Source organism: Pongo abelii, chromosome 17, assembly GCF_028885655.2.
Source record: "Pongo abelii isolate AG06213 chromosome 17, NHGRI_mPonAbe1-v2.0_pri, whole genome shotgun sequence".
Taxonomy (NCBI): Eukaryota; Metazoa; Chordata; class Mammalia; order Primates; family Hominidae; genus Pongo; species Pongo abelii.
In genome coordinates, this window is record NC_072002.2 from 33,213,893 (window position 1) to 33,358,071 (window position 144,179).

General features: G+C 36.7%; 1 long non-coding RNA gene and 2 pseudogenes across 1 annotated transcript; all 3 read left to right on the top strand.

Annotated features, from left to right (window-relative positions):
• The first annotated feature begins 3,681 nt into the window (after window positions 1-3,681).
• On the top strand, window positions 3,682-88,764 carry LOC134760327 (uncharacterized). Its single transcript, XR_010137676.1, has 3 exons — window positions 3,682-3,864; window positions 85,606-85,647; window positions 87,970-88,764. It is a non-coding gene; the product is annotated as an uncharacterized LOC134760327 (long non-coding RNA).
• Window positions 38,271-41,094, top strand: LOC100456214 (axin interactor, dorsalization-associated protein-like; annotated as a pseudogene).
• Window positions 88,765-110,570: 21,806 nt separating the features above from the next.
• Window positions 110,571-114,069, top strand: LOC129051707 (uncharacterized; annotated as a pseudogene).
• Window positions 114,070-144,179: the final 30,110 nt, after the last annotated feature.

Genomic DNA, 144,179 nt, shown 5'->3' on the forward strand with positions numbered 1-144,179 from the left:
ACCCGGGAGGCGGAGGCTGCAGTGAGTTGAGATTGCGCCACTCCACTCCACCCTGGCAACAGAGTGAGACTCTGTCTCAAAAAAAAAAAAAAAAAAAAAAAAAAAGAAAGAGAGCCCCTTCTTCCCTGGAGGACGATTTTATTTACACTATAATCATATGTTTTCTTGAGCCAAACAATGTTTTTGGCAAAAATAAAACCTCAGCAGGTAAATATAAAAGGAAAAACATAAAAGAAAAAAAAAGTGAAGTGACTACAGTCATGATGCTAAAAGTTCAAATACAAAGAAGTCAAATTGTGTATCTGGAGGAATTAAACATTAAAAGACAGTGAAATGAATCTGTGTTATCTGTGTCTTGGGACACAGGCACCATATAATTTTTTATTCCTGGGTTGTGAAGCACTGCAGGAAAAATCTGCAATAAGTCTCTGTCCGCAGCCACTCACGTTCATGGCACCTCACTTCACCTTGCTCTTCTCCATTTCATTTTATTCATCTCACATCACTTTCGTTTCCTCACAAGTTGTTCCTCATATTTACCATTCACGTCAAGCCAGCAATTATACCTCTGTGTCTTACTAATCTTAACAGAAGATGTAAAATCCAGTTTCATTAGGAAGAGTAAAGCTGCCTGACGATGACTGCTTGAACTTCTTTTCTCTCAGCTGCAAAATTTTTATTCTTACTCATCTTCCCCACAAAGAACATTTTGATCATTTTCTTTATTTTTAAACCCCTTTTCTTTTTCAAGTCTAGTTATTCTATCTTTGCTAGATTATATCCATCTTTTCAATCTCATCTGAATTTAGTTTCCTAAATTAATTTCCTCTCTTGTTTGAGGAAGTTTCCTTTCAACTAGATTTTTTTTTTCTCTTTTTAAATGGACAGCTTTGACCACCTTATCCTAAACAAACATAAAAAAATTTTTTTTTAAAGTTGCCTAAAAAGATTTCCTTGGCCATTGCCCATTGCAATTCATTTTTTTTTTTTCAAATATGAGATCTTGCTTTGTCACTCAGGCTGGAGGGTAGTGGTGTGGTCCTAGCTCACTGCAGCCTTGAACTCGAGGGCTCAAGTGATCCTCTTACATCAGGCTCCTGAGTAGCTGGGACTACTGGGACCATAGTACCATGCCTGGCTAGCAAATCCCTCCTTTACTCCCAAACTTCACAAAACTCTAATCTCTACGTACTACTTATGCTCTCTCACTGTCTACTCTACCTCAACCCTAACATTCAGCATCCAGACTTTTCCACTGTCTACTTTATTCAAATGTGTCAGTTGCAGGCCAATTTAAGACCAACCTCATATTCCAAAATCAAAGCACCAAATCACATGTAAAAGAAATACTGCAGCTGGATTCAGAATTTTGCAAAATTAGCCTCTTCTTCATCAACACATCCCTTGATCTCTGTTAGATGTTCACCCCTAGTCTCTGTGGCTCATTTTGTTACCTGCACTTAGGATGTGAAATGATACTAAGTGTAGATAACAACATTTTATGATCTGAAATCCCACTTTTCTTTGGTGTATTCTTCTTTCTTCTCACAAGACCTTGTCTTTAATCACTTCAGCAGTCTTGGAACCCACATGGGCTGGAGAAGCGTTGCCTGGGCTCTACCCTCTTTACTTAACAATTAGCAGTAGTCTTCAGCTCATGACATCCAATGGCTTTATCTTTATTTGTTCTTCCTGTTTTCTCTACATCCTGAGCTACTTTTGGCTAATTGCTTCTTGATTTTTGCCTTTGCTTGGACTCCATGACTATGATGTTTCTATTTTTTCTGGATTCTTCATCATTGCCTTGACCTCAGCCTTCCCACTCTTCCCCAATGTCTTCCCTCCATTACCTTCTACCATATTTCCACATGTTTTCTCTAGGGATTGTTATTTACCTGATGAACTTCAAATATCACTCCAAAGAATGTAGGCCTTCAATTTCTTCTCACATTTTCTCATTTTGAGCATTATCCATTTAGCAAATCCTCTTCAATCATTACTTTTACCTCAATTTCCCCCATCTATTCTTACAACTCAATTTTAGCTCAGGCTCTTCTTAACTCCTCTTTCTAGTGTTGCCATAGCTTCCTAAGGAGTCACACTACTTGCAGTGGCTCTCCCCTTCAATTCATCATGATTAGCTGCCAAATGAACTTCCCTAGATCATCGTTTTGATTCCAAACTCCTTTTATCACTCATGATCCTATAAATCCTTTAGCCAGTAGGCTTCCCCCTCCTATTTCTTCACACTGCACCATCTCCTACAGTGTTGCCTAAACTAGACACTTTCCTCTCATTCTTGCTGTTGAAGTCTTATCTATTGTCCAAGGCCCAGGAACAATGCCACCTCTTTTGTAATGCCTTTCTTAAGATATTTAGACTAAAAGGAGTTCTCTCTTTGAACTCCCATAGTTCTTTGAATTATTAAAATGTCAGTTATCATAATGAACCTTGAATTACAACTTTTATGCACATATAAAGTTTCTCTTATTCCTCCAAATCTTCTGCAATGTCTATCAAACTAACTTGGAAATTGTACAGAATAATATATTCTACAATTACTATTAAATGAATAGTAATTACTTATTTTGGAGTGTTCAGAGGCCATTCCTTCATCACAGCTCAGTTGCAGAAGGAAGAAACATAAAAGCTTTATCATCATTTAAAAAAATCTTCATTCCTATGAGTTAGCATTAATGTATACTGGTTACTACATTTGTTTTGTGTTTGGTTGCAATCTAGGATGACAATTAATCCTTGAAATGTTTGCATGTCTCTGATCCTGCTTTCTCATGATAATTTCATTTAAATACTTGTTTCAACTTGGGTCCTTCCTTATTTTCTTCCTTTCTTCCATCCATCCAGAAATTTAAAGTTGATGAGAAGATTTCTTCCTTGCAGTATGCTTAAATCTAACTCACTTACACTCTGAAAAAATACCCTGGCTATTCTTTGGCTTCACTTTGGTTATGAACCCTGAACTTTGCTGTCTGTTCACACACTGTGACCTTTGGTTCTGGTAATGAATGGTGTTCAGTGTCCCGAAAAGAGCACACAAAACATTTGCTAATTAAGTCAAGGCTTGTCTGAGGAGTTTTTATTGCTGTCACATTCTCTCAATATAAGCTAAAGAAGCAAAATAAGCCTAAGCTTTCTTGCTCTAAAGTTCAAGTATTACAAATTCAAAACTTGTGGCTACGTTGCGCATATGCTGAACTGTGTAAGAGTTTCCGTTTATTTCCTTTTTGGACTTTAGTTGACTAATCGGGGCTGTTTTACAATTTGCTGTTTTGCATAGAATTCAGAATCATTTTGGGGGAATTAGCATTCACAGAGATAAAAATTATTTTTGGGTAAACCCTTCTACAATCCTTATATAGTCTCCCACACAGGCCAAGACTCCAGTGTGACTTAGTCACTAAAAGTCCTTTGCTGTTTTGTAATGCTGTAATTATACTTAGATATGTATACAATAGTATGTTGTTTGAAAGTTACTCCATCCCCATGGCAACAAGCAGTTATCTGGGAAGTAATAAGACAATGCATTTGGCCATGTGTCAAATGATATCTTAGTGTCTTTATTGGCTCCTCCTCCTCTTCCTCCTCCTCCTCCTCTTCCTCCTCCTCCTCCTCTTCCTCCTCCTCCTCCTGCTCCTCCTCCTCCTGCTCCTCCTCCTTCTGCTTCTGCTTCTGTTTCTGCCTCTTCTGCTTCTTCTTCCATCCTATTTCTAACTTTGCTTTAAAAGATTGTTTCTTTTGCACTGAGGAGAATTTTCAAGACTAAACCATTCTGCCTATTGGATAGGCAGGATGCTAATGAAGCATGTGAAATAATGAAGCATATAAGAATCCTACCATGTTTTGGTAAATTATATGTTTAATTTTATTATTCTTTACTATGATTAAAAAATCCTGCTCATTAGAGAGAATTTTCAGAGAATATAGGTAATAGATAAATAAAATAGTGAAATTACTCATTATGCACAATCTCAATGCCTGTAAATCTCCATAGCCATAATCACTGTTAGTATTTTGGTTATATTAAATACATCTATTCCCAAACTTCCCCAAGTCCTCCCAAGCCAAAAGAATAATTATTAGTTATGCCCAGTTTCTGTGGCATTTCTCTTACTAGCACCGCTATAGGGAACAAACATTTTCCCAGCTGTTTTTCCCAGTCTGGTATTCTGAGGGTTCCCAGAGCAGGTTCCCTGTGCTCACACAGTGAGACGGTCACTGCCTTCACTACTCTGCGTTGCTAGTGGGGGTCTTTAGAGCCAGGCCCCATTTCATCATGCCCAACAGCTTTAACTGTTGACTTTCGCACCATTCTGGAGGAGTCTCACAGCAGAGTTCTTTAGGTTACAATGTTACACAGATGAGTCACTTTATTTGGGGAAAGGGCAGATTTGATAAATGACCGTATTTGTTCCCTAGAACAGTGAGGCCAGCGTATTGCTCCATTGGGAACAGAATCCATTAACATCCATCACTCAAAACTCAAAATCTCTTCAGTCTGGTCTTCAGCCTTCTTGTCTAAATCTGATTTTTATTGGTTTCATCTGAAAACTATTTGATATACTATCTTAGTGGTCATAACCTTTCTTTCCCAACATTCAGTTGCTTGGATGTGCCTCTGCTTCCACAGGCTAGATGCTAGGTGCTTGGATTAGCCAGTACAAATTCCTACATAATGGAGCTCCTATTGTGAAGGAAGTATAAAGTATGAAGAAAGTTTGTGAACTTTCTTCACAAACCTTCATGAAAAAAATATATATGGGTTTGATGATAGTATATAGTAGGGTTCAGCATTGATTACCTGACTAGAATGCTGTTGGTGTGACCACTCCCAAAATATAGAGAGAAACATATGTTGTGTTGAAGGATCCCATCACCACCTGGGTCTTGATTTTGTTTTCGTTGAAAATAAAGACACCAGAGAACACTGGTAAAATTTGCATCTGATGTGAAGCTTTGATGAGAGGTTTATCCATACCTAAAAGGATGCTGGCAAGAATAAATGTCAAGATCTAATAGGATAACAATGAGTAGGAATAGAATTTTCAGCACATGTTCCAAAGGGCAATTTCATAGGCATGAGTCAAAACAGACACAGTTTGCCAGTAAGCTGACTTGTAGAGAAGGTCTGGAGTATTACTGATTGGTTCAAATGCCTGTAGGGAGTTAAGTGTCACAACACTGGTCATGAAAATCTCAGGTGTTGCCAATGAAAGCACTTTCAAATCAAAAGAGATTACAGTCAAGTTTGTGCTGGACAGATCATACCTAGAATATTGTGTTCTGAACGGGGCTAGCTCAAAACCAATAAATATTAGAAAAAAATGTGGAAGGTTCTGAGCTTGACATAGAAAAGAAATAATGAAGATATTATAGCTGTCTTCCAGCATCAATACATGCTGTCTTTACTCTGCATCACTCCTGAGAAAAAGAGGAGACAAAGAAATAACACGTACTTAGTACCCACCATGTGCTCAGCCTGAGTTAGGCTTGTTTCATGTATGTATATATATACACACACACACATATATACAATCCCTAATGTAGCATACATATATACTACATATATATGTGTATATATGTATACATAAATACATACAACCCGTATATGTAGCACACATATATACTACATATATAGCATACATATATATGTGTGTGTATATATATATACACACACATATATACTACATATACTACTTATATATGTATATATACACATATATACAACATATATATGTGTATATATACACATATATACAACATATATATGTTGTATATATACACATATATACAACATATATATGTTGTATATATACACATATATACAACATATATATGTGTATATATACACATATATATATACACATATATATGTGTATATATACACATATATACAACATATATATGTGTATATATACACATATATACACATATATGTGTATATATACACATATATACACATATATATGTTATATATACACATATATAACATATATACAACATATATATGTGTATATATAACATATATATGTTATATATACACGTATATACACATATATATGTTATATATACACGTATATACACCATATATATGTGTATATATACACATATATACACATATATACGTGTATATATACACATATATACACATATATACGTGTATATATACACATATATACATATATACAACCCCTACTTCATAAAGTTGCTGTGAGATTTTGATAAAATTTTACATATATTATACATAATATATAAAATTATATATATTATAAAATTATATATGTATAAAATATCAAAATCTCACAGCAACTTTATGAAGTAGAGGTTGCTATGTTACTTTCTAATTGAGAATCCTGAAACACAGAGAACTTTAGAAACTTCTTCAAGGTAACACGCCAAGTTAGGAAATATAGAGTTAGAGCTATAGAATTTAGATTATATGGCAAATACCTGTGATTCTCTTAGGACACAACCCCTCTCCCTCCTCATTCCGTGTGGTTTGGGAGGCTCTGGACTCCCTTCCTGAATGGAAGGATGGGTAGGTCATAGTTCAGTCCTGCTCAATCACGATATGGGTTCTGTATCTCAATGACTCAATCCATATACATGGGATTCATTCTAAGACCTTTGATAGTGACATCAGGGAAGAGGCATGTTTATCTTTCAATGGGATTCTGAAAGGCTAAGATATAAGCCTTGAGCTGCTGGGAGACATTTTGCCACCATGAGGCAAAATATGGCACCTGACAATGATGCCAACCCAAAGGAATATGCTGTTAAATTTAATCTGTTCTATGTTTTTAAGGATAATTGTATTATCATTCTAATCTCACAAGGGATAAAACAGGGTTGTTGGCATATCAAGTTCACAGTGTTATTCTGGGCAGAGCCAAAATTCATATCTACTTTGCCACATATCTCTGTTTTTACTTGGATCTTAAAAACTGAAATAAAACTGAGTACATGATTATTCACAAGCTATTTGTCTCACCTCATCAAATCTGACCCTAATTATATAATTTTATGTTTTGGGGGTAGGTTAACATAGTACCAAATTTAGGTAGGGATGCAAAGCTAAGTAACTTTTCAGACAAGGTTTCTCTTAGAGTATAACGTGGCCATTTAGATCGACATTTTGTTTTGGTAATTTCGCCATTCGTCCTTGTTTCTACTGCGGAGAAAGCCAAAGAAAATTATATATTATCTGTTTGCACTGCCTCTTGCAGTGGGATGCATAGCGGTTGCCTTTTTGATTATGATTCACTAGTAATCATATGAACAGCTAGGAACTCAAAACAGGTGTTGAACTGTTGCAGATTGCTTGGAAGTGGAGAGAAAGGGTGCTCATAGATTAAAATGATTTCTGAGCTTCTTTCCTGAATCATAGATCTTCAGCTAACAGATTCACACTGGAAAGAAAAATTAGAAATCCAGCAACACAGAGCACAGGTCCCTATGCTTTGCCCAAAAATCATGTCTCTAGATCAAGCTGCGACTCTTGCTTAATGGTTATGAACCTTTAACTGATGGCAAAAGGTAGAAATAATGGAGGTCTTTATACAATAAATGAGAAATATTATCGACTCCTTTTTCCCATATGACACTGAAATCTAAACATCATTATTTTAGTAGGTTGTAATTTGTCACATTTTACCAAGTCTCTATTTAAAAAATCAACATATTTTAATACTCTGTGGTAGTGAGTGTCCTCACTGATAGTCCCATTCATTTATAAGCCACTAACTTTTCTGGCTTATTCAATAGAGCATTTGAAGCTGAATTTATTTAAAAACACCAACATTGACGGGATGTGAACCTTAAAGATAGGTGATATTTAAATATGTTACTTTATTATTCATACAGCTCTAGGAAAAATAGAAATATATTATCACAGATTGATTTAGAACTGAAGTATGCTATAGCTAACCTAGCTTTTATAATCATTACATTTAAGTTTCCTTCTCTCTTACCTCTGCCAAATTCGCTGCATCAGGAAGTATTCTCAATTCTCCACTTGCATTTGAAATACACCTGCTTTTTGTTTTCTTTTTTAAAATTATGATTGTTATCATTTTTCCTTCAAACTTAGATTCAGGGGCTCCGTGGGCAGGTTTGTTATATGGCTAAATTGCGTGTTGCTGGGGTTTGGTGTATAAGGGAGGGTGGGAGGAGGGAGAGGACCCAGAAACTACCCATAGGTTACTATGCTCACTACCTGGGTGATGAAATAATTTGTACCTGTTTTTTCTAAACCCTTGTTGCTACACCTCATAGCTCTTGGCTAGGCTGCTACCGCAGTCTTTAACCTAGTCTCTTACCTTCTCCAGTGGTCCTTCTATATTTCATTCTTCAAACACCAGCCATAGTGATGTTTTTAAAAAATAAATCAAGTTACATCATACTCTGCTTAAAATCCTTCTGGGCTCCCTATGGCACTTGTGATAAAAATCCTAAGCCTCTTTATCTTGCCTCCAAGGTCATTTGTGGTCTTGGCTCTGCCTCTTCCTTCCCACTTGTCAGCATGTTGCAGCCGTAACAGCCTTGTTTCCGCTCCTCAGACAGACCAAGTTCATTAATGCCTTGGGGCTTTCCATCTGCCTCATCTGCCTGGGATGCTCTTTTCTGAAACCTTCTCATGGCGGCTCCCTGTCCTTCAGATCACAACGTGTATAGCATCTCATGAGGAACAGCCTTTCTGATTGCCTGACCAAAGCAGCCAGTTTCAGTCCCAGTTTAGTTTTATCACAGCAATCATCACTTCCTATATTTTTGCTTATTTATTTGTTTATTGCCTAGCTTCCATAACTAGAATTTAGTTTCCACAACAACTTGGAAGAGTGGGTGATCCATGAGTTCTCAGCACATGCTTAGTAAGTGAGAGTTTAACTATATTTCACCGATTTGTCAATATTATACTAGAAGTTCTAGCTAGCGCCAAAAAAAAAAAAAGACAGGAAAAAGAAATGAAAAAGGTATGAATTGTGTTCTCGCTCTCTCTCTCTCTCTGTGTGTGTTTGTAATTTGTGTCTCACCAACATAAAAAATGCGTTAGAAGATTTTCAATAAATTTTCATTTAATAGATATACTTGGTGAAGTATTGTAAGTTAACCAAGTTTATAAAAAGAGCAGTTCTTTTATCAGATTTTGAAGTACAAAATACTTGTACTGGTGAACACTTGAATAGTCTATTTGCTCATTTCCAATACTTGCTATTAAATAGTGTTTGAGCCTTTACTTTGTACCAGGCAGTGTACTAAGCAGTTTACATGCATGATTCTTGCTACAGTACTATTAATTTTATTATATAAATGAGAGGATTAAAGAGGATAAGGTCCTACCATGAATAAGTGTAGAGCTGTTATAGAAACCCAGGTAATCTAACATATATAAATATCACCCAACAGACAGCACAGGAGTCCAGGGAAAGAGAGAAAGAATAAAGGGAGGGGAGGGATCAACAACCTCCACTCAAAGTCATAAGAAAATCAACTTAAAGAAGTCTGACAACTATGTAAGAAACAGTGTTAGGAAAGAGATTAAGAGTATCACTGTACCTTTATTGCTATCTCTATATAGACAAAGAAAAATTTAAAGGTTTTTGAGAATTCGGGATGACTGGATCATGTTTGTTGTCTGTTTATAACATCCCCTTCACCCAAGAAAACTCCTAGAAAATATTCAAAACTTAAAAAAAATTGAAGTTATTTCTAGATTAAAAAGGAAGGGCAAATGTTGCATTCTAAGTCAGTTTTGACATTGAATGTATTTAGTGAAGTAGGTGTATGTAAGTAGAACAAATAAAGATGAGTAGACAAAATCCATAGAATTTCAGGAAGAACGAACAAAAAAGAATAATCAAGGACTTCATCTTCCATCTGAAGAAACTGAGAAGAGTAAATGAAACCAAAAGCAAGCAAAAGGAGAAGAAAATCAGAGCAGAAACAAATGAAATATAAAACAGGAAAAAGAAACAGAAAACCAATGGAATCAAAGGCTGATTTTCTGAGTTCAATAAAATGGATAAAACTCTAGCAAGACTGATCAGGCAAAAGAGACACAGATAGATATAGATACATAGAGATAGATATAGAGATAAGGATATAAGGAGAAAGAGAGAGAGAGATGTGGAGAGAGAAAAAGAGAGGGAGAAGACAAATTACTAATATTAGGAATGAGAGCGGAGACATAGCACAGATTCTACAGAAGTTAAAAGGATAATAAAAGAGTATTATGAACAACTACTTGCCAATAAATTAAATTAAACAATTTTGAAGAAATGTGCAAACTGTTGAAATTAAAGAAAAAAACCTGATTTGCTCTGTATCTATTAATAAAATTAAATTTGTTGTTAAGATTCTTTCTACAAAACCAACCTCTAAGTTTTATAGTTTCATTGGTAAACCAAACATTTAATAATAGCGGTACTACCCAAAGTCCTCCACACGATTCCAGAGGATAAAACACTTCCCAACTTATTCCATGAGGCCAGAATTATCCTGATACCCAAACCATGAAGAGATACATAAGAAAAAAATTGTGGAGAAAATTTTCTCATAAACATACATGCAAAGTTTCCTAATAGAAGTTTAGCAAATAAAATCCAACATTATATAAATAATATATCATGACCAAGTGGGTTTTATCCAGGATTGCAATAATAGTTTAACATTTGAAAATAAATATAACTCAAAGTGGTTGAAAGACATAAACATAAAACTAAAACTATAAAGCTCTTAGAAGAAAATAGAAGAAAACCTTCATGATATTGGATTTGGCAATGATTTCTTAGATATAACACCAAAAGCACAGGCAACAAAAGAAAAGATAGATAGTTTCATCAAAATTTAAAACTTCTGTGCATCTAAGGACACTATCATCAGAAGGAAGGCAACCCACAGAACGGGAGAAGATTTGCAAATTATATATCTGATAAGGGGCTAATGTGCGGAATAAATAAAGTACTCCTACAAGTCAATAACAAAAAAATCAAAAAAATCTGGTTCAAAGATGGACAAAGGACTTGAACTGACATTTCACCAAAGGAGATAGACAGATGGCTGATAAGTACATGAAAAGTTGCTCAACATCACTAATCATCAGAGAAATACAAATAAAAACTGTGAGATACTACCCATTTGGATGATTAATATTAAAAAGATGAAAATAAGAAGTATTGGTGAGGATGTGGAGAAATTGGAACCTGTGTGCATTGCCAATGAGAATGTAAAATTGTGCAGTCATTGTGGAAAACAATCCGGCAGTTTCTCAAAAAAATTAAACATAGAATTACCTTATGAACAGCAGTTTCACTTTGAGGTATATACCCCCAAATAATTGAAAACAGTAACTTCAACAGATTTTGTGCACTAATGTTTACTACAGCAGCATAACTTGCAATAGCCAAAAGGTGGATACAACCTAAGTGTTCATCGATGAATGAATGCATCAGCAAAACATAGTGTAGAAATTCCTATACGCACCACATGAATAAACCTTAAAAACATATGCAAAGTGAAATAAACCAGACAGAAAAAACACATGTTGTACATTTTGATTTATATGATACTATGGTCTGAATGCTTGTGTCCCTCACCTTCCAAATTTATATGTTGAAATAGTAACCCCCAAGGTGACAGTATTAGGAGAAGGGGCCTTTTGGAACATGGGTCATGAAAATAAAGCCTTCATAAATGGGTTTAGTGTGCTTATAGAAAAGGCTCAGGGAAGCTTATTTGCTCCTTCCACCATATAAGGACAGAGCTAGAAGGCACCATCTCCTGAACCAGGGAATAGGCCTTCACCAGACACCAAATCTGTCAGTGCCTTAATCTTGGACTTCCTAGGCTCCAGAACTGTGACAAATAAATTTATGTTGTTTATAATCTACTCAGTTTATGACTTTTTTTTATACTAGCCCAAACAGACTAAGACATATGCAGTACCTAGAATTGTAAAATTTATAGAGACAGGAAGTATGACAGTGGTTAACAGGGACTTGCGGGTGGGAGTAATGAAGAATTATTGCTTAATAGGTGTAAAGTTTTAGTTTGGGATGATCAAAATGTTCTGGAGCCTGGGAGCGGTGGCTTATACCACCAATCACTATATTTCGGGAGGCCAAGGTGGGAGGATCACTTGGGGCCAGGAATTCGAAGTTACAGTGAGCTATGATTGCACCACCACATTCCAGCCTGGGAGACAGAGAGAGAGAGATCCTGTTTCTCAAAAAGAAAAAAAAAGTTCTGGAGGTGCATAATGGTGATAGTTGCATAACAATGTTAATGTACCTAACACCACTGAATTATATACTTAAAAATAATAAAAGTGGTAAATTTCATATTATGTATATTTTACCACAATGAAAACATTGACCATAGACCTACATTTAAAACCTCAAACTATAAAATTTCCTTAAGAAAGCATAGGGGAAAAATATGAATGACTTTAAATTAGGCAAAGATTTCTCAGATATGACACTAAAAGCACAATTTAGGAAGGAAAATGATGAAAACTAGGCTTCATCAAAGTTAAAAGCATTTGTTCTTCAAAAGAGAGACTAAAAGAAAATATTTGGCCAGGTGCGGTGGCTCACACCTGTAATTCCAGCACTTTGGGAGGCTGAGGCAGGTGGATCACGAGGTCAAGAGATCAAGACCATCCTGACCAACATGGTGAAACCCCGTCTCTACTAAAAATACAAAAATTAGCTGGGCATGGTGGCGCATGCCTGTAGTCCCAGCTACTTAGGAGGCTGAGGCAGGAGAATTGCTTGAACCTCGGAGGCAGAGGTTGCAGTGAGCCGAGATCATGCCACTGCTCTCCAGCCTGGCGACAGGGTGAGATTCTGTCCCCCCCAAAAAAAAATTAAAAAACACATATCTGTTAAAGGGCTTGTAGTCTGTGTTATATATTACTCTCAAAACACAATAATAAGAAAATGAATAAACAACATTGAGCAAAAAGCTTGAACAGTCACTCCCCAAATATGAGATATAGATGACATACATGAAAAAAGCACATCATTCGTTGTTATGGAAGTGCAAACTAAAATCCTAGTGAAATATTACTATATTATAGTACTAATTAAATTTAAATTTAATTATTAAAATGGCTAAAATTTAAAAGGTTGAGCATGCCAAGTGTTGGTAAGAATGTGGAGCAATTGGAACTCACACACTGCTTACAGGAATGTAAAATGGTACAGCCACTTTAAAAGGAGTTTAACAGTTTCTTAAAATTTTAGACAGACACCTGGCATATGATTTAGTCATTATAATCCTGAGTATTTGCCCCCAAATATTATATCATGTACGAGTGATGTCAGCAGTGGGCCATCCAGAGTGACTGCTCCCATTGCACCAGCTGCAGTGGGAGGTGTTGGGGGGCAGTGGCCATGGCGGCAGAAGCGGCAGCAGGAGCGGCTGAGGGAGCCGTGGGACCCCTGTGCCCTCACATCCCCTGTGCCCTGGTGTCCCTGAGACATCTGCCCCTACCTTCGTGCGGCTGGGCAGGACCTGGTCCCAGGCCTGGAACCTCCACCACTCTCGAACCTGGCCTCGCATTGTCACCCTCGCCTGCCGCTGCTGCAGGGATGGTGTGGGGAGGAGGCAGACAGTTCTAGAAGCCCACTCCTGGGAGCTCCCTGGAGCCTGCCACTCTGGGGGCCGCGGCAATGGGGCTGGGTCGAGTCACATGCCGGTGAGGGAGCAGTGCAGTTGGGCACGAAGGGGCAGGCAGAGAGGGGATCCAACGCGGACATGGGCCTGGAGCGGTGCCACGCTCCATAGAGCTGGCAGGAGCCGGGAGCAGGCAGCAACTAAAGTCGTGGCTGTGGACCTGGGCCTCCCTGTGGTCTTGGGCGCTGGGAGCAGGCAGGAGTCCTGCCCACCCTGGGTGCAGATACAGCTGCCCAGCTGTGGCTGCAGACCCAGGCATCTCTGCACTCTTGGGGCCCAGGAAAGCCCCACTCACCCCTGCATTCTTGGAGATGTCTGCTCCCACGGCCTGGCCTCTCCCTGCTTCCAGCGCCCGCTCTTGGAGCAAGGATGGGGCCAAGCAAGGGTAAACGTTTATGCAGCCCAGCTGGGTGTGTGTGAGCTTGGGACAGTGCTGAAACACCAGCCCCTTGCCTTCTCGCCGCTCCCCGCCTCTGGAGTTTGGGCACCAACAAGCAGGGGAGGGAGGCCAAAGGGAGGCCTGAGGACAGCCTGGCGCTGGCCTGCAGGTGCCCCTTGGCATGAACAGTCTAGGCACCATGAATGGTGGCAGGAGGCAGACAGACTCCTGGGCAGAAGTCCCTGGTGAAGACCCACCTTCAAAGCAGGGAAGGCCTGAAGCCTGGGGGCTGGGCCACCAGTCCCACCGACCAGAGGGGGAACTTGTGCTTTTCCCTGGGCCCACCCACGACTGCCCATGGACCAATCAGCACCCACTTCCTTTCCTCTGATATCCATAAAAACCCCTTGGACTCAGCCAGACTCTAGCAGAGGATGAAGAAAGGACAGGGAGACCATGGGATGACCAGTCGCAGAGAGGTGCTACCCTCTCTGCTGAGAGCTCAACACTCCTGGGGACAACCTGCCTAGCAGAGAGGAGCTACCCTCTCTGCTGAACGGTGAACACTGGTTGGAACGCCCTAACTACAGAGAGGAGCTACCCGCTGCATGTCTCCTCTGAGCTGTTTTATTGCTCAGTAAAGCTCCTCTTATTCTTCCTGGATGCAGGACAAGAACCCGGGACCCTCCGAATGGTGAGGCTAAAAGTGCTGTTATACAAACAGTGCTGAAACACATCCCTTGTTTGCCACATTGTGGGCCACAAGGAGGAGAGAAGAGAGGAAAAAAGAGCTGTGGTCCTTCGGGAAGCCCAGACCTGGGGGCTCCCTGAGTCATGGCTGTGACTCCTCTTTTGGGGCCCTGTGGTTCCTGGAGTCTCCAAGCTTCTGGGCAGCACTGCATTCTCTGGTGCCAGCCATGGAAGCTGCTTGCAGTATGCCTGGTCCAGAGCAGACTCACAGTGTGTTGGCATCTGGAGCTGCCCACCCCACTGCAGCAGCTGGCATGCCTGGCTGTGCAGTGCCCAGACCCCATGCTCTCTTGCTCATGTACCTGTCACTGCTCCACTCCAGTCTCTTTGGAGGTGTGGAATCCAGGCTGGTAGCATGAGCCAAACGCAGACTGCAAGGGGGCTCAGTGGGCCTGAGCAAAGCTCCGGCAAAGGTACCACCCGCCACAGAGGTTTCCAGCTAGAAAAACAACACCCCCTAAGGATCCCATAAGACAAGGATGTTCATAACAGCTTTATTTGTAATAGCCAAAGACTAGAAAAAACCCACATGCCCACCAACAGGTGATTGGCTAAACAAATTGTATATCCACACACACACACAGTAGAATATTGCTCAGTAATAAGGACTGAATTATTGATATTTGCAACAACATGGATGAATCTCAAAATAATTTTTCTAACTGAAAAAGTCAGATAAAAAATACACAGTATCTGATGCCATTTATATAAAACTATTGAAATTACAAGCTAATATAGGGACAGAAAGCAGATCAGTGGTTGCCTACTTCTGAGAAGAGAGTAAGAGAGGGAAGGAGGCATCACAAAAGGCCAATAAGAAACTTTTTATGGTGTTAAAATACAGATCATAAGACTGACAGAACAGAGTCTTTGAGGCAATAAGATACCAATTATAAATAAGACCTAAGGCTATGCCAGGCAAGGGTTAAGTCATGCACCTCTACACTTAAAGAATAAACTATGTTCTAAAGGCCACAGGGTTTTTCCTTTTTCTGTAGCAGCTAAGCACTGCACTAGCCTTGAGATAAGCAATATTGAAACAATTGCGGCTCACCTATCACCAGACACTGACTGATGCCCCTGTTCCACAAGCCATAACGACAGCTTTGATTGGACAAGAGACTGAGTTCAGTAATCTTCCCCTGATAAGGCACCATTGACCATAAACTGGTCCTGGTTGGTACACAGAGGCTGTACACTGAGTACCTTTGTGTCCCTCTTTCTCCTTTGAGGTATAGAATCTAATTATAGTACATTTACATGTTAAGTCTCCACCCCAGAGTGAACATGGGAAGCATGTAACATGCTTGCTTGCTTATTATGCATGTGCACATGCCTGTCTTTGTGAATATTCATAGCTCCCCTTGTAGCCTGCTGAATATGTATACTTGGCCAACCCGTTCAGCATAAATTCCTGTCCAGCATAAATTCAGCATAAATTCTGCTTTCCAGCTGTCAGGATGGCCAGCCTACATGCTGCAACCCTTTATGAGAAATAAAGCTCTCTCCTCCAAATTTATGAATCTTGAGATTATTTGATTGACAATGGCAATGAATGTGTTCATTATCTTGATTGTGGTGATGAGTTTACTTGTGTATGCATGTTACAACTGTTAAACTGTGCCCTTCAAATAAGTACAGTGTATTGTATGTCAATTAGACCATAATAAAACTGTTTAAAAACATAATGAAAGGGAAAGAAAGAAAGAAAAAGAAAGAAAGAAGGAAGGAAGAAGGAAGGAAGGAAAGAAACAAAGAAAGAAAAAAGAAAGACAGATAAAAGAAAAGAAAGAGAGAGAGGGAGGGAGGGAGAGAGAAACAAGTACATGTTAATGTAACTATTACCCTTTAGTAGTTTGGTTATTACTTAATCATGTTCTATTGAGTGCTAGTATTTAAATGTTTAGAAAATATCTTAGCCTTCTTACTTAAAACTCCTACATAAAAGTAATCTTTCTAAAAACAGAAACGCAATCTTGTGTGAAGGAATTTTATTCATGGTTTTGTGACTATTTTGGAAGGGCTTCTATTGATAATGTTTAGGATGAATGAGAAAGAAATTTAATCAAGAATTAATTTTTTAGCTTGCTTTGGAAAATGTTTCCCAAGACAAATACAGCTTCTAGGTTTTCCTTCCCAATTGCACTGACAGACGTCCAATTTTGTCTTTTCTCCTTATAATAATATGATAAAATTATTCTTTTAAATAATGTAATAATTCATTATAAAGCATTCTACATCATTTTATTTTAAAATAATCACAACCATTCATAAAGCTAGTGTTAAATGCTTGTCTTTATGATTTTATAATTTTCTATCCTAAAACTTAATACATTTTTATAGAAACAGCCTTACATTTCACAGTATTAATACATCATTGCTAACATGTGGGGTGGAGGACTCTCTCCTGCTCACTGTGTTCTCATACTGTGTCATGTTTAGTATTTTCTGATAAGACCATTAGATGTAAAGTAAAGAGTGAGATGTTGATTAAATTATTCATTCCTTAGTTTTTCCTACTCTTCCTGGAGTGCATTATAATGCTAGCAAAACAGACCATCTCTTTTTTCTGTTTCTTTCTGTTCTTCCTATTCTACATTGATTGAATGATGTACAGAGACATGCACAATTTTACACCATATTTTGTATTTAAAAAATGACTTTTATATGACAAAAAGGTGGATGGCTAAACTTTACCACCCAGTATGTAGGTTTGAAGCTAATTAAAATCTGGTGGCTTGAGTTACTTGTGGGACCCTACAGTGATGGAAATTGCTTCTTTCAGTGTTATTGACTGATAGAACAGGTGATAACTTGTTCGCATCCTTTGAACAAGTTCATTAGTTTCCTATGATGGCTGTTTCAGGTAAATAGTCCAACATTTAATTAGCAGACCCTCTTTGGTGAACCCATAAACAATTACAGAACCTTTTCTCTCCTGTTTGTATTCAGGACTCAGATGTTTTTTATGGCCTGTCTGACTCATCTTCAGTCAATAGTTGTATGCCTGACAGACGCCATTAATAACTATTAAAGCACTTGCCTATTATATTTTTTCATGATCTAAAAATAAGATTCCATCAATCTTGAAGATTAACAGCCTGAATAGCAAAAGTTTTAAGCTTCTTCAATCCAGGTCTTCCAGTTGACACCACTTAATCTAAATAATCTACATCACTACTTCATACATTGAAGTGACTTGTCAATGTTGAAAATTTCTATGCTGAGCTCGTACAAGTGTTACATTGACAATAACCTGTGCAAGTGAACATTCAGTGTCAACATATATTGAGTACAAGCCATGAGCTTGTTCCTAAGGATACAAGGAGTTCTCAAGACCTAGTTTCTGTCTTAAAATAATTCCTAATATAGTAGAAAAAATAGATAAGCATTCAACCATATTACATTTTTAAAGTTTAGTGTTAATATGATGAGATTCAGAGAAGTGAGATGCAGGAATATTTGCACATTGGACAGTAGGACTTTGAGGTAGTTTCTGTTACCACTTGTAAAGGGGGGAAGTAAAAAAGAGAACATCATAACATTGAAAACAGGTCTTGAAGACAGAAGATACCAGTTTTTAAAAAACACTGCTTTGTCACATATGTTTATTGTGGCACTGTTCACTATAGCAAAGACATGGAACCAACCCAAAAGCCCATCAATGATAGACTGGATTAAGAAAATATGGCACACATACAACAGGGAATACTATGCAGCCATAAAAAGGGTGAGTTCATGTCCTTTGCGGGGACATGGATGAAGCTGTAAACCATAATTCACCGCAAACTAACACAAGAACAGAAAACCAAACACCGCATGTTCTCACTCATAAGTGGGAGTTGAACAATGAGAACACATGAACATAGGGAGGGGAACATCACACACTGGGGCTCGTTGGGGGATGGGGGGATAGGGGAGGGATAGCATTAGGAGAAATACCTAATGTAGATGATCGGTTGATGGGTGCAGCAAACCACCATGGCACGTGTATACCTATGTAACAAACCTGCATGTTCTGCACCTGTACCCCACAACTTAAAATATAGTTAAAAAAAATAGTGCTTTGTGTGAATCTCTGGTAAGATGGAGATATCTCTAAAGAGGATGTTAGGAAATATTTTGTTAAAATGCTTTCCCTTAAAAAGTGGAAACCTATGATAAATATCTAAATTATTACTCAAGGCTTTTTTTTGGGGGGGGGGTTGGACTTATTTTTCTCTGGAATGGTCACTATACCCAGATTAACCACTTGGTTTAGCTTTATAAGGTGTACATTTTAGAAAGCATCATGTTCTATTTTAGACATAAGGTGAAGATTCAGTGACCTTTTGAAACAATCATTACTCTAGAACTGAACTGAAAGCCCACCTTTGCAATGACCACTCAAATGTTGAAATTAAAGTGCAAGGAATTAGATATTCATAGGACAAAAAGTGCAGCTAGTTTTCCTAAATCTGGAAGAGGACTCTCTGGGATTAGAATTACAAAGTTTGGAAGAATTTGCTCTTCAAAACTGGATTTTAGCTAGGCATGGTGGCTCATGCCTGTAATCTCAGCACTTTGGGAGGCCCAGGTGGAAGGATCACTTAAGCCCAGAAGTTCAAGACCAGCCCAGGCAACATAGTGGGACCCTGTCTCAAAAAAAAAAAAAAAAAAAGAAGAAGAAGAAGCCATATATACATACATGGTGACATGTGCCTGTAGTCCCAGCTACTCTGGGTGACAGAGCAAGACTCTGTCTCAAAAAAAAAAAAAAAAAAAAAAAGACTGGGTTTTATTAAAAGCATAACTAAATTTATTCAAAATTATGTCAACTCACTAAATTATGGAAGGTTAAGCAGCTCCTTTATGAAGTTGTAAACTGAAAAGTGTTTTTTATGCAATAATCTTAGACTCAAAATTCCCTAACAAATTAAGTCTTTCTTGGAGAGAGAGAAAAGGACAATGGTTCAGTTGAAGAGTTTTATTTTCTAAGTCATTAGCACCTGAATCTTCAGAGACTTGGCAACTCCTGGGAGATTCTAAGACAATTAGGATTTGGGATTTGAGGTATGAGTTATTTGCTACTGGAGTAAAACAAGACTGCTAGAGGACTTTAAAGCAGGTGTCTCAAATTCAATTCCAACATTGGTCAGCATAAATTAATGCAGCAGGCAGGTGTTTCAAGACATAAAACTGAAAAGCACAGGTCCTATCTCTCTAAGGAGTTCAGCCACCATTTGGGTCTTGTGGACTATTACTGCCATGCAGGAGCTAGTGCCTAATTTTTGCCATATCTTCTAAATTTCAGAGAGCAACTGAAATACAGCATTTAAAAAATATCAAATTCCTCAATTTCAAAATATTATATGCCAAAAATGTCACCGATTTTTAGCATACTGTGGATAATCACCATTAAAACCAACAAAGGACATCTGTAGGCCAAGTCTTGCAGAAAATTAGTATATACAGTCAATAAACTTTGTTGGAAGATTCCATATTTGCAAATTCATCTACTTGCTAAAATTTTGAAACCTCAAAGTCAATACTGTGACACTTTCACTGTTATTTGTGGATATGCACAGAGTAGCAAAAAATTTTAGTTGCCTGAGGCATGTCTTTCCAGATGAGGCTGAACAAATCAACACTCTACTTTCTTGTTTCAATTCTTGTGTTGTAAAGTGCAAGAAGACTGCGATGTGACTTATGGAGAAAACACCAGTGCTAGAGAAACTTTATTTGGGCACACCATGAGATATAATGCCTTTGTGAGTTCAATGTTAATAAATCAACAATATATATTGATATGGTTTGGCTGTGTCCCCACCCAAAATCTCATCTTGAATTGCAATCCCTATAATCCCTATGTGTTAAGGGAGAGAACAGGTGGAGGTAATTGAATCATGGGGGCAGTTCCCACATGCTGTTCTCATGATAGTGGGTGAATTCTCATGAGATCTGATAGTTGTGTAAGAGCCTCTTCCCCCTTGACTCATTCACTCTTTCTCCCTCCCACCACCTTGTGAAGAAGGTGCCTTGCTTCCTCTTTGCATTCTGCTATGATTGTAAGTTTCCTGAGGCCTCCCCAGTCATGCAGAACTGTGAGTGAATTAAACCTCTTTCCTTTCTAAATTACCCAGTTTTGGGCAGTTCTTTATAGCAATGTGAGGATGGACTAATATGTATATTAAATATACATATTATGTCTTTAAACAGAAACACATAAGTTTATATATTGACTGGTTTACAAATATGTTGTGACCAGAAGCTTGCAGGACCCTAGCACTGTATTTCCTCAAGGAGCAATGGTACAGTATTTGCTAATTCAGTACTTGTGTGACTTTTAAGAACATAACTACTGCAAATAATAAGAATCAACTGTAATCTTTTGTTATAGTCATGAGTTACTAAACAAAGCCAAGCTTTATCAAATACTCAGAGTCTCAGTTGGTAAAGAAAGTTGGGACTGAGGAATAATGGATCAACAAATAAAGCTCTGAATGAGATGCCTGGCAGAGTGGGAAGCTCTGAGTGATCCAAATGCCCCTCACACTCCCAAAGATGTTTCTCCTTACACACATGGTACTGCTGAGAGTGGGGGAGAAAATATTTGCTCAGTCACCTGTGAGGAAATCCCCAGAGCTAGCCCAGCACTCAAGTCAGAGATTACCCCTTCTAATTCACTTCCAGAGCAACTGAATTGGTAAGAGGTAGGATCACTACGACTATCTGGGTATTAGGTCTCTGGCATTCCCAGTTCCCATAAGTACATTGAGAATTGAGACATCTTCACATCATTGCACTCGTGAGGTAATGAAGCTGTTTGTGGACTAACCACTCTGACAAAGAAGAAGACAGGGTGAATCTTCCACCTTGTTTCCAAACTGATGATATAGACATGGAGGAGCTGGATTGAAATTGAATTCTAACAACAATGAGTTTGCTCCTGTGGACACTGCAAATACCTCAATTGCAAGGTTTATTAGAAGAGGCTTTATGATTGTAGCCAGGCAGACAGACGCACCCCATCAACAGGGAGAGGATTAAACCAACAGAGAGAGGATTAAACCAGCATGCAAAGAAGAAAGGGGAGTTTGGTAGTCAGTCAGAAAAGGCTGAGATGCCTCAAATCAATATTGAGGTTCCTATTTTTACCTGTTCATCTGACTTAGAGTTATGCAATAGCTTTGTTAGGCTGTCAAACAGATTTTTCAGAGGGAAGAGATAATAGAATGGATAAAATGAATGATTTTACTCTGCAAGCTTCCAGACTCCTCCTCTTAAGAAGCAGTCAGATCAGAAATAAATTATATTTCTTGGGGGACTTCCCATGGAAGAGAGGATTGCATGTTAGAAAATCAGGGCTTTAGAAATGGGTGATGAATGAGTGGATGTGAGGAGGAAGGGAGGGAAGGAGCATGAAAACTGGGGAGCAGCGTAGCAAGAATTAGAATACGGACAGCATAGGAGAGATTTCTAGTAGCTGCCATAGAAAAAACTGTAATTGGAGGTTAAAAACCATAAATTATTTACTCCTAATTCAGCAATTCAGTCTTACTTATATCAATAATTAAATCAGTATCATTCAGCTCCACTTGAATAACCATGAAGACACCTGCTTGATTTACGTTCTATTCTGCAGACATCTCTATCACTGTTTTTTGTTTGTTTGTTTGCTTGTTTGTTTTTGAGATAGGGTTTCACTCTGTTGTCCAGGTTGGAGTGCAGTGGTGCAATCACAGCTCACTATAGCCTTGACTTCCTGGGCTCAAGCCATCCTTCTACCTCAGCCTCCTGAGTAGCTGGGATTACAGGTGCACACCACCATGCCTGGCTAAGTTTTATATTTTTCATAGAGATGGGGTTTTGCCATGTTGCCTAGGCTTATCACTGTTACTTTAAAACTTCTCTTTAAATCCCACAATGCAATATTTGTTTCCAGCCTCTTGTCTTGCCTTAATTCTATCCTTCGGTTTATCAAGGATTTGTCTCTGGTTCTACCAGGCAATGACTCACACTTATAAGCCAAGGCATGCATAATTGATGTAAAATTCTGTGGACAGTACGCCTTGCCTCATGATGTGAGCAGGGTCCTCTTCAGAGCCTGTTTTTCCTTGGCATTTCAGAGTCACCGATTGAGAAATGACGGTTTGAGAACATCTAAACAATTCACTCCAACATTTTATTTGGCTTCTTGAAGCAGAAGAGACTTCAGAACAGTTGCTCACATTGCTGACCTTGTTATATTTCAGATTTGCTGGAGTGGGATACACATGAGACACATGAGATAGCTTCCCATGGGAAGCTACACGCGTGAGATTTGATTCTGGCTACAAACTGGGTCAATTAACTCTCCTATGCTTCTCCTCCTGTCAAGCTATGCTAGTAGTAATAATAATGTAAGGTCTGGAATGAATTCACTTATAGTTTTTTTTTTTTTTTTCTTTTTTTGAGGCAGTGTCTCACTGTGTCACCCAGGCTGGAGTGTAATGGTGTGATTAAGGCTCACCTCCTGGGCTTGACCTCCAGGTCAAGCAACCCACCCTATAATTATTTTTATATTACGTGCATCTTCTATTCTTATCTTCTTCCCACTTTTGCTTTTCTTCCAAACTTACATTACTATAGCCTCTAAAACAAACAATTCATTATAAATGTATACACTTAATTTCTTAGTCCTCCTCTGAGCTTTTCAACCCTTTGGCAGAAAGGAAACCCTGTGGTTCCTCAAGGCACAACCTCCTGGGTGGCCTGCACTCTCAATTTTGGGCTTCTATTAACTCCATATTCCATATACTACTGAAATAAGTAGCAGCCATTTTCACAGTATTCCATTGTGGCCTTTAGGTGGTATTAATCCTCCTGCATGCAAAACCTTAGCCTTTTTTGAGGCTATGCCCTGAAACCGTACTACCATCGTACACTCTTTATTTTTGTCATCTACTGAGTTGATTACTATTTTCAGAAATTATTGAAGCTCTTGGCCTTTGGCTCCTACTCTTCCTCCATACAGTAGCCACTGCTTTCCTCCTCTCTACTCCATGCCCTCTACTCATCCTGTGATATTTCAAACTCAAAGTGGCTAATATGGCCAAACTATAGCTTCAAAGTTTTGTGACTTCCTCAGTATATGCTATTGTATCTTGTTTAAGAAATCTTTCCCAAAGTTATAGAAATTTTTCTTCTATTGTCTTGTAAAATTTTATAATTTTGCCTTTCACACTTAGACCTTAATTCCACTGGAATTGAATTTCATGTATTATAAGAAGTAGGGACCTAACTGTATATTGTTCTATGGTAGATTTCTAATTTCTGCCACATTTATTGAAAAGTAGATATTTCTTCAAAGATCTGGATTTCTAGCTATGGGATAAAGCAAATTTCATTCTCTATGGGTAGATTTCTTTCTGAGATTTTGGTTTTATTCTGTCGTCCAATTTGTTTATCCTTGTGCTTATACTATACTAGCTTAATTATAGCTTCATAGATATTATTGATATACGTTAAGGCAATTCTCATTATGTTCTTTTGCAAATTTTTTGTGGGGGCAATTTTAGGCCCATTAATCTACCATATCAATTTTAAAGTCAGCTTGCCAGGCTTCATAAACACTCTGTTGGGATTTTATTGGGATGGCATTGAAACAATAGATCAATCTTCGGAGAACCGATGTCTTTATTATACTGAGACTTGCAATCTATAAACATGGCATATTCCTCCTTTTATTTAGGCTTTCTTAAATGTCTGTCAATGAAGTTTTATGATTTTCTCTGTAGAATTATAGAAATCTTCTGTTTGACAAATTCCTGTGTAGTTTAGTCTCTGATGTTACCTATGATAAACGGTAATTTTAAATTTCATTTTCTAAATCTTTATTCTTGGCATATAGATACACAATTAATGTTTGTGTATTAATTTTAATCCAGATAATTTGATATACTGAAACATGACTGAGGATATACTGGGTCTGATATACTGACTCATGTAGATTCCTTTGCAGAAAATGACATTATTATTTTTTCCTTTCCTAATTTTGTCATGTTTATTTCTTTTTTGGTCTTCATGTGCTACCGGGATCCCCAGTATAATATTTATTAGAACTTGTGATAGTTCATCTACTTGCCTTTTTCCTTAAATTAAAAAAAATTCTTTTGAATTTTGCACCCTTAAATAAAATTTATATTTTAGGTTTTGTATAGTTATTTTTTATCAGCATAAGCCTCTTACGTTCCATTGCTGCTTTCCTAAGAATTTGTACTATATTGTACAGCAAAAGAAACAATCAAAAAGCCAATCTACTGATTGGGAAAAAATATTTGCAAGCCATATATCTGATAAGGGATTAATATCTAACATTTATAAAGAACTCTTACAACTGAAAAAAAAATGAACAAACAAACGATTAAAAAATGAAGAAACAAAGGACCTGAATAGACAGTTCTCTGAAGAAGACATAAAAATGGCCCACAAATATATTTAAAAATGTACCACCTCACAAATCATCAGGAAAATGCAAATTAAAACCACAATGAGATATTGCCTCTCACCCATTAGGTTGACTATAATCAAAAAGACAATAGATAAGTACTGGTTGAGGGTATAAAGTAAAAAAAGCCATTGTACACTGTTAGTGGGAGTGTAGATTGGTGCAGTGATTATGGAAAACAGTATGGAAGTATGTTAGTCCATTTTGTGTTGCTGTAAAGAATACCTGAGGCTGGGTAATTTATAAAGAAGAGAGGTTTATTTGGTGGTAGGTTCTGCAAGCTGTCCAAGAAGCATGGCATCAGCATCTGCTTGGCTCCTGGTAAGGCCTCAGGAAGCTTTTACTTATGCAGAAGGGAAGGGGGATTAACTGTGTCAAATAGTGAGAGAGGGAGCAAGATGAGGGCAGAGATGGCAGGATCTTTTTAACAATGAGATCTCATGGTGACTAATGGAGTGAGAACTCACTTATTACTGTGAGGACAGCAACAAACCATTCATGAGGGATCCACCACCATGACCCAAATGCTTCTTGCTATGCCCAACTCCAACATTTGAGATTGAATTTTAACATGAGATTTGGAGGGGGCACAAATTCAAATCATATCAGTTTACCCCTGACCCCCCAATCTCATGTGCTTTTCACATTCAAAATACAATCATCCCTTCCCAATAGTCCTCCAATGTCTTAACTCCTTCCAGCATCAACTCAAAAGTCCAAAGTCCAAAGTCTCATTTAAGACTTGAGGACTAAGCTCTGATTTTTTATCTTACACAAATTTCTACCATTAGGAATAGGTCTAGGGAGTCATGCCCTACAAGCCATACGTTCTCATCAGATGGGTTTTATTTGACCCTACATATTGTGACTTACTTTTCAACCTGACTCTGGCATAACATTATGAGACAAGGAAAAAAAAATTTAACCCCAAAATATATTTCCTTGCCATATCTTGAAATTGCCTTGCAAAGTCTCTTGTGGGAAAAAATCCACATTCTATAGAGAACCTACTTGTCCCTTTTTCTTCCTTCCTTCCCAGATACGGGAGATAATCAACTAAGAGCCAGGCATCCATTTAAGTGCAATAAAAAACAATTTACAATCTGCTCTCTTTAAAGTCTGCTATCTAAGAGCTTCCTCTGCACAATAAAACTTTGTCTCCACAATCCTTGATCTTAAACCTGAATATTCTTTTCTATTGACCCCAGGTCTTTAGAGAAACTCAACCAATTGTGAACCAGAAAATGTTTATATTTACCTATAGGCTGGAAGCCCCTGCTTTGAGTTGTCCCATCTTTCTAAACCAAACGAACATATTTCTTAAATGTATTTGATTGATGTCTCATGCCTTCCTAAAATATATAGAACCAAGCTGCACCCCAACCACCTTGAGCACATATTCTCAAGAACTCCTGAGGGCTGTGTCACAGACCATGGTCACTCATATTTGGCTCAGAATAAATCTCTTCAAATATTTTACAGTTTGACTCTTTTCGTTGACAGACTCAAGGCAAGTTCCTTCCACCTATAAGCCTGTAAAATTACAAATAAGTTATTTACTTCTAAGGTACAATGGTGGTACAGGTATTGGGTAAACGTTCCCATTCCAAAAGAAAGATATCAGCCAAAAGAAAGGGGCAATAGTTCCCATGCAAGTTTGAAACCCAACAGGGCAGAAATTAAACCTTAAAGCTACAAAACAATCTTTCTTGACTCCATGTTCTGCATCCTGATGTGAGGGGCAGGCTCCTGAGACCTCAGATAGCCCTGCCCCCATGGCTTTTCTGGGTTCAGCCCACATGGCTGCATTTATGAGTTGGGGTCTGGTGCCTGCAGCTTTTCCAGGCTGAGGGGGCAAGTTGCCAGTGACTCTACCATTCTGGGATCTGGGAGGACAGCAGTACCATTCCCACAGCTTCAATAGGCAGTTTCCCTGTGGGTATTCTGTGTGGGGACCCTAATTCCACACTTTCCTTTGGCACTGCCATAGTAGAAGCTCTCTGTTGGGGCTCTGCCATTGTGGAAGGTTTCTGTGGAGCCGCTGAGGCTTTCCCATACGTCCTCTGAAATCTAGGTAGAAGCTGTGAAGCCTCCTTCACTTGTACAGTCTGTGTATCTGTAGGCTTAACACCATATGGAAACAGCCAAGGCTTAGTGGTACCCCCAAGCAGTACTGGTGGCCATTTGAGCTGTGGCTGTAGCTGTAGCAGCCAAGATGCAGGGAACATCCTGAAGAGGCACAGGACAGTGGGGCCTTGGGCCTGGTCTCCAGATCCATTCCATTCTCCTAGGCCCCTTGGCCTGCTATGGGAAGGGCTATCTTGAAGACTTCTGAAATGCTTTTGAGGCCTCTTTCTCATTGTCTTGGCTGTTAGTACCTGGCTGCCTTTTAGTCGTGCTAATCTCTGTAGCAAGTGGTTGCTCCACAGCACAGCCTACTTGTATTCCTCTTCTGAAAATGCTCTTTCCTTTTCTATCACACAGCCAGATTGGTAATTTTCCAAATTTTTAGGCTCTGCTTCCCATTTAATTTTAAGTTCCAACTTTAAGTCCCTCCTTTGCTACCATATCTGATTACAGGCTGTTAGAAGCAGCTGTGCTATTTCTTTTTTTTTGTTTTGAGATGGAGTCTTGCTCTGTCACCCAGGCTGGAGTGCAGTGGTGCGATCTCGGCTCACTGGCCATGCCATTTCTTGAATGCTTTGCCACTTAGAAATTTTTTCCACCACATACCCTAGGTCATTATTCTTAAGTTCAACCTGCCACAGAGCCCTAGGACATGAACACAATGCAGCCAAGTTCTTTGCTAGGGTATAACAAGGGTAACCTTTGCTCCAGTTCCCAACAAGTTCTTTATTTCCATCTGACACCTCTTCAGCCTGACCTTCACTATCTATGTTTCTGTCAGTATTTTGGTCACAACCACTTAACTAGTTTCTAAGGAGTTCCAAAATTTCCCTCATCTTCCTTTCTTCTTTTGAACGCTCCTAACTCTTTCAATCTCTGCCTATTATGCAGTTCCAAAGCCTTTCCACATTTTCAGGTATCTTTATATCAATGCCCCACTCCCAGTACCAATTTTCTGTATTAGTCCATTTTTTTATTGCTGTAAAGAAATATCTGAGGCTGGGCAATTTATAAAGAAAGGAGGTTTATTGGGCTCACGGTTCATGCTATACAAGAAGCATGGCACCAGCATCTGCTTGGCTTCCGGTGAGGCTTCAAGAAGCTTTTACTCATGGCAGAAGGCAAAGGGGGAGCAGGTATGTCACATGGTAAGAGAGAGAGCAAGAGAGCTGGGGGAGGTGCCAGGCTCTTTTTAACAATTAAATCTGGTGGTAACTAATAGAATGAGAACTCACTCATTCCTGTGAGGACAGCACCAAACCATTCATGAGGAATCTACTCCAATGACCCAAACACCTCTCACCAGGCCCATCTTCAACATTGGGGATCAAATTTCAACATGGGATTTGGAGAGCACATGCATCCAAATAGTATCAAGAGGCTTCTAAAGAAATTAAAAATAGAACAACCATATGACCCAGCAATCGTTCTGCTGGATATACACCCAAAGGAAAGGAAATCACAACCTTCTAAAGATATCTGCACTTCTATGTTCATTGCAACAGTAGTCACAATAGCCAAGATATGGAAACAACCTGAGTGTCTATCAATGGTCAAATAAATAAAAAAAAACTGTGATACACACATACACACACACACACACAACACACACACAACACACACAATGGAGAGTTATTAAGCCTTAAAATTGAAATCCTGCCATTTGCCATGAATGAACCTGGAGGACATTGTGTTAACCAAAATCAGCCAGACACAGAAGAAAATATATTACAGTTTCACTTATGTGTGGAATCTTAACAAAAAAAAAAAGAGTCAAATGTCCAGAGATAGAAAATAAAGCAGTGGTTATTTTCTATCTCTGGACATAGAGATAGGGGTGTGTCGGGGCAGGAAAATAATGCAAAATAGCAGATATGTAGGGAGGGACAAGTCTAGAGACCTAATGTACAAGAACTATGGTTAGTAACATTGTGTTGCATTTGGGATTTTTGCTAAATGAATAGATTTTAGCTGCTTTTTCTACAGAAAAAAGGTTACCATGTGAAATGATGGATATGTTAATTTGCTTCACTCTAGTAACCATTTTTTATTATCTATATGTATCTCATAACATCACATTGTATACCTTAAATTTATACAATAAAATTTATAAAAAGGAATTTTTAACTACAAATGATATAATATTCCTTTCTTTTTAAAATATGTAAATGGAATGAAGTACATTAATAGAATTTCTGGTGTTGACCTGTTCTTATATCCTTGAGTCAAGAGGTATTATTGGCTTACATATTGTTGGATTTGTTTGCTAATTTATACAGTTGTTAGGATTTTTCATCTATGCTTGTGAGTGAGGTTGAAAAGCAACTTTCCTTTTTCTTAGTGCCTGTACATTAAGAGAAAGATTTTGGTATTAAGATTATTCTATACTGAAAAAAAACATGTAGAGTCTTTTCCACACACTGGGATAATATTTGTGTAAGTTGGAATTATTCAGGTTTTCTCTTTCATAATATCCATGATTTTTGAAGTTACGTATTTTCAAAACTAGAATATATAGATGTTTATTTCATCTAAGTTTTCAATTTTATTGTTATAAAATGTTTACAAATTCTACTTCAATGTTATTAGTGTGTTTATGTATGAGTTATATTCCTTTTATTGCTTAATAATGTTCATTTTTTTCTCTCTGCTTCTTCTCTTTCTCTCTTTCTTGCTCTCTCAAGACACACCAGAGACTTGTAAATTTTATTAGTTTTTATTATGGAACTGACTATTGTCTTTGGAAATTTTATTTATTCTATGCTTATTTTCTGTTAATCTAATGACCATAAAATACAAATGTATACACAGGATATTTACATCCTGACTTGCATTTCTATTTTCTTTTTGGTGTACTTTGAGGAATAGCTTCTAACAAATTAGATTCAGTTAATTTTATCAATCATTTTGGAGATTTTTGTCCTTGTTACCTAGGTAAGAAATCTTTGCTTACTGTAAGATTGAAAGATTTTTTTCCTAGGTGTTCTTTTAAAAGTTATGGATTTTAGCTTATTATGTGTATGATTTATTTTGAGTTAATTTTTGTGTATGTAGTTAGATAAGGGTCAATGTTTATTTTTCTCTATATGGATCACTATTTGTTGAAAAGACTATTATTTCCCAACTCCAAAAAGGCATTGATAACTTTATAGTAAATCAATTGACCGTATATGTCTGACTATTTGTGGTCTCATTATAGTATTCTATTGATTTATACACTTATCCTTTTAGAAACACTGTGCAGTCTTGATTACAGCAACTTTAAATGTATCATTAAAAGTGGAGTCCAATACATGCAGCCAACAAACATATTTTAAAAAGCTCAACATCACTGATCATTAGAGAAATGCAAATAAAAACCACAATGAGATCCCGTCTCACATCAGTCAGAATGGCGATTGTTAAAAAGGTAAGAAACAACACATCCTGGCGAGGCTGTGGAGAAATAGGAATGCCTTTACACTGTTGGTGGGAGTGTAAATTAGTTCAACTATTGTGTAAGACAGTGTGACAATTCCTCAAAGACCTAGAGACAGAAATACCATTCTACCCAGCAATGCCATTACTGGATATATATTCAAAGGAATATAAACATTCTATTATAAAGACACATACATGCATATGTTCACTGCAGCACTATTCATGACAGCAAAGACATGGAATTAATCTAAATGCTCACGAACTAGACTGGATAAAGAAAATGTGGCACATATACAACATAAAATACTATGCAGCCATAAAAAGGAATGAGATCATATCCTTTGCAGGGACATGGATGGAGCCGGAGACCATTATCCTTAGCATACTAGTACAGGAACAGAAAACCAAATACCATATGCTCTCACTTATAAGTGGGAACTAAATGATGGGAACACATGGATACATGGTGTAGGGGAACAACACACACTGGAGCCTGTCAGAGGTTGCGGGCTGGGAGGAGTCAGAGGATCAGGAAAAATAGCTAGTGGATGCTGGGATTAATACCTGGGTGATGGGATGATCTGTGTGGCAAACCACTATGGCACACGTTTACCTGGGTAACAAACCTGCACATCCTGCTCATGTACCCCTGGACTTAAAATAAAAGTTGGAAATAAAAAAAAATTAAAGTGGGGTGAAATTTTATTTCTCTTTTCTAAAATTTACTTTGCTATTTTATATCCTTTGCATTTCAGTTTACATTTTAGAATTAATTTGTTGATCTCTATGGAAAACGTGCCATTTTGATTAGAATTGCACTGAATCTATAGCTCAGCTTGAAAAAAAATGGAATCTTTCAAAGTATATACATGCCTGTCTACATTTGGTAGAACTACTTTATTTTTCTGAGCAATGTTTTGTCGATCTTAAATGCTTATCTTGCATTTCTCTCAAACTATTTTATATATATTTATACTATTGCAAGCTGTTTGTCCATATTTCATTTTCTAATTAATTATTACTAGTAATACTGAAATAATTTTTGTATATTAATCTTTTATCATGTGCCCTTATTAAGTTTGCTTTATTAATTTTAATAGTGGTTTTGTAGGTGCTTTAAGATTTTCTACACACATAATTATGTAATCTGCAAAATAAGACAGTTTTACTTTTTTTTAAATCTAGATACTTTCATTTCATCTGGCCTTATTATACTGATTGTAATTGATTTGAAAACGTTCTTCTTTTCTAAAATGAGTAATTAAAGCTATACATTTTTCTTTAATTATCATCTGCAACTCCAAATTCTTATAATGTCTTGGTCTGATTTGGTGAATGTCTCTTATGAATTTGAAGAAAAAAGAATTCTGCCACTGCTGGATATACTTTATTAATTTCGGTTAGGTTGAATTGATTGACAGCTTTAAGTTCTTCTCTATCCATGCTGATTTCTCTTTACTTGTTCAATCAATTATTAAAAAAAGAAATATTGAAATCCCTTACGTTAACTGTGGGCTTGTCTAATTCATCTTCCACATCTATTGGTTTTTGTTCTATGTAGTTTGAGCTTTTTATTAGGTACATTCATAGTTAGAAGTGTTGTTATGTGTTTGATGGGTTTACCCCTTTATCATTATGACATATACATTTTTCCTAATCTCTGATATTCCCTGTCCTAAATTTTTCTATGTCTGATATTAATACAGCATTTTTCTAATAATTAAAGTTTTCATGATATTTTTCCTATACTTTTAACTTATTTTTGTTGTGATATTTCTGTTTGTAGTAGTAGAATCTATATTCCCCTATTTGTAATGTATTCTTTTTTCTCTGGCAGTTTTTCGGATTTTTTTTTTTCCTTTATCACAGTCATTTGTTAGTTTTTTTTTTGCATTTTAATTATCATGTACATTGATTTGTGTTTCTTTTTTGTTTTTGCTTAGAGTTTGTTGAGATTTGTGGTATTTAGGTTTAAGTTTTCATCAAATTTGAAGTTTTTTGGCAATTATTTTTAAAAATATACTTTCTATCTACTCTTTCCTTTTCTAGATCTCTAATTAAACAAGTTTTGGATTGCTTGATATTGTCTCACACATTTTCATTTTCTTAAGGCCTTCCTTTTTTTAAAGAAAACAACTGTATTTCTCTGAATGCTTTAGTTTGGATCATTTCTATTGTAATGTCTTTAAGTTAACCAGTCATTCATTTATTCAGCCAGATCTAAACTTCAGCTAAGTCCATTTTGCGGATTTTTCACTTCAGATAATTTTTTTTTTCTTTTAGCTCTGGGAATTATTTTTTTTTAAGTATGTGCTTCCTTCATTTCCTTGTTATGTTTATTCCTTTAAAACATTATACATATTTAATATGAGTTTCAAGTTCTTCGGTTTTACTGTTGGGCCTTGTTCTATGTTTCCTTCCAGGCTTCCTACAAGCTACTCAGGTCTTGCTAGAGAGTGAGTGTTTATGTGATACCAGTTGATCATGAAGCCTAAGTTTCCTGTAATGAAGTGGATATCATTTTATCTAGCAAGCCATACATATGGGTATAAGCATTAGTGATTAATCACTAAGCGGAAAGGGCATAAAAGGCAGTTGACTTAGGGAGGTATGGAAGATACAAATAAGTTGTGAGTGGGTGACTCAGACTCCTTTAGCACCAACTTCTGCTGCATTGCCTCCTCTCAATCCAACCAGGAAGTATCTATTTATTTATTTATTTATGAGATTGAGTTTTGCCCTTGTCGCCCAGGCTGGAGCACAACAGCACGATGTAAGCTCACTGCAACCTCTACCTCCCAGGTTCAAGCGATTCTCCAGCCTCAGCCTCCTAAGTAGCTGGGATTATAGGTGCCCACTACCACCCCTGGATAAGTTTTTTTGTATTTTTAGTAGAGATGGGGTTTCACTACATTGGCCAGTCTGGTCTCGAACTCCTGACCTCAGGTGATCCACCCACCTTGGCCTCCCAAACTGCTGGGATTACAGGCATGAGCCACCACACCCGGCCACCATCCGGGAAGTATCTTATGATCAGTTGACTAAAGAAGAAAAAATTCAAAGCTTAGTTACAGATAGGTAGGTGTGCAAGAAATGCTGATGCCAACTGAAAGAGGATGACTGCAGCATTTTAGCCCCACTCAGAGGTGATCGTAAAGGAAAGCAGTGAAGGAAAACTTTCCCTGTGGGCAAAATTTGGATGCTTAGTTTGACGTGAGTTGCCAGAAGTATACTGTTGACCCTTTAGCAACAAAGGTTTAAGTGTGCAAGTCCACTTGTTCAAGGATTTTCTTCTCTGCCACTGCTGAGACAGCAAAACCAATCCTTTTCCTCCTCCTCAGCTTATTCAATGTGAAGATAATGAGAATAAAGATCCTCGTGATGGTCAAAATATAAATGGTAAATATATTTTATCTTCCTTATGATTTTCTTAATAACATTTTCTTTTCTCTAGCTTACTTTATTGTCAGGACACAGTATATAATACATGTAACACACAAAATATGTGTTAATTGTTTATGTTAATGGTAAGCCTTTCCATCAACAGTAGGCTATTAATAGCTAAGTTTTGGGAAACCCAAATGTTATACATGTATTTTCAACTTCATTAATGTCTCTGCCCCTAACTCCTGTGTTGTTAAAGGGTCAACTGTGCGTCTGCAACAGTTTGAGGGCAGTTGCTAGTTCTGGTTGAATGGTCAGCGGCTTGGAAGAAACAGGATTGTGAAGTGGGTGAAAAGGAAGTTTGGGGGAGAGGCATGTAGCTGGATTGCTTGGAGTTGGCACAGACTATGAAGATAGGTATGTCTCACGTGAATACCACAAAAGGGCATCTTACTAAGGAGGGGGCTGCTAATTAGAGGGACAAAATGAAGGACTCAGAGGATGTCAGTTAGCCTCTTTCATCAGCCACCCCAGTGCTTGCTCAATGGGCCTGTGGACATAGTGGCCATAGTGGCAGCAATGAAGGCTATGTATGAAGTCTACAACATGGCATCCCTTTGTTGTCTGATTTGGCTGTTGTTACTGCTGAGTGTCTAATGTGCCAAAACAGATACTAACATTGAGCCCCTAAGATGGCACCATTGCTTGTGGGACCAGCCAGCCACCTGTAGGTAGCTGAATACATTGACCTTTCACCTTATGAAGCAGGAAGACTTGTCCTCACTGGGACGAACAGGTATTCTGCATATGAATTTGCCTTCCCGGCCTGCACCACCACCCGTGAACTCACAGAATGCCCTACCCACAATCTTGGTGGTGCTCCATATCATGTTGCTACTCATCAAGGAATTTGTATCACAGAAAGAAAGTGACTTGGTCATAGTTTAGTTTAATGGTGACACCTTTTTCTTTGTACTCACCAAGGAATTTGTATCACAGAAAGAAAGTGACTTGTTCATAGTTTAGTTTAATGGTGACCTCTTTTTCTTTCTAAATGGTTTATAAAATAATAGTCTGAAAATAGTCACATATATTCTATGAACATGATAAATTCTCTTTACACATTTAAATGACATGTTACATTAATTAAAAATTGCTTTCCTATAATCTCTGTTAAATTGACTTTCTTCTGAGACCTGCCTATATGATTCAGAATAAATGTGGAAACTAAGGCTCAAAGAGGTTAAGTAATCAGCCCTAATGTCACCCAGCTGGATAGTGGCGGAGACAGGCCTAGAACCGATTTCCTTGTCATACGATAGTGAAATGTATTACCACCTCAAATTGCCTGGGCAAACAAACGTAAGGAAAGACATCAGATTTCAGAGTTAGAAAGAACATCTTTTTGTCACTTACTTGCTTTATCTCCTTAAAGAATTCATTTAACCACTCTGGAGTTAGTCTCAATTTCCTTATATTCATTATTAAGCGAATAGTGCCTACATTCACTATAAATGAAATGTGCCTGGCATATAGATGGGTATACAGTAGGTAGTTACTAGCGAGTAAAGAATGAAAATTTTTTAAACCTTCCATTTTTGATACTATTATTGACTATAACTGAGAGTATTTCCTAAGGAATCAATGAATTCCTGACATTAGATGCCGTCCAACTTGCTGTCCGGCACTAGAAAATGCTTCATGTGAATCATGAGCTTTATATTTTTTAAGTGTATTGTTCTGTTCAGGAAAGAGAGGAAACAACATTAGTTTCATATTTTTACATCTCTGAGCATTTTTTATGTGGGAAAGAATTTTTTCTATAATTGATGCTGGACTGTGCTTTGCTACTAAAAGAATAATTTAACCTCTACTTGGGAAACTAAATTCAGATCTTCTCTGTTAGTACTTTCTTTGGACATAGACATACATATTTCAAATAGATGATGATATTAAAAGTAAAGTATCATTTTGCTAGATATTCACTTCATTAAAACTATACACTGATGGCCTGGATGGTCTAGGCTGGTAGTCATTTTATATTGATCAAGAAGCTTTTGTCTCCTGCCATTTCCCTTGGTACTACATATTCTGTGGCTTTTAACAGCTATAGATTGAAACAAAAACACCAACCTCTCAAGACACAAGCTCTGGTCATAAAAACCATAGAAACAAAAGAACTATTATTTAGTAGTAGTATTCAATATATCAAGTGGGAAAAAAAGCTCTGTAATATGATATGAGCCCACTTTTGAAGCTGTAATCTTTAAAGCAGGTAACATATCCTTAACTTCTGTGCTGCAGGTGAAATATTTTTATAATTATTGATACAAATGTAAGCACATTTGAGTTTCACTACTTTTCTACTCCTTATCTAAATGTGTGATGTAACCTTCAAATGTGTCTTTTTTTTTAACCATTTCTTGGGAGGTATAAAACAAATTAATTAAGTACAAATATATATAATTAAGGTAAAACCCATATAGAATAAATTACTTAAAAATTATTTTAATTTATTTTAGTGAATTAGTAAATACAAAAATGATAAAATAAAATTATATTAAATCAAAATTATTTACTAATATTAATTTTGTTCATGTTTATTTAATGCCATATTTTATATAAAAATGAGAAAATCATTCTCAGGAGTTAGCTTTGCTGCTAACCAAAAACCATTTAATGTTTGGTTCCGTATAATAAATAGTGTGCCCCTAAGATTTTATCAACAGAAAAAGCTTTAGACTTGAAGGTGGATATTTATTTCCAGTTCTGGGGTAATAAGGACACTTGGGCAAATTATAATCTGCTTCAACCTAGTTTTCCTTTTTTTAAAAGATGAAAGAATGAGTTTTGAGGACCCATTTAACTCTAAAAACTAAGATAGTTGATAAAAATGGATTTGATAGCTACTTAGATCAATGTAGGAAAACTTATTCTTAGGAGCCTATCTGTATCCCTCATTACCTTGTAAATTTTATGAGTGCAAGATTGCGACCTATTTATCTTGGTACACCAGTGACAAATATGATGTCTAGTATGTATCCAGTGCTCCATAATTGCAGAATAAATAATTAATGTCATTGCATCAAAGTTAAAACCAGAAAATAGTGTTCTGTTGTGACTTGCTAAAATAAAAATCTAGAAAAAATGCACATGCAGACACACACACACACACACACACACACACTTGAACCTTGTTAGAAGACTTACAGGATAACGTGAGAAGTTTCAGATGGCAATTGTTAAGTTAAATCTTAAACACTGTGACATTATAAGTGGTGCAAACATTCAATTAAAGCTATAAAACCCAAACTTATAAGATCGTGTGTAATTTATTTGAAGAAGCAGTGTCTTCTAGCTTGATGCAGATTCTTCTTAAATTACTAATGAGCTAGACCTTTAAAACCACTTGGCAAGATAGTTTTATTGCTTGCTAATCAGGCTGCACATTTTTACAACACACTTGTATGTAAAATTGAAAAACTCAACAACTTTTCAGATATCTGAAAAACAAAGCTCAGCATTTGCCCTTTTCATTGATTCTCTTCTTATCCTTTCTATTTCAAGATAGTTTGTTTGCATTTAGGGTATGTGGATAACACTGGAAATAACACTAGTCTAATTTTTTCTTATAGAAAAGCTTTCATTTGGGCCTTTTATTATGAGTTTAGTCACTTTTCTTATTGTTTCACTGCTAGTGAATATACGTAATGTCTCCCTGTTCTGTGGAAAGTCAAAACACCAAACTATTTGAAAAGACCAATTCAGAATTTAGTACTGCTGTCTTTTCAGGCCCCAATTCCTGTTATTAGATAGGCTGTGGTTTTGCTGGGTACAGGGACATCAAGTGGTCCTGTCCCGGGGCCTGTGTTTGCAGTGGCAGATTGAGGGAGCCTGCCCTTGGACCCCAGGGCAGCACACTCTGGCCCCGGCATTAGCTGGTTCAGGTGGGCTGGTTCTTGGGCCTCCTAGTGTCCTGCTCCTGGGCCAGCAGTGGCAGCAGTGGGCAGGTTCTCAAGGCCTTGGGCAGTGGGTGTGGTGTGGGTGATGGCAGTAGCAGAGGCTGAACAAACCTCTGGCTCCAACGCTGTCCACACTGGTGCTGGTGTTGGCTGTGATGGGCTGAGAGCCAGTTCCCAGATCATAGGCGGTGGGTGCCAGCTGTGGTGGCAGTGGCAGGTTGGGTGGGCCTGACCTCAGGCCCCTGACAGGACTGCACAGGTGATACCAGTGGTGGACTCAACTGAGCACTGAGTGGCCCCTAGGTCCCCAGATGGGACAGCATGTTCTGGCACTGGAGGGGCTGAGCTGGCCAGGCAGACCTGACCTTAGGGCCCTCAGTGGTGCATGCAGGGGCTCTGATAGGCAGAGGCAGGGTGATCCCTAGGACCAAGGTGAAATGCAGGGGTGGGGGCAGCAGCAGCTGTGCTGCAGCCCTGCTACCCGTGGAGTGGGGTTGTTTTCAGTGGCAGCAGCCCTAAGCAGGCAGCTGGGGAGCTCACACTTTGGCCCTGGCTATTGTAGCGGCTCCTGTGGGTAGGGGAATTGGTCTTCAGGACATGTGAAAATGCATAGCATCTTCACTGCTGGGGGCAGCGGGGTCAGTGGGGTCTTTGGAATGGCTCATGCTTCAGCCCTGGCTGCAACAGCACCAGCCAGTCACAGCAGGGGCTGCAGGCAGGGAATGTTGATGTGTGGAGGATGTGTGGGGGCAGGACTGTTGAGCCCCCAGGCATGATGCCCTTTGGTGGGAACTGGACTCTCTGTATGCACTGTGCTATTAGGGATGGGGTTGTATCCAGCATGAGAGCCCGCTCTGGGGCAATGCCGTCTTGCGGACTCCAGGCAGTGCCCTGTTAGTCTCTGGGTGGAGGGGCTTCCCTGTGGCTAGGACTGCAGGAGCCTGTGGTGAGAACGTGGACTGCTGGGATTGCACACTTACTCTATCCTACATTGAGGAGCCCCTCCAGGCTCCCAGCTGATCCAGCCCAGCAGGCTGCCTCAATTCCTTCTTTCTTGCTTTAAGTGTTTCTTGTCACTTCTCTGCTGAATTCCAGTGTTCTCTCAGATGATCTATTCAAAGTGTGATATCTACTCACTATGTTGGTTCTTCTGTGTGGAGGTGGCAGTACCAGATGCCTCTAGTCAGCCATCTTGAAGCCCTTCCTCCTTTTGTACAGTTTTGGCTTTTAAAGTATTTATCCTACATATTAGAAATGTAAGATTAATCAGTAAGCATGGGAAGGAGGAACAATCAAAAACTGAAAGCAGTGTGAAACAAATGAACCTACTATACTGCAAATAAATACCACAATCACACTAAAAAGAAAGAAACAGAGAGAGGAAAAAAAGAAAAGAGTGGTTGCAAATAAGCTTGTGTGGCTCCTTGGAAGGTGGCAGAGTTTGCTATAGTGGTTCCTCCTGGCCCTGTCGATACTGGTGTCAGGCCCAGCCAGGATGGTGCCTGAAAGCCCGCTGGAGTAGGAACAAGAGGGGACAGGGTAAAGAGTGGTCACCTTCGTGACCCAGAGTCTACTACAGCACTGGGGAGCCAGTTTTAGGAGAGGCACCAGCTTTGACTTTTGGAGCTAGCTGGTGGAAGTGATAGATGAGTATCTGATATTAGCAAGACTTCTACAAAAAGAGGCCCAAGCTCAACACGAGAATTCACAGAAGAACAAAAGAAACCCACAGGCAATGTTGCAACATGCTTGGAACTGTGAAGTGCAGCTTTACATTCCACACAGTTTCAAGAAGAACTGAAATTGGAGGACCTGAAGCAACTAGAACTAATCCTAAAGAATATTTTTACATATAATAAAGAATTTCCATTTGACACGCAGCCTGTCCCCTTAAAAAGAACTTTAAGAAAAACAGTATTTGGAATTTGAAGAAGATGAAGAACAGGGTGGTGCTGGAGCAGGGTCTCCCGATTCTTTTCCCGCTAGAGTTCCTGGTACGCTACTACTTGTATTAGTCTGTTTTCATACTGCTGATAAAGACGTACCAGAGACTGGGCAATTTACAAAAGAAAGAGGCTTAATTGGACTTACAGTTCCACGTGGCTGAGGAAGCCTCACAATCATGGCAGAAGGCAAGAAGGAGGAAGTCCCGTCTTACACAGATGGCAGCAGCCGAAGAGAGAATGAGGAAGATGCAAAAGCAGAAACCCCTGATAAAATCATCAAATCTCGTGAGACTTATACACTATCACGAGAACAGTATGGGAGAAACCACCCCCATGATTCAATTATCTCCCACCGGGTCCCTCCCACAACATGTGGGAATTATGGGAGTACAATTCAAGATGAGATTTGAGTGGGGACACAGAGCCAAACCACATCACAACTTTAAAGTTGTTATCAGAACCAAGAGCGGTGTTACTCACTACTAGAACTGAGAACATTGGTCTGAAATAAGCTAAGCAGCACATATCACTACTTTATTACCAAAGTTGTTCTCAGAATCAGGAGTGGTGTTACTCACTACTAGAATTGAGAAAATTCGCCTGAAATATGCTATATTACAGTTAGTATCAAGGAGCTGAATGACATAGATTTAAGTACTGTGCAAGATACTTCTGTGGCTTTAAGAAAAGAAGATACATATGTTCATTTTAATGTGAACATTGAGCTGCAGAAGTATATTAAAAAATTAACCAAAGGTGAGGCTCTCTTCTTTAAATTCAAAGACTACAAGCCTACAAAAATGTTTATCAGCACTTCATGGAGATGGATGAAATTAAACCTTGGCCACTTGTAATAGAACTGTACAAAAAACCTACTGACTTTAAAAAATGAAATTGCAATTACAGACCAAGAAACCATTTGATCTTCATTTATTAATACATCAAACTTTGCACAAGGAATGATCCTGACATGAATAACTTGGAACTTTTGTGAATGTTACTACTCATTAGAAACCATCATAGCTCTGTGTATCACATTCACCCTCAGCAGGTAGGAAGCATGCTGTACCCATGCCAGTAGGCCAGAGTTTCCATAAATCTTCTGAAATCTAGGTGAAGGTCCCCAAACCTCAGTTCTTGACTTCTGTGCACCCTCAAGTTCAACACCACGTGGAAACTGCCAAGGGTTGGGGCTTGAACCCTTTGAAACCATGGGCCGAGCTGTACCTTGGCCCCTTTTAACAATGGCTAGAGCAGCTGGGATGCAGGGCACCAAGTCCCTAGGCTGCACACAGCATGGGGACCCTGGATCCTGACCATGAAACCATTTTTTCTTCCTAGGCTTCTGGGTCTGTGATGGGAGGGGTGGCCGTGAAGACCTGTGACATGCCCTAGAGACATTTTCCCCATTGTCTTTGGCATTAACATTTGGCTCTTTGTTACTTATGTGAATTTCTGCAGCCAGCTAGAATTTCTTCTTAAAAAATGGGTTTTTCTTTTCTACTGCGTTGTTCAGGCTGTGAATTTTCTGAACTTTTAAGCTCTGTTTCTCTTTTAAAATGGAATGCTTTTAACCGCACCCAAGTCACCTTTTGAATAGTTTGTTGCTTAGAAATTTCTTCCACCAGATGCCCTATATTATCTCTCTCAAGTTCAATGTTCCACAAATCTCTAGGGCAGGGCAAAATGCCACCAGTCTCTTTGCTAAAACATAACAAGAGTCACCTTTGCTCCAGTTCCCAACAAGTTCCTCATCTCCATCTGAGACCACCTCAGCCTGGACCTTATTGTTTATATCACTATCAGCGTTTTTATCAAAGTCATTCAACAAGTCTCTAGGAGGTTCCAACTTTTCTACATTTTCCTGTCTTCTTCTGAGCCCTCTAAACTGTTCCAACCTCTGCCTGATACCCAGTTCCAAAGTTGCTTCCACATTTTCAGGTATCTTTTCAGCAATGCCCCACTCTACTGGTACCAATTTACTGTATTAATCCGTTTTCATGCTGCTGATAAAGACATAGCCAAGACTGGGAAGAAAAAGAGGTTTAATTGGACTTACCAGTTTCACATGGCTGGGGAGGCCTCAGAATCATGGCACTACTTACATGGCAGTAGCAAGATATAATGAGAAAGACGCAAAAGTGGAAACCCCCGATAAAGCCATCAGATCTTGTGAGACTTATTCCCTACCATGAGAATGGTATGGGGGAAACAGCCATCATGATTCAAATTATCTCCCACCAGACCCCTCCCACAACGTGGGAATTATGGGAGTACAATTCAAGATGAGATTTGGGTGGGGACACAGCCAAACAATAACACATGTGAACCACATAAAGCTGCATCTGTTGCCCAGAGTGCCTTTTAATGGGAGAGTCCATTTACACATTTACAATTGATTACAAATTTACAAATTTAGATTGTGATCTATTCGCTTTCAATTCTGCCCTATATTTTTAACTTTATTTTTTGGTCTGGATTTATAGTTTTGTCTTTCCTCCTTTTCCTTTTTTCTTTCCTTTGACTTGAAATCCATTTCCATCCACATTCCATTCTGTTTTATTCTTTAAGTTGTTACTCTACAAGTTTTAGTTTGAATATTTAGCTTAGATTCTAGCCTTAGTAACTAGGTTTGTTCACTTCTCAAATAGTACAAACGACCCAGTACAAAGACCTGCTTTGCCAGTTGGTGTCCAAGGACATCTGTGGTTTATTTATTGAGAAAACCAGAATTGCCAAACTGTTTTGAGGAATCCCCAGTTCAAATCAACTGCCACATTATGATATCAGGGGATTCAGGAGACACCTATCAAACTGATGTCTGAAGTCATTAATAAAGAGTTGCTTCATTATTTCCAACTAAATATGAAAGAAGACTGCAATCAAAGATTTTGAAAACGTTGTGAGGCCCAGTCAGAATGTGAGAACAAAAAGAGTTTGGGGGTGATGAGCAGGAGAGGCCAGGAGGCACAACTAAGTGAGAGAAACAGAATCAGAAAGAGGGGACCAACACAAGAAAAGCAGACTTTATTGACAGCACACTTTGCCCAAGCAGTTTTCACAGAGATTTTGGAATCAAAAGCTCGAGGAAAAATGGGCTGGGCATGGTGGCTCATGCCTGTAATCCCAGCACTTTGGGAGGCCGAGGTGGGCAGATCACATGAGGTCAGGAGTTTGAGACCAGCCTGGCCAACATGGTGAAACCCCATCTCTACTAAAAATACAAAATTAGCCGGACATGGTGGTGGGCTCCTGTAATTGCAGCTACTCAGAGCGAGAAGAGTCTCAAAAAAAAAAAAAAAAGCTTGAGGGAAAATGAAATTGTAAGAAGTGGTTAATGTTTTCATAAATTAACCCTAACCCAGAAATGTTAACAAATTACTTTTTGTTGCTTTTGTAAAATCCAAGTGACGTGTAACTGTCACTGGTGACAGGCAGATTTGGTCAGCAGTCTCCTTGGGGTCAGCTCATAGATTTCTTTTTTTGTTTAGAAGTTCTCGAAATGGGTGCAGAGGAAATGTCAGATCAAAGGTACAATTAGAAAATAAAAACAACTTCTGTTAATAACAAAAGATAAGTTTTAAAATGTTACCACCACTATTGCTAGACCTTTTAAAGTAAACTATTTGAACCTATGTTAGTTTTCAAGGTAGAAGCTACTCAGGGATGATTTTTTATAGCAATGAGCGGGAGATTTTTTTTAATGAATGTCACTGTGACTTACAGTTGTATTCATTTTTACCTTAGAAAAAGATTGAAAGAATGAAATTATGTATGACTAGGGACATTTACATTTCCGGTAGAGGTTTCTATAAAGCAGACTCCATAATGTGTAAAGGAACAGGATTTGTTATAATATATTTAAGCAAAGATCAATTTTTGCTGCTTCTATCTTGACTAAATAAAGACAGTTGGATTTTCTACCTCAGAGAGGCATTAGAAAGTCTAATTTGCAGGATATTTGTGATAATGACCTGGGAAATGAAATGATAACTGTCGGGCCACTGGCAGTTTTTTTAGATCTACCAGTTTACTTCTGACATCCTACTTACTAGAAATGAAGAGATTTTCTTTTAAAAGTTCCTATGCAAGGGCCGGGCATGGTGGCTTACACCTGTAATCCCAGCATTTTGAGAGGCCAAGGTGGGTGAATCACCTGAGGTCAGGAGTTCGAGACCAGCCTGACCAATATGTTGAAATCCCGCCTGTACTAAAAATAAAAAATTAGCCAGGCATGGTGGCATGCACCTGTAATCTCAGCTACTCGCAAGGCTGAGACAGCAGAATTGCTTGAACCCGGGAGGCAGAGGTTGCGGTGAGCCAAGATTGCGCCATTGCACTCCAGCTTGGGCAACAAGAGCAAAACTCTGTCTCAAAAAAAAAAAAAAAAAAAAGTTCCTATGCAAGAACTTCACTATTTCATTAAATTAATCAGGTAAATGTAATGGAATAAATGCTTGCAAACAAGCTTGTCATAATTTAGGATCTAAGGTTATTAATCGATATTAAGCATCTGGGCAATTTCCAATTTAAGAATTATAAAAAACATTTTTAAAAAAATGTTCTTATTAAAGGTAAAGTATCTTTGTCTAATTCAAAGCTTATTTAAGGGTTATATATGAAATAAGGTAAAGAAATCAGGAAATAAGAGATGTCAAGAAAGTTAAAGTTGTGAAGTAGTATTTCTGGTAAAAAAGAAAAATAATTTTATATAAGAAAGAACCTTGTGTGGTAAATTTTTGTCCTAAGATAAAAATAATGAGTTTGTTCAAGAAAGAGGGATATTTAAGACAAAACAGTCTAAACATGCTGTGAATGAACTATATAAGTTGTAATAAGGTTAGTAAGAAGGACTTCTTAAAGGATGTAATGTAAATGAATCGTTCAATTTTGTAGATTGGTATCATTCAGCTTCTTTAAAATAACCACTTTAAGGACAAAATTCTTAACCTTAAATGCTACAGAATGTAAGAGCTTGTTTGAATTAATGCAGGTTGCACAGCTCATTACTGAACAATCTCTGAGTATATGCTGCCAAATGCACAGGGGGTTATTCCTGAGAAAGCAATCGGCCTTGTGGGCCAGGTAATGCCATTATAAGATCTGTTTTCCCTGAGAAGGGGACTGCCCAGCTCTCCTATAAAATACCAAGTGAAGTATCCAAGATGAAGCAGTTAATATGTTTCATACGTAAGCCATGTTGGACTAGCCTTATGATAACTGGGATATCCTCCCACCAAATAATGTCTATTACCTGGGTCTTGGTAAATTTGGGGGTTAAGGGAGCCCCTTTTACATGGCTGTCCCTCCCACAGAATCATAGGTCTGTTTAAGAAGCCTTATCAAATCTGTTGTCCCTCATAGGTCTCACAGATGCAATTCCCTGCGGGGGACCCAAACCCTTTTCACCAGAAATGGTAAAATGGCCTGGGGGCTAAAAAAAAATGCTTCCTGGGACCAGAATATAAAAACATACAGGTTAATAGAATTATAAAATGTAAGATGTTTAAATAAGCTTTATGAAAGGTAGTTGTAACCCCTTTTACCTAAATGTCTTTTGAAAATGGGTACTATATCTAACTGTGGGATGTTTTCCCCTTTCTAGTACTATAAAACTGAAGACATGTCAATCTGCTCATGTAAATCTTCCACTGCATAACCTTTTGTGTGGAGCATTTATAGGGGCTGATGGCAAAAATTGTGAGTACTTTTCAATAACAACGACTGAGCTAGAGAAGTTCTACTTGATGGGGCATTTACTGCCTTGCTTTAACTGATGCTACTCCTATACTAATAGAATTAATATTTTCCAAAAAGTTCCATGCTAAAATAAAAATGGTTTACATAGAATCTTGCTACCTAATAAGCAGAGAGCCTTTTTCCTAGGACTAATTGTAAGAAGCTGCTAAATTCTATAGTGCCTAACAGCTCTCAATGAGCTGCTTGTTTGTAAATAAAATTTCCAAGATAAAACACCTTGTCTTAAAAGCTGCTGCTCTGTTTAAAGGAAGGTCAGGAAAATCTTTTTCTTTTAAGTTATTTGGGTAAAGTATGTTTTTGTAAGCAAATTTACCTTTCTGGGTTCTCCAGAATTCAGATTGTAATTTTAGAACAGTATAGTTGTCTGCACAAGTTCAATAATAGTTGAAAGCGTGACACGTAATACTAGATTTCAGCCCTAACCTTTTAAGTACAGATTAAATCATTATTTCTTGGCTACAATAATCCTCTGAAGGTACCAGATTACAATTTTTTCTTCATGTTTTTAGTTAGTACCCTAATGGAATAGGTTCCTTTTACTGTTCTAACACACAAATTACTCTTATAACTGTCAAACTATAAATGTTATTTCTCTCTCCTTGTTTTAATTCCAGGGAAACCAAAATCATGGTATTCTGAAGTCCAGAGATGTGAATCTCCCTCATTTGACATCCTACTGGGCCTGAGTCTGTTTCACTCCCAAGCTCTGCTGCCAAAACTATACAAGCTGCCTCCCTCTAGGCCCAGGGGCTATCATGGAAGAGGTGGGCGCAAAAGATTTTAAGTGCTGGTTTCAAGGGATAAAATTAGGTCAAGATCAAACCCTCTGAATCAAGAAGGGTATACAATAAATGCTCAAACAGCTGGTAAAACAAGATTAGTTGCCTTCTACACTATTATGTGTCACTTTTGCATCCACCCCAACCGTAAAAATTTTCTGCTTGGTATAGAATTAAAAGAAAATATTTACTAACAGGATAAAATACCTTGTAACAAAGCCTCCTGGGTATAATACTCCCAATTTTAAGTTGTGAAGATAAATCTATCTATCTACCTACCTTTCTATCTACCATCTATCTATCTACCTATCTATCTATCTCTATCATCCATGTATTTTTAGTTACCTTTCAGAACAATGCTTATGTTTTAATTGCCAATTAACAGCTAATTGCTGTAAGTGTGTAACAGAAACCAAGCTTACAGTAGCTCAACACATAAGTTAAAAATAAGTCAGTCTTGTAACTTTTGTCTTTTGGTTTTGTTGTCTTTTTTTACTTAAAATAATAATTTTAAGAAGTTATGAATGCCTGTCTATATCCATTCCTATATGACCTAGAACAATTAATGGGCTATAAGTCATTTGACATTAAAGGCCCTCAGCCATAGGGAGTCCTGCCAAGGAAAAATAACACTGCAGAATTATGTAACTTCTCATGTGACAAAACCTTTTCTCTCCCAAATACCAATATATGGTGCAATACAAAAGTGGTGGGAAAAATAGATTTATCTACTGTTAACACGTCTATAACAATTCAGACATCGAGGACCAGGTGTTTCTTGCATTTAATTTTTACCCTCCTCAGGATGCTATACCTATGGAGAGAAATTGGCCAGAAGAGAAATTACGTTTAATAAATTCTAATTTAGTGTTGGCCCTACAATTTTTAAATAAGATTTATCATGAGACTCAAATAACCCTTAAGAAGGAGGATAAACACATTGTGAGTTGGATCAAAGAATATGATAATGCATGCAGGGTTTCTCCTGGCTGATTGGACTGTTTAACTGCCCTCTGACTCTACCTATAACCTTCTTGGACACCTAATCTTTGCTATCTCTATGGTATTTGTCACTGTATTAGCATTATGTATCTCTTGTAAATGTTATGCCAGATACAGCAAAGGGAAGAAGGCACAATTAAAGACCCAGATTATGACAGCTTGCAAAATAGATATGATCTAGGATTCTTTTTAGACTAAACTCTAGGCCTGACTCCATCTCACCCCTTAAACAATTGGCTATTACATCAGGCCAAACCATGTCCTCCCCGATTATCCAAATCGCTAATATTTAAAACTATATTACCACGAAATCAGATGACTCTAGGAACAAGCCTTCCTAGCACCGTGGGCCCCTGCCAGATGGCCAAATCAGACAACTCTGGTAATGAGCCTTCCTAGCGCCATGGGACATGCTGCTGTTTGTTGGCCTGCACATGCATTCTATGGAATGCTTTTTGGCCAAGAGCGGGGACTGAGGACTAAGCTCTGAATTTTTTATCTTGCCAAATTTCCTACCTAGGGGGTTTAGGGAGTCATGCCCTACAAGCCATAAATTCTCATCAGATGGGTTTTATTTAACCCTGTATACTACGACTACTTTCCAATCTGACTCTGGCATAACAAGGAAGAAAATCAAAATATTTTACCCCAAAATATGTTTCCTTGCCATACCTTGAAATTGCCCTGCAAAGTCTCTTGTGGGAAAAATCCACATCCTATAGAGAATCCCATTTCCCCTTTATTTTCCTCCATTTTTTTCCAGATTCAGGGGATAATCAACTAAGAGCCAGACACCCTTTTAGGTCTAATAAAACCCATCTTACAACCTGATCTCTCTCTGAAGTCTGCTGAGAGCTTCCTCTGCACAATAAAACTTGATCTCCATAATCCTTTATCTTGACCTGAACATTCCTTTCTATTAATCCCAGGTCTTGAGATAAACTCAACCAATTTTCAACTGGAAAATGTTCAAATTTACCTATAGCCTGGAAGCCCCCACTTTTTGTCCTGCCTTTCTGAACCAAATCAATGTATTTCTTAAATGTATTTGATTGATGTCTCGTGCCTCCCTAAAATATATAAAAACAAGCTGTAGCCCGACCACCTTGGGCACATGTTCTTAGGACCTCCTGAGGGCTGTGTCACAGGCCATTGTCACTCATATTTGGCTCAGAATAAATCTTTAAAAATATTTTACAGAGTTTGACTCTTTTCAAATCAACAGACCTAATGTATAGTATGAAGACTACAGTTAATAACAATACTGTGTTGTATATGAAACATTTGCTAAGAGAATAAAGTTTAAGTGCTTTTACCAAATACACAAAAATGTTAACTATGTGAGGTGATGCAAATGTTAATTTGTTTGACTATAATAATCATTTCACTGTGTGGGAGAAATACAGATAGTGGTTAATGTATACTCATAAATACATTTTGAATTCTCTTCTTTAGATTGGAGTTGAGGAGTGTATGGATACTCCTGCTCCTAGATTCTCCTGCATATGTCTTTTTTTTTTTTTTTTTGAGATGGAATCTCACTCTGTTGCCCAGTCTGGAGAGCAGTGGCATGATCTTGGCTTACTGCAACCTCTGCCTCCTGGGTTCAAGCAATCCTCCCACCTCAACCTCCCGAGTAGCTGGGATTACAGGCATATGCCACCATGCCTTGTTAATGTTTATTTTTAATAAAGATGGGGTTTCACCATGTTGGCCAGGCTGGTCTGGAACTCCTGATCTCGAGTTGTCCACCCTCCTTGGCCTCCCAGATTGCTGAGATTACAGGTGTGAGCCACCACACCCAGCTAATGCTCCCATATATATCTTACTATGAGTTTAAAAGAGGCAATACCTGTGAAAGGAGGAACTCTCCAAGAAGCAGAGTCTGATTGGGTCTTGAAACGTGAACAGAATTCAGAAAGGTAGTGTTAATGTAAAAAACAAATTATGTAAAATAGTTTGAAGAGGTTTATTCTGAGCCAAGATGAGTGACTGTGGCCCAGAGAAAAACACAAACCCAAGAAGCTTGGAGTAAGTGGTCCTGAGGCAGTCAGTTTTCAGTTTAGTTGTATACATTTTAGGAAGACAGGAGTTACAGGCAAATATACAAATCAATACATAGCAGGTATACATTGGTTCAGCCTGAAAAAGTGGGAAATCTCAAAGCAGTGCCTTGCAAATCATAGGTGGATTTTAGGGATTATTGAACTGACAATTGGTTGAGAGAATTAAGGTATTGTCTAAAGACTTGAAGTCAAGAGAAGGTAAAGCTGAAGTTGAGATAAAGGGGTTGTGGGGGCCAAGTCCCTTGTTATGTAGATGAAACCTCATAGGTAGTAGGCTTAAGACAGACTAGATGGTAAATGTCTCTTTACAGAATTTTGAAGGTGTCAGACTCTCAGTTAACCTCTGTTAGACCGAGAAAGGCCTAGAAAGAGAAGGTCTGACTGCATTAATGGAGATTCTCAGAGACAGATGCGAATTTTCCCCACAAGAAATGGCTGTGCAGGGCCATTTCAGTCTGCTGGTCCTGTGGCAGCCATTTCAAAATTAGACAAAGAAATATATTTTGGGGTAAAATATCTTGATTTATCTTAAGGTCTGCTATCTATCATATGATGCTATACCAGAATCAGGTTGGAAAGTAAGTCACATCATACTGGTTTAATAAAAAAAACAAAAAACAAAACAAAAAAAAAACCATGTTTAATGAGACTTCATGGTTTGTATGGTGTGACCTAACCCTTGCCTTACATAGCCCTAGCTCTTGTTTATAATTTGGTGTCTTATCACCACAGTCTGTTTTGTCAGTCTTATGATCTCTATTTTAACCTTAATGCTGGTGGGTTCCTAAATTCCAAAAGAAAGGTGATATAACAAGGTGCGTCTGACCTCCTTTCTCATGATCTCCAGGAATTCAATTATTCAGGTTTCTCTAGGGTCCCCTTGGCCAAAAGTGGGTCTGTTCAGTCATTTGGGGGGCTTAAGATTTTATTTTTGATTTACAGTAGAAACACAGGGAGTAGAGGCCTGCAGTACAGTGCAAAGTGTAATAAATGAATGAAGACATTGAATTCACCACTCTCTTATGATCAGAGAATGCCCATTATTTTCTCAGAATAAGGTTTTGTTGATTAACTACAATCTCTTTAATTGAATATTTTAAGAACCTGTACAGACCTTCAGATAAGAGTTCCTGTAAAATATACCTTATTTTAATTATAATAGCTATCATTTTAATTCAGCCCTATTAGTGCCAAGTACTAAGTGCATTTAATGCTTGTTATTGCATTTAACCCCAGGCCCTAGCTGCTCTTGTTATTTCCTTTTTTATTAAAAAGGCCACTCAATTTCAACTCAGTTTTATAACAGCGACTCTACTGATAAGCAGTACTGCCCTCAGGCAAGTGGAACCTCTACCTGGGGCCGGTGATGGTGCTGCCCCTCAGAAACCCAGTGATTTAGAGTGCCTTCCTGGAAGCTCTCTTGAATTCCTACCTGGTGCTTGAGACTTGCTGAGGCAGCAGTGCTGTTTAGGAGGGGTTACCTGTGCCTGGCCCAGGACCAGGGCAGGTGGTGGGTGCAGAGGCTAGTACTAGTCTCATCCCTTGTGAGTCTCTTAGGTTCTATCTCAGGCATAAGATTGACCTGTTATCCTGAGGAGCTCTAAGCTTTCCTGCTATGGAGTAATTGGCCACCCTAAATTCTAGGAGGGCTTCCAGGCAAATATATCTCTCCCACTGGGCTGGGCAGTATTTATTTCCTGGAATTGCGTGATTGAATTGAATTGGGCTACCGGCATGATCTTGGCTTGTTTTGGACAACTCAAATTAGTCATATAGATACGGATCCCAAAACAGATATTTTGCTGAGGGCCTTACACACCCTAGAGGCAACTCAGTCCATAATCCCCTTGATAAACTGCTTCCTTTAGGTCAATTGTATTGTCTTGAACATGAGGTGCATGAGAAATAGAAAAAGAAGGAAAGAGTGCATGACAAATAAAAAAAAGAAGAAAAAAATCCTCGTAACTAAAATGTGCAATAGAAAATTCTTTTTGTTCTTAACAATTTAGCAATAAATTAATTTCTTGTTTTGGTTTTTTGAAGTAGCACAATGATGACTCACATGCATGGCATCATCAGTCAAAAACTTGTCCTCTTAAATAAATATAAATGTTAATAACAAAGTCATTTCAATTTATCCAGAAAGATCCTCTTAGAAAGTATCAATCACAACCACTCATTCTTTATGAAAAATATATTTCTTTGAGTTTATATATTCTTTACATATAAACTTGCTCATACAATTCTCTCTGATAGAGGCTCCCAAATGGATGAATTGTAAAGGAGGGAGGACATTATTAGAATGCACTGTGCATTTTTTCTGTGATAAATACATATGTGTATATAAATATATGTATATATTTTTATATATACTGTTTCCTCATTCATGCCTTTATCATCCCTCATGGAGACATTCAGATGTCAAGGTCTCCATTTTTCCTGTGTTTTCATCCCTTATCGTCTAATTCTACCTAAGGCAGTCATCGTCTCATACATAAACATAGTCGTTGCCTCACCTCTTCAATTCCATTCCCCTAAACTTCACTCAAGAGAATAAGCACAGAGTTTCTTATTGACTTCTTCTTTCCAGAATCTGCAGGGAGATGATCCCCACGAGGCCAGTATTGTCCAATAGAATGCTGCATAGATGCTCCTGGCTTCAAGCAATTCTCTTTCCTCAACCTCCAAAGTAGCTGGGACTACAGGCACCCACCACCATGCCCAGCTAATTTTTGTATTTTTAGTAGAGATGAGGTTTCACCATGTTGGCCAGGCTGGTCTCAAACTCCTCACCTCAAATGATCTGCCCTCCTTGGCCTCCCAAAGTGCTGAGATTACAGGCGTGAACCACCGCACCTGGCCTATAAGTTTAAATTAAATTTAAATAGCCATATGAGGCCCAGTGGTTACCTTATTGGACAGTGCAGCTTAGACCAAGGTCTAGAGTCCTTGGGGTAGAAGGAGCTTGTCATCAGGGCTGTGTATTTTGGTCCTCTGTCTTCTAAGTCTTCTAATTCTCTCTTATAATTTACTATAGCCCAGTATAGTCTCATTCTTCACACTGATGATTCCAGGGAAGTGATAGTTAGGGTATCTTCCAGGTCACTGGTTTTTCTTTTGTTCTCTGAATCTCATTCTCCATCCACGCAATTGCAAAACTGAATCATTTCTTTCTGGAAACTTATATTTGTTTATGTACACCTTTATCTTTTCTAAACCACTTTAATGAGGTTAACATTGAGAAAAACTTTCAGACACTCTGATCTTTAGTCTTGAAATTTTGCCTTTTTTTTTCCGTTGTGAAATGTTTAGTTGTCCCCTCTGTTGGAATTCTCATGACTTTCTTTTGTGCTTTCTGAGGCAGTAGCCTGGATATAACTGTGAATAGTATCAGCAGTGTATAGGTGGCAAGGCAGTCACAGATGTGGATGTGTGGTCTTATTACAGTGTATGACCCTTCTCTCCTGTTCCCAATTTATAACCTATCCACAGCTCAAAGTGAGACCATTCCTAAAGGGTAGAACTACTATGGACACTAATAAGCCCAGATATGTGTCTTTTAATTGCTAGGGGAACCAGTCAGATCAGGTAAAAGGATGCATATAATTAATATGCAAATAGAGGGGAGAATGAAATAATATAAAATGCACAATTAATATAACAGAAAATATTTTCTGGTAAGAAAATAGACAAAATAGAACAGGCAGCACAAATACAAAACAAATAATAAGATGCTAAATTTAAAACCAAATATATGAGAAATAATATTAAATATAAAGTAGGTTATCTCTTTTTTTACAAACAGCCTATTCATATTCTTAAAACAATCCAGAAGAAGCTAAATTATTTTTTAAAAAGTGAATTTAGTAAGGTCAATATAAAAAGTCAATTTTATCTTTATATACTAGCGAAAAACAATAGCCGAATTAAAAAAATTCCATTTACCGTAACCACAAAGTACAACAAATACTTAGAAATAATAAAATGTGTGTAAGATTTTGCACCCTGAAATTCTACTGAAGTTGTTCATCAGCTCTAGGAACATTTTGGCAGAATCTTTAGTATTTTCTAGGTATAGAATCATGTCATCAGCAAAGACATAATTTGACTTCTTTTCCTCTTTAAGTGCCTTGTATTTCTTTTTCTTGGCTAATTGCTCTGGCTAGAACTTTCAGTACTGTGTTGAATAGGAGTTGTGAGAATGGGCATCCTAGTCGTGTTCCAGTACTTATGTAGAATGCTTCCAGCTTTTGCCTGTTCAGTATGATGTTGCATGTGGGTTTGTCAACACAAAGCACCTTACAGTAAACAGAGATCATGTCCATACCCACCTCCTTGTGCAGCTGCTGACTCTTACCTGCAAATGCCATCTACTGGCCTGTAGGTTGAAATGCACAGCCTAATACAAAGCCTGCCAACAGAAGTGCATAGGACTACAGAAGAAAACCCAAAAGACTCTACCCAACACAATCTTTCCTAGATGAGAAGAAACCAGTGTAAGGATTCTTCCATCATAAAGAATCTGAATGTTGTGACACCACCAAAATATCACTCTAGATCTCCAGTAGTGATCCCTAACCAATATGGAAACATGGAAATGACAGATAAAGAATTCAAAACATGGATTGCAAGGGAGCTCAACAAGATTCAAGATAAGGTTGAAAATCAGCACAAATAAACTTCTAAAGCAATCCAGGAAGTGAGGAGATATAAATCTCTTAAAAAATCAATCAGAGTTACTGAAGCCGAAAAGCTCACTTAAGAATTTTGAAATGCAATTGAAAACTTTATCAATAGAACAGACCAAGCAGAAAGAATTTCAGAGTTTTAAGAATGATGTTTTGAACTAACCCAGTCAGACAAAAATAAACTGAATTTTTAAAATGAACAAAGTCTTTGATAAATATTGGATTATGTAAGGTGACCAACCTATGAATTATTGGCATTCCTGAGAGAGAAGAAGAAAAAGTAAATGGCCTGGAAAACATATTTGAGGGAATAATTCAAGAAAATCTTTCTTACCTTGCTAGATGAGTAGATATCCAGATACAAGAAATCCAGATAAGACATGCTGGTTACTATACAAAACAAATATCACCAAGGCATATAGTTACCAGATTGTCTAAAGTCAACACTAAAGAAAAAATCATAAAGGCAGCTAGAGAAAGAGGGCAGATCACATACAAAGAAAACACCATCAGACTAACAGTGGATTTTTCTGCAGCAATTCTACAAGCCAGAAGAGACTGGGGGTATATTTTTAGCATTTTGAAAGAAAAGAACTCCAACTATGAATTTTATATCCTGTCACAGTACACTGCATAAGTGAAGGAGAAATAAAATCTTTTTCAGACAAACAATTGCTAAGGGAACTCATCACCACTAGACCAACATTACAAGATATCCTTTAGAGAGTTCTAAACATGGAAATGGAAGAACAATACCTGCTACTATAAAACACACCTAGTGCATAGCTGACAGACCCTTTTAAGCAACTACCCAATAGAAACTGCAAAACAACTAGCTAACAACTTCACAATGGGAGCAAAACCTCACATATCAATGTTAAGTAAATGGTCTTAATGCTCCACTTAAAAGGCACAGAATGGCATGTTGAATTTAAAAACAAGATTCATCCATCTGCTGACTTCAGTGGATTCATCTAACACACACCAGCACCCATAGGTTCAAAGTAAATGGCTGGAGAAATATCTATCACACAAATAGAAAGCATAAAAGAGCAGGGGTAACTATTCTTACATTAGAAAAAACAAACTTTAAATTAACAACAGTAAAAAAAAAAAAAAGACAAGGAAGGACACTGCATGATGATAGATAAATGTTCAATTCAACAAGATGACTTAACTATCGTAAATATATATGGACTCAACATTGCAGTACCCAGATTCATAAAATAAGCACTTCTATACCTATGAAAAGACTTAGATACCTACACAATAATAGTGGGAGACATCAAAACCCCACTGACAGTGTTAGACAGAATCATAGAGACAGAAAACTTACCAAGAAATTCTGTGCTTAAATTTGACACTTGGCCAATTAGACCCAATACACATCTACAGAACACTCCAGCTATCAGCCACAGGATATACATGCTTCTCATTTGTACACAAAACATACTCCAAGATCAACCGTATTCTTGGCCACAAAATAAGTCTCAGTAAAGTAAAAATAATCAAATAATCAAAATCATACTAACCAAACTTTTGGTCCACAGTGAAATAAAAATACAAAAAAATGCCAAGAAGATCTCTCGAAACCACACAATTACATGGAAATTAAACAATTTGCTCCTGAATGACTTCCGGGTAAACAATGAAATTAAGGCAGATATTAGAAAATTATTTGAAATAAATGAAGACAGATATCATATACCAAAATCTCTGGGATGCAGCAAAAGCAATGTTAAGAAGAATGTTTATAGTGCTAAACAGCTATATCAAGAAGTTGGAAAGGTCTCAAATTAACAAACTAATATTGTACCTAGAACTAGAAACACAACGAACTAGCTCCAAAGTAGTAGAAAAAAATAACTAAAATCAAAGCATAACTGAATGAAACTGAGACCTGAAAATGTATACAGAAGTTTAACACCAAAAATCAGTTTTTTGAAAGGATAAACAAGATTGATAGACCATTAGCTATATTAAGAAAGAAAAAAATGGAAAAAGATCCAAATAAGCAAAATTAGAAATGACTAAGGTGACATTACAATGTACCCCACAGAAATATCAATAATCTTCAGAGACTGTTATGAAAACCTCTATGCACACAAACTAGGAAACTAGAGGAAATGGATGCATTACTGGAAACACACAATCTTTCAAGACTGAATCAGAAAAAATTCAAAACTCTGTACATATCAATACCAACTTCCAAAATTGAGTCAGTCATAAAAGAAATCTAACAACCAAAAAGAGCCTTGAACCAGATGGATTCACAGCCAAATTCTGTCAGATGTACAAAGAAGAGCTGGTGTGAATCCTACTGAAGCCATTCAAAGAAATTAAGGAGGAGAGACTGCTCCTTAAATTATTCTATAAAGCCAGCATCACTCTGATACCAAAACCTGGCAAAGGCACAACAAAAAAAGAAAACTACAATTCAATGTCTCCAATGAGCATAGACACAAAAATTCTCAACAAAACACTTGCAAACCAAATACAGCAGCACATAAAAAAGTTAGCTCACTACAACAAAGTGGGCTTTATTCTGGGGATGCAAAGTTGATTGAACATACACAAATTAATAAATGAGATTCACCACATAAACAATTAAAAACAATAGCCATTTGATCATATCACAATACAGGCAGAAAAAGCTTTCAATAAAATCTAGCATTTCTTCATGATAAAAACCCTCAACAAACTGGGCATCAAAGGAACATACGTCATAATAATAAGAAAGCCACTTTTAGGGAGAAGGGATTGGGTGGGATATAAGGGGACTTCTATGGTATGATGCCATTTTATTTATTTTTCTGTATCATGATTACACAAATGTGATAAATATCCCATAAATCTTCAAGCTGAATCCTTAGGAACTGTGTACTCTTTTTAAAATTTTACTTTTATTTTACATTCCAGAGACACGTGCATGTTTGTTATGTGGGTATATTGCATATTGGTAAGGATTGGGCATCTACTGTACTTATTACTCAAACAGTGAACATTGTATTCAATAGGTATTTTTTCAACCTTTGCCATCTTCCCGTCTTCCTCCATTTGGGGTCCCCAGTGTCCATTATTTTCATCTTTATGTCCTTGTGTACCCATTATATAGCTCCCACTTATAAGTGAGAATGTGCAATATTTGAATTTATGTTTCAAAGTTAGTTCACTTAGGATAACGGTCTCCAGCTCCATCTATGTTGCTGCAGAGGATGTGATTTCATTCTTTTTTATGTCTGCATAGCATTCCATGGAGTATATATATTACATTTTCTTTATCCAGTTACCTGCTGATGGATAATTAGTTTGGTTCCATGACTGCTATTGTGAATAGTGCTACAATAAACGTATGAGTGCAAGTATCTTTTTATATAGTGATTTCTTTTCCTTTGGGTAGATACCCAGTAATAATATTATTGGGTTGAATGGTAGTTCTATTTTTAGTTCTTTGAGAAATGTCCAAACTGTTTTCCATAGATGTCGTACTAATTTACATTCCCACCAACAGTGTATAAGCATTCCCTTTTCTCTGCATCCATGCCAACATCTGTTCTGTTTTAACTTTTTCGTAGTAGACATGCTGATTTGTGTGAGATGGTATTCCATTGTGGTGTTTAAATTTGCATTTGTCTGATGGTTAGTGATGCTGAGCACTGTGTACTCTTTATATATGACACACTTTAGTAAAAGTTTACTTAAAAATGTGCCTGGAACAGTGACTCTCTGGGTGAGGTGGTGGAAGCAAACGCAATCCTTTTTGAATATGTACACAGAATCGTTGCAGCACAGGATTTCCACAAAACAAGTCTTAATCAAATATGACTTTAACACCATTTAGGAATAGTGGTGGAAAAAAAGGCATGTTTTGACTAGTATGATGTGAGCCAACAGATTTACACTGAAAGAACTTCACAGGTTCTTAGTTCAGAGAGAAACATATCAGACTCATAAAAAAAGCAAATTGAACAAGGAAATTTATAAACATGTGAGTAAAACTCAAGAAGCACTGATTACAAAAAATAATGTTACCATAGTCAAATTATGACTAATTTGAGGAGGAAAAAAATCAAGGTATAGGCTGGGTGTAGTGGCTCACACCTGTAATTCCAGCACTTTAGGAGGCCGAGGTGGGCAGATCACCTGAGGTCAGGAGTTCGAGACCAGCCTGGACAACATGGTGAAACCCCATCTTTACTAAAAATACAAAAAATTAGCTGGGTGTAGTGGCAGGTGCCTGTAATCCCAGCTACTCGGGAGGCTGAGGCAGGAGAATCACTTGACCCCGGGAGGCGGAGGCTGCAGTGAGCCAAGATGGTGCCATCACACTCTAGCCTGGGGGACAAGAGCGAGACTTCATCTCAAAAAAAAAAATAAAAAATAAAAATCAAGGTATAACTAAAATTCTAAAAATCTAAGACAGTATGAACTTTACCCAAAGGAAAACAATAGAATTGTTTAAATCCATTTTCTTTAAGAACAACTTTATTGAGGTGTAATGGCTATACAGATAGCCTGCACCTATTTAGAGCTTATAATTTGGTAAGTCTGATGTACAGATACACCTGTGAAACCATAACCACAATCATGATCAACTCTCAATTCCAAAAAAGAAGAGAGTAGAAAAGAGAAGTGGAGAAAAAGTAGTGTAAATAAAAATTGCAAAATGATAAAAATAAATCCAAATTATTTGCCATTAAAATAATTATGAATAAATTAACTTTAGTATAAATATGATAAATAAAGCCAGCTATATGCTGTGTTCAACAATCACACAGAACATAAGAAAACAGAGAGACTGAAAGCGGGAGGATGAAAAAATGATGCAAGATGTGATGCTACTAGAAAATCATCCAAGATATATATTTTAAGGCAAAAAGCATTATTTAAAGAATACATGGATATATTATAAATCAAAAATAGAAAAATTCAATAGAGGTTTATGCTAATTAAAAACATGTACATACCAAATAAAGTAGATACAAACTATGTAAAACTAAAGTTGATAAAATTTGAGAACAAATCAACACTCCCAAAAATCATAAGGGGAGATTTTAGGATATCTTTTTTCAGTAATTGATAATCAATCATCAGACAAAAAAATTACTAAGGGTATCTGTAACTTGAGCAACACAATTAAGCTTGATATACCAGCAAAATGAGTTCAACAAAGTCTAATGAAAGAATCTACATTCTTCTGAAGCACACATTAATCAGTTGCCCAAACTGATAACATGGTAAGCCACAGGATACATTTCAACATATTTCAATAAATCAAATATATGCACACTGTGTTATTTCAACAGAATGTAATTAAGTCAGAGATCAACAATGCAAAGATAATAATAGGTATCTAAATAACTAATCAAAGAAGAGCTCATCCCAGGAATTAGTATTTTTTTTATCGCTAGACCCAAATCTATTTTATTTTGTCACATTTCTTAGAGACTTCTAAAGGTTTGCTTTTAAGCTTTGTGGGGACATTTCAGGAGTGGCCTCACCCAGTGCAAGGAAAGCAGATATTTAGATATCCCTGTGACAATTTCTAGAACTATTAATATTTCCCCTGCAGTTGCCTCAACTCTGGTATGTTTTCACATATACCCAGCTGCTTCAGCCACCCCAAAGAGAAGCTGACCTTTCTCTCCTCAGCTCAAGGGGTGGCAGCTCACTCTGCTTGAGCTCCCTGTCCGTGCGTTCCTGCTGGAAAATATCTCAAGGCAGGAAGCTGGGCTATCATTGGCTCAACTAGTTTCTTTTTCTTTGCTTAGAGAACACAATCTTGTGTTGCCTGTGGTACATTGTCAAAAAATAGTTGCTCCAAATATTTATACTTATTATGCTTGTATTATCTATTCTTTTTTTTTAAGGTTTTCTTACTTTTTAATCTAAAACTGCATATTCTACTTAATGTAGAATTTAGATCTCTAAAATAAAACAAAATATGAAAGACATGTACATCATGCATTTTAAGTGGAAGCTAAACTCTATTTCTTTATTTTTATTTTTTTTTATTATACTTTAAGTTCTAGGGTACATGTGCACAACGTGCAGGTTTGTTACATACATATACATGTGCCATGTTGGTGTGCTGCACCCATTAACTTGTCATTTACATTAGGTATATCTCCTAATGCTATCCCTCCCCGCTCCCCTCACCCCACAACAGGCCTCGGTGTGTGATGTTCCCCTTCTTGTGTCCATGTGTTCTCATTGTTCAATTCCCACCTATGAGTGAGAACATGTGGTGTTTGGTTTTTTGTCCTTGCGATAGTTTGCTGAGAATGATGGTTTCCAGCTTCATCCATGTCCCTACAAAGGACATGAACTCATCATTTTTTTATGGCTGCATAGTATTCCATGGTGTATATGTGCCACATTTTCTTAATCCAGGGTATCATTGATGGACATTTGGGTTGGTTCCAAGTATTTGCTATTGTGAATAGCACCACAATAAACATATGTTGCATGTGTCTTTATAGCAGCATGATTTATAGTCCTTTGGGTATATACCCAGTAATGGGATGACTGGGTCAAATGGTATTTCTAGTTCTAGATCCCTGAGGAATCACCACACTGTCTTCCACAATGGTTGAACTAGTTTACAGTCCCACCAACAGCGTAAAAGTGTTCCTATTTCTCCACATCCTCTCCAGCATCTGTTGTTTCCTGACTTTTTAATGATCGCCATTCTAACTGGTGTGAGATGGTATCTCATTGTGGTTTTGATTTGCATTTCTCTGATGGCCAGTGATGATGAGCATTTTTTCATGTGTCTGTTGGCTGCATAAATGTCTTCTTTTGAGAAGTGTCTGTTCATGTCCTTCGCCCACTTTTTGATGGGGTTGTTTGTTTTTTTCTTGTAAATTTGTTTGAGTTCTTTGTAGATTCTGATATTAGCCCTTTGTCAGATGAGTAGGTTGCAAAAATCTTCTCCCATTCTCTAGGTTGTCTGTTCACTCTGATGGTAGTTTCTTTTGCTCTGCAGAAGCTCTTTAGTTTAATTAGATCCCATTTGTCAATTTTGGCTTTTGTTGCCATTGTTTTTGGTGTTTTAGACATGAAGTCCTTCCCCATGCCTATGTCCTGAATGGTATTGCCTAGATTTTCTTCTAGGGTTTTTATGGTTTTAGGTCTAACATTAAAGTCTTTAATCCATCTTGAATTAATTTTTGTATAAAGTGTAAGGAAGGGATCCAGTTTCAGCTTTCTACATATGGCTAGTCAGTTTTCCCAGCACCATTTGTTAAATAGGGAATCCTTTCCCCATTTCTCGTTTTTGTCAGGTTTGTCAAAGACCAGATGGTTGTAGATGTGTGCTATTATTTCTGAGGGCTCTGTTCTGTTCCATTGGTCTATATCTCTGTTTTGGTACCAGTACCATGCTGTTTTGGTTACTGTAGCCTTGTAGTATAGTTTGAAGTCAGGTAGCATGATGCCTCCAGCTTTGTTCTTTTGGCTTAGGATTAACTTGGCCATGCAGGCTCTTTTTTGGTTCCATATGAACTTGAAGGTAGTTTTTTCCAATTCTGTGAAAACCCACTTGAGGAGGCAGTCTGTCCATTTTCAGATCTCAAACTCTGTGCTAGGAGAACCACTACTCTCTTCAAAGCTGTCAGACAGGGACATTTAAGTCTGCAGAGGTTTCTGCTGCCTTTTGTTCAGCTGTGCCCTGCCCCTAGAGGTGGAGTCTACAGAGGCAGGCAGGTCTTCTTGAGCTGCAGTAGGCTCCACCCAGTTTGAGCTTCCTGGCCACTTTGTTTACGTACTCAAGCCTCAGCAATGGTGAGCGCTCCTCCCCCAGCCTTGCTGTCACCTTGCAGTTCAATCTCAGACTGCTGTGCTAGCAATGAGTGAGGCTCCGTGGGCATGGGACCCTCTGAGCCAGGCGCGGGATATAATCTCCTAGTGTGCTGTTTGCTAAGACCACTGGAAAAGCGCAGTATTAGGGTGGGAGTGACCTGATTTTCCAGGTGCCATCTGTCACGGCTTTGCTTGGCTAGGAAAGGGAATTCCCTGACCATTTGCATTTCCTGGGTGAGGCGATGCCTCGCCCTGCTTCAGCTCACGCTCAGTGCGCTGCACCCACTGTCCTGCACCCACTGTCTGACAAGCCCCAGTGAGATGAACCCAGTACCTCAGTTGGAAATGCAGAAATCACCCGTGTTCTGTGTCACTCATGCTGGGAGCTGTAGAATGGAGCTGCTCCTGTTTGGCCATCTTGGAACCACCCCCTGTATTATCTATTCTTACTCACAATATTATATATTCTGTCTTGTTTTCTAGTAGTTTGTGGCGACGATGCTAGTATGTACCCAGCCACATTTCTGCTTAAGACTTTTTGCTCTTCCTTGGTGCTGCTTCCAATCTAGGAGAATCTTTCCTCTTTCTCTGTTCTTGCCCTCATATGCCTTCTCCCTCTTTCTTTCCATCATTGGCTAGTTAACATAATGTCTCCAATGTGCCTAGGCTTTTACAGGAGAGAGAAGGTGCCGAATGTGATTTCAAACTGTTCCTAATATGTCAAAATTGCTGAGGGAAGATCTTTCCAATGGCTTTGTGCATGTGTTGTGTGTGTTGCAGAGGGCCATACATAGGGGTTTTAAAGGCCATATAAAGAGCCATATAGAAATTTTAATAAAATATTCTAACTAGTCTCTCTAATTGCTGCACTGATAATTTGATGTAACCCTTTATTTAATCACTTTTGGCACAGAATATTGTTGAATGTGAAGTTCCTGTAATGGCTAATTTTATGGGTCAACTTGACTGGACCAAGGCACAGGATGCCCAGATATTTGGTTGAACATTATTCTGGATGTGTCATCTGTGAGAGTGTTCATGGATGAGATTAACTTTTGAATCTCCCTCTCTCTCTATGTCACTCTCTCTCTCTCTCTCTGTGTATGTGTGTGTGTGTGTATGTATATATATATATATATATCTCCTATTGGTTGAGAGAGCTCAGATTAATACAGTGCTTTATTAAGCAATTTCAACTCCATAGAGTCTTTTTGGCAAACTTACTTTAATTTACTTTCGTGTATCTTAATAATTTGCACAATATTTTTGGGACTGTTCTGATTCACTCACTTCAAGTGAAGGTAGTGTTGTGAATTTGGGGGAAAATAGAAGAGGATTATAAAAGAACAGCCAGGCTTACAGACTGTCATACAGATGGGACCAAGAGCTATCAAAAGTAGGAGTAAGAGTCCATATTACATTTCTCACCAGTATATCTAACACTTGGGTGGAAAATACAATTCACCAATATGCAAAGTCATAGACAATGGAGAAAAAAGGCATGTGATTGGAATACAAATTTTACTGTGAATATTCAGTTTAAAGAACTATTTCCCAAACCACAGTTTTAAGAATTTTTGATGGACCACATTTTCCTTACACATGAAGTTTTAAGATATGTTATGTAAATGCATGAGATAACATTTTGCAATCTTCATTTTAAAGTATGTTAGCTTCCTGAGATCTCTTTAATTTCCTGAAATGATACCCCAGTCTCTCTCTATTGAAATCGTCTGAGGCCAGTCTCAACTTAGCTGTCCTCCTTGTAGCCAGCTTGACTTTGGACTTATATTTTTTAATATAATAATTGCTTTCCTGCTTTCCTGAGGAATCAGTTTTCCCCATATGCATTTTATATGTATTATTCTGTGTATGTAGGGATAATGTGAGAGTGGAGGGCAGTATGGACAAAAGGAAGGAAACTATGAAAGACAATACTCTTTGATATATAAGGACTGAAGGAAGAACACACTGGATTGCTATTACAGGTTGAATTGCATCCCCCCAAATTCACATGTTGAAGTCCTAATCCCCAGCACTCAGAATGTGACTGTATTTGAAAATAGCATCATGCAGATGTAATTAAGATGAAGTCATACTGGAGTAGGGTGGATCCCTAATCTGGTATGACTGGTGTCCTTATAAATGGGGGAAATTTGGACACAGACATGCACACAGGGAGAAGGCCAGGTGAACACAAAGGCAGAAATGTGGGTGATATATCTACTAACCAAGCAACACCAAAAATTGCCAGAAAACCATTAGAATGTAGAAGAGAGGCATAAACCAACCCTGTTGACACTTCGATCTTGAACTTCCAGTCTCCAGAATTGTGAGACAATAGATTTCTGTTATTTAAGTCACCCGGTGTGTGGTACTTTGTTGTGGGAGCCTTAGAAAATGAATACAACTAGAAGTCAGGAAACCCTGAGTTTTGACCTGGCATTTATTTCAACTCTGTGATTTGGAAAATCTTGATCAACATCACTGTCTTTTAGTTTCTTCAGCCAAAAAAATAAATAAATAAAAATAAAGGAATGTGCTAAATTAGCATTTCTCATAATCTTAAAATATATTGAAAACCCCCAAACACTTATTTATGTGACTTATAGACATCTATATTTGCTGTAATAAAAATTGAAGTGAGAATTAAAAATATATTTATTTATGTTATTTTAAAAGAAGAATATGAAACTCAGTACATGTTAAAATGAACAAAATATTTATGATGTATGTATATCTATGAAGACTATATTTTACTACAGAAGCAAATTACAACAAAACTTAGATGAGGGTCACTGTTTTACATTTTTACAAATCTCTTCAGTTTCTGGTTTATTGTGATGTAGCTGGGTCTTATATATGTTTCTGCATTCAATTATTAGCAATATGTTGTTTTTATTTAAGTATATAAAGAAAATTCAGGCTCACAGAGATTTATAGTTCGAGCAATATTTTAATTGCTTTTCTGAAAAGATATGAATATTCTTTGATTTTTACACAAAAACCGTTTTTTTTTTTTTTTTTTTTTTCCAATAAGTAAGGTAAACTATGGGATCTGCAACCTTATCACCGAACATTTTAATCTTTGTTATGGTAAAGTCTCCTGACCTTCTTGTGTGTCGAATGGCTTTTTTACCCATGCACGATTCTGTGTCATAATGTGCTGGTCATTTGGAAAATACTGATCACTGAGTTATGCAGATGTTCCCAAATGTTAACACATTTCACTATTTAATATGGAAAAATTACATTTGTAAATAAAATTATAAGCTCACAGCTGCAGCTATGTTTTCCTACATTCTAATTTTTGCTTGAAAGCTCAAATTTTGTAATATAAAATAAAAACATCAATTGTTTTCCTGACAGTGACAAGTTCACCCTATTTTTGAGAAACTGATTGCTAAATTCCCAAGTCTGTATGACCATGCTTTGTCCTCTCAAATTCATTTTCAACAATAAAACTGCTGTTTCATGAGAAAAAATAAAGGTATTCGGTTTCCATTTTAAACAATGGCATGAGTCATTTACTTCCAGACAGCTATTGTCTGTGGATATGCTCCAGAAGTGCTTTTTATATATCTCCCATTTCTTCAAACACAATATTAAAAATAACTGTGTTTCAGGATAGACACGTAATACAATTAATTATTTTTACTGCTTCATCAAGAACATCCTTGAGTGGAACTGACATTTTTTCTTTGTGAGTGGCAGATGGCAAAAAAAAAAAAGAACTATTAATACAGTTTGGTGTTCTGAGGTTACGCTAAGTGCCAGTAGATTTACCTACCGTTCATTTTACATAATTAATACAAATGTTAACTCAGCGAACAAGGCAAAAAAGTCCTAATGTTATTACAAAAATATTATTTAATCTCATGAACTTCCTAAAACAAACTTGGGTTTCCTTTAGAGGTCTGTAGACCACATTCTGAGAACTGCTGGGCTACATGCTTTGAGGGTCTTTGTGTTTTCTTATAAAATTTTCTTATAAGCCAGTTTGTAATACGCAAAACACATTGGTCTCATTTCTAATTTATTTACTCAATATCCAGTAATGGAAATACTTTGTGGACAGGAAGAAAAGTGGGTCACTGTTTAACTACCAGGAGTACTGTGTAGTCCTAGAAGAATTAGGAAGACCGACACAAAAGTCAGTGTTGGCAGCTTATGTGAGTTACATGACTGGATACGTCTATTACATAGACGGTCAGATTCCTCCAGGCAGGAAGGCATCTGAATTGTCCTACCTAGAGAAAATCATGAAAAAGATATAACTAATTTCATGCAAATTTTCTCAGCGTAGATGTCTTCTGTTATTTATGAGCCTGAGCCAACATATAATTCAAATATAATTCAAAATATAATTTGAATTATATTCTCAAAACAAACAGTAAATTTCTTTAGGAGGAAATTCCTGCTGAATGTTACAAAACTTTTTAAAATTTTTTATATACTTTTCTTATCTGAATGATCAGTTTCATTCACAATTTTTCAGCATTAACATTTAACTCAAAGGAGAAAGTTACAATTATACTGTTAAAACATTTAATGAATATTTTAATAAAAACATTCACATTCCAAAGTGGAGGAAAATGATTTTCAATCTGACTCATACATTGAGATTTACTAGGCCTGTGCCCTAAAGGACGTAATTGTGAAATTCAATTACCTTGTATCTATCTACATCCATTGCAACTAGAATCAAAAGACATTTATTGTTGGTAATAAAATAATTTAGTGATGCATATAGAGATTTTTAATGGATCTTGGCTTGGAGAAATAAATTACTATCAAATTCAATAAAATTCCATTTGATTTTTGTAGGTAGTATGAATGCTACGTAGCTTTTGTTCTAAAGTCAAAACTCAAATAATAAAGGAGAAAAACAGAATTGATCCTAAAGAAAACTTGTTTCATATTATTTTGCTTTAATTTTATTGGCCATTCAGTCATAAGCATTTTGAAGGAGCACTGTGCATTATTGATGGAACTATTTCTAATTAATGTTTTAAAGAATTGGCAAATAAATGCATGTAGAGAAGAATTTACTGAAGGAGGCACTGTCAAGGAAAAACTTGTTTATCTCCCTCAATAGATTCTCTTCAAAATGAAGGTGCTTAATGATAAGAAACAGAGGTTTCAATTACTAGAAGTATACTATTTTAGAAAGGAGTAAAGGAAGAAAAGAGAAAAAGAAGAAAGGGAAAGAAGAAAGGGAAAGAAGAAGGATTTTAAGAGTAATTGTTTCATATTTCTTCATATCTTTCACAATGTCTAGCATAATGCTTTGGGCATGGTGGATGTTGGAATGTTTCTGCATCTCTCAGTGATTTGAAGAAAGTGACATCACGTTATGATCTAGCCCCATTGGATATATTTGTAGTTTAATTTTTAAATGTTATTATTATTCCTAATTATAATAAAACTGCACCACTGACATAAAGATTAGAATCAGAGAACTGATTTAGTTATTATTATTAGAGATAAAAGGTGACTTTCAGAAAGAAAAATAGGCAACAGTGCAAAGGTAGTGAGGGCCAAAGAAACATCAGGGTTCCTCATGCTTTGGGAAAATACAATGTTCTGCAGGGATCCTGACATTTAAATCAACAATTTCAAGCAACTTTAATGTGCTTGGCTTGCAGATTGCTGGAGGCCAGAAAGTAAGACAAATAACAGCTCACCTGCCTGGGTTGTTGGAGCAACAAGAAACTTTAAGAGCAATCCTCCATTTGCCAGTTGAGGAAACGACATTAACAGCTGGAAAGATTAATATGTTGGTGAAGGACCAGGGAAAAGAAAACTGCCAGCTTCCTATACTAACCACAGAGTTAAAGTTTGTGCTTTTTTTTTTTTTTTCCAGTTTCCTTGGTAATTAGACTTGTCAATAGAACAGATTTCTGTGTCCATAATGCATGAGGTTAAGTAAGGCATGTCAGTATGTTGAGTAAGATCACCACTCAAATGAGGAGAATGATTGTTACAAGGTACAACATATAATGAACAAAGTGGGAAATTAAGAAATTCTTAATTTGTACATTCTGGCCCAGGAAAAAGAAATGCTGAGATTATCTTAGATTGTGTTTAGATAACTGTTTTGTATTTCAAAATACTTTCAGAATCATCTCATTTTAGTTTTACAATCCAGAAGTTTTTTATACATATTCTTTTCTATTTCAGAATACTGACAAATATTGCTTAAACAAACTTTAGCCTGACTCCTGAAGCTTCTATTGTATCTATGTGTGCACTTCCTTGTAAAATCCAGTTTCAGCAAGAACTCTGCTAAATCATTTTAATCAGAACCTCCCACCCTTGATACTGGATCACCTCGATATCTTATCGGTTTTCTCATCTTCCACCATCCTGCAGGGGATGTCTGGTCACCCTGGCCTGTCTTCAGCAAGAACCCCATTAAGTTAGTTTAGCCAGAATCCTCCTTATCCCTGATGTTTCCTCTGAGCAATTTTCCATCCACTGACCCCCACCCTATTCCTTGCCTATAAGTTCCCACTTGCCACGCTGTATTAGGATTTGAGCCCAATCTCTCTCCCTCACTGCAAAATCCCATTGCAGTGGCCCCTATACCAAACATGATGGTCCTGAATAAAGTCTTTCTTGCTCTGTTGTAACAAGTATTATTGAGTCATTTTTCCTTTAATAATACCAGTGGTTTCTAAATACTGGTATTTAGCTGAACAAGTAGGCTCTGTTAAGTGGTGATTTTCAAGGATGGGGGAAGATTTAGCTTGGACATCCCTATCACTTTTGAATCTGTCAGGAAATAATACAAATAGAGACCCCTATTTTCTATGGTTAAAATTTAAAAAGTTATCAAACATATTATTTGTTAAATACAGTATGCTTTGTTCGTATATGTTCACAAATATACCTTCATAATGTATTAATAAAATATTTGTGAAAATCCATGGTCTTACTTAATATTATCAAAAGTCAGAAAACTATAAAAAAACCACTGAATATATTTATTATCTTTCTACAGAATGGTGATTGAGAAAGAAGACACACATAATTCATAAATTATTATAAATGTATTTCTTGAAGTGTTTTTCCTTGAGTAAATATCAGCAAAATTATGTCTTCTAGAGTTATGATAAAAATTTTCACATAACTTGTGGATTATCAGTGGAAATGATGTGTTATGCGAAATTTCCTAAGTTATTGTAGTTCTTAGGTAATTTTCATTAATTTCAATTTGGAGATATTTTGATCTGCTAAGCAGTAGCAACTGGAGTTGTCAACAAGACATCTAATGCAATACTTTGGAAATAAATTAAAATGATTTATTTATTCAAAATGATTTTATAATGCAGGTTCAAAAAAGTGATGAGGTCAAATATGACATATCACCATAACCAAATAAACTACAAACCAAATAAACTATAAACAAATAAAATACAAATTATTTTAATTTATTATATATTTTTATTACTTATATTGTGATTTTTAATACTTCCTAAATTAATAGATAAATCAATATAATATTCCTTATGTTCTCATTCTTTAAAATACTTCAATGCTGTAAAATTAAACAAAAATACAATTTTGTAGCTACATTTAATTTTTTTAAATTAAGACTATGTATTTGTCTTTAATGACCAGAAACTAACATTTATAGTCAAGATTATTTGCACATGAATCTTCCACTTCATACTTATACAAATTATTTTGTTTCATATTTTTAATTCATTTAAATTTGGTTGGAATGTCACTTTTGTTTCATTGATGTTAGCTTCTTTCAAATTAGAAAAATTTTATTGTCTAAAACTTTTATGTGGTAGTTAAGTCATTTTGAAAATTAGAGTAAAATTTGAATTTTTTTTTGGTATGCTTTGCAAATATTAATAGCAAGGAATATTTTATAAAAATAACTGGATAGCATAAATTCAAATAATTTCATTTTTCCACAAAGATCACATTTAAAAAAAATTAAGAATCTTCTGTTATTTTGTAAAACTATTCTAATACATCTCACACCTTGTCTAAATAGAGCCAAATTGGTTTCACAGCATTTAGTCATGAATGATTGTAAAGTCTATTTGACTTGTGTTTTGCCAAGTTGTTCTTATTTTTCAAAATTGTATTGGTTATTCTTGATCTTTTTTATTAAAGTGTAAACTTTCCAATCGGATTGTAAATTTCCACCAAAAACAGCACCTTCATGAATATTGATTTTGACTGCATTAAAACTACTGAACAATTTTGGGAGAATTAATATAATTTATAATCTATGAACAAAGTATATTTCTCCATTAATTTAGATCTTCTTTGATTTATATCCATAATTTTATGTAGTTTTCTCTGTAAAGGTAAAGCACATTTTTTGTTATATTTATTCTTAGGAATTTGACTTTTTATATGCAATTGTAAATAATGTAATTTTAATACTATTTTCTATTTATTTGTTGCTAGTAAGAATTCAATTTCTTTTCATACACAGAACTAATATCAAGCATTCATCCTAAATTCTACATTAATTCAAATAGTTTGAATAGAGGTGATGGTAGGAGATATCCTTGTGTTCTTTCTTATCACAGGGGAATAATTTCAATCTTTCAATAGCAGATATGTTTTTCAGCACATTTTTGGAATTGTGATCAGATCTTTTATTGTTTGTTTATAAATGATTTAAAAATATCATCACCAATAGGCATTAAATTTTATCACGTTTTCTCTGTGTATATTAAGATAATAAGATTTTTTTCTCCTTTATTGTATTAATGGTGTGAGTCAGTGATTTTATGAATATTGTTGGGAACAGGCCCCCCAAAATCTGGCCGTAAACTGGCCCCCAAACTGGCCATAAACAAAATCTCTGCAGCACTGTGACATGTTCGTGATGGCCATGACGCCCACGCTGGAAGGTTTTGGGTTTACCGGAATGACGGCAAGGAACACCTGGCCCACCCAGGGCGGAAAACTGCTTAAAGGCGTTCTTAAACTGCAAACAATAGCATGAGCGATCTGTGCCTTAAGGACATGCTCCTGCTGCAGATAACTAGCCAGACCCATCCCTTTATTTCCGCCCATCCTTTTGTTTCCCATAAGGAAGACTTTTAGTTAATCTATAATCTATAGAAACAATGCTTATCAGTGGCTTGCTGTTAATAAATACGTAGGTAAATCTCTGTTCGAGGCTCTCAGCTCTGAAGGCTGTGAGATCCCTGATTTCCCACTCCACATCTCTATATTTCTGTGTGTGTGTCTTTAATTCCTCTAGCACCGCTGGGTTAGGGTCTCCCCGACCGAGCTGGTCTCGGCAAATGTCAGAGTAACTTTTCAGCCCTGGCCAAGAAAACAAACAAAAAACAAAAACAAACTTGATCACGATGTACTGTTATTTTTATTTTTGCTGTATTCAGTTTGCTAATATTTTAGAGGTGTTTTATTCCACATTAATGAGAATGTCTGGCATGTACTTTTGTAATATTCTTGTCAGATTTTGGTATCAAGGTGATGCTGGCATCGTAACCTGAGCTGGAAGCTGTTTTCTCTTTCATCACTATCTGAAAGATCTTGTGTTAGATTGTATTTTTTTCTTCCTGAAATGTTTGTAAGAATTCACCAGTAAAGCCACCTGTGCCTGAAGTTTTCTTTGTGTAAAGGCTGACTACAAATTTAAAATCTTTATGGAATATAAAGATATAAGATATAAGATACTTCAATTTTTTTCTAGAATCAGTTAAAATGTGTTTTACCCAGATTTTTTGCATTTCATCTGAATTTCCAGATTGATTTACATAACGTTTTTCATGAATTAATGTATATGTATATACGTATATAATTCTAAAAATCTGTTTAATGTGTAATGATATTCTTTTTTTACGTTTTTTATGTTAATTATTTGTACCTTTTCTTTTTTTCTTGATCAGTCTTCTTGGTGGGTTTAACAATTATCCAGTTATTGACTGCTGATTTTCAGTTTGTTGATTTCCATTTTATTTATTTTTTCCCTCAATTTTCTTTGGATATAATTTTTCATTCTTTTTCTAACACCTTGAAATAAATCCTCAGGTAATTAATTTTTTATTTTCCTCTTTATTGCCACAAAATTTTTTCTGAAGACTAGCTGCATCCTACACATTTTGACTAGTTATATATTAACTATCCCTCAGTTCAAATGTCTTTTAATTTCCATTTTGATTTTTTCTGTGACCCATGGATTATTTCAAATATATTACATATTTTCTATACATTTGTGGGTTTTTACATACAGAGATACCTGTTTTATTTCACTCCTTTGAAGTTAACTGATATTTGCTTTGGGGTTTAGCATATAGAACATTTTGATAAGTGTTCCTTGTATGCTTGACAGGGATATATATGGTGCAGTTGTTGGAGTCTGTGTTTTATATGTATATTATTTTACATTTAAATATTCTATTTCTTTATTGATTTTTTGGCTGCTTGTAATGTCAGTTACTGAGAGAGATGTGTCAAAATTTTCTTCTAAGCTGGTGGACTTATCTTTATCTCCTTTAAACTTTTGCTCTCTGTAGTTTAAGGCTGTGCTTGCGGGTGTATATAAATGTGTATCTTTCTATTGAGTAGACCTTTTTACAAATTTTCTTTCTTATCTGTCATGATCATATGGTGGCTGTGTCAGAACTGACACTAGAAATTCAATCTGTATCAATCATTAAGTATTTATTAAGCACTGTCTATGGGTGGCAGTGGGTCTGAATCTGACCTAAGCTGACTCAAACCTTCGCTGGAAAATGTCTTAAGAAACTCCAGGCCCAACATTGAGTGGGCATCATTTTTGACAGGAATTTTTCCTATTCTCCATATCAAAGGAAAAAGACAGCCAAGATTAACTAGCATAAATTATTAACCAGTTAGAAGAGCGGAGTTACAAAACCTTAATTTAAAAGGTATGCCTTATGTATTTACTGAATAAACCATTTATGCTTATGTTTTCTCTTACTTTGGAAAATTACAAGTATTCATGAAAAAAAGATGGAGCTTTGAATTAACAGCTGAGCAATATGGATGAGTTGTAAATATAGGCTTGCATATTAAATTATGGATAATTTTTATCACAACTATAATTTTCTTTTCCTTATAAAAAGGGTCATTAAATATTTAATCCTTTGATATTTGCATATTGTTTTGTAATGAATCTTTTAACCACTCATTCAAAATGTATTCCATGCCTACCATGTGTGAAACCCTCATTATAGATTTAACCTATGAGCCCATGCTTTCCAGGTATAAACAATCCTATTAACTTTATTTTAAGAGCACAGAAAGATTACAGACTGAATCTTACTCCCCCAGAAAATAAAAACAAAACATCTAGATGTTATAAAACGGACTTGACAAAATCTTCCTTCCTTTGGAGACAGAATGTCAATTTCTCATCCCTGATTTTTCAAAAAGTAAAACATATTCAGAAGGTCAAATATAAATGGCTCCCAATTACATTTAGACTCTTAGCTGAATGCAAGAACAGGGCAAAGAATAGGCCCACCAAAACTAGTTATTAATGGACACACTATTAGCAATAGAAGATTTGCTTTTTAGATGGTGGCAAAAATATTTAGAAATATGAAAGAATTGCCTAGAAAAATGTCTATACTTATTTTAAGAATTAGAATCTTTAAATCAGCTAATGACATGGCAGCAAATATAAAGCGGAAGTAATGCAAGATGGCAATTATTTATTTACAGATGGCCTTATCTCTAGTTGACTGAAACCACCATGACATGGGAACAGGAGTTAACTCCAAATGCCAGAAGCCATCCCAGATGTCATAGCAAATCTACAAGAGAATACATTTCAATGATCATTTCTATGTGAGAGTAACACTTAAGAAATTGAGATTCACTTTCATGTCCATGCATGGGTATCATTCTCGTATCATTCTCTCATGGGGCATTGGAATATCTAAGAGCCAGAATCTAGGAAAAACAAATTCCACTCGAATTCTTTTTTTTTTTTTGAAACTAGATGTCCAAGCATGAAGGCTTGAAGAGTCATCTTTTAAGACCTTAAATAAAATAAACACATTCATGCAAAGTGAATTTCTAGGCATGTCAAGAAAACAACAAAGTTAAAATGCATGGTATATATTGCTAAACTCTTGTAGCCAACAATTACTAAGAAAAATCCATGTAACAGTACAGATTTATGTCTGATTTATATGTGTACAAATTTATGGCTTCCAACCTGAATTTGGTGCAGCATAGCAATCTTTTATATATTCCTATTTTACTTGATTTTTTCCCCCATATGGGCAGCTCCTAAAGCTTAACATGTTTCCAAATGCTTCACATGTTTTTGAAACTATTTCTACTTTCGTACTCTCAAAAGGTAACTGTGCATTCTATTTCATGGAGAAAATAAAGGTTCCCTTACACATCACCCAACTGGAATATTATTCATTTTTACATTATTTTCTTCCTTCTTAATGGAAATGTTTATCTTTCTTCTTACTAAGCTATTCTCTTGTTTCCCGAATCTCCCCTCCTCTAATCTACAAAACTTCAAATTATCTTCTCTTTCCCCAAACATTCACCTCTTCTGTACTGCTTTCTTCTCATTTTCTACTTTAAAAGTACTCTCCCTCTAGCCACTCTTTTCATAAAAGTACTTCCTAAGAGCATCACTGATGTCTACTTCTTCCACTTCCTCCAACCCACTGACTCCTTAATCCAACACATTCTGTATTCTGCCTACATTATTCTACCAATACGATTTCTACCAGTGCTTATTGTATCTATCCTCTTTCTCACCTTTGGTCCTATTGAGCTATCCTTTGTTTTCAACCTCTTTCTACTTTCTTGGACTTATGGAGTTTTCTCACCAATTTCTATTCTTATCCCTCTGTTTCAGTCTCCTGGGCAGGTTCCTCTTCTTGCATTTGCCTTTGAGTAATCGTGTTCCTCCAAGTGCCAATATTAACCTTGTTCTTCTCTTAATCTTTACTAAGTTATCTCTTCTACACTGATGGTTTTGAAAGCCAAAGATATATAACTATAGTTATATGTTATAGATATTATAGATATATAAGTATAGTTATATATTATAGCTATATAACTATATATTATATATAACTATTATATATTATATATTATACACTTATATATAACTTTATATGGTTATATATTATATATAATATGTAACATATATAATATAATATATAATAAACTATATATATAATATATAACTATAGCTATGTAACTATATATAACTATTTTCTTGAGACCCATTTACAACATTAGTAAATCAGCATAGTCTGATTTATTTTAATAAATTAATGTTGTAAATATAAATCAATGACTTTAATATTGAATCTGATAAAATTTTATAGCAGGTTGTTAAATACATGTTTCTAAATATATAAAATATTAAATATTTTAAATTAGAATAGAAACGACAATCATTGAAATATGTATCTATAAGAAGTAGTTGTATGTCCATAGAGAGAATTGCCCTGGGTTTATACAGCTTTGATTTGATGCTCAGTTCTGTTCCTTACTAATCTGTAACCTTGGTCAACTTATTAACCTCTCCAAATCTAGTTTTTCATTTGAAAAAAAAAAAAAAAAAAAGAGGAAATTTATGGGATATCTGGCAGGATTAAATACAATAGTGCATTTAATGAATATTTCGAGCACACATTAGCTCAATACAGATCGGTTTTGCTTTACCCTCGGTGATGTGGGTGGGAACATTAAATTATAACATTGGAGAAAATCCACTGCCAAATCATTCATTAACAGGTGGCGAAGCTGTAAGAGTCTGTCGCATACATTTTAATACCAGGTGGGATTCTGGAGACAGCTTTGTTTTCATGGATGGTATCATTGGCTTGGGGAAAGAATCTGCATTTGCAGCTCCTCTGGGGACTGACATAACAATGGCATGGGCTACACAGGTTGTGGTCAAAGGTCACATTTTCCCATATCATCCCAGCATGAAGAGTGAAAACAGAAAAAGTTGGCAGAGTAAATCAAGGCAAAAGCAGTGGAGGGATTTTACAATGCTGATGTTCTCAATCAAGAGCAGTGCTGCCTAGGTAACTGCTCTATCACTGCCGTGCTGCGACAGAGTCCATGGCAGTAGTAACAGCACTGTGCAAGCTACGATCTCTGACAGGCTTGAAATGAAGACATCTGCTTTCCTTCGGAAAGTGTGAGACAATGTGGTTGACACAGAGGCACTATTTAAATCTAAGGAATATGCATACTTGAGCTTATCCAAAATTATACGTGATAGTAGGGGATTATTTCATTCTCTTCTCACTCGTTTTTTCAAGGTGTAATAAGGCAAATTTAAGCAAGATTGACTGGGAAATCATTGACCCTGTATTTTTTTTTTCTGTGTTTAGGTGTCATAAAGCATAAGCTCTTTCAAAGTTGAGCAGTGGGCAGGAGTGAAAATGAAGACTCGTGTCATTTTCTTAATAATCAAAAGCTAATGATATACTTTTAAAGTTCCTAAGGTTCTGCTTAATTTTGGATTGAGCTTGAAGAGGCTGTTAATTGATCTGAGTCCTCATGTTCTTCTCTGTGAACTGGAGCTTATGTGGCCCACATCTTAGAACTGTCATTGTGATTATGAGACAAGCTGTGAGTGCATAAGCACTGCCTGGCTCACATAGCTCCTGGCATCCCATGATCTTAGATGATGAGAAACTCCTTCTCTTCAAGACTCTACCACACCTGAAAAAGGACTTTAGCAATGGGGGGTTGGCCATTCCTGAGCCTTTCAGTGCTTCTCCAGGTACAGAGACACTCAAATGATCCAGCCTGTGTTCACAAGGCAGGGACGTCAGCATGTTATTGATAGTTCCACTATGAGGGAGGAGAGTATTTCAAGATTACAAGAAAGCTTTTATTTTCAGAAAAAAAGGAAATAGAGACTGAACAAGCAAAATAGCCCATGTCCACTATAACCTTTTGGATTTTTAATCTGATTCTGGCTTTTTCTATAATTAATCTTTTACTTTTTATGTTTTTAAGTTTTAAGGTACACATTTTCTAAGAATTTCTTGTTTTGAAAACTGGAGAGCAACCTCAGAAGTGTACTCCTTATTGAGGGCCTCAGATAACGCTACTTTCTTTTTTTTTTTTTTTTAACTTTTTGTACAAACAATGTCTTGCTATGCTGCCCAGGTTGGTCTTGAACTCCTGGCCTCGAGCGATCCTCCCTCCTCTGTCTCCCAAAGTGCTGGGATTACAGGTGTGAGCCAACCTTCCTGGCCATGTGCTTATTTCTTTTATATTTGAAAATAAAAATAAATATTTTGAATAAATTTTATAATTTTTTTCTGTTTACTCATTGTCATGTGTTTTCAAACAGATAAGGTATATGAATTGCCTGAGGCCCATTTCCTATTCAATTGGTTTCTGATCTATTATTTTTTTCCATATTGAGAGTTGAACCAGAAGTTGATATTTGCAACTTCCGGACCCTTCCAGAAGATTCAAGATCATCCAAATCTGTGGCATTCTCTCCTACTTCCACCTCATCTCTTTTGGAAATTTTAAACAAATAAAAATATGAAAAACAATGAACAATCCCAGAATATATTGCTACCAGAGCTCTTATACTCTCTTCCTCTCACTACGTCATCTGAGGATGCTTTCCTTGAAGGGGCTGTCGCTCAATGCGTTACTACCACAGCCACTTCCTCTACTACCACCTCTACCAGCATCTCCTCCTAAGTCATCATTGTCAATTCTAATACCATACAATTGCTTTCAGAAGCTCTCGTCTCTGGGAGGATGAATGAGAGAAAGCAGGGCGGCATAGAAGAGTCAGTTTGAAGAGCAGGATTAGCATTTCCTTTTTGCTGATCCAAAGACAGAGAGTGGGGATGGATTAAAGACCTATTTAATGAGCTGCCTCTCTCAGCCTAATAACATGAATAGCCCAAAGTGAGAAGTTTTAAATGTTTCATTTGCTGTACAGGAAATCACTGCCTTTTTTTTTAGGTCAAAATGTTGATTCTTGATTCCAGTTTACCTTATTTAATTTTCCATCTTTAGGATGAGAATTAAGAGCATTAAAAGCCAACTAGAACCACTCTATTTTAAACGAGAAGACTGATCTTTTTCATAATTTCTAATTAAAAAAAGACAACATATAATGGCATTAATGATCTATGTGTAGTTATTTCTTGGAATATTAGAAAACATGGAAAGTTTCTGAAGTTTTCTCCAAATAATATTAGCATCTAGTTGATGGGTTCTACTTTTGTGTGGTTCTTTAACTTCTTTTATTCACTCAATTCTTTCTTATTTTGACATAAAATAATTATTTAAAATAGTTTTCCTAAACTTTTCTTTTTTATATGTGTGTATAAATATATATACACAATACATATACAGACATACGTATTAACTTTTATTTCTTAATTCCTAGTAATTCCTACATTTCTCCACTTTTGTATCCTTAATGTTTCATCTCACACATTGTATTCTTTAATTTTAAGGTTTCTTATGTTTTTAGTCTTTTATCTCACTGGAATTTGGCTTTTATTTTTTTAAATAAATTTATTTTAGAATAATTTTAGATTTACAGAAAATTTGCAAAGATAAAGTCGAGTTTCCATACTCCTTTCACCTAGCTACCCCTAACTGAAGACCTTATTATTTAATAATGGAGTCTGACATATCCATGGTATATTTGTTGAAACTAGGATACTAACATTGGTACACTAACCTTAACTAAGCTGCAGACTTTATTTGTATTTTACCAGGTCTTCCACTAATGTCTTTTTGGTTTGTTTGTTTCAGAATCTAATACAGAATATCATATTGCGCTTAGTTTTCAAGTCTCCTTAGTTTATTTTAATCTGTGACAGGTTTTCAATCTCATTCTTTTTCAGGACATTGATGGTTTTGAAAATTACTGGTCAGATATTCTGTAGGATGTCCCTCAGTTTGGTTTTGGCTGATGTGTTCTCGTGATAGATGTGACTTAAAAGTTTCTACATGAGACAACACAAAGATGAAGCGCCTCTCACCTCATCACATCAAGGGCTCCATGATATCTACATGACATCATCGATGTTTAATTCAGTCACTTAGTTAAGGTGGTGTCTGCCAGGTTTCTCCACTGGGAAGCAAATTCATTTGCTCTTTTTATACTTTATTCTTCAGAAGTGAGTCACTAAGTTCAATCTACATTTAAGGAGAAGGCACTTAAACTCTATCTCCTGAAGGGGTTGCATCTACACAATTTAATTTGAAATTCTTCTATAAGGAACATTGTCTTTCCCGTTTATTCATTCAATCATTTATTATTATAATTTGAGTTAAGATCTAATATGCTTTTTAAAAAGTTTTGTTCCTCAAATTGTTGTAGCTTTGGCCATTGGGAGCTCTTTCAGTTTGGCTCTTGTTTCCTTTGGATAAGCCTCATGCTTGTTTCCAGGATATGTAAGAATTTACTTTGAATTTATCTATCTATTTAAGTTACATAAATATGAAACAAAAGGTTTGATATTTCCAGGGCTTATATGTTGTGCACTTGACTTTTTTAAATTCAGTTAATAATTCTTTAAAGAGGAAATTATGTTCAGATACAGATTAAGAAACTGAGACTTTGTCATTAAATAATTTTCACAGTAAGACTAGTTGTATTAAATAAACTAGTTGTAAATATAAGTAGTAAATTTAGGATGGAACCCCAGATCTGTCAGAATCCCAGGCAATTTGACATTTCTGTAAATTGGGAGAGGCATGATTAAAACAGAGGTAAATTAACACAGGTAATCTAGGGTCTACTCTTGAAAGAGTTTATGGCAATTTTAGAACATCATTTTGGTCCTCTCATGATTGAGGAATTTCTTTCTTTCCATATCATTTATATATTCTGTGGCAATATGAAAGCTAGATTAATTTATGTCTTCACTGTTCTTTCACTGCATTCTCTGAATGCTTCCAATTCATCTCTTGGCCTCAATCCAATCTCTGTTCCTGCTCCTGGCTGTTTTCCTCCTCATTATTTATTGTTTCCATACTTTGTGTTATGGATTAGCTCTACTTTATTGCTTTCAGTATTTAACTCCCTAGACAAGCAGGGAGATTGCTGAAAACATATTAGGTATTCCAAATACAAAGGTCTACTTTAGAACATTTTTAGATTTAGAGAAAAATTGCAAGATAATACACAGAGTTCTCATATATCCCGCATCTGTTTATTAACATCTTACACTAGTATGGTATTACAACACTATTTAATACAATCAATGAACTAGTATTAACACATTATTATTAACTAAGGTCCAAACTTTATGCAGATTTCCTTAATTTTTGTGCAATGGACTTTCTCTTTTCCAGAGTCTCATCCAGGACACCACATTATATTTAATTGTTATGTAGTCATTTTTATTTTAGTTAGGCTTTTTATCGAATATGACAGTTTCTCAGACTTGCCTTGTTTTTGATGAGCTTGAGAGTTTTGAGACGTACTGGTCAGATAATTTTAAAGTGTTCCTAACTTGGACTTTGTCTAATGCTTTTCTTATTATTGTATTAGAGTCATTGGTTTATAGGTGAAGACCACAGAGGTAAAGCATTATTTTCATCACATCATATCAACTGTACATACTGTCAACATGACTTACTACCATTGGCATTAAGCTTTATCACTAAGGTAGTGTTTGTCATGTTTTTGTACTCTAAACTTACTTCTTTACTCTTTTTTCCCTTTTCCATTTTATGTTCTTTGAAAGGAAACCACTATGTGCGCCCCCATTTAATGAATAGGGAGTTGTGCTTGAGGGAAAAGTACTTAATTATTTCTAGTTATTTTGCATTGAAAATTTGTTTCTTTTCCTCCATTTATTTATTCAATCATTTATTTATATCAGTATGGAATCGTGAATATTTATGTTATACATTGGGTCGTAATTCAATGCTACTTAATTTTGTTGCTGAAATTTTTCCAGCTTTGGCCACTGGGAGGTCTTTCAGTTGATTCTTGTGCTTCTTTGATATACCCTCATTGTTGTAAGTTTTTTAGAACATTTTTCTTACATTTTTGACACTACAAGATATTCCAGGTTTATCTTGTATATTTCCTGCCCTGTTCCTCCAAGAAGCCTTGGTTCTTTTAACTGGAGAATTGGAAACCAAGATCTGGGCATTAGATGTGCTCGTTGTTACTGGGTTGTCATTGCTTCTAGGACCCCTTGACAGACAAAGCAATGAAATATGTTTTTACTAAGCTGTGTATATGGAAATATCTATAAATATTTCCAAATGTAACCATCTGTATATCTATATTAAGCTAGCCTGAGTTCATACTAATGTCTCCAACTATTTTCTATTACAGCACAAATCACTCTAGCCTATATTCTAAACTCCTCCCCTTGTTTAATCTCTAAATTCCTATTAAAACAGTAAGAAATCATGCTCCCACTATCTGCCATCCATTTACCTAATTATTCAATTCCATTATACATGTAAAGTTGTATCAGAATTGTTAATTCATATTTCCTTGGGAACACTGTATCGGCTAGGGAACAGTGTTTGTATTCAGTTTCTTTTGCTTAGCCTTACAAACTTGGCTTAATTCCAAAATCACCCAGGTTAGCACCCTTTCCCTCAACTTTTCACTTAGATTGTTTCATACGTTTGTACAAAAGCCACTATGCATTACGCATATAACCCTCGCACTCTACCCCTGAGCACCTGAAAACCTTAGTTTATCTCTAGAAATTCTGTCATTCATCTTGAGTTAATTTTTGTAAGATCTCTGTCTAGATTAATTTTTTGCACATGAATGTCCCAGTTGTTTAGCACCACTTGCTAAAAGACAATACTTTGTCCATCGAATGTCTTTGCTGTTTTGTCAAAGGTCAATTGACTGACTATATTTGTATGGGTCTACTTTTGGGGTCTCTCTTCTGCTCCATTGATCTATATGTTTTTTCTTTAACTAATGCCACACTGGTTTGATTATTGCAGCTTTATATTAAGTCTTGAAATCAGGTAGTATGTGACCAACAACTTTGTTTTTTTTCAGTATTTTCATAGCTATTCTATGTCTTTTGTATTTCCATGTTAAATTTAGAAATAATTTGTTGATGTACAAAGATGGTTGCTGGATTTTGTTTGGGGTTGTGTTAAATTTATAGACAAACTTGAAAATAATTGGCATATTGATTTCACTGGACATGGAATTCTAGGTCTGTCATTTTTTTTCCTTTGACACTAAATGTTTCATTCTATACTCTTATTGCTTTCTTAATGCATGATGAGAAATCTACATAATTCTTACCCTTATCTGTTTATAGGTAAATTGTTTTTATTTTCTCTCTGCCTTTTTTCAAGTTTTCCTCTCTGCCTTTGGTTTTCTGTAGTAAATATGGCTTTTGTAGTTGTAAATTGTTTTGTTATTTATTCCAGCTTGGCCTTCTTGGTGCTCACTGGATATGTGGTTTGTTGTCTCTAATTAATTTTGGAAAGTTATTGGTTGTTATTACTCCAAATACTTTTTATTTTCTGTTGCATTGTCATTTTCTTCTCTTTCTGGTATTCCTCTTACAGGTATATCATAACTACTGAAATTGCCCCATGGTTCTTGAATGTTTTGCTCTGTGTTATTTTTCCATTATTTTTTCTTTGTGCATTTATGTTTGGGAAATTTTTATTGATTTATATTCAAACTCATTATACTTTACTCTGTCATATCCAGTCTACTGATGCTCCATCAAAGACTTGCTTCATTTCTGTTGTAATGTCTTGATTTTTAGCATTTTCTTTTTATTCTCTCTTATGGGTTCCATCTCTCAGACCACATTACCCTTCTGTTCTTACATGTAGTGTATTTTTCCACTAGAGCCCATAACATATTAATGATTGTTCTTTTAAATTTTCTGTCCAATAATTTTGACATCTGGGTCATATCTGAGTCTGGCTCTTAAAAGGAAAATATAAAATCTCAGGACCTGCAAACTTCTTCTATAAAAGGGAAGCTTAAGTGCAGAGATTGAGTCATTGTAACATCCTCTTCCAAATGAATAGCTGTTGCCAGCACTATGCATCAGCTGGAACCCCTTGGAAAGGTGAAAGGCATCAGACATCTGGGAATGACTGTCTCATAGATCAATCATAAGTAAATTATTTGCTGGCCTCACACAAAAAAAAGACATGCTAGTTGTTAAGTTTAGGTACACAATCTAAGTCTAGCTCCTAAAACTAAAGTCTGTTCAATTCCTCACTGATAATGTCCAGTACAAGCTTATATTTCCAGGTGCAGAACAAAGTCAAGACTCATTCCTCCACCTCTCCAGAAATGTCTGCATACACTCTTCATTTATTCTCTTTTTCTCTTCAGACATTCACCTCATCTTGTGTAAAATGTAGATTTACTGGGCACTAGCAGAAGTCTCGCAGGAATATAAATATTTGCCTTACCACCTTAACTGCCTCTGTTCCTGCAGGCCTTTCTCTACTTCTAAGGAAATGTATAAATACGAAGACTCCTAGAAACATCTCTAAAAACAACCACAGCTGTGCCTGTGGCTCTTGTTTTTCCTGGATGCACCCTAAAGCTGGCTTCATAAACCTCGATGAGCTGGTGTATGCCTCAGTTACTGATTTCGGTCATCACTCTGATGCTCATTTGTCTCTTTAGACTGTGCTTTATCTTGCCTTTTAGTATGTCTTGTAATTTTGTTGATGTTGAAAGCTGGACATGAAGTATCAGGTAATAGGAACTGAGAAACATATGCCTTCAGTGTGAGGGTGTATGTTAATATGACTGGGAGTTGTACTGTGTTTAATGTTTGCTGTGGTTGCAGGTGTCAGAGGCTTTAAATTCCTTAGTGCCCTTCTTTTCCTCTTACCTTGGCTTATCTTCTTTAAGTACTCCTGATCAGGGAGAGTCTGCATCTTTCAGCTCCTTCAGCTGTAATCTACTATTATACTGGAGTCTTGTCAGTGTGGTGGTAAGTTGTTGGGAAGCTGAAGTGTTCTGTAATGCTGTGATTAAATCTCAGTCTATTAGTGGCCTCTATCCCTGGCTTGTGACCTTCACAAGTGTTTTTCAGTTCCTTCTTGTTTTAGATGAGACAAGAAGTCTAGAAGAGGGTGGAATGGGAAAAATTCCCTTCCCTGGGGGAATAAGGCACTAGTGAAGTCTTTTTCCCTGGGTAGTGGGCTTTTGCTATGGAGAACTCTGAGTATATTTCCCAATGATTACTCTTTCTGTCCCCCTGCCAGAGCCACACTAGGATCTTTCTCAAGTCTTTACTTTGAGAGCCTGTTGGGGTTTCTGGAAGAAAACCTATAAATGTGCAGGTGCTGTCTCATACTGCAGCCCCTAAGAGTTTCTCACTTTCAGGGCAGATCACATTCAGTACCTAGGAATTCATCAAAATATTATTTCTGTGTTTTTACCAGTTTATGATTCTAGCAGCTTCAGCTCTAAGTAAATTGATATATCATCTGCAGTTCTTTGTATTTACTTATCTCTCCAGATTTTAGGGTGGTGTTTTTCCCTGCAACCACAATTTTCTGATTGGTTCCAAAAAAGTTAATGATTTTCAGTTTGTTCAGCTTCTTAGTGTAAGGACAAGAATGGTGACTTCCAAGTTCTCTATGTGTAGGAGTTGAAACTGAAGGTTATTGGGATTTGATTTTTGTAATTTTTGAAGCAATTTCATTTTTTATGTTTCTTATCTTGTTGTATTCATTTATTCATGCTTTCACTGTTTCACTCATTCCTGTGATCCTTATTAGCTCTAACTCATGTGCTAGACATTTAGTAAGCTCTGCATGTGCACTGACAAAAAGTACTAATGTGAAAAGTATGTGCATGTGTCTATACACACATACACACACAGAGCAAAATTTAGTTTATAACTATCTCCATTATAATGATTATATCTATACATCTATCATCTATCTATCTATCTATCTATCTATCTATCTATCTATCTACCTACCTACCTACCTATCTCTCCAAAGAGGACATCACAGTTTGGAAACCAACAATTGGTTTAATATAGTTATGGTATAAAATGCTAGTTTAGGATATGAGTCTGAAAATAAGGTGGGTTTCATATGGCATGTTAAGGAATTTAGATTTATCTGCAGCACTGAAGTGCCATTAAACCTTTTCAAGATATGAGTTTAAAAATCAGTTTTTGAAAGTTATTTTGACTGAAGTTTTAAAGGTGGGGTCCAAGGCCAAAAATGAAGTATGTGATCAGTCCTTATTATCAGTGGAAAAGTTGGTGCAATTCAGTAAAGATAGAGAAAAGCTAAAAGTTTAATTTAAGAACTCCATAACCCTATATATAGATATGACCACTAAAATCTGGATATTTTAAGAATTAAGAATTAAGGTTTTTGTTTTGTTTTGTTTTGTTTTTTCCTTATCAGGGGAAGAGAACTGGAAAGCTGAGCTGGAGTTTGAAAGACAAGGTAACATGGAGGAGGGAGACTCTTCTAGCTGTGTTCTCATGACCAGTTGCAGAAATATGGATTCTAGCATTTCCATATATTACTTTTCATAATGAATACATTTGCATAAATTTTACCTGCTCTTTAAAATGTTTTAATCTTCTCATTCTTCATTATTTTATATGGAAGGTGTTGGTGAGAGAGAAGTTTCTAATTTAATTTATTGATTATGGAATATGTACATGATGGTACAGTATTTTTCCTAGGGGTAGAGTAGGTACCAGCAGAGCATCAGTTGTAGATGTTAGAGTTGAATGGAGTAACTGACAAGAATTTAATTTGTTTCCTCTTGAAAAGAAAGTAGAGGGAGTTTTCCATCGCATGGCCCTGTTTATGTTACATTAGGACAAAGTATTTTTAAAATAAAAGTTGAGGAAAAGGATGGCTGTGCATTTGGACAGTCAAAGAAGTAGATTATGATCAATATTTGCCTTTTGTTGTTTAGCCAACTTTCTTTTTTATTATTATTATTATACTTTAAGTTTTAGGGTGCATGTGTACAACGTGCAGGTTTGTTACATATGTATACATGTGCCATGTTGGTGTGCTGCACCCATTAACTCGTCATTTAGAATGAGGTATATATATCTCCTAATGCTATCCCTCCCCCCTCCCCCCACCCCACAACAGGCCCCGGTGTGTGATGTTCCCTTTCCTGTGTCCAAGTGTTCTCATTGTTCAATTCCCACCTATGAGTGAGAACATGCGGTGTTTGGTTTTTTGTCCTTGCGATAGTTTGCTGAGAATGATGGTTTCCAGCTTCATCCATGTCCCTACAAAGGACATGAACTCATCCTTTTTTATGGCTGCATAGTATTCCATGGTGTATATGTGCCACATTTTCTTAATCCAGTCTATCATTGTTGGACATTTGGGTTGGTTCCAAGTCTTTGTTATTGTGAATAGTGCCACAATAAACATATGTGTGCATGTGTCTTTATAGCAGCACGATTTATAATCCTTTGGGTATATACCTAGAAATGTGATGGCTAGGTTAAATGGTATTTCTAGTTCTAGATCCCTGAGGAATCGCCACACCGACTTCCACAATGGTTGAACTAGTTTACAGTCCCACCAACAGTGTAAAAGTGTTCCTATTTCTCCACATCCTCTCCAGCACCTGTTGTTTCCTGACTTTTTAATGATTGCCATTCTAACTGGTGTGAGATGGTATCTCATTGTGGTTTTGATTTGCATTTCTCTGATTAGCCAACTTTCAAATATAATTCTCATGTATGAAAGTACCAAGCTAGGTGGAGTAATGAAAAGGGGGTAGATTTTTCCTCTCCAAATTTCTTCTTAGGTAGCACTTTGGTGCCCATGTAATCTTGATGTCTAGAGGAAGTAGTGAAGAGAAGAAAGAATGGTTCAGAATTCTGTCTGCAGTGGTGGCAGTAGCATCTGTGTCTGTAGGCAGAAGTGCCAGCAGCAACATATAATCAACAGATCACAACAGCATTGTTGATGACAGTGGCACAGGAACTCCATGGAGGTGTTGGTGGTGGTGCAACCCAGTGTCTCATACACAAACTGGTGACTGTCCTACAGCAGTGGTGGCATCCAGTATTGCTACTGGCAGTGGTTTCAGAGCCCAAGGCAGTGGTGTTTTCTCCAGACTCACCTAATGGCATGATTCAACTGAAGTTTTAGTTACTTGGGTTCCACTTTGTTTTGTCCACTTTGAAACATGTTTCTTCAGCCTTCCTATTGAGTCTGTGAGATTTCTGAGATTCTTTAGTTAACAGAGCAGTTTAAGCAGAACTCAGACTAGAACAGATGGAAAGAGAATTTCAAAATAAAATCTCACTCAATAAAAATCCAGAACATATAGGTAAGAAAATGTTTTCATATATTCCCTGGTCATTCTTCTAATCTAGTTACCCTATGTTAATTTTTCAAATAACTTCTTCAGTTGATCACCTCCATAGTCATTATGAACCTTGAGCAGCAGAATATTAAATCATTCCAATTGTTTCCCCAGCCTTGATCAAGAACTGTGGTTCTCATTCAGCTTCCACAAGCCTGTTTTTGTAGGTTTTTGGATAGACAATATTTAGTACAATGTATTTGTGAACAATAAAATAAAATAAAAGATACACAGTAAGGTTTCAAGTATAACAGAAACTTAATAAATATTGTTCACTGTCAAAATCAGTGGGCTAAAGAAAAACTAAAACCCCAGACTTTAGAATACCTAAGGCACTTAGTGGTGGGGAATTATTTTAGTATATTTTAAACATCCAAAAGGCACTATTTTTTCAATTATGTGTTCTTCTCTTACAGATGTATTTCAAACTTCCCTTGAACTTTCTCCAGTAAGTATAATTGTGTGCTTGTCAACCCGGTCTTAGTCCTTGTCATTACAGGTTCAGCAGCTGCAAAGGTGAAATGTTTTGACAAATACTGAACGTCATCTATTTCATACTCTGGATCAGCATGGATGTTTTTTAGCTTCTTCAGATGGCTCTGTAATGGAGTTATATTTGGAAGTTTCCCAGTATGGTGCAAAAGCCTCATAGTGAGAGGAAGTTTATAAACTGCAGTTCTACGAGAAGAAGAAAGACCAGATGCTCATCCTGCATGACTCCTCCTTGAGCCTTTGTATTTTCCCAGCTAGACCTTTCAGGCTTCCTATTTATACATTTATCTTGAGTCTACTGAGTGGTGACAAAGATGCGAATCGGCCAGCACATTTTCACCCAGTGTAGAGAGAAGCCATTTAAAGACTGAGATAACATTTCAAGAAAACAATAAAACTTGACAATAAGGGAAGATGAGAAAAAAGGAGCATTTCTGACTGTGGTTCTGACATTCACAATGTTTCAATCTGTTTGTTTCACTGAAACGATGTTCTCCTGTTCCTGTTTGGCTTATTAAAAAATGTATAGGTTAAAAGATCTGTTAAAAATGGTCCATATCTGTAAAATTGTCTGGAAACTTCCACAGAAAGTTACAAGTTTTTTTCCTCTGGCTGCAAATGAAAAATAACATATGAAGATCTTTTTAAAAAATTTATTCTATTACTTCCAGTGTTATTTTATGACCCAGTTATATACCAATAAAATTAATAGGAAAATTATATCATATAACTTTTAAGAGTTGTTCGTTATTTGAACAGAGCAGTCAGCATTGGGAAGCTACCAGTTTAAGGAAAAAAAGTTACTTAAGGTTATTTCTTTAAATATATTATAGAGTGTATTACAGAGTGTTCCGTTACACTGACAATTGTAGTGACATTTACAAATCCTAAAGTTAAATTATATCATTTTTACCTATACATTTGGAGTGATCCATGAGACATTGATAGTTCATGGGTGATAAATTCTCTTCCTAATACTGTATGGGGCATATCAAGAGTCATCTCCTATTAACTTTATTCTCCTAATCAAAGAGTGAATTCTACTGTTTAACACTAAATCTAGCTATATGTGGAATTGAGATATTTTTATTAGATTATTTGTTATGTAGGTTAGTAGCACTTATTATTTGCCAAGCATTACTCTAAGCATTTCGTATATGTAACTACATATAATAGAGTATTTTATATATATAACTATATATAATAGAGTATTTTATATATATAACTATATATAATAGAGTATTTTATATATATAACTATATATAATAGAGTATTTTATATATATAACTATATATGAGTTATATTTCTATAATCAGTTTGCTTCTCACAACAACTCTAGAAAATAGGTCTGTAACTATTCTCATTTTACAGATGTGAAAATTGAGGCAAAGAAGTGAAGCAATGTCGCTAAATTTACAAAGTAAGTGGCAAAGAAAGGATCTGAATCCAGGCTGTTTCCAGAATCTGTATTCTTAACCACTATACTTCATTGCCTCCAGTTTTTGAAAATTAGCCTTAAGATAATTTTATTCAGTCTTCATGTGTTTCAAATATAATGTCATGTTTTTGTCCAAGAATATTATTTGTTTGTTTTAATCTCAACTTACATCTATACCCAATGCTAGTTTTGTGACATTACACTTCCCTTTAATGGAAGGTACAATATAGCAAAGACAATGTCCAACTCTAGGGATATTAATGTAGAGGACCAATATGTCAATTAGGCGGGTGCATATCTATGAGTGACAAAAAGCCAAAAGTGATAGTGAATTAAGCAAGATGTTTATTTCTCTCTTATGAAAAAGATGACTGGAGGTTGGAAGTTCAGGTCTGGTGGAAAAAATCAGTTTCACAAAATCATCAGGGACCCAAATTCCTTCTAGGCTGCCACTTTGCTTTCCACAGCACTTGGCTTCCATTGCATGGCTCAGGATGTTATCCCAGTTCCAGCCATCACAGGTAAAAGGAGGAAGGGTTGAAAAAGGGCAATTAAAGGCGTTTCCCAGAAGTAATACATTCTACTTCTGCTTGCATCCCATGAATTATAAATTAGTAACAGGCAAACATCTAGATTCAAGGAAGGTTGGTTATGCATTTATTTACACAGTCATGTGCCCATCTAAAATCGGGGGTTCTCTTCTAGGAGAGAAAGGGTGAGCAGAGAGCAGGTTTAAAGGGACATCTAGTCATTTCTGCTACATCCAGGACCTAACTCTTAGTTTCCATTTGTAACTTGGAAAATGGTGAATTCTATAAACTTCTCTAATTGTTAAATTTCATAACTTAACATTTTATTCTCTTAAACATAGTCAATTCCTTTGGTTATATTTTTCCAACCTCCTTCTTCATAAATCCTTGTGCAGTTGAAAGATAATTCAAGGCACAAATCGTCACTACTTACCATTATCGAACAAAGACTTTTCCCTCCCAAATGCTACTAGACTCCTATCATTTACCCTGCCACTCTGCTTTTGAATTGGAGGAACTTTTACAGTTCATAAAATACTTTTTGCCTCCTCTTCTTACCTGAATCTAACATTGCCATGGTCTCTTTATGCCTTGTAAGAAAGTGAACTTAATCAACAAATGATGTGTTTATTCTGACTGCTCCACTGACCAGTTTGTTTCCCCATCTCTCTCTCCCTCTCCTCAGGCGTCCCTATCCCCTGAGACACAGCAATACTAAGATAAAGCCACATGATAACCCTACAATGGCCTCTAAGTGTTCAAGTGAATGGAAGAGTTATTTATCTCATTTTACACCCAAAACTAGAAATAATAAAACTTAGTGAGGAAGAGATATTTAAAGCTGAGATAGGTCAAAGCTTGGCCTCTTGTGCAAACCAGTTAGCCAAGCTGTGAATGCAAAAGGCAAGTTCTTGAAGGAAATTAAAAGCACTACTTCAGTGAACACACAAATGACAAGAATGCAAAACAGCCTTATTGCTGCTAAGGAGAAAGTTTGAGTGGTCTGGATAGAAGATCAACCAGCCATAATATTCCCTTAAGCCAAAGCCCAAAGCGCAGCAAGACCCTAACTCTCTTCAATTCTCTGAAGTCTGAGAGAGGTGAGGAAGCTGCAGGAGGAAATTTTGAAGCTAACAGAAATTGATTAATAATGGTTAAGGAAAGAATTTATTTCCACAACACAAACGTGTAAGGTGAAGGAGCAAGTGCTGATATAGAAGCTGCAACAAGTTATCCAGAAGATCTAGCTAAGATAATTGACAAAGGTGACTACACTAAGCAATACATTACAATGTAGATGAAATAGCCTTACTTTGGAAGAAGATGCCATCTAGACATTCTAGGACTCTCTAGCTAGAGAGGAGAAGTTAATGCCCGGGTTCAAAACATCAAAGCACATCTGACTTTCTTGTTAGGAGCTAATGCAGCCAGTGACTTGAGGTTGAAGCCAGTGCTCATTTACCATTGTAAAAATCCTAGAACTCTTAAAATTATGCTAAATCTACTCTGCCTGTACCGTATAAATGGAACAACAAAGCCTGGATAACAGCTTAAAGAGTGGTTTCCTGAATGTTTTAAGCCCACCGTTGAGAACTACTTCTCTTCAAAATATTACTACTAACTGACAGTGTACACAATCACCCAAGAGCTCCGGTAAAGATGTACAGAGAGATTAATGTTGTTTCCATGTCTGCTAACACAACATCCATTCTGCAATACAGGGATCAAGGAGTAGTTTTGACTTTCAAGAGTTATTATTTAAGAAATATATTTTGTAAGGGTATACCTGCCACAGATAAGTGATTTATCTGATAGATCTAAACAGTCTACTGAAAATCTTCTGGAAGCAATCAGGCAAGAGAAAGAAAGAGAGCGCATCCAAATAGGGAGAGAGGAAGTAAAATATCCCTGTTTGGAGACAACATGATTCTATATCTAGAAAACACCATCATCTCCACCCAAAAGCTCCTTCAGTTGATAAACAACTTTAGCAAAGTATCAGGATACAAAATCAATATACAAAAATCATTAGTATCCCTATACACCAACATCAACCAAGCTGAGAGCCAAATCAGGAATGCAGTCCCATTCACAATTGCCACAAAAAGAATAAAATGCCTAGGAATACGACTAACTAGAGAGGTAAAAGATCTCTACAAGGAGAATGACAAAACACTGCTCAAAGAAATCAGAGATGACACAAACAAATTGAATAGCATCCCACGCACATGAATAGGAAGAATCAATATCATTAAAATGGACATACTGCCCAAAGCAATTTACGAATTCAATGCTATTCCTATCAAACTACCAATAACATTCTTCAAATAAGTAGAGAAAACTATTTTAAAATCCATATGGAACCCAAAAAGAGCCTGAATAGCCAAGACAATCCTGAGCAAAAAGAACAAAGGTGGAGCTGTCATGTTACCTGACATCAAACTATTCTACAGGGCTACAGTAACAAAAATATCAAGGTATTGGTAGAAAAACAGACACATAGACCAATGGAACAGAAAAGAGAACCCAGAAATAAGGCCACACCCCTATGACCAACTGATCTTGGACAAAGCTGAAAAAAAACACGCAATGGGGAAAGGACTCCTTCTTCAGTAAATGGTGCTAGGATAACTGGCTAGCCATGTGGTTTCTTGAGATGGAATCTACTCCTGGTGAAGATACTGTGAACTTTGTTGAAATGGCAACAAAAAATCTAGAATATTACATCATTGTAGTTGATAAGGCAGTGGCAGCGTTTCAGGATTGACTTCACTTTTGAAAAAAAATTCTACTGTGAATAAAATGCTGTCAAACAGCATCGCATGGTACAGAAAAATCTTTTGTTAAAGGAAAAGTCAATTGATCTGGCAAACTTCATTGTGTCATTTTAAGAAATTGCCACGCCAATCCAGTCTTCAGCAACCGCCATCCCGATCAGTCACCAGCCATCAACATCCAGGCAAGGCCCTCCACCAGCAAAAAGATTGCAACTCACCAAAAGCTCAGATGATTGTTACCATTTTTTTAGAAATAAAGTATTTTAAATTTAAGTACATACATTCTTTTTTTGGACATAAGTTATTCACACTTAACAAATTACAGAATAATGTAAACATAACTTCTATGTGCACTGGGAAACCAAAAATTTTGTGTGACTTGCTTTATTGTGATATTTGCTTTATTGTGGTTTTCTGTATCTGAACTCACATTATCTGTGAGAGATGCCTGTATAGGTCTTGATAAAAATGCAGTTTCAACTAAGTTTGAGAAGTTGCATGCTCTACCTTGTACATCAGTAAAATCCTCATTTGTTCATTAAGAAAAGGACTTAGTTCTGCAAATCTTAAAACCATAGACTGTCAGAAACTTTGATGTTTGATGCCAATTCACTAAGAATGGGACAGTCTACTCTTGCTTGAATGATATGAGTCCCTAGTGCATAGAGGCAGTCTTGCAGAGTTCCAGATAAGTGATTTATGGACAGAGCATTTCATATTTATCTCACCATTGTGTTTTCCACAGAACCATAGACTTGAACCTGCCTTTCAGTAAAAGACTGAAATTAACCTCTTTACATACAGATCTGCTTTATTTTAAGCCAAATACTGCCTAATATAATGATCTAAACTCCTCACTCTTCCATCACCTTCCCCTCCCCCTATTCCTATAAGAACCTGATAGAGTTCTTTGTTGGGGAGAGGTATTCTAAGTTTCTTTTTCTGTGCTCTCATTTATTGCAACATGTAAATAGACCCTAATTTTTTGAGCTACAGTTTTGTCCCCGAGAACCCGTAATAGACAGGCTTTTTAATGCCCTATCATGATGCTGAAATTCTGAGGTCAATAGATGTTATATTTTCTGAGCTGGTCCTATTTAGTTAGTCTACGACCCCAAGGAGTTAAAGCTAACCATCCAGCAAGTCCCAGTGTGAGTAAATGTATCCAGACAAAAATCATAAGTATGGAGAGTGGGGAGTGCTACCGTCAGCCCTTAGAATTTGGAATTATACAGAAAAGTTTCTATCTTGGCTCCAGCCATTTAAATTACGTGCAATTGGTTATTATTTTTCCCTTTATTTTTCTCTTCTATAAAGTGGAAAGTATTAATACTTACTCACTGCATTGTCGTGAGGATAAAATGCAATTTATTTATTATAGACTTGGCACATGGTACACTCTCAATGAGTGCTAGGTGGGTTTTATTTTTTGGTGGTGTGTGCTTCATCTACAATGAAAGATAAATAAGGTCAAATCTCCACATTTCCACTTATAAATTTTTTTAATCTTAGGTAAGTTACTTTATCTCACTTTGCCTCATATGCAAAAAGGGAATAAGAAGAGAAATCTGACAAAGTTGTGTTATTAAGTGTGATAACATACTGAACATGTCCAGTATAGTATCTGGTAAGTAGCAGACATTTTATTAATGCTCGTTTTCTTTTTTCCCTATACTTCTTTTCCGATTATGCTTTGAAAAATATAATTGAAAGAAGTACAATTTGAAGAGGACAGTATTTCATTTAACATGTGTCTTAGTCTGTTTGTGCTACTGTAACAAAAAAAAACACAGTCTGGATATTTATAAGGAACATAACTTTATTTCCTATAGTACTGGAGGCTGGGAAGTCCAAGATGAAGGCACCAGCATGTTTAGTGGTCTGGTAAGGGCTTTTTCCATTGATGGCATCTTCTGCAGGCAGCATCCTCACATGATAGAAGGGGGAAGGGCAATAAAAAAGAGGGATTCTGCCTCTTCTCATGGCAGAAGAGATAGATGGAATGGCCAGTGGAACTTTAGGGTTCTCCCTTCGATCTCTTTTATAAGGTAACTAATTTCAATAAGGGCTCCACCATCATGACTTAATTATCTCCTAAAGGCCCCAGCTCTTAATACTATCACATTCAGGATTATGTATCAACATATGAATTTTAGGGGATATATTCAGATTATAGCAATATCCATCTGTTATATGGAAGTTGAGCTCTAGATAATAGGGTTTTCTCCTTGCTCACGTCCACATAGTATGCCTCTACCTACTGTCTACAGCAGTGATTTTTCCTATAGATGAGCAGTCATATGGATGGAACCCTTGCTGAAAGTGTTTCTGAGTCTTCTGATAACCGCATTTATGTGTGTGGGGGGGTGTAGGTAGATGTGTTAGGGGCGGCGGTTGTGCTGATAGTCTCCTTTGCATTCCAGATATCAACTTAATCTTAATTCCCCCAAAGTGAGAAGAGAAAAATTAGCCATTAGAAATCTTTCAGCAGTTTATATTTCAAGAGTTCTGGTAATAAATATAAATAGCAAAGTAGAAGACTAAACACAGTGGCCGATTAAAAATATTTTTGCTCTTTGCATTGGTTAGAATTTTAGGTTCTTACCTAGGATGTCCATGTGGATGTTTTCTTTTTCTTTTTAGATCCTTTGCTGCATGTATTCTGCCTTCCCTATTTCCAGGGACCTAAGACCCCTCACTCAATTAATAAAGGTCCAAGTGTACTGTTTTGTCATCTGTATTACATACACTTTTACTTGTCATATTTTCTGTGACTCAAAGGCATTCATGTGTATAAGTGTGTATATATGTGTATAAATCTATTAAACATAGCTTGAAATTAAAATTAGTTATTATAAATCCTTCTCTTATGAGATTTATTTTAAAAGTTGGAGCAAAGGTATCAACATCCTTCTTGAAAACAGAAATCTTATCTATTTTTGTGCCTGAATGCTTACTTTCCATTCTTAGATTTCTTTGTTTTGTTTTGCTTTGCTTTTTTTTTAAACTAAGTAAAAAGCAGGAGAACAAACCAACCAACAAAGACATAAGCTTCTGAATCACTTTAGGTCTTTTATTCCCAATTTGTGGAGGCAGTTCTGATTCCAAGGTATCTTTTAGAGACCAAAGAAATTGAGAATAACATGAGAAAAACTTTGGGTATATCACTATATATTATAAAGCTGCCACTCTGATTCAAAATAATAGATGGGGCCTTCAAGCAAGGTTTCATGAGACTAACACACAAAGCAGAGAGAGTTTAGTTTATGAAACATCTCCATTTTATATTATAGCTTATGTGATATTTTCCAAGGAGCCATTCTTAATGAGCCCATAGATTCTAGGAATCTGTAAGTAATTCTTAACCAGGAACATGCTGGAGAAGAAACTGAACATTACAGGTGCCTTTGAGAGGATGGTATCTCACCCCCTAGCAATGCAGTTCAATAATTAGAACAAAATCTATTCAATAAAATTGGCCACTTAGAGGCCTCAGGAGGTGCAAATATGTGTACTAAGAGCAAAGTAGACATGTTCTCTGTAATATTGCCTCAAGAAGTCCAAAAAAGTTCTCCCCTCTGTGGACTGAAGCTAAAACACGAGAAGGGACTATGCCTCACTCGTCCCCACTCCAAAAATCTATACCTTAGCTTGGAAATAGTCTGTTCTATGAAAAACATGACATAGCTGTCACAGTTTCACTGTTCACAGTGCAGACTTATTGAACATTCTTGATCTGTTCTTGGTGCTGAGACAATACAAACAGTCATGAATGATGCAAGATTCAGAATGATGTTGTCCCACGACTTTTGTGTAGCTTCAAGTTTGCTGGCCTTTAATTTCTGCTGCCATAGAAACTGCCCTGAATAGCACAGACTCTCAGTGTTTTCCTGCAGGCAGAGTGACAACATATCTAAGGAGAGTGATACTGTCCCTATTACCATCAATCAATATTTATTGAACTCCAGCAGCCTGTCTTGAGCCACATTAGGAGCTCTGTGCTGAGGCTTGCCCCCAGCTTGTGCATGGTTGACCTGAGACCCAGGCGGTCAGACAGGTGAAATGAAGTGGCTCCAGAATATGGCACAGAATTAAGGCTATAAATTCTGCAGAATTAGAGCTTTAGTGACTGAAGCAGTTAGGTCTTGGTGAAAATCTAAAAACACTAAATGTCAAGGTACGAACCAAACAAATTTAGGTCTCATCAGAAATAGCAACACTGGAATTATGTACTTTTAGTGTACATGTGTTTGGCAGCTTCCTCTTTTGTTAATGTTCCTTACTGTGTTTTCTACTGTTTGATATTTTAGATTTCTATTCTACGAATATCCTTTTGAATGTCTGGAGCCTTTGTTATTTACCAAGTGTTTTACAGAACCTCTCAACTTGAAGCATCTACAAGTCAGGGTAAAGTTTCTGGATCAACTCCTTCTGTCGAGATTCATGTGTTAATTATGAATTGTGTCTTAATTATGATTCTGTCATAAGTCCTCTCCCCACATCTTTACGCTCTATTTCTGTATGTGGCCTGATTCTTGGAACAAAGTATCCCTCAGCAGCCTCAAATGTGGCTTTAGTCATTCTAAAGTTTTTCCTTCTCTGAACTTATATCTCAGCTCTTGCATTTCACAACTCTTGGTTCTCTTGCTTTTTTTCTGTTTCTTCTCCCATGAAAAAATGAAAATTCAAGTAAAAGAGCATCAAAACCCAGCATTATGCTCTGCCCATTTACTGTTTCTCTTGTGTAGAATTTTCTTTCCTTTACTAATGTTATCTGTTTGGTCCTGACTTTTCTGATTCTGTGAGTTAGTTAAATTGCTTCCTCCCCAGTGACGCTTTATCCCATTTCTAATATCTAGTTACTTACTTCCTCCCTTTTTCTGCTATACTTAAAAATATTCAATTATAGCATTTAATCCATTGTATTATATTATTTATATATTATTGTATTATATTATTTAAATATTATCTGACTGCATTTTCCTGAGAGCTCCTTCTTTGAAATGCCTATATCTAGATCATTTATCCTGAAATCTGCTTTAAGCTCAGTGACTGGTATCAATACAGATATGTTTATTGAAATTAATGAACTGATAAAATATAGGATTTAACGAAGAAAACAAACCAACTTTCTCCAACCTTACTGTTTGTTCTTTTAGAGTAATGTACTACCTTACATCTATAATCTATTAGAGGTTAGAAACTGGATCCAAAATATCACTGTTGTTGACCTTATATGTCAGTATATGATACATACCCAACCAATATTAGTTTATATTAGGTCATATTAAGTCAGTTTATAATGTTAAAATTGTTAAACATTCACAAAATAATGCCTGGATCCACTAAATGATTCAATGGCCCCAATTCTTGGCAGCAAATAGTGACATTAGCAGAAACTATGAAATACCACTGTTGTATCCAGAAAGCTTGATTGCAAATATCATACCACTGCGTTTTAGTTTTTGTGGAGATATGAAGGTTTTGGCAATGGAGTAGAAGAGTTGATATTTTGAGGCATTCTGCTAGCATATGAAGGACTAAAAGCTTAGCTCATGGTGAGGTTTTTTGTTGTTGTTTTACCTAGTCCTGTTTCTCATTTTCCACATGGAGAAATCTAAAAAAAACCAGGATTGTACATGTGTTCATCTATGGAAACTGTGTTGTTAACATTTTAATGACATTATCACGTTATCTGCTACAATTTTTTTTTTGGCATAGTCACCATTTCATTCTGAGTAGAACAGATAAGGTAGACAGCTTGAAGATTTTTTTTTTCTATTTGAAAATTACATATATTTTTTTCAGGTTGGGATTGTTTGAACCAGAGTCAGACAACATAGAAAAAGACACCACCTTCTTCCACATAGGTTGGCACTTAGTAAGTCAAATAGGTAGCACTGTTTCAAGGATGGATTGGGCAACGTAGTAAAAAGACATAGCTTTTCAAAACGTCTTATATGTCTTGACTGTGATTTCATCATTTATTGTGAAGTGTTGTGATACTCTTACATAGCTCTCTTATGCTCTTCAAATGTAAAACCTGGGACATTTCAAAGTTAAATAAGAATGGGAAGTTATTTGCCATTTTGGCTTATTTGCACCATTTTTATCCTTCACCTATATAAGTCAACATATTAAATAGATTGCTGATAAGAAACAAAGCTAAAAACCAGGGAGAAAATCAGACTTAGATATTAAACCTGAGTTTCTAATCTGTTGCCTAGTTACTGAGCCATGCTGTTTCCATAGTATATTTGTGTCACAATCATTAGCTCTGGCATTTACATTTGTAAGCTTATCTTTGTTTTCTTCATTTTTCATAGTAGTGCCAAGATATGAAGATTATTGCATTAGACTCAAATGATATCAAGCTCCTGAAATTTTCACTCTTTGTTTAAAAAAAATCCTAAAGTCATTCCAAAAAATGTTTTAGCAAAATTTATAAATAGAGAAATAATGTTTCCCATGATGCAATTTTAGATCCTAAATGAGAGGTAACATTTAAAATATGGCTATTATTGTCAATATACAAATATATAGTCTTTCAGGCCATTATATCTTCTTGTTAAATGTCTTTAGGCACTTTGAAATATATATTTTCTGAATGACCATATTTTTGAACATGTTGAAAGCACTCATCACCATATTTTACCAATAGGTTCCACTATATTTTCTTGCCATGAAGACCCAGCTGCTTCTTTCTCTGAAACCTGCCAGAAGATTCATTATGGAGTCTTTCTTTTAATGCCTTTGTTTTCTTTCTTTCAGTTACATAATTCTGTAACAACTGCCATCCTTCTTAACCTAAGGTGGTATTAAGAATTTGATGATTTGAACAACGTACTGTTTTCTCCTCCCCTATCTACTGTTTTCTATAATGATTACAGAAATCATTATAGATTTCTGTAATGATTACTAAGCAAGAATATTTACATTTCAGGAAAGAAGAATTAATGAAAAATTAAGCACATAAGCCAAAAGGGGGAAAATATGACAGTTGCACAAAGAGGATACTAAAAGCCCATTATCATCTTGCTGTGACTAGTAACCAATCATTGTGATTGACAGAGGGGAAAAGAAAAGTCTACCATGGCCAGTTTTCAACTATAAAAATAAAAGCAATTAAGAAAATTCTACATAGAACATTTTCTCTAAAATCTCAATAAATTTTAATGAAATTTATCATAAAGATAATTTCAGCCAAAGCTTAAAAGTATGAATAATCCTTCATTCAATCAACAAATGCTCAAGAATGCCTACTATGTGTCAGGAATTGTCTTAGATATTGAGTATACAGTACTGAGTGGATGGACACAGTCTTTGACCTCATAAAGCTTAGCATATAGCTATATTTGATATTATATGATGATTTTTATGCCTTTGTCAGTGTTTAGGTTTTCAGTTGCCATTTTTAAAGAGAACTGGCATCTAAAAAGGAAAGGGAACATTGACCTACCTCCAATTCACCCATCTTTGATTTTCCAAGAATCTCTTGTAATCCCTCCTTTATACAAAATAGGGTTTCCTGTGTCTTCTTCAGCAAAGTATTTCTTCTGTATTTAATAAATGAAAATAAAAAAGAAACCTGGAAAAAATAAATAAGAAAAGACTAGTCACATTTACATTAAGTATAATACCGACATGCTAGTGATGACTGTGTTTTCATTGGCCTCTGCTTTAAACTCCTAATAATCAAGGTTATTGTTACTACCTTTCTGAAACTGAGAAAGGAGTCCCTCCTTCCATTCTTTTTTCTAACAATCATTCTGCTGCTATGCAAATTAACAAATTTATAGCCAAATAAGCAAATAAAGAAAAATGATAATAATATCACACACAGGTATTTGTTTGTCTCATGATGTTTACCTCTATTATTCATCAAAATATTAAAAGAAATACCTGCCCTTAAGACATTCTTAATCTAATTGTGAATTATAATATATATACTATAAAGATACTTTATGTTTACCTGTTTATCAATTACTAAGAGAGACTTGTGAAAGTCCCCAACTATTATTTTGGTTTTTTCTTTTTTGTGTGTGTCTCCTTGTAGTTCTACCAGTTTTTGCTTTCTGTATTTTGAAGCTCTGTTATTAATGTATAAACATTTAGGACTGTCACATCTTGATAACTTCATCCCTTTACCATTATGAAACATCTCTATTTCTGACAATTCTGTGAATCTCTACTTTGATACTAACCTAGCCACACTAATTTCTTATGCATTCTGTTTATGGGGTGTATCTTTTTTTTTTTTTTTTTTGATGGTGAAAATATTTCATTTATTGGTTACTTTGCATACATCTGTTGAGCACTTTTTGATGTTATATCCTAGGCTAGACACTGAAGATAAATGAAACACTGAAACAACTTTTCCACACTTGCTATACTGTTGAAAATAATCTCAGTTGCAAGTCATAGAAATTATAAATCAAATGGCATAAACAATAATGGATATATTATCTCAGGAAACAAGAAATCAAAATGTCAGGCAGATTAAAATGTTGGTTAATTTATGGCCATTGTCAGGATCAAAGGCTCATGTTTCTTTTATCTTTTTTGTTTGTCAGCCTCAGCATGTAGATCTGTTCATCATGATCACACATATAGCGCCAACAATATCCGATGAATGAAGAGGGGATGTTTCTTCTTGACTACTTTTATACGAATGGAAACCTCCAACCTTAGTAGATCCCAACTACTTTATCACTGGTCAGTATTAATCACATGTCCTTTCCTAAACTAATTAGTGTCCATGACATTCGGTTTGCCATGAATAATTTAAACTACTATTACAACCTCCCTTTTGATCTGAAGATACTATGATGTCTTCTTTTTTTTTTCCTTTTATTATTATTATTATTATACTTTAGGTTTTATGGTACATGTGCGCAATGTGCAGGTAAGTTACATATGTATACATGTGCCATGCCGGTGCGCTGCACCCACTAACTCGTCATCTAGCATTAAGTATATCTCCCAATGCTATCCCTCCCCCATCTTTTCCACCCTTTTATTTTCAGTGTGTCTGTGCCCTTTTATTTAAAGTGGTTTTTTTTTAAGTGTATAGTTGAATGTTGCCCTTTTATATCCAGCCTGAGCACTCTGTTTCTCAATTGGAGTGTCTCATCCATTAACATATATTAAATGTCATATTAAGACTATTTATATATCTCAATTTGAGCCTCTGTTTTTTTCTCTGTTTTTCTTTTCCTGTCTTCTTTTATTTACTCTGTTGAATTTCTGATGTAATGCCTTGTATTATTTTGGTGGTTGTTTTAGAGATTACTATATGTATCATTATGGCCTATCTGTAAATAACAATAATTGAGCAATGTAATTAACTTCACGACAGTGTAATTCTATTTACCCTCTACCTTCTTGTATGTTCTTGCATATTTTACTTCTACTTATATCATAAACCCAATGATATTTTATCGTTATTGATTTAGACACTCAACAGTCTTTTAAATAAATTTAATTGTGTGTGTATAGGTAGATAATGTAATAGCATAAATGTACTATTTTAACGTTTTTAAGTGTACATTTCAGTAGTATTAAATCTATTCATAATTTTGTGCAACCATCACTGTCGTCCATCTCCGTCACTCTTTCCATCTTGTAAAACTGCAACTCTATCTCATTATACAATAACTCTGATTTCCCTGTCTCTCCGACCTTGGCAACCACATTTTACTTGACGGCTCTATGACTTTGACTACTCCAAATGTCGTATATAAGTGGAATCATATAATAGTTGTCTTTTTGTGACTGGCTTATTTCACTTAGCATAATATCCTTAAGGTTCATCCATGTTGTAGGGAATATCAGAATGTCCTTCCTTCTTAAGGCTGAATAGTAATCTATTGTATGTATTTAGCACATTTTGCTTATTCGTTCTTCCATCAATGGACACTTAAGTTACTTCCATGTTTTAGCTACTGTGAATAATGCTGCTATGGACGTGGATGTAAAAATATCTCTTCAAGACTTTCTTTCAGTTCTTTTGTGTATACAGCCAGAAGTGGAATTGCTGGAACCTATGATAATTCTATTTGCGATTTTTTTGAAAAATTTTTATACTGTTTTCCACAGTGGCTGTACCATTTTACATTCTAATCAACAGTGCACAAGAGCTCCAATTTCTCTACATCCTTGCTAACACTTGTTATTTTCTGTTTTTATAATTCTGACCATTGTAATGAGTGTGAATTGGTAACTCATTGTAGTTTTGATCTGTATTTCTCTAATGATTAGTATGTTGAGTATCTTTTCATGTACTTATTGGCCATTTACATATTGACACAGGATTCTTTCTGTGCTGTTTCACCAGCCAGAAACCTCCACAGCTGGCAGTGCCTCTGCCTGGACTTTGCTCAGGCCTGTTGGGATCATTCCGCACACTCAGCCCAGCAGCCTACACTTGGCTTGTGCTACTGGCTTGGATCCCGTGCCCATCATGGCTCTGTGCTCAGCCCGTGTCTGGTCCAGTGTGTTGTGACCAGCTTGTGTCTTGGACGCTGGCATCTGGACAATGGGGACGCAAAGATGCCAGCAACCACAGAGCCCCAAGTGGGTGTCACAGCTTCTGCTTGGGGAGTACTGAGGTCTAAGCCACCAGGGAATGCCACAGTTCTCTCTGTGTTATACTCTGGCTCAGGGAGTCTTGGGGTCTGGGCCCCCAGAAGGGATGCAGCTCTTCGCTCCTGTAGTCTGGCGAATGGGAGCATGTCACATCCCTTTTCATTCATGCCACCTGCAGCTCAGTGAACCAGCCAGGAGCACCCCTTTTTTGCTCCTGGGTTATTGTCCCCTGACCAAGAAGAATGAGGTACATGGACTTGGAGAGTGAGCAAGGCAGAGAAGAATTTTATTGAGTGACAGAAAAGCTTTCAGAAATGAGAGGGGACATGAAGTGGGTAGCCCTCTGTGTGAGAGGGGTCATGGAAGTGGGTAGCCATCTGTGAGGCTGAGTGCAGGGTTTTTATGGGCTCAGAATGGGGGAGTGCATGCTGATTGCATGAACAGGCCTGGAAAAGTCATCATTCCATTGGCTAAAAGGCATTGAGGAAGTTCTTACTCCAGTCATGGACTATGCCCAGAACCAGTAGCTCAGTTTTCAGGCTTTGGTTTGAAGGTTGGGTTTCACTGGGGACACACTTCTGTCTTCCTAGGAATTTATCTGTCTCCTGTCCCTATCAGTATCTCTTTTGGAGAAAAGTTGATCCAAGTCTTTTGCCCCTTTTTGAATTGTTTTTTTTTTTTTTTTTGTCATATTCTGGCTATTAATCCCTTATCAGATATATAATTCACAAACATTATCCCTGATTTTATAGTTGCCTTTTATTCTGTGTATATTATCTCTTGATGCACAAAACTTTTGATTTTCATGAAGTGCAATTTGTTTATTTTCTTTCTTTTGTCACCCGTACCTTGGTATCATAGCCAAGAAATCATTGCCAAATCTTATTTCATGAACTTTTTGCCCTATGTTTTCTTTTAAGAGTTTTACAGTTTTTAAACTTACATTTAGATCTTGGACGCATTTTGAGTTAATTTCTGTATATGATATCAGGCAAAGGTCCAACTTCATTATTTTACATGTGAATATCTATTTTTCTCAGCTGAATTTGTTGAAAATACTTTAAAATGTCTTTTATATTTGCCAAATCTGGTATTTTTCTTTTCTACCTACAGATTTAGGTTTTCCTTAGGTTTCAATTTCCTTCACTCTAAAGAACTTGTTTTAGTTATTTTTGTAGTGTACACTCTCTCAAATTTTGTTTTTCTGAAAATGTTTTATTTTGCCTTTTTATTTAAAGAATATTTTGATATTTTGATAAATAGAGGTAGTTAACTATTGATAGCTCTTTTTTTTTTCTTTTAGCCTTTTATAAATGTGTTTCTATTGCTTTCTGGCCTACATTTTCTCTAATAAGAATTCAGCCATCATTGTTTTCATTGACCTATCTGTCATTGACCTGTCTGACCTATCTTTCAAGATCTATCTGACATATTTCCCTCCACCCTCACCCCACCTCCTGTTGATTTTAAGATTCACTATTTTTTATTTTCAGCAATTTGACCATGGTAGACTTAAGAGTGATTTTCTTTGTATGTATCTTGTTTGGAAATACTTGAGCTCATTGTATCCATGGGTTGATGTCTTTTATCAATTTAGGAGATTCTTGAGCATTATCTCTTCCAGTGTTTCTTCTTTCACATTCTCTTTCTCTTCTCTGGTATTTCAAGTAAGAGTATTAGACATTTGATATTGACTTACAGATCTTGGATTTTCCATTTTTATTGTTTATTTTTCTTTGTTAATTCATTTTGATAATTTCTATTGATCTTTCTTCAAGTTTGCTGATTATTTCCTCTGCTGTGTCCCATCTGCTATTAAATCATCAAATATGTGTTTTATTTCTTATATAATATTTTTTCCTCTCTAGCATTCTCATTAGCTTCTTTTTTAGCTTTTATTTTGTAGCTAAAATTCTTCATCTGTTCACACACGCTGTTCACCTTTTCTAATAGGTGGACAAATATATGTATCATAAAGTCCTTATGTCATAATCATAAAATCTGAGTAATCTCTGCCTCTTTTAATATTTACCCTTCCTTCTATTGACCATTTTCCTGAATCTTTGTGTGTCTCATAAATGTTTAATGTATTACAGATTTTGTCTGGAAAAAGAAACAAAAAAGCAGTAGAGAAACAAGTAAATAATATTTATCCTCATAAAAATATTTACCCTTCTTTGTCAATGTGTCTCCCTACACATTCACTAGTGCAGTCAGACAAGTTGATTTACTCTATAGTCAATCGTTGTCTGGGCTTAGGAGATTCAGTTATATTAATTTCACCTCTAGCTTCATATATTTTGACGGGGGTATCAGTACTTCCCTCAGCAGGGATTTGGATTTGAGCATTGTTGAGACTCCAATGACACCTTAATGTTTTATAGTCCACATACCTGCTTTCTGAACCACAAAAAATGTATTTCTGCTCTGTAACTGGATGTAAACTTTCTAGATTTATGGCATTTTCTGTTCGCTCTGCAGTTCTGTCCATTGCTTTCTTACACCTTGGGAGCATTCTATCTATTGTGCTGCCCTGTCCTGAGGACTTAATGTGGCACTTGTGGCTCAAACTGAAGGCCCCAGGGCCCTGGGATGTGGGGGGATTTCTCTGAGCCTTTCCTCCTGATCTTGATCCTTTAGCAGCCACTGCCTTTCTACATTGCAATGCCTGGGGAGCCTCCAAGGAATTTCTTTTGGTTACTCTATGCTGTACTTACAGGAAGGTCCATAGGTTAGAGATGGTGGGTGTGTACAGATTCATTTTATGGCCCAGCCTCCTCAGAATTTAAATCCATTATGCCAACTCACATAGCTATCAAAACTATTTTTTAAATTTGGCTGGTTTCTCCATACCCTTGTTGCAGGGGGATGAATCCTGATGAAAGGAGGTTATATGTATTTTTTCCAAGAAAAGACTCATCACCATCTGGATTTTAGTCTATTTTGCCTTCTATGCGTTTTTACTTCTAATTATAATTTTTAAAATATTTAATGTGGTTTTGTATGTAGCTTATTCAGCTGTACCTCATTGTTATTGTGAGAATGACAGTCTCTTAGACTACATCCTAAGCAGTGGGAGAAGCCTGTTTGGTTATTTTTGACTAAATATCAGACCTTGTAAAAGAAAATTTGTAGTTTAAGGTTTTATGCAATTTATATGAACTTATGTTATAAATTAAACTGTAAACTTTCTGGTTCCTCCAGGTCATAGTGAGCATAATTTTATATATATATAAAAATTGTTTTTTGCTATATGTATATATATAATTATATATATGTATATATGTGTGTATATATATACACTATATGTATATATGTGTGTATATATATACACTATATGTATATATGTTATTATATATTACATATTATATATTATATTATATTACATATTATATATTATATATAATATATAATATATATTATATTATATTACATATTATATATAAATATATATTCTATTCTATTACATATAATATATAAATATATATTATATTACTATATGTATATAGTATATATACATAATATATATTTATATATATTAATTATTATATATAATATACATTATATAATAATATATATATTATATATATAATTATATATAATAATTATATATAATTATTATATATAATATTATATATTATAATATATACTATATATAATATATATGATATATAATAATTAATATATATATAAATATATATATTATGTATATATACTATATACATATAGTAATATAATATATAATATATATTATATTATATAGTAATATATATAATTATATATATACACACATATATACATACAGTGTATATATACACACATATATACATACAGTGTATATATATACACATATATACATATAGTGTATATATACACACACATATATACATATATTTATGTAATGTATATAACTATATATATAATTATATATACATATATAGTTATATATAGTATATATACATATATAGTTATATATAGTATATATAATGTATATACATAGTATATATAATGTATATATTATATATGAGTATGTATAAGTATATATAGTTATACACATTATATATCTATAACTGATATATATAGTTCAATAGAAAACTATTGAACTTACAGTTCAATAGTTTTCTTTTGGAAATGAAGTCAGTATTGTCTTCTTTTTCTGCTAAAATCCTATGTACTTACTACAATACACCAAGTAGTTTGTAGCAAACCAAACAATAGTCCCAAAAGCTGCTCTGTAACAATAATAGCACAGGTGAAAATTATAGGAGTACACTACATACTGTATCTCCTCTTTGTAGAGTTTAAGTGCAGCTTAGCAGAACAGTCTCCAAAAAGCTCTATGTAAACTAAATTGGTTTAACTTCTTTTCAATTTTAACCATCTTACCCACAGGGACATTTTATCCTCCAGTATCTCTTTCATAGCTCTGTAGGTTTTAGCATACACTGAAAAAAAAATACAGATTATTCCAAACTTTATAGTAAATTCTTATCAAAACTTAGTTTTTTTCCACATGAAAATTATGTTTGTTAAAATGCACATTATGATTCTGTTACGGGAAAAGGGTCACAATCCAGACCCCAAAAGAGGGTTCTTGGATCTCATGTAAGAAAGAATTCAAGGTGAATCCATAGAGTAAAGTGAAAACAAGTTTATTAGGAAAGTAAAGGAATAAAGCATGGTTACTCCATAGGCAGAGCAGCCCCAAGGCCTGCTGGTTGGCTATTTTTATGGTTATTTCTTGATTATATGCAAACAAGGGGTGGATTATTCATGAGTTTTCTGGGAAAGGGTTGGGCAATTCCCAGAAAAGAAGGTTCCTCCCCTTTCAGACCATATAGGGTAACTTCCTGATGCTGCCATGGCATCTGTAAATTGTCATGGCTCTGGTGGGGAGTATCTTTTAGCATGCGAATGTATTATAATTAACATATACATATGGGCAGTGAGGATGACCATCAGGGATCGCTTTTATTGCCATCTTGGTTTTGGTGAGTTTTGGCTGGCTTCTTTGTTGCATCCTTTTATCAGCAAGGTCTTTGTGACCTGTATCTTGTGCTGATCTCCTATTTCATCCTGTGACTTAGAATGCTGTGATGGTTAATACTGAGCATCAACTTGATTGGATTGAAGGATACAAAGTATTGATCCTGGGTGTGTCTGTGAGGGTGTTTCCAAATGAGATTAAAATTTGAGTCAGTGGACTGGGAGAGGCAGATCCACTCTTAATCTAGGTGGGCACAATCTAATCAGTTGCCAGTGCGGCTAGAATATAAGCAGGCAGAAAAGTATGAAAGAGAGACTGACCTAGCCTCCCAGCCTGCAACGTTCTCCTGTGCTGGATCCTTCCTTCCTTTGAGCATTGGACTCCAAGTTCTTCAGTTTTGGAACTTGGACTGGCTCTCCTTGTTCCTCAGCCTGTAGACGGCCTACTGTGGGACCTTGTGATCATGTGAGTTAATACTTAATAACCTCCCATATACATATATACACACACACACACACACACATATATGTATGTATAAAGGAATATATATATTCTATTAGTTATGTTCCTCTAGAGAACCCTGACTAATACAGATTTTGGTATCAGGAGTGGTTCTAGAGGAACAGAATATTAAGAATGGAATTCTTTCACTGGTTATAATACCTTTGATCTTGTGTGGAGAACCAAGGAACATAATGAAGTTAGTTGGTTGCTCCTAAGTTCAGTGGACAAAGTGATGAAAGAAAATGATGAATTCTATCTCCCAGCTTCAGAAGCAGATACTGAGCCTCAAATCTGCTAAGATTGCCCTGAGTGAGAGTCTTATCTCCTGTAGAGAAAGAGCTGAAGTTTTGGGAAAACAGACATAAGCTCTTATCATGTGGGTGGCTGACCTGCAATGAAAGGTGCATGCACAGCCCCACCAGGTGTCTACTGTTAAAGTGAGGGCATTGATTGGAAAAGAAAGGGACCCTGCAACTTGGAATGGGGACATGTGGGAAAACCGTGATGAAGCTGGAGACACTAAGTTTGTAAGGTCTGATTAACCTTTTTTGCCAGAAGAAACAGCTTCCCGATCCCCAGTAGTAGCAACATCCTCTCCCCAACCCATGCTGCCCTCAGCCTTTCCACATTTGAGGAGATAAACCCTGCGCTGCCTGAGGCAACAGTGATGGCCTTCCCTGAGGCAGTTGCCAGGCCAGATAATGTTGATTCTCCTCAGGAGCCACCCCCAACACTCCTGTTTGCTTCTAGACCTATAACTAGACTAAAGTCTTGGTGGGCCCCCAGAGATGAGGTTGAGAGTGTGACCCATGAGGAGGAGCACTACACTCAAAAGGAACTGCTTGAGTTTTCTAATTTATATAAACAGAAATCTGGAGAACAGGCATGGGAATGGATATTAAGGGAGTGGGATAATGGTGGAAGGAATATAGAGTTGGATCAGGCTGAATTTATTGATTTGGGCCCACTAAGGAGGGAGTCTGCATTTAATGTTGCAGCTTGGGGAGTTAAAAAAGATTCAATTACTTTATTTTCTTGGTTAGCTGAAATATGGATTAAAAGATGGCCCACTGTGAGCAAGCCAGAAATGCCCGATCTCCCTAAGTTTAATGTAGAGGAAGGGATCCAAAGGCTTAGGGAGATTTAGATGGTGGAGTAGATTAGTCCAGAAGATATATTCTTGACCAATGCCTTTTAAAATAGATTTGTAAGGGCAGCACCTGCATCTTTGAAGAGCCCTGTAATTGCTCTTCTCTGTATGTCAGATTTAACAGTGGAAACTGCAGTCACTCAACTGCAAAATTTAAATACAATGGGAATAATTGGATCTCGAGGTGGCAGGGGCCAAGTGGCAGCATGCAAACATCAAAGGCAGGGTGAGTGTAGCTACCGTAAAGGACAGCAGAGGCAAAGCAAAGTGGCAATTAAAATAGTCTGACATGTAGAGTTCTGGCATTGGCTAATTAATCATGGTATTTCTAGAAGTGAAATTGATAGGAAGCCTACTGCATTCCTACTTAATTTATACAAGCGGAAAACCAGGTTGAATGGACAGAAAACTAATTTGAATTATAAACACAGAGAATTATGGCCCCTCAATCAATTTCCAGACTTGAGCCAGTTTACTGACCCAGAACCCTTTGAATGAAGGGGAGGCTGGGTCCCCTTGAAGAAGGATCCCACTACACTACCAACAATTTATATGGTGAGTCTTCCTCCCATCCTTCACCAGGGAGACCTCCAGCCTTTTGCCAGGGTAACTGTGCACTGGGAAAAGGGAAATAATCAGACATTTGAGGGACTACTGGACACTGGCTCTGAGCTGACGTTGATTCTAGGGGACCCAAAATGTCATTGTGACCCTCCAGTTAAAGTAGGGGCTTATGGAGGTCAGGTAATTAATGAAGGTTTAGCCTAAGTCTGATTTACAGTGCATCCAGTAGGTCCCTGGACTCATCCTGTGGTCACTTCCTCAGTGCCAGAGTGCATAATTGGCATAGACATACTTAGCAGCTGGCAGAACACCTACACTGGCTCCCTGATTGGTAGGGTGAGGGCTATTATGGTGGGAAAGGCCACATGGAAGCCACTAGAGCTGCCTCTACCTAGAAAAATGGTAAATCAAGAAGAATATCACATCCCTGGAGGGACTGGGGAGATTAGTGCCACCATCAAGGACTTGAAAGATGCAGGGGTGGTGATTTCCACCACATCCCCATTCAACTCCCCCATTTGCCCTGTGCAGAAGACAGATGGATCTTGGAGAATGACACTAGACTATCGTAAGCTTAACCAAGTGGTGACTCCAAATCCAGCTGCTGTACCAGATGTGGTTTCATTGCTTGAGCAAATTAACACATCTTCTGGTACCTGGTATGCAGCCATTGACTTGGCAAATGCCTTTTTCTCCATTCCTGTCCTTAAGGCCCAGCAGAAGCAATTTGCCTCCCACTAGCAAGGCCAGCAATGTACCTTTATTGTCCTACCTCAGGGGTATATCAACTCTCCAGCTTTGTGCCATAATCTTATTCAGAGAGACCTTGATTGCTTTTCAGTTCCATAAGATATCACACTGGTTCATTACATTGATGACATTATGCTGATTGGATCCAGCATTATGCTGATTGGATCCAGTGAGCAAGAAGTAGCAAACACACTGAACTATTGGTGAGACATTTGCATCCCTAAAATTCAGGGACCTTCTACCTCTGTAAAATTTCTAGGGGTCCAGTGTTGTGGGACCTGTTGAAATACTACTTCTAAGGTAAAAGATAAGTTGCTGCATTTGGCCCTTCCTACAACCAAGAAAGAGGCACAATACCTAGTGGGCATATTTGGATTTTGGAGGCAACACATTCCTCATTTGGGTGTATTACTCTGGCCCATTTATCAAGTGACCCAAAGGCTGCCAGTTTTGAGCGGGATCCAGAAGAGGAGAAGGCTCTGCAATAGGTCCAGGCTGCTGGGCAAGCTGCTCCGCCACTTGGGCCACATGACCCAGCAGATCCAATGGTGCTTGAGGTGTCAGTGGCATGCCGATAGGGATGCTGTTTGGAGCCTTTGGCAGCCTCCCATAAGTGAATCATGGGAGGCCTCTAGGATTTTGGAGCAAGGCCCTGCCATCTTCTGCAGATAACCACTCTCCTTTTGGGAGACAGCTCTTGGCCTGTTACTGGGCTTTGGTGGAAATTGAATGTTTGACTACGGGTCATCAAGTCACCATGCGACCTGAATGGCCTATCATGAACTGGGTGCTTTCTGATCCATCTAGCTATAAAGTGGGTTGTGCACAGCAGCATTCCATTATCAAACGGAAGTGGTATATACATGATCAGGCTCGAGCAGGTTCTGAAGGCACAAGTAACTTACATGAGGAAGTGGCTCAAATGCCCATGGTCTCCACTCCTGCCTTCTCTCCTCCAGCCTGCAGAGAAGGCCTCACGAAGAGTTCCCTATGATCAGTTGACAGAGGAAGAGAAGACTAGGGCCTGGTTCACAGATGGTTCCACACGATATGCAGGCACCACACAAAAGTGGACAGCTGCAGCACTACAGCCCCTTTCCAGGACATCCCTGAAGGACAGTGGTGAAGGGAGATCTTCCCAGTGGGCAGAACTTTGAGTAGTGCACCTGGTTGTGCCCTTTCCATGGAAGGAGAAATGGCCAGATGTGCAATTATATATTAATTCATGGGTTGTAGCCAAGGTTTGGCTAGATAGTAAGGGACTTGGAATAAGCATGATTGGAAAATTGGTGACAAAGAAATACGAGGAAGAGGTACGTAGATGGACCTCTCTGAGTGGCCAAAAACTGTGAAGATATTTGCATTTCATGTGAATGTTCACCAACGGGTGACCTCAGCAGAGAAGGATCTTAATAATCAAGTGGGTAGGATGACCTGTTCCATGGACACCACTCAACCTCTTTCTCGGGCCACCCCTGTCATCACTCAGTGGGCCCATGAAAAGAGTGGCTATGGTGGCAGGAATGGAGGTTACGTATGGGCTCAGCAACATGGACTTCCACTCACCAAGGCTGACTTGGATATGGGCACTGCTGAGTGCCCAGTTTGCCAGCAGCAGAGACCAATGCTGAGCCTTCAATATGGCACCATTCCTCGGGGTGATCAGCCAGCTACCTGGTGGCAGATTGATTGTATTGGATCTTTTCCATCATGGAAATTGCAGAGGTTTGTCCCTACTGGAATAGACGCTTCCTCCAGATATGGGTTTCCCTATCCTGCATGGAATGCTTCTGCCAAGACTACCACCTATGGACTCATGGAATGCCTTATCCACCATCATGGTATTCCACACAATATTGCCTCTGACCAAGACACTCACTTTATGGCTAAAGAAGTGCGTCAGTGGTCTCATGCTCAGGGAATTCACTGGTCTTACCATGTTTCCCATCATACTGAAGCAGCTGGATGGATAGAATGGTGGAATGGCCTTTCGAAATCACAATTACAGTGCCAACTAGGTGATGATACTTGGCAGGGCTGGGGCAAATTTCTCCAGAAGGCCTTGTACATTCTGAATCAGTGTCCAATATATGGTACTGTTTCTCCCATAGCCAAAATTCATGGGTCTAGGAATCAAGGGATGGAAGTGGAAGTGGCACCACTCACCATCACCCCTAGTGACCACTAACAAAATTTTTGATTCCTTTTCCCACAACATTACAGTCTGCTGGACTAGAGGTCTTAGTTCTGGAGGGAGGAAAGCTGCCACCAGGAGACACAACAACAATTCCATTAAACTGGAAATTAAGATTGCCACGTGGACACTCTGGGCTCCTCCTATCTTTAAGTCAGACTTAAGGCTAAGAAGGGGGTAACAGTGTAGGCTGGGGTGATTGACCCAGATTATCAAGATGAAATCAGTCTACTACTCCACAATGGAGGTAAGGAAGAACATGTATGGAATATAGGAGATCTCTTAGGGCATCTCTTAGTATTACCATGCACTGTGATTAAGGTCAATAGGAAACTACAACAGCCCAATCCAGGCAGGACTACAAATGGTCCAGACCCTTCACGAATGAAGGTTTGGGTCACTTCACCAGGAAAAAAACCAGGACCTGCTGAGGTGCTTGCTGACGGCAAAGGGAATACAGAATGGGTAGTAGAAGAAGGTAGTCATCAATACCAGCTACAACCTCGTGACCAGGTGCGGAAATGAGGACTGCAATTGTCATGAGTATTTCCTCCTTTGGTTCAAAACGTGTTTGTGCATGTATACACTTGTACTAAGAAAATATCTTCTTTTTATTTCCTTTCTTCTTTATCATTTGACATACATTTATTGACTTCACTTCAGCATTTAAGTATTGTTAACTTTACGTAATAGTATTTGAGTTGGGGATTGGTGCATTTCCAGTTATATGAAGGATAGTTGTATTATGTTAGGTGCAATTATAATCTTATTATTGTCTTTATTTGAAGATTATGATCTCAGGAGATGTGTATGGGTTCAAGTTGACAAGGGGTGGACTTTTGATGGTTAAAACTGAGGGGCAACTTGATTGGATTGAAGGATACAAAGTATTGATCCTGGGTTTGTCTGTGAGGGTGTTGCCAAAGGAGATTAACATTTGAGTCAGTGGGCTGGGAAAGGCAGACCCACCCTTAATCTGAATAGACACAAAGTAATCAGCTGCCAGTGGGGCTAGAATATAAGCAGGCAGAAAAATGTGAAAAGAGAGACTGGCCTAGCCTCCCAGCCTACATCTTTCTCTTGTGCTGGATGCTTCCTGCCCTCGAACATCAGACTCTAAGTTCTTCAGTTTTGGAACTCAGACTGGCTCTCCTTGTTCCTCAGCCTGCAGACAGCCTATTGTGGGACCTTGTGATCTTGTGAGTTAATACTTAATAAACTCCCCTTTATATATATATACATATATATGTATATATATATGCACACATACATATACATATATTTCATTAGTTATGTCCCTCTGTCCCTCTAGAGAACTCTGACTAAGACAAATGACTAACCTCCTGGTAATGCAGCCCTGTAGGTCTCAGTCTTATTTTATCCACCCCCTATTCAAGATGGAGTCACTGGAGTTCAAACACCTCTGGCAATTCAATAATACATGGGGACGGGGGTGGGCAAGGCTGGGATTTTATGTATCTCACATGTACTTAGTTAATGACTGTCCTGCCTGTCCATGGCTCAGACTAGTAAAAGTAATACATTAGCGTGCCCAGTTGCCCTCTCCAGCATAATATCTAGCACCCATTTGGATGCCTCCACCTCACAACCCCTTAGAATTGTGGAACTGAGAACCTGGCTTTGTGACAATGACAAAACTTAGGTATTAATGAAGGCATTGTTTTGGCTCATTGTTCCAAGATGCTTACCAGTAATTGGTATTGCTATTGTTATTTCATTAGGCTGGGGAAAAATTTCTGCAAGATAGGAATTGTATGTGTTACCTTATTTATCTCTTTCTTCCTGCCAACAGCCACCCCCAAACTGCCAGATTCTCACCGGAGTGGACTGTCACCTGTCATAGAATTGGTGGCAAGAACAGGAATTTCCCTCTTCATATCTTCCTTCTCCTTCTTTGTGAAAATTATAGTTAGGCATTTCTATGTCTAAGTACCTGATGCTACCGGCACTCAGTGAAAAGCAATTGTCACTTTCACAAAAGAGGAGCCCAATACTCTCCCTACGGTTGCAAAAAAATGTGTTATATTGGATAGATAGACTGCTCTGTAAGGCTACAGGCCAAAGAATAGTTGAGCCCTTTTAGATAGGATTCCTAAAATCTACAGATAGGGAACACAGTGCTTGCTTATCAGCCACTGACGACTTCAAAGCCTCAAAAATTGGAAAAAGTATGGAAAGTTAGATAACTAGTGGGTACCTTCCCCACTCCCCCATCCCCTCCCCGCAACACTGGCTTTTCTTTCTCCTATTGAAAAGAAAAGCACCAGAAAATGAAATTTCCAGCAGATTAAGAAAATGCAGGAGGGCAGCAAGCTACACAATGGCCTCAGTGGATTTTCTTTCTATGTGTTCTTTCTGTGTTCCTCACAGCGGTGGGAAAACCATGCCCTCTAAAATAGAGGCTTAGTTGAAAGCTAATGCCATCTAAAGATGGAGGATTCACATCCTCGTTTGAGAAAGACCCTGAGGCCACCAAGAATTTGCCCAGTTAACAGCTCTGACTTTACAAGGGACTGTGACAGTGCCCATAGAAACTAAAACTACTTTTTAGCTTTAGAAAAAATGCTGCATGGAAAAATCATAATTCTTTTTCTCTTACTTGGTTAAAAAAGTAAAAAAAAAAAATGCTGCTAACCACTTTACTCCATTCTAACTTTGACTGAGATCTTTCTCCTAAAATTTGTACTGCTCAGAATAATTTAAATGATACTTGATGATATGAAAACTTCTTGTGCTAATTGCCTTTTGCAAACCTGTATATTCTTATATCACTATTCCTTTACATTCTCTTATACTGAAGATGTCCTAAAAGTTCAAATACTTCCTGGGTATCTTACATGGTTCGTTTTCTACCTGATAACCATCCTTCATCTCTGGGCATTTATGTGGACAATGGAAGTCTGACAGAGGCTTTCATTTTAGGGTGATAAATCTCAAACAGTCCACATCAATCAATTAATTATTCACTGAGCATTTATTTTGTATCTTTCATGTAGGTCACTATGCTTGGGGTAAAGGTGAGGGGAGACGGGCACAAAATAAAAAGTAAATTATTTCATTCCCGACTCTCATGAGCTAACAATCTATTGCTGAAATTAACAGGTAAGTAAGAGCTTAGTACAAAGTTCAAGTCTTTGGCATTTCTTGGCTATTCTTTCTTATTTCAACAACATCTATTTTCTTCACAGTTTATATCACTGTTTCGTGTCACCACATTTTGAATAACCTGGACACAGTTACCTAGTGTTAGAATACTTCTTAACTATTGATGAGATCTTCTCACGCTCCAGTATCTGCTGCAATTTCATTGATGATGCATATGTTTGTACACGTTATTCAGTATAAAAAATGGCTATTATGTCAAGTTAGCATGCATGATTTTATTTACGCAATATTTTATCTTATTTCTACTGGACATTTAACATTATCTTGTATCAGGGATGATTTTCAACTTTTGTTATGTATGTTTCTACTTAGCTATATGAACAGCTACAGTGAAGAAATTTGTGTGACAGGCAGCTTTTTTTTTTCTTTCTTTTAAAATAAATCAGGACTACATATGTATTTTAAATAAAAAAAATAAAGTGAATAACTGTGTTCACAGAATGCTTTTTTTAATTAAAAAGGAGTTATTTTTTAAGAAAAGAAAGCATCAAAGTATCTCTGCCTCCAGCTTTATAAACACCAAAATAATTGCTTGGGGGTTTTGCAGTGCAGGCAAAGTGTGTACTGTAGAAACGTATCAATCTTGGGTCATACTGAACTTCTCTGGAGCCCTGCTGCAACCTCTGCCTCCCAGGTTCAAGCAATTCTCTTGCCTCAGTCTCCCAAGTGGCTGGGATTACAGGCGTGTGCTACTACACCCAGCTAATTTTTTTTTTTAATTTTTGGTAGAAACGGGGTTTCACCATGTTGGCCAGGCTAGTCTCGCACTCCTGACCTCAAGTGATCTGCCCGCCTCAGCCTCCCAAAGTGGTGGGATTGCAGATGTGAGCCATTGCATCCAGCCTTTAGTTTCTTCTTTCATGAAATGTGGACAGTGGTGGCTAACTCACAAGGTTCTGGTACAGAGTAAAGTGTTTAGCTCTTTAAGTCTACTAAGGCCTCCTTAGATTGTTGAAAAGTGCCAAGTGGTCAGAATCCCATAAAATGAGTGGCATGAGCTTATAGTTAGCAGTGTGGTGGCTGTGCTGCTCTGGTCCTCATAGTGCCCACTGGAGACCCGGTAGAGATACACACTCAAACTGAACTAGAACTTGAGCTCCCAGTCCCACCTGTCAAACTCTTACACAGGATGAGGCTTCTGGTGCTCTTCCATCTCTCCAAGGACTGTCCCTGCCCATCCCTTCTGCACTGGGCACCTTTGTGTTTTGGCAATGGATTTTCACTTTGTATTGAAGAATTTCCATCCCCATGCCCGGCTGTGCCATCCACCTCCCCGGACGGGATTTTATTTCCGTCTCCAGTTTGGTCCAAGATGTTTAGTTGATCTGTATTTCATTAACTGATACAACTATTTTCTAATTCATAATTTTCCTACCCATCAACCATACTTACAAACAGCGTATCTACAGCCATTGTCAAATAGGAAAGGAATCACTACAAACTAAGAGAAAAAGGTAATTGATAGAACAGAAGGCCTTTGTCGTGTTGGCAATTTTCTCCTCGCTGCTGGCCTCCTTAAGTGGCTGCGGAAATTTCTTGCTGTACAACAGTCACCCAGAGTCCCACATTCTCTGAGGTGTTAGACCTATGGTTGCAACAAGGTAACTAGGGAAACTGACCTTTGGCTACTATCTTTTCCTGGCCTTCGTGTTCCTACTAAATTGTAGACCCCTTCCTCTTTCCCTGATTTGGGATGAGTTTGACACAGCACGAGTGCAGGAAAGCCTTATTATGGCTCCACAGTTTGTATTCTCTTTTTATTAGGCTACTTTTCTCTCCCTGCCTTCCACCATCACTGTCTTTATTCCTTCCTCTGAAATCCTTATTTAAAAAGCCATAGTCAAGGTGATATTAAGTCATTTTCTATCACAAGAAACTAAAATTTATACAAAATGGGAAGCAAACTCTTTATAGAACTGTACAAGTTATAGCTTTACAGAAAAAAAAAATTGAAATGCTGTTTCGCCCTCGCATAGAAAAATTAATTACATGGATAGAAAGACACGCTTTTGCCTTTCTCTCTCTCCAGTCTTCCCCAACACTCCTCCCTATCTCAGACCTTTAGACAGAAAAACAAAGGTAGAGATCAATGAGCTGGGGAGTTAGCACAATACAAGAACATCTGGAGGTGTTGCAAGTGGGACTTTGACATCATAGGATTCTCTAGAAGAAAACCACTGATGAGATTTTCCTCTGACAAAGTGTCGGGGAGGAAACCAGCCCATTCTAGGGCTCCAGTGTCCTTACGTGGCCCTATTTGCTCATGAATGGATGACATCTAAAGGAGAAATCGGTATGTTACTGGCATCATGATGTATACCATTTTTCAGTAACTAAATATTATTATTTGAGAAATGTGATTTTTCAAAACAGGACTATTAAAATTGAAAAAATATTCTGATTTGAGGTCTGTGAGTCCTAAGGCTAAATGGCAGTAGCACTTAAATTACATTTTTGTGGTTGTACTTTGATTCTACTCAAGAAACCAAGAAAAAAAATGCCAATGTCAGATATTGAATCTACATTAATATTTCAAGAGACAAACACAATCACGCATGTCTGAAATTAATGAAACAAAACAAAATTTATGGTAAGAAGAGGTAAATTTTAATACAAAGGAAAAACACATAGTAAAAAAAAATTTAAAAATTTAAATGTATATTTTTCCTATGTATAAAACAAACCCAAAACAAACTTTACATTTTGAACACTTTTCATATTAATGTAGAGGCTAATGTTTATTTGTCTAAACAAGAGAAAGAATATATATATATTTTTAACCTGGACGAATAAAATCTCTAAGCCCGGAGAGTTTACAACAATGCAATGCACTTGTAGCACCTGTTGTCATGGATACACACTGTCTCTGATAGGAATGGTAAAAATGACCCGATCACACTGAGAGACCGTGCACTCTTTCTGACCAGCACTTATATACTGTTTATAAGTTACACTATTTTCATACACGATTCGGTTTTGTATGAAAATCTCAAATACAAGTTTCTACCACTCTTAGATTAAAGGATGGCTTTTGCAGTGTAAAATTTAAAAATTCCACCAACACCAATTTTCTAAGCATATAATTTTCACTGACCAAACTATTCTTCGTTATTCTCTAATTTTGCTCATAGAATGGTGGTTTTAATGTATTTGTTTTATAAATAACTTTTTTTTTCCAAGTGAGATAACATCATTCTAATGGTTGAAATGCTAAGCACATGATTTAACCTGATGGCTTTCAGCATCAATAGTATGCCTTCAATATCATTTTATCTGTAGTCTTGGGCAAGTTACTTAGCCACTGAGCCTCGTTTGTACAATAAATAAGGTAAGGATAATAATATTACCTAACTCTTAAATATTTCTTGAGCATCACACGAGATAACCCATGAAAGTGTTTAACACAGTCCCTGGCCCAGGGCAAAATTCAGCCACTGTTTAGATACCAGTGCATAGAAAGAATCACTGACAATCACCTTTGTAACACCTTAAGGTAAGCCAAATAGTAAGCCAAAGAAATCGTCAGTGGCTATGCATATGAAACATTGAGTCAGCACTGAAAATAGTCAGAGATGCCTGTGTTCATTGCCTTAAATATTAGTCATATGACTTCAGTATTTCCCCTACCACAAATCAGTTTGGACTAATTAACTACTCATCCACACCAAAATATGTGAGTCAACATTGTTAGCAGCACAATCTAAATACACAACTTCTCTTCCTTTTTGTATTATGTCTGTGACCCCGGCTCACAACATCATGTCTGAAAATTAGGAGCATTGTAAACTTGAGCATGAGATTCACTGGTGCTGTGGAAAACGCAGGGGGAAAAAGGGAAAGCAGAAACGGACCTGGGCTTGCATCGCGGCTCTGCTTTCCATTTCTGTGTGACCTTGGTCTGAAGTCTTCCCCTCCCTCATGTTCAGTTCACTTTTCTGTAGAGTGAAAATAATATCATCCTTGCTAGTTGTGACAAAAAGACATAATGAATATGAAGGTCCTACTAAATAGCAGGTATTTTCTTGAGAAAGCTGGGCTTCTTAGTGTTTTCCATGTTCCTCACTATTGCCTCACCTTTTACCCTAATATTATTTGTAACTCACCTTAAATATTCTCTAACTGTAATTCAATTACACAAAAAAAACCTGCAGAGTTTGATCTCAATCTTTCTGTGCCTAATGAGTAGCCATATACAATTTTGATTCACTTGTCATTTTTTTCTTCCATTATCCTAAAGGATCACTTACTCTTTTCCCAAAGACTGTGTATATCTGATATTAATGTCAGATATTATCTGTGTATATCTGATATTAATATCTCTCATATTAATCTTCTAATACTTGTTAGGGACTACTTCTTCCCCAAGGAAAGGGGTAAATAAAGATATAGAGACATGACAGAATAAGAGGTAAATCTGGCAGGGAAAGCATAGGTTTGAAAATATTGAAGAAGACCATCTCATAGCCTTTCTCCATCTATCTTGGTCATTGAGGATTATTGCTCTTACACAGAAGAAAGTTTAACAAACTTAGACTTATGCTACCGGGAAATTGGATGGAAGGAAACTACTGATTGAGTCTGCTCTTATAGCTTCACAGCACCAAGATGTGAAGATCTTTTATGTCCAGAATACTGCACATTCCACAATCAGGCAGATAGTGTGTGGGAAAGGATGTACTACAGAGAAGGGAAGCTCCTGGGATGGAGAGAATTGAGAAATCGTGTAAGACCTTGGAGAAACAGGATCTTCATAAAGGGATGAGAGTGCTACCAGCGAACAGACTGGTTTGGTAGAAACTTGTGAAAAATGAAGCAAGGATGCAACCCTGAAAGGAGAAGAAGAAAGCTTGTGACTGTGACTGTATGCATTGTAAAATAATAAAATCTACTAACCGGCTGTAGGACAGCAGTACCCAACTTTTTGGCACCAGGGACCGGTTTCGTGGAAGATGATTTTTCCATGGATGAGTGGGGAATGGTTTTGGGATGAAACTGTTCCAACTCAGATCATCAGGCGTTAGAGTCTCATAAGGATCACACAACCCAGATCCCTGGCATGCACAATTCACAATAGGTTTCACGCTCCTATGAGACTCGAATGCCTCTGCTGATCTGGCAGGAGGTAGTGCTCAGGTGGTAATGCTTGCCTGCCTGCTGCTCAGTTTCTGCTGTGCAGCCTGATTCTTAACAGGCCTCCGACCGGTATCAGGGGTTGGGAAACCCCGCTATGGGAAACTAAGTTGGTAGCCAATCCTTAGTGAAAAAGCGCATGGCATGCTTTACATTCATTCACTCATTCATTCGTTATTATTATCATTGTTATTATTTGTTATTTTAATATTGGAGAATATGAAGGAATACAGCATCTTTACTCTTGAAGTTATATAGTTGAAAAGAAATACACAATTAACCTTTAAGCTGTGCTAGATTTTTTAAGTTGAAAACAGAAAATAACTTCATAAAGAAGACAGCATTTTAGTTTGGCTTTGATTTTCATGTTGACTTGATTTGATTTTTTTCAAGTGAAGGATGGTGAGAAATGTTTTTAGGTCAAGAGAACACCATAATCAAAGTTACAGAGGTATGAAAGTCCATGATGAGCTCAGGAAACCACGAGGTTTCTGTGGTTTCCTGTGTGGTTGAGGACTGGAATTTATTGGAAAAGATGACAGAGCAGAGGCTGGCCACAAAGGTTGGAGCCAGATAGTGATGGGCATTTTATGACATCCACGGAGTTCAGATTTTATCTTGTATAACAAAGGAGACCCCCAAAATTCAATTTATTTTAGTTTCATTTTGATTCAAATATAAATATTTTTTATAATGAGTATAAGAGTAAATTATATACATTATGTCCCAGAAAGATAGCCACTGTTGACATTGGTTTATATTTCCTAGAGTTTATATGAATTTATATACAGAGACAAATAGATAGCTCCCCCTCTCTGAGAAATGCAGCCATGGTAGAACTGCATAGTCTCACTGCTTCCTATTTATAATTGAGTAGGTAGGAGTAAACGTTTGATCCATGCTCAGATCTCCTCTCCTCAGAATGTAGAAGCTGAGCTCAGGGAATTTACATATTCCGTTCAATGAATGAAGAAGTAAGATAAATCTAGGGCTGGGGCAGCCAAGCCCTATCACTGATGCACCAGAAACAAAGAAAGCTATCAACTTCTCAAATTGACTCAACAATTTTACTTGTGGGAAATTATCCTACAGAATACTTTGTACGTATGCAAAGTTATAAAGATATTCAGTACATCACTGTTTAAAGTAGCAGGAAGCTAAAAACAACTAACTGCTCATTAGTAGATGGTCAATTAAATAAGTTATAGCAAATTTCTAAAATTAATTCCCAGAAAATCTTTTAAAAACATGAGTGTAGGCATGGAAAGTTGTTATCTGTTATGTGAGACAAATTATAATATTATAATGCTCTACATTTAAATATAGATAACTACATAAAAATATGTAATGTATACAGTATTCAATGATACAGACTTAGGCAAAGAATGAAACAGTTACAATTTTAAGTTACATGCTACTCATTCTTTGCAAATACAAAATCATGTAACATGTAAAGAGATAAAGTCCAATTGTAATTTTAAATGAGGAAGATACTGCTTCAAGCTGGAGGAATCAGGGTGTCAATGAAAAGAGCCAAACTCTGTAAAATATTTGATAAATAAATATTTATCAAATATTCAATATCAAAAATCAAAATATCAAAAAAATCAAATATCAAAAATATATTAAATAAAATAAAGATTTATTCTGAGCCAAATATGAATGACCACGGCTTGAGGAATGGTCCTGAGATCATTTGCTCAAAGTGGTTGTGCTACAGCTTGATTTTTACACATTTTAAGGAGGCAGAAATTATAGGCAAGTACATAAATCAGTACATGTAAGGTATACATTGGTGTGTCCTGGAAGGGCAGGACATCTTAAGGAGGTAGTCAGGGCAGAGAGGGCTTAGAGAAAATATATGGCAAGTGTTTCCTATTTAGACTTTTGAAAGGTGCCAGTCTTTCAGATCAGTTAATCTCTTCAGGATTGGGAAGGCCTGGAAGGAAAAAGATCTAATTATGTTAATAGATATTCTTTACAGATATCAATTTTCTCCCACAAAAGACAGCTTTGCAGGGCCACTTCAAAAGTATAGTAAAGAAACATATTTTGGGTAAAATATCTTGATTTCCTTTTTTGTCACGTGATGTTATGCCAGAGTCAGATTGGAAAGTAAGTCACATTATATAGGGTTAAATAAAACCCATCTGATGACATTTTACTGTTCGTAAGGTGTGACTCCTCAGGCCCCTTAATGAGAATTTGGGCAAGACAGAAAAAAGGTCGGAGTTTAGTGCTTAGTAGTAAGCTTCGTGGAAAAGGTAGCATAAAAATATGGACTAGGCCAGGTGTGACTGCTCATGCCTGTAATCCCAGCACTTTGGGAGGCTGAGGTGGAAGGATCACTTGAGCCCAGGAGTTGGAGACCAGCCTAGGCAACATAGTGATTCATACACATGCAAGTCATTTGTGTAGGGCTCATGGCAATATACTTTTTAATTGCTTCAGTTTCAGTGTATGTGCTGAGGAAGTGAAGCCTTAAAATACAATGAAAGGACCAGAAATACCATTTGACCCAGCAATCCCATTACTGGGTATGTACCCAAAGGATTATAAATCATTCTACTCTAAAGACACATGCACATGTATGTTTATTGCAGCATTATTTACAATAGCAAAGACTTGGAACCAACCCAAATGCCCATCAGTGTTAGACTGGATAAATAAAATGTGGCACATATACACCATGGAATACTATGCAGCCATAAAAAGGATGAGTTCATGTCCTTTGAAGGGACATGGATGAAGCTGGAAACCGTCATTCTCAGCAAACTAACACAGGAACTGAAAACCAAACACTGCATGTTCTCACTGATAAATGGGAGTTTAACAATGAGAACACATGGACACAGGGAGGGGAACATCACACACTGGGGCCTGTCAGGGTGTTGGGGGCTAAGGGAGGGATAGCATTAGGAGAAATACCTAATGTAGATGACAGGTTGATGGGTGCAGCAGACCACCATGGCACATGTATACCTAGGTAACAAACCTGCACATTCTGCACATGTATACCAGAGCTTGAAGTATATACATATATATGTGTATATATATACATATATATGTGTATATATATACATATATGTATATATATACATATATACATATATGTATATATATACATATATACACATATATGTGTATATATATATGTATATATATACAATGAAAGGTAATGTTTATTCTCTGCAACTGGGATATTCTAAAATTTAAGTAAGAAGTAAGTCTCAAATTGTACCTATGGAAGACTACTTAAAACTTACTATTTAGAATTCATACTTACACACCAACTAGTACAACACCATTTATGGGTGAGGGGTTCTGAATTACTTTGTTGTTACATATACATTTTACATTTTAAAATAAATTTTTAGAGTAGTCACTATGTTCCAGGCATTTGAGTAGTAGTGGGATAATTCTTGTCTAATTCATTGTGTTAGGTATACAGCAGGGAACCTGACAGACAAAAATCTGGTGGCAAGTTAGTCGAAAGACTAGGCTTGGAGTACGAAATTCATTCAATTATGCCCTGCTACCCACTTGGCGCCCCCTTTAAAGGAAGTGTAGACCTATTAAAATAAAGAGAAAAGGTACTGAGTAAAAAAGTCCAACTATTATTAAAATATAATTTTTCAAAAAATTAGAAAATGTGATTTTCATACAAATATAATATGCATATATGTCAAAGATGTACTGAACTCATTAATATTAATGAACCAGTTAGATGGTAAAACCAGTGTAAAAAACATTTCAGAAGCTAGGTATTTATAGGCAGAGTAATAAAGGAATGTCAAAATAAGATAACTAAATTGGATTAAAAAATGATTACAATGACTATAATTTTGAGGCTTTCTTTTCCACCATACTGACATTATTTGCATCTTTACCAGAAAAATCTACAAATTAGCCTGTGCTCTAATGGAATTATGAAATACCTGTCATCATAAAGTTAATCAAAGGCATAAGCCTGGTGCTGAGAGAATAATCAGTAATCTTTTCCTATTTTCGAGTTCCAGATAATTTTTCTCACAGTGGTTTACAAAGCTCCATAACTTTGACCTCAGTTATCCTTTTGGAAGATTATATGACTATGTCGATTTATATGACTATATTGATTTATCTCTAGTACAGAATCTTTTAAATATAAATAGCTATCATTCTGGAAGCAAATAATATTGAAAGGCCACAGGCTTGATTTTCATTTTCTTGGATCTTCATGCTGTTATAAGAATCACAGCTTTAGTGAAATGTGTTTGAGAACTTGTTAGAATAAATTCCTTATTCTGCATTTATATTTAGTCAGAAGGCTGAAGACAAGATCTCTAACAAGCAACATAAGAAATAAGATGGAAGTAGTTGAGTTTCTTTTAAACAAGAATTATTTTACTAATTCCCAATAGACCATTTTGCACTGAAAAGTGTACTTTTGAAACTGCTGATCCACTTCACATTGTTTATTCATCAATAGATTTCTCTATCAAACATTTTTAGGAAACTACTAAGTACAAAGCTACTTGCTGTGGAAGATGTTAACATTTATAACAAGAGTTTATCACTTCTTAATGAGAATATTTTAATATGGTGACAAATGGCATTCACTGTGTATTTGACACAACTGGTGGCATATTTGGTGGCGTGTCCATATTTCAGTCCCCCCAGCTTTCCTCTGAAGAGAATAAAGCTGTCCTCCTGCCAGATAATAAGCCATATCAAAATGACTAATGAAATAACTGGAGATGAATGTTTGTTTTTGAACAGTAGTCTTTTTCCTTAGTAACTGATGTTCTAAAATGTAAGTATAAAATCGAGTCTCAAATTCTATGTACAGAAAGCAACTCATGGCTTATGCTTTAGAATTTACTCTTACACAGCAATGAATACAATCTTAATATGTATGAAGAAGGAGTTATGAGTTACTCAGGGTCACATAAGCGATCACAGAATATACGTTGAAAGGACACTATTCAAGGTAAAGTGTAAATCACTAGAATATAAGCTTCATGAGGGTATAGATTTTTGTTTGTTAGGTTCCCTGCTGTATACTTAACACAATGAATCAGACAAGAATTATTCTACTACTTCTCAAATGCCTGGAACATAGTGAACACTCTATACATTTATTTTAAAATATACTGCATTGCATAAAGACTCAGATTCATTCAACACATTTAAAAGATTCTAAATGAATATATAGTAGGTCATTTTGCAGATATAAAAAAATAGAATGATGCATGTCTATATCTATGAGATTAAAATTGAATATGGATTAGAGAAGCACCCAAGCTTGTTTATCAGGAGACAATCAAAGAGTAGCAATCTTAGTAGTTCCAGCAGAAGAGTCTGAGTGTAACAGTGGTGAAGTAGAAAAGTGGACAGATTTACTATGTACTTAGAAGGTCCAGATAAATCAGACCTGGTGATTAACTGAATATTGAAGATAAGAAAGTGGCTGATGTCATGGAGGACTCATTGGTGTCAAACTTGGTAACAGGTTTGATAGTATTCCACTTGCTGAGACATGCAATAACAAAGGGGCATACTTTGGGGAGACCACAGAATCATTTGTACATACTTGGAGCTTGATTCACATGGAAAAATATCCAAGTGAAGACAGGGCCAACTACATATTTTCTGGGGCCAAGTGCAAAATGAAAACGTGGGGAGCCTCGTTGGAATTTCAAGACAGTGAACGCAACGTCCCAAAGCATGCATAGGATTCTTCTGAGCACTGGGCCTGCCCAGGTTGCACTCACTGGGCAGCCAGCACTGGAAGGGTCTAACAGGACCTTAAGCTTGAATAGAAATTAGGAATTTATTGGTAGAATGGAATTACATGAGTTGCTTCAGGAAAGAATATCACTGAGAAGAAAAGACTCTTGGGTTTAGCCCTCAGGTGTCCTAATTCTGAAGCTGAAGTTCATAAAAGAAGAAGGAATAACAAAGTAGCTGAGAAGGAAGTCACTACTACTTGGGTGAAGGAAACTCAGAAGAGTCTGTTTTTGTAGAAGGCAAAGTGATGCAGGGTGGGTGAGCCCAAAAATCGGGGCTTAGCCTGGGAGAGATTTTGGCTTTGCCCAGGAAAAAATGTATGGGCGAACCAGTGGTGCTAAACAGCAACTTTTATTGAAGTGGCAGTGTACAGCAGTAGCAGAGACACTAGTGGGTCAGGGCTACCCCATAGGCAGTATGCCCAGAGTGGCAGCTTCAAGGCACCTCTGCAGTTATATTAATACCCACTTTTAATTATACGCAAATTAAGGGGCAGATTATGCAGACATTTCTAGGAAAAGAGTGGCAACCTCTGGGTTGTCAGGTTGTTGCCATGGAAAGGAGCGGTAACATCTGGGTGTTGCCATGGCAATGATAAACTGACATGGCACACCGGTGAGTGTGTTTAATGGAAAGCTGCTTTCATCCTGTCCCTGTTTTGCTAGTCCTCAATTTGGTCTACTGCCCGAGCCTCACCAATGGAGTTGAGTCCTGCCTCCTACCTCAAAGTGAAGGCGTGTTTTAGGCAAAAGGGACTGATATAATTCTGCCAATATGCCGAGAGGACAAGGACTGAAAGGGGGTCCTTGGATTTAGTGGCAAAGAAGTCACCTCACAAGGATGGTTTCAGTGGAGCTATTGTAACTGAAATCAGGTCCGGACCATTCATCACCTGAAAGCTGAAAACCCAAGAGATGAGATTTGGTGAAAGGAAAGTTAGCTTTATTCAAGCAGCCAGCCACTGGAAGAGGCAGTGAAGGAGCATTCGAAGACCACCTCTCCAAGTTGTACCTCTGGGTCAGAGGTTATTAAGGGAAATTATGGGAAATAATGCTTAAAACATTTTTTTTTTGGTGAAATTTGTACAGTCTCAGGCATGCAGTTAATCATTGTTTTATCAATGTGGGGGGCACCCTTCTGTGGGTGGCCTCAGCCTGTCCTTATCAAGCTGGCCAGCCCATTCCCAAAGCTGTTGGTCTGCACATTTTCTTTCATACCGGTTGAAGGTCCTGTTTCCCTGAGACTGCTTTTAGTGAATAATCTACAAACTGAAGCAAAGCAGAAATTCTATTTAAGTAAGCAAATTCTAAAGTGAAAATTTGGCAGTGAAATCTTCTAATTTTAGAATATTTTTAGGGCCAAGCATGGTGGTTCGTGCCTGCAATCTCAGCATTTTGGGAGGCTGAGGTGGAAGGATACCTTGAACCCAGGAGTTCAAGACCAGCCTGGGCAACATGGCGAGACCTTATCTCTACTAACATTTTAAAATTAGCCACATGTGGTGGTGCGTGCCTATGGTTCCAGCTACTCTGTAGGCTGAAGGAGGAGGATCACTTGATACTGGGAGGTCGTGGCTGCAGTGAGACATGCTTCCACCACTGCACTCCAGTCTGGGCAATAAAGTGAGAACTTGCCTCAAAAAAAAAAAAAAAAAAAAAAAGGAAAAGTTTTGAAAAAAATATTCAAAACAAAGAATATTTTTAGATTTACAGAAAAATTGGAAGGACAGTATAGAGTCCCATATACCTCACCACCATTTTCTGCTCTTATTAATATCTCACACTCATAAGACAGCACATTTGTCAGAATTACTGAACCAAGCTGGAAGCATTAGTATTCATTAAAATCCGTAGTTTATTCTGATTTCCTGTTTTTATCTTACGTCCCTTTTCTATTTCAGGATCCCATCTGGGATACTATATTACATGTAGTGATCATATCTCCTTAGGCTTCTCTTGATTGTGACAGTTTCTCAGACTTTCCTTGATCTTAATGACTTAGTTTTGAGAAAAAGAAGGTAATTTTTTAAGTGATCAAGAAAAGTAACAAGAACAAGAAAAAAAAGGAATACATAAATATTTAGGCTAAAATAAATAAAACAATAAAGCAAACTAGCAATAAAAACCCATGCCCTTCATTGGACTATTTCTTATTTTTGTATGGAGGAGCAGCGGGTGCATAGTCTAAAATATTCTCCATTGTTTCCTTTCGTTTGTTTTTTAAAATTTTCTTCATTGTGGGTACTTATAACAAGTACAGACCAGCCTGTTCTTTGCACTAATAGTCAAAGTCATCTTGTCATTATATGTAAAACATAACTAGTTTTCTATGCAGATAACTCCCCTCCTCTGTTGTCAGCTATTGTTGTAATTAAGAATAAAATCAAAGTATCACAACCCTTTTTTCCTATCTGAGTGCATTTCAAAGAAAATCTCATTTATTTTAAAGTGATATCTATCCAACAACCTGCTCAAGGTAATGAAAATTCATGTTTGGCTTACTGAGACAAAAAATTCCTCAAGGGTAAATTGTTAAAATTTTACGATTTGGCCAAACCTTGTGACATGGTATCTTTTGCTCAAGATCTTGAAGGGTAGCAGAATATGCTTCTTCAAAATACACCATTTTGGTAGAAGGATTATTTTGAGTTGAAGACAATTCAGAAGATACAGAAAAGTTCTCTGCCTTCACCCACTTACCTAAAAGCAGGATTTAAATTTTCCAAAGTGTCCCTCCTTCTCTCTCTACCAGGAAGGACAATACTTAACCACTGGAGACAGACTTTAGATCCTTATACACTTAGCCTGGAGATGGCACCAGAGGAATCTACGTAACAAACTTTACTACGTAGGCTTAACTTACCATTAGTTTCTCATATATTTGCCTTCTCACATTTTACCTCCCCTAGAGACTCAAGGTCCTTTTCTTTTGTCTTGTAATTTTTCTATAATTTATTGTTCTTTGCTAAAGATGCCATAGAAGCCAGACTTCTAAACCACCTCTTTGAGACTCTCTCTTTCCCTGAGTATGTGATTATACACATATACCTGTGTGTATATGAAATATACATGTTAATAAATTTTCTCTTGTTAGTCTATTATTTGTTACTCAGTTCAGAAGTCAAAAGGGTAGAGGGAAAGTTATTTTTTCCTCCCCTACAGCTTATTGTATAACAATGATATACACATTGTTAAGTCTTGTTTCATGGTAAAAAATAAAATTTCAGAAATATTTGCCAATTTTCATTCCAACGTATCTGTGTACCCATTTCCTTGGAAGTTTATGAGCACTGGTTGGTATCTCATCACACAATTAAGAGAAAAACAAAGTTTTGCTAATCCGATAAATGAAAGTGAAGTACCAGGTTTCAGTTCTGGGTAATAGGGGGCATGTGAGCTTATTTCTACCCTCTCACATTAATAACAACCTGGATAAAATGCATTGGTCAATTATTTGAAGAGTCTGAAAAGTCAGTATTAGCAGACAGATCAGAAAGAATGCCAGAATTTGAAGTACCATTGAACCAGGGGTGAGTTTACCATTTTATTTTTCTCCAATATTCTTCACTTAGAACACAGCCTGAAATCCAGAAGTAAGCATTGTAGTGTAAGCACAGAGACCGCCAATAGAAGCCCTCTAACTTTGGCTTGAGGAACTGGGAAAGAAATCATAATAAGTGATGTGCAGAAATCTCGCATTTTGTTTCTCTTTCTTTTCTCCATTTTCTCATGCCATGATTCCTAAGAAACTTTGGAAAAACGCAGGAGAGTGGGGATAACTGAAGGCCCATGTCTCCGAATGGAAGATGAAACAAGGGTCTCAGAAATAATAGGAAGTGCTCCAAGGTTGTGACAATAGAAAGAGATAATATCAAAAAATACATTCACACTTTATTAAATTGTACACCTTAAATATGTGGAGTGTATTGAAGTCAATATACCTCAATAAAGTTATAAAACAATAGAACATCATTGCCATTCACTTTATACTTACTGATATATTTTAAATTTGTTATGTTTTTATATTAGTGACAGATGACATAATGTTATAATAAAAGTTGATTCTCACCAAAGCTTAAAGAGAATGAGTAGATATGTTTATTTTTCTGAAATATGTAATGTCATTTTTCACTTTTAACTCAAATAAGAGTTGATCTATTTTCTTTGCTGATTTAAAAAATAGTTTAGAACATAGTTATTGAAGTATAATTGACAACTGCACATGTTCAAAGTGTTCAACTTGATAAGTTATGACATGCACATGCACGTGTGAAATCTGCACCCCAATCAAGACCATGAACATATTAATCGCTCCCCAAAGTCTCCTAATGCCGCTGTCTAATCTCTCTCTCTTATCTCTCCACTTCCTGTCTCCCCTCCCCATCCTCAGGCAACCACTGCTTTCTTATCTGCTTTCTGTCATACTTTGTTTTACATTTCGTAGAATTTTTATATAAATGGAATCATACAGTTGGTATGCTGATTTTTTCTGACATCTTTCACACAACATCACTGAGATTCTTCCATGTTGTTGTGTGTATCCATAGTTCATTCCTCTTTATTGCTGAGTAGTGTTTTATTGAATGGACATATGAAAATTTATCCATTGACCTGCTGATTGGCATTTAGGTTGTTTCTAGTTTTAGCTGCTACACGTAAAGCTGATGACACTTGCTTATACTTCTTTTTTGTGGACATGTGCTTTTTCTTCTCATGGGTGAATACCTAAGATTGGAATAGCAGAAACTGCCAAAGTGTTTTCCAAAGTCACTATACCATTTTTACATTCCCATCAGCAGTGTGTGAGAATTCCTGTTCCTCCCCTCCTCCATATCCTCACTAGCACCTTGGTATTTTTTTTTTTTAAAGAGACAGGGTCTCACTCTGTTGTCCAGGCTGGAGTGCAGTGGTGCAATCACAGCTCACTGCAGCCTCAAACTCCTGGGGTCAAGCACTCCTCTCACCTCAGCCTCCCAAGCACCTAGGACTAAGGATTACAGATGTGCACCACCATGCCTGGCTACTTTTTAAATATTTTTGTAGAGACAGGGTCTTGCTATGTTGCCCAGGCAGATCTGGGACTCCTGGCCTCAATAGATTCTCCTGCTTTAGTTTCCCAAAGAGCTGAGATTACAGACGTGAGCCTCTGCACCTTGCCAAGTCAGCCTTTGTAACTATTCTAACCAGTGTGCAGTGATATATCACACTGTGTGTTTAAAAATGTTAAATACAATTGATTTTTAAAATTGTAATATATTAAAATTGGCTTTTAAATTTTGCGTTCAGTTTTATCAGCTTAAACACATAACACAAAATCGTGTAACCACTACCATAATCAGGATATAGAACAACTCTATAACCCTAAATAACTTCCTCATGCTATATATACCTTTATGGTGACACCTTCCTCCCGTTCAAAACTCCTACGAGTAATTTTCTGCCACTACAGCTTTGTGTTTTGAGATTATCAAATAAATAAAATTACACAGTATATACCTTAAACACTGGTTTATGTTGCTCAGTATAATGTCTTTGAGATTCATCCAAGTTTTGTGTGCATCAATTGTTCATTCCTTTTTCCTGGTAATTAGATTCCATTCATTGTGATTTTAATTTGCATTTTTCAAGTGACTAATGATGAGCACATTTTCATGTTTCTTTGGCGTCTGCATATCTGCTGAATGCCCATGTTTTAATTGGCTTGTGTTTTTATTGAGTATTAAGTGTTCTTTACATATTTGGTATACAAGTCATTTATCAGATGACTTTGGAAATATATTGTAGCACTCAGTGACTTGTCTTTTTATTCTCCTGTGTCTTTTGAAGAGAAAAAGTTTAAAATTGTGGTGAAGTCCAATTTATCATTATTTTCTTTTATTAATTCTGCATTTAGAGTCATATGTAAAAAATTTCTGCCTAGCTCAGAGTAACAAAGATTTTCTCCAATGTTTCTTACAGAAGTTATAGGGTATTCATTTAGTTATATGATCCATCTTGTGTTCATTTTTGTTTATGCTGAACAGTATAATATTTTAATTATTCAAAAAAAAATTTTTTTTTTTTTTGAGACGGAGTCTTGCTCTGTTGCCCAGGCTGGAGTGCAGTGGCGTGATCTCGGCTCACTGCAAGCTCCGTCTCCCAGGTTCACGCCATTCTCTTGCCTCAGCCTCCCGAGTAGCTGGGACTGCAGGTACCCGCCACGACGCCCGGCTAATTTTTTGTATTTTTTTAGTAGAGACGGGGTTTCACCGTGTTAGCCAGGATGGTCTCGATCTCCCCACCTTGTGATCTTATTCAAAAAATTTTTAAAGGTTTTATATTCTCTCCACTGAACTGCCTTTGTACCTTACTCAAAAAACAGTTGTTTCTATTTACGTGGGTGTATTTCTGGACTATTTATTCTGTTGCATTAGTCTACTTGTTTAATTCAACTCCACTACGACAGTCTCTTATTATTATACCTTGATAATAAGTCCCCAAATCAGATAGGGTTAGCTTTATAACATATTTTTTCCTTGTTTCAATCATTCTGGCTATTTTAGATCCTTTGCATTTTCACAGGAAATTTAGAAATTGCTTGACAAATCCTACAAGCCTGCTGAAAATCTGATAGGCATTACATTTAATCTAATGGACGTTTTGATGAGAATTTGCATTTTTACTATGTTGACTCATCCAACCTATGCACACAGTATGATTCTCTAATTACTTAGCCTGCCTTTAATTGCATTCATCAGAAGTTTGTAATATTCATTAGATAAGTCATACATATTTTGTTAAAAATAAGTATTTTGGTACATTTATTTTGTCGTAACTACTAGGAATGTTAACAATATTGAATTTTCTGACCCATGAACAAAGTATATTTCTCCAGGCTTTAGGTCTTCTTTAAATTCTCTCAGCAATGTTTCATAGTTTTTAGTGTACAGCACATTTTTGTCATTTTTTTCAGATCTCTAATTCATATATTTATGCTATTGTAAATAAGATTTTAAAATGTTAATGTCCAATTGTTTGTTGCTAATTTATAAAATAGTATTGATTTTTGATATTGATCCTATATCCTGTGGTGTGGCTACAATTGCTTAGTTGTAGTAGCTTTAAAAATTATTCCAGTGGATTTTCTACCTAATTATATTGTTAGTGAGTAAAACAATTTGATATCCCTCTTTCCAGTCCTTCCAATTTTATTTTCTTGCCTTATCACACTGGCTAGAATTTTTAGTGTAATAATGAATGAAAGTTTGAAAATTGGAGTCCGTAAATTGTTCCTGGTATTATAGGGGAAAGATTAAGTCTTTCATCATTAAGTATGATTGAGCAATAGAATTTAGGTAGATGCCCTTCATTAAGTTGATGTTCTTTCTCAGTTTCACTTATTTGTACTTTGCTGAGAGTTTTTTTTAAGCATAAAATGATGTTGAATTTTGTCAAAATTTTAAATATCTAATCAGATGTTTATATGGATTTTCCTTTTGAGTTTTCTAACATTGTGGATTACATTGACTGATACTAAACGATAAACCAAACCTGTATTCCTTGGATAAATTACACTTGATTGTAATATAGTTAAACTTTTTAAAATTGAGTTTGATTTGATAAAATTTTGTTTAGGATTTTTACATCTATGTTCATAAGGTAGATTGGTATGCATTTGTTTTCTCTAATGTCTTTGTTTTGCTATCAGAGAAATGTTGGCCTCATAAATTGACAAGTATTCCCTTCTCTCAAATTTCGAGAAAGAGTCTTTGCAGAATTGGTATTTATTCTTTAAATGTTCAGTAGAATTCACCAGAAAAGCCATCTGGACCTGGAGTTTTCTTTTGTAGACAGGTTTTTTTTTTTTCAAACTACAATTTCAAGTTCTTTAATAGATAGAAGCTTCAGACTACTTGTTTCTCTTATTTTTTCTCTGGTAGTTTGTGCCTTTCTAGGAGTTTATTGATTTAATCTAAATTGTTTAATTTATCACCATAAATTTGTTCATAATAGTTTATTATCATCCTTGTAATATCTATAGAACTTGTAGTGATGTAACCTCTGTTATTCCTGTTGGTAACTTATATTTTCTGCCTTATCAATTTTATTGATCTCCTAAAGAAAGTTTTGATTTCATTGATTTTCTATTTTTTTGTTGCCTTTGTAATTGATTTTCATTCTGATATTTATTCTGTTATTTTTTTGCATTCTGTGGGTTTAACTTTTATCTTCTTTTTCTAATATATTAAGGCAGAAGCTGAGGTCATTGATACTTCTCTACTATAGATGATTAATCCTATAAATTTCTTTCTAAGTATGACTTTAGTGTGTCATTCAACACATTTTGATATAATGGTGTTAATTTACAATCTGGTCAAGATAAATAACTTTTGGGTTAAACAAAAATGAATAGGAAAATTTTAAAAATTGTATGTGCTTTCCTTACAATTTTATTACCTCCTTCTGAATATTTTCCAGAAACATTTCTATTATTTCTTCTTTTGTTGTTTTTTTATGGGGGATATTTTCTTTATGTTTATTTGTATTTTTACTATTTCTACCATGAATATGAATTATGTATGCATTTTTAAAAACTTGTTTTAAAATACAATTAAAATTCCCAAGAGGGCTAAACATGTAATGATAAGTACATGTTTATGTTTATAAGAAACTGTGTTACCCTTTTTTTAGGGTGGTATCTTTCTTAGGGTGGTATATATAATTTTCTTTATCCACTTGTTGATTGCTGGGTATTTGGAATGGTTCCGTATTTTTGCAACTTCAAATTGTGCTGCTTTAAACATGCATGTGCAAGTAACTTTTTGTATAATGGCTTCTTTTCTTCTGGGTAGATACCCTATAGTGGGACTGCTGGATCAAGTGGTAGTTATACTTTTAGTTCTTTAAGGAATCACCATACTGTTTTCCACAGTGGTTGTACCAGTTTACATTCACACCAGCAGTGTAAAAGTGTTCCCTTTTCACCACATACATGCCAACATTATTATTTTTTGATTATGGCCATTCTTGCAGGAGTGAGGTGGTATAACATTGTGGTTTTGATTTGCATTTCCCTGATAATTAGTAATGTTGAGCATTTTTTTCATATGCTTCTCGACCATTTGTATATCTTCTTTTGACAATTGTCTATTCGTGTCCTTAGCCCACTTTTTGATGGAACGGTTTGTTTTTCTCTTGCTGATTTGTTTGAGTTCCTTGTGGATTCTGGATATTAGTCCTTTGTTGGAAGTATAGATCGCAAATATTTTCTCCCACTCTATGGGTTGTTTGTTTACTCTGCTGATTATTTCTTTTTCTGTGCAGAAGCTTTTTAGTTTAATTAAGTCCTATGTATTTATCTTTGTATTTATTGCATTTGCTTTTGGGTTCTTGGTCATGAAGTCTTTGCCTAAGCGAATGTCTAGAAGGGTTTTTTCAATATTATCTTCTAGAATTTTTATAGTTTCAGGTTTTAGATTTAAGTCTTTGATCAATCTTGGGTTGATTTTTGTATAAGGTGAGAGATGAGGATTCAGTTTCATTCTTCTACATGTGGCTTGCCAATTATCCCAGCACTATTTGTTGAATAGGATGTCCTTTCCTCACTTTATGTTTTTGTTTGCTTTGTCTAAGATCATTGGCTATAAGTATTTGGGTTTATTTCTGTGTTCTCTATTCTGTTCCTTTGGTCCATGTACCTATTTTTACACCAGTACCATGCTGTTTTGGTGACTGTGACTTATTAATATAGTTTGAAGTCAGATAATGTGATGCCTCCAGATTTATTCTTTTTGCTTAGTCTTGCTTGGGCTATGTGGGCTCTTTTATGGTTCCATATAAATTTTAGGATTGTTTTTTCTAGTTCTGGGAATGAGCATGGGATCTGTTTCCATTTGTTTGTGTCATCTGTGATTTATTTCAGCAGTGTTTTGTAGTTTTCTTTGTAGTGGTCTTTCACTTTCTTGGTTATGTATATTTGTAAGTATTTTATTTTTTGCAGCTATTGTAAAAGAAATTGAGTTCTTGAATGATTCTCAACTTGGTCGCTGTTGGTGTATAGCAGAGCTACTGATTTGTGTGTGTTAATTTTCTATCCTGAAACTTTGCTGAATTTATTTACCAGTTCTAGGAGCTTTTTGCAGGCATCTTTAGGGTTTTCTAGACATACAGTCATGTCATCAACAAACAGCAACAGTTTGACTTTCTCTTTAACAATTTGGATGGCCTTTATTTCTTTCTCTTGTCTGATTGCTCTGGCTAGGGCTTCCAGTACTATGTTGAATAAGAGTGGTGAAAGTAGGCAATCTTGTCTTGTTCCAGTTCTCAGGGAGAATGCTTTCAACTTTTCCCCACTCAGTATAATGTTGGCTGTGGGTTTGTCATAGATAGCTTTTATTACCTTAAGGTATGTCCCTTCTAAACTGATTTTGCTGAGGATTTTAATCATAAAGTGATGGTGGGTTTTGTCAAATGCTTTTTCTGCATCTACTGAGATAATTACATGATTTTCATTTTTAATTCTGTTTATGTGGTGTATCACATTTATTCACTTGTGGATGATAAACTATCTCTGCATCCCTGGTATGAAACCATCTTGATCATGGTGGATTATCTTTTTGTTATGCTGTTGGATTTGGTTAGCTAGCATTTTGTTGAGGTTTTTTGTATCTATGTTCATCAGAGATATTGGCCTATAGTTTTCTTTTCTTGTTATGTTCTTTCCTGGTTTTGGTATTAGGGGGATATGCTTTGGCTGTGTCCCCACCCAAATCTCATCTTGAATTGTAACTCCCACAATTCCCAGGTGTCATGGGAGGAACCTGGTGTGAGGTGATCGAATTATTGGAGTATGTCTTTTCTGCATTGTTCTCGTGATAGTGAATAAGTCTTATGAGATCTCATGGCTTTAAAAATGGGAGTTTCCCTGCACAAACTCTCTCTTTGCTTGCTGCCATCCCTGTAAGATGTGACTTGCTCCTCCTCACCTTCTGCCATGATTGTGAGGCTTCCTCAGCCACATAGTCCATTAAACCTCTTTCTTTTGTAAATTTCCCAGTCTCAGGTATGTCTTTTTCAGCAGCGTGAAAACGGACTAATACATAGGGTGATACTGGCATCATCTAATGATTTAGGGAAGACTCCCTCTTTCTCTATGTTTTGGAATAGTGTCAATAGGATGAGTACAAATTCTTCTTTGAATGTCTGATAGAAATCAGCTCTGAATCCATCTGGTCCTGGACTTTTTTTTGTTGGTAACTTTTTTATTTACCATTTCAATCTTGCTGCTTGATATTGGTCTGTTCAGAGTTTCTGTTTCTTCCTGGTTTAATCTAGGAGGCTTGTACACCTCCAGGAATTTATCCATCTCCTCTAGGTTTTCTAGTTTATGTATGTAAAGGTGTTCATAGCCTTGCATGATCTTTTGTATTTCTGTGGTATCAGTTGTAATATTTCCTGCTTAGTTTCTAATTGAGCTTATTTGGATCTTCTCTATTCTTTTTTTTGGTTAATCTTGCTAACGGTGTATCAATTTCATTTATCTTTTCAAACAACCAGCTTTTTGTTTCATTTATCTTTTGTTTTGGTTTTTTGTTTCAATTTCATTTAGCTCTGTTCTGACCTTGGTTATTTCTTTTCTTCTGCTAGGTTTGGGTTTGGTTTGTTCTTGTTCCTCTAGTTCCTTGAGGTATGACCTTAGATTGTCTATTTGTGCTCTGTCAGACTTTTTGATGTAGGCATTTAATGCTATGAACTTTCCTCTTAGCACCACCTTTGCTTTATCCTGGAGGTTTTGATAGGTTGTGTCACTATTATCATTCAGTTCAAATAATCTTTTAATTTCCTTTTTGATTTCACTGTTGATCCAATGATCATTCAGGAGCAGGTTATTCAATTTCCATGTATCTGTATGGTTTTGAAGGTTCCTTTTGGAGGAGATTTCTAATTTTATTCCACTGTGGTCTGAGAGAGTACGTGCTATAATTTCAATTTTCTTAAATTTGTTGAGACTTGTTTTGTGCTCCATGATATGTTCACCTTAGATAATGTTCCAAGTGCTGATGAATAGAATGTATATTCTGCAGTTTTTGGGTAGAATGTTCTGTAAATATCTGTTAAGTCCATTTATTATATGGTATAGTTTAAATCCATTGTTTCTTTGTTGACTTTCTATGTTGATGACCTGCCTATCATGTCAGTGGAGTACTGAAGTCCCCCACTATTATTGTGTTGCTGCCTATCTCATTTCTTAGGGCTAGTAGTTAGTAACTGTTTTGTAAATTTGGACACTTCAGTGTTAGGTGCATATATGTTTAGGTTGTGATATTTTCCTGTTGTACTAGTCCTTTTATCATTGTATAGTGTCCTTCTTTATCTTTTTTTTTTAACTGCAGTTGCTTTAAAGTTTGTTGTGTCTGATATAAGAACAGCTACTCCTGCTCGCTTTTGGTATCCACTTCCATGGAATGTCTTTTTGCATCCTTTTACCTTAAGTTTTTGTGAGTCTCTTGAAAGCAGCAGATACCTGGTTAGTGAAGTCTTATCTGTTCTACCATTCTGTATCTTTTAAGTGGAGCATTTAGGCCATTTACATTTAATGTTAGTATTGAGATGTGAGGTACTATTCTATTCATTGTGCTATTTGTTGCCTGAATACTTTGTTTACTTTTTTATTATTCTTTTGTAGGTCCTGTGAGTTTTATGCTTTAAGAAGATTCTATTTTGGTGTATTTTGAGGATTTGTTTTAAGATTTTGAGCTTCTTTTAGCAGTTTTAGTTGTGTTGCTTTGGTAATGGCAAATTATCTCAGCATTTGTTTGAAAAAGACTGTATCTTTTCTTCACTTATGAAGCTTAGTTTTGCTGGATAAAAAATTCTTGGCTGATAATTGTTTTGTTTAAGGAGGCTAAAGATAGGACCCCAATCCCTTCTAGCTTGTAGGGTTTCTGCTGAGAAATATGCTGTTAGTCTGATAGTTTTTTTTTAGTAGGTTACCTGATGATTTTGCCTCACAACTCTTAAGAATTTTTCCTTTGTCTTGATTTTAGATAACCTGATCACAATGTGCTGAGATGATGCTCTTTTTGCCATGAACTTCCAAGGTGTTCTTTGAGCTTCTTGTATTTGGATGTCTAGATCTCTAGCAAGGCCAGGGATGTTTTCCTTTATTATTCCTGCAAATATGTTTTCCAAACTTTTAGATTTCTTTTCTTCCTTGAGAACACCAATTATTCTTAGGTTTGGTTGTTTAACATAATTCCAAGCTTCTTGAAGGCTTTGTTCGTTTTTAAAATTATTTTTTCTTTGTCTTTGCTGAATTGGGTTAATTTGAAAATCTTATCTTTAAGATCTGAGGTTATTTCTTCTACTTGTTTGATTCTATTGCTAAGACTTTCCAGTGGATTTTGCATTTCTCTAAGTGTGTCCTTCTATTCCAGAAGTTGCATATGTTTTTTATTTATGCTATTGATTTCACTAGAGATTTTTCCATTCATGTCCTGTATCTTTTTTTTTATTTCTTTAAGTTAGACTTCACCTTTCTCTGGTGCCTTCTTGAGTAGTTTAATAATCAACCTTCTGTATTCTTTTTCTGGCAATTCAGAGATTTCCTCTTGGTTTGGATCCATTGCTGGTGAAGCCAGTGTTATCTTTTGGGGGTGTTAAAAAACCTTGTTTTGTCCTATTACCAGAATTGTTTTTCTGGTTCCTTCTCATTTGGGTAGACTATGTCAGAGGAAAGGTCTGGGACTCAAGGACTGCTGCTCAGATTCTTTTTTCCCATAGGGTACTCCCTTGATGTGGTGCTCCCCTTATCCCCTAGGGGTAGGGCTTCCTGAAAGCTGAACTGCAGTGATTGTTATTTCTCTTCTGGATCTAGCCACCCAGTGGAGCTACTGGGCTCTGTGCTGGTACTGGGGAGTGTCTGCAAAGAGTCTCGTGATGTGATCTATCTTCAGGTCTCTCAGCCATGGATACCAGCACCTTCTCCAGTGGAGACAGCAGGGGAGTGAGGTGAACTCTGTGAGGGTCCTTGGTTGTATTTTTGTTAAGTGCACTGGTTTTGTGCTGGCTGGCCTCCAGCCAGTAGGTGGCACTTTCAAGAGCATATCAGCTGCAGTAGTATAAGGAGGATCAGGAGGTGGGCAGGAGCATAGAGCTCCCAAGAGATTATATCCTTTGTCTTTGGCTACCAGGGCAGATAGAGAAAGACCGTCAGGTGGGGGTGGGGTTAGGCATGTCTGAGCTCAGACTCTCCTTGGACAGGGATTGCTGCATCTGTTGTGTGGTATAGGGATGTAGTTTCCAGGTCACTGGAGTTATGTACCCAGGGAGATTATGGCTACCTCTGCTGCATCACACAGGTCACCAGTGAGGTGGGGGAAAGCTGGTAGCACAGGCCTCCCCCAGCTCCTACACAGCCTGCAGCCTTAAAAGGCAGTCTCACCTACACTGTGACCCCCCAACAGCACCGAGTTTATTTCCAGGCACTGGGTGAGCAGGGCTAACTTATCCAAGGCTACAAGCCTTCCAGCTGAGAAAGCAAGCTGACTCACAGTTCCTCGGCTGTCCCACCAAGACTGCAGCAGCAATCCACCTTCTTTAAAGGGTCTATGGATTTTCTTGGCTTTCCTGGTATGTTCCTGCAGTAGTTCTTGGAGCAAAGTTCACCATGTGGGTCTCCACATGCTGCTCCTCTATCTCTTTGAGTGGGCACTGCAAGTTAGTCCTGCCTCCTATCCACCATTTTTTCTAAGACTCCCATTTCTATTACTGCTTTCTGACTTAATTCCCTTGTGTTTGAGAACATACTGCATATGACTCGATTCCTTTTAAATTTAATGAGGCTTGTTTTCTGGCCTGTCTTGGTAAATATTCTATTATTTGGTCATTATTTCATCAAACAGTTTTGTCCCTTCAGCTTTTTCCTTTTCTTCACAGAATTCAATTACATGTACATCAGGCTGCCTTAAGTTATCCTACAGCTCATTGATCTAATTTTGTTTCATTCTTTTTTCTCTCTGTATTTCATTTTGGGTAGTTTCAGTTGCCATGTCTTTATTAATATTTTCTTCTGCAATGTCTAATCCACTGTTAATCCATGTCAGTGTATTTTTCATCTTAATGTGTAGTTTCAATATCTAGAGATTTGATTTGAGGGTTTGGCATATTTTCCATGTATATTTAACTTTCTGAATATCCTGAACAGCTACAATACCTGTTTTAATGGTCTTGTCTCCTAATTGTAGTATTGATTTCAGGACTGGGTCAGTTTTGATTGGTTCATTTCTCTCCTAATTATAGGTCTTTGCTTGCCTGTTAATCTTTGATTGGATAAATGAAATTGTAAATTTTATCTTTCTGATTGCTGTATATTTTTGTGTTTCTCTAAATATTCTTAAGTTTTCAGATGCAATATAGTAACTTACAAAGTAGTTTGTGTCTTGCTGATAAGAATTCTTGAGCTGGATCAGAGCAGCATTTTTGCCTAGGGATAATTTTTCCCTCCTACTGAGACAGATCTTTATGAATTATCTAATCAATTCCTCACGAATTATGAGCTTTTTCCATCTGACTGGTGGTAATAGGAACTATCTAGGCCCTGTGTGGGTGCTGGCATTGCACTCTCTAATGCTGTTGGATGGTTCTTTCCTCAGCCTCAATTTGTTTCCGTACATGCATCAGCCAATCAGGACACTGATGAATACCAACAGGATGCTTTGCAGATCTGCAGTTATCTTTTTGCATAGGTTTCTCCTCTCCACTTTTCTGGTTGCAAACTGTATCTGCCTTGGTACACCTGGACTTTCAGTTTAATCTACTTAACTCTGAAAGTCTACTGGGCTCTACCTGGATTCTTTCTCACTCTGCTGTGGCCTACAAATTCTCTCAAGGCATTAAGCTGTAAAAATTGTAGCCCTTACTCCATTTGTTTCCCATTTCTCAGAGATCACTGCCTTTTGTTGCCTGAAATTAAGTATTTTGAAAACCACTGGTTTGTATATTTATCTTTCTGTCTTTCCCCATCTCTCTCATCATTTCTTTCTAACTCTCCATCCCTGACTTCTCCCCATTCACTGATTTGTTTCCATGAAATATGATAAATTTGAGGCCTCTTTTATCCCATCTTGGCCATAAGTGGAAATTTATTTTTAAGCAAGTACGATTTTAAAATAATATAAAGAAAAGAAGATGGGTTAACCATCCTGAGGCAAAGTAGACTTCATGCAGCATGCTATTGTAAATATAAATGTGATCAAAGAACGGCCTCTTTAAAGGGTCAGGAGGTTTACTGCTAATGTACTGAATAGAATGCTGCTGCTCTTCCAGATTATGAGAAGTGACATAAATATTGATATACTTAGCATCGATGGCTGGATTATTATATAAACAAAGTGAAGAAATTAGGCTTAATGGCCACTGGGTACTTTCTAATGTTTGCATCAATAAACTGTATTCTTTATTGTGAGATGATTTTCACCAACTTTTTTAGTATCTATCACATACTTTCACAAAATATTTATATTAAAATGTTCGAGTATATACTGGCTGTCTATTTCCTCACTGAACTTTACCATCATATACTAAACA